The 119789-nt window shown below is 45.3% G+C and overlaps 1 protein-coding gene across 2 annotated transcripts; it reads left to right on the top strand.

The window, feature by feature from the left end:
• The first annotated feature begins 12021 nt into the window (after positions 1–12021).
• On the top strand, positions 12022–99462 carry LOC126536847 (uncharacterized). 2 transcript variants are annotated; one of them, XM_055073557.2, is made up of 11 exons: positions 12022–12352; positions 12458–12610; positions 13477–13614; positions 60658–60721; positions 63423–63508; positions 70616–70708; positions 71366–71425; positions 79559–79645; positions 83270–83483; positions 94832–95007; positions 99211–99462. In XM_055073557.2, the coding sequence occupies exons 1-11, from the start codon at positions 12215–12217 to the stop codon at positions 99415–99417; spliced, it is 1416 nt and encodes a 471-aa protein (XP_054929532.1). In that variant the 5' UTR covers positions 12022–12214; the 3' UTR covers positions 99418–99462. The 2 variants fall into 2 exon arrangements, with proteins under 2 accessions (XP_054929532.1, XP_054929531.1); XM_055073556.2 differs by having other exon boundaries at positions 12022–12610.
• The last annotated feature ends 20327 nt before the right edge of the window (positions 99463–119789 follow it).

Below are 119789 nucleotides of genomic sequence, written 5' to 3'. Positions count from 1 at the left end.
ACCTCTTTTGCTTCCAAAGCTGAGCGGCGCTCGCTGAACGTCTTGACTTAACTATTTGTTGCGCGATCAGGTAAATGAGGTGTCATATCATGATAACGGAGTCTGCATCTGCTTAATTCGGCCTGATATAATTAAGCGAGCTCAAGACTCAAGACTCGTTTCAGCCAGTACCAGTTGTAACAGCGGTAGCGACTGCCTGCGTAGGTTACTTTGCAATGAATGCTTGGTCGTTGTCCAACTGCTTGGGGGCGAAACTAATAGATTTTCAGTAATGTCTTGATTTGGGCAAGTCGGTTCGTACTTGGTTAGAACGCAGCGCGACTGGGACGAAGAGAAGAAAACGCAAAAACGCAGGAAAGGCGCTCGCCTGCACTTTTGTGTTCTTTTCGTTCCGGTCGCGCCGCGTCCTTGTCAAATGGATCTTTATTACTGCGTATGGACAGCGATGCCTTCATTGGCACCTACTTTCCACCATCGATTGTTCCAGCTTAAAAACGCACTCACAAGTTCCGAAAAAAGAACAAAAGCAAAAAAATCCCAGGCAGGAAGATGGCGCAATTAAGTGTGGCATGTGTGGTTTTCAAATTGCGGATAAAGAAAATTTCATTGTGGTTTTGTCCAGGTCAATGTAGCAGATAATAAGAGAGAACCGACTTATATATGGGGAATGATGTCCGTTTTAAAGTAAGTACACTGTCGGAGCTGCACATTTCTCTTGTTTTATGTTTTATATTGTTTTTGTCATCGCCTAGCTGCTCTGCAAACAGTCTTCACTGTACGCACTAACTGGCCGAAGCCAAAGTCGTTTAACCCATATTTATCAACAGTTTAGGCGGAATTGAAATCCTAGTAATGTGTGTGAATGATCTGCAGTTTACTTACTGTGTCTCGTGCGTGCGACTGCGCAGTAAACCAGGCCAGTTGATGAAATCCCGTTGCTAGACAAATTTAAGATTGTTTTGCCTGCCACATGGGCCTCCTTGGAGTTATACACTTAGATTCTTAGAATAACCTATCAATATATTCTGCTAAATGGGGCAAACAAAGAGACAAAGCGGACCATCACCTGTCTGTAGCACCTCACCACTATTGCTATACTGTTCAGGGGGAAGCTAACGTCGGCATGTCAGGCCCATCGGCTGCTGTCTTCACGTATTCTCAAGCTGTTACCTATTGCAGCTTTCAAGCACTCTGTCATTAAAGGTTCCTACACGCAGATAGTTTGTCAGACGGCAAAGCAGTATACTACCATAGCCACGCAAATACCTAATGACTATACATGTCTCTGGGTCGCATCCGCAGTACAATTTCGCGTACGACTCCAATGATGAAAACAGCCAGTAAAGGTAGTGGCCAACTCTGGACTTTTGTCGCAGTGTCGCTACCCAGGTAGTTTATGCTGTTTTCAAATGTCTTCCCGTGATCTTGTCCCAAACATGCCACCGCTATGTTCCCCTCGCGCCCCCATCACTATTCGCTGAGCTACGAGCTTTTTACGGCGTGTTGATCTTCTTACACTCACTCCTGCCACAAGAAACATCAAAACTAGTGGCCTACACTGATTCATACCAAGCGGATCTTGAACGAATTGCTATTTTCACACAGTGTATGCAACAGCAAAGACGCCGTCGAGGGCTGTGCGATACCACGTCTCCTTTTTCGGAACGAATTAACTTCGTTTATGCATGAACTCGACGCTAGCGGGTCGAGATTGAAGTCTAGCTGGCCCAGCACTGCGTTTACATGCATCTATAGACAGGCGAGTTGGACGAATTAACCCGCCCCTTGCAGGTGGTTTGACCCAACCCGCCTCAACACTCGGTCAGCTCGACCCGCTAGCTTTTACATAACTCGACGACTGGGCTTTGCCCCAACAGGCCTACTCGAAGGAATTTTATGTGGTTTGCGTAAACGTAGCTGTTCAGGAAGACTGAGACCCAGTTACAACCTTCCAATCATTTGCCGGTTACCTGCACTAAACAATAGCCAGCGCCCACATCCGCTTAAAGAATAAAACGAGAGTACTTCTCTCCGTACTCATGCTGATAACCCCTTGTAGCCAGTTCTCTTGCAGGGCCTCTCCCGGCGCGAAGCGGCGATAATGATCTACATGCTGCAGTGACACACATACATGGTCCCCCTGATTGTCGGCCCACCCTGGCTGGGACTTGCCCGAGCCCAGCTGCTCTCGCAGACCTCCCACGCCTCTCGCAATGTAGCCTATGACTGCGTTCATCGAGACACCTCTACCTGCGCAAAGTGCAGATACATCCAAGCTGCGCACTCGACCACCATTGGCGGACTTGAGGTCCTCACCACAGGTCCATGCTGAATTTTATTGACGAAAACCAACTGTATTACGCATTTACGTATTACATACGATGCCTGATCATACCATTGATTAGAAAAGAAAAACTAGAAGCTAGCGCTTTAAATTGTATCGCTAGTAAACTTCACATGCATGCGTACGCAATGCGAGATAGTGAGGCAGCTCTCGCCACGAACAGTTCTCGGGATGTATGATGATGATGATGAAGCCTCAGTTAATGGCACAAACCCACTGAGGGGGATAGGCCACGAATCGGGTGGTAATATGATTCAATAAATAAAATAAAATAAATTGGTTAATTCTCCGATGATCACTTTCGGTGATAATATCGCCCTCGCGTGACGCATTACTCATTCAGCCAATCAGATCATCTGGTTTTGCTCAACCAGCCAGTAAGGGCGCAGTGAAGGTGATATCGCCGAAAGCGATGGCCAGACAGTGGCCTGGCGAGTCACGTGGCGTCGAGGCGCCATAGAGAAATTGAGGTGCGCGCCAGCGGCCCGTTGATGAATGAACAAGAGAGAGAGAGAGAGAGAGAGAAATACTTTATCCTTTGCACCGCAAGGGGATGGATTGTTTTTCGTCGATGCTCTCCTGAGCTGTCTTTTGTTCTCTCGCTCACGTGAACCAGTTTATGGTGGCTTTCATATTTAGTTGCCCAGCAGAGGTCACCTAGGCATAACTGAAGCTACTAACAAGTGCGACGATCGAAATGCACGAATATAGAAGCAAGAATTTTTCGGGGCCTCTTTAATATCATTTAATAGTTATCACATCCTACACCTGCGTCGTAGAATGCGTTACGGCCTTTTAAGCACGCAAAACCGTCCCGGGAGTGGCCGAGTCCCGATCCGCTCAAGCCCGCAAAGGCATACTACTTCGCTCCTCGGCACGGTCGAAGGGCGAATAGTTCACGGAAGTCTTGGCGTGGCACGCCGGATATTTCGGGCACTTCTGGAGCAACGCATCGGGCCGCACCTATACCCTATACACGCCGCGAGAGAGACGGTCGAGTGGCACCAACTCGCCAGGGAGATGCGTATAGGTCATTTGCACTTAATTAGTCAGCGTTGAGACTGCGAAATGAAGTGCCACCTTTTTTCCGGCAGATTGCGAATGGCGAGGTGGCGCCACTGAGTGGGTCAGCTTCGTCGAGCGCACAGAAGCCTGACTCTTAGCGAGGAGTCGCATGCCTTAGGAACGACAGCTGCGTGTGACTCGGCCCACACGGGACGGAGAGAAACTACAGCGATGGCAGAGTGGAAATTTCGGGACCCTCCCTCGGCTGGTATTCAGAGCACCATTCATTCGGCTTCTTCCCGCTCGGCGAACCCCTCGTGTCTTGAGAAAGTATGGGTCAAAAATACGGCAATTTCAATTATTTTGCCGTCATTCACTCGGTGTCATCAGGTGCCAAGCTTTCGTAATTTCTGCAGATGTCGGGCGCAAGGAGCTCAGACCTCTTTCCGCCTCTCTTTATGGAGCCGAAGAGCCTTCTACTTCTTATCTTACTTGTCTTTTTTTAAAGAAATCGATCTCTCTAGTGTTTTATACTCCTGTCGAGATATCCTCTATAATTTTCTTGCGCGAACGAAATAAAGAAAATTATTCGAGGGCTAAAGTATTCTGGTGCTACACGTTTATTTCGCGCCGTCTGCAATTCCATTTGCGCGATTTATACAGTGCTGAAACGGCATGCGCCCCGTGCTGAATGGCTGCACGAGTCCTCTTGTGTCACGCAGATATAATTTCGTTCCTTTTGTAGAAGACAAATAAACAACAGTAGCAAACTGTCACAGCACAGCTCGTTCTGTAATGAAGCCGAAATAGTTGATAAATAATTTTTCACTTTAAATAAAAGAAAACGCCAGATCTCAACCATAGATTATATACATATATATATAATTTTTCAGCACATGTCTTAAAATAATAAATGATAACTTGGTACAACTGCGAAAATTTAATAGAATGGGAGAAGGGCATGAGTCGATACCGTGGCGAATATGGTGATATTTAGTGTGTTTGTTTTGTTTCGTTTAGCTGACTGTACTGCGGTGACCGCGATTACATTTTGTTTTTGTTACTAATTCAATTTAGCGAATCCCAGTTCTCACTCGCTTCTTTGCAAACTAAAGATTGTTTGCGTCTGCGGGACTGTACAGAAATTCACATGGCTCTTCAACAATTTCTATTTGTTAAAGTCCAACAGAAATTTTATTTCCTCTGTGTTACACACATTCATTAAATCGCGCTGAAAGAAGAGGGATAGAAAAAAATGTAGGATAACAAATGGCAGAGAGGTCTGTTCGAGCTCCACTCCTAGCCCACCTACTCCATAGGAAGGCTGAAAAAAAAGTGTAATTAAGATTAGCAGCTGTAAGAGAGGCAACAGCACTGCTCCCTGACTGCCAGTAATGTTATGCGCTTTGTGCTATCGTGACGCTTTTAACACAGAAAAAGAACGTGTTATGTGTACGACGAGCAAGCTGTTTGTCTAATTTTTACCTACAGCGCAATTTTCTCCGTACTTACAGCTTTACTGCTGCTCTAGAAGCAACGGAAGAGCAATTGTAAGAAGGGATAAGCAGACTGCGTCACTCCGAAGCTGTCTCCTCGCTGTTTCAGAGGCTAACGACGCTCTCTCTGTTACAGCTTCCAAGAAAACGTTCCGAGTCATTCATGTGAGATGAGCCTTACTAATCACCAGAGCTCCATCGGCACTGGCTGTCGTCACATAAAGGATAGCACTTGTGAGTAAAAGGAAGAAGTAACTAAAGGTCAGTTCGTTGTTCTTTCTTTTTCCATATAGATGTAGGCCTGATGGGACCGACATGGAGACTGCTAATGGTAAGTAAACGTTCTTTCTGCGCTGTCACTTTTACGTTCACTTTATCGTCGCCTTCCGGGAAAACTCCTTAAAAGGAACATGCAGTCTCAGCGGGTCTGCATTCGTAGCGTCGTCGTCGTCGATGTAGACAAAGCTAAACCGGCCGAGCTTGGTAGAAGTCCTTAACAAGACGGAATATTTCAATGTGGCACGAAGTTCACGTGAAAAAAAGCGCACGTCAGCTGGACATTCTTTAGTTGCGATACTTTTCTACTAAACATTTTCAAATAAAGCGTTTAGCAGTGCAGGCTGCGGGCTACCTCAGTTTCAGTGCAAAACTATTATGTCATAGCTGTATCGAAAAGGGGCTACACAACTTCTAGGCAGACGTGCTCGTTAGACTGCGTATACTCGCTGGCAGCAAAGTGGACGCGAAGTAAGTTGTCGCAGCTGGCTGTTATTGACAATGGAAAACGTAAATGTATGCGCCAGTCCTTGTTCTTGAGCCATGAAATCGAGCATTCGAGTTTGGCGTTGCGCTGCTGAGTTCGAGGTCGCAGGTTTGATCCCGGCCGCGGCGGCCGCATTTCGATAGGTGCGAAACGCAAAAAAAAGAAAGAGACGCTTTCGTAATTAAATTTAACTTGTTGATAAGCCGATAATACGCACTTTTCTGTCTGTTTCGTATACTTTCTCGGCAGGAAAGGCGCATGCGCAGCTATACTTGCGAGTCCCACTATGCGAAGCGAGTTCAGAAAGTTCTCCGCCGGGACAGCAGCGGACCGACGTAATCGAGTAACGTCGGTAGCGGCGACGTGAGCTTATCGTATTACGATTTCCCTTTCTGCGACTCCAAGACACAAATCGCATTTTTGCGCGCATCGTGCTTCCCGTCCATAATTTACGCCTTGTGTGGCGCGGCAGACGCTTCCTTCGCCTTCGTGCTTGATACATAGAGTAATATGCTCGATCTACCACTGATCTGGCCGTTCCTGCACGCAGTTGGCGCGCCTCGTCGATGCACAGCGTGCCCGAGCTGTAATTGTACCCAAGGTCTAAACATATGCGGCTGCGCCATAGACCAGGGCCCGTATATACAAGAAGTCTTTATGATAGATGGGTCCGTAAGAGAAAATTTCAGCCGATCCCGATGCTGGACAGATCAATATCGAAGGCGGCCGGCCACTTTGAATGAGCACGTGCCAACAAAAAGCTGTGTGAACTCGGCCCCGGAATCTTTTTCGAGCACTGTCGCGCACTTGCTTAAAGAAGCAACCACGTCGGAGCAGCCCGCGCTGGGCAGCGGGCTTGATGACTAGGCAGCTAAACACAAAGTCACCTTGTGTCAACACTGCGTTTTGGTTTTCGCTGACATTTAGCAAGCAAAACAAAGGAAAGCAATGCAAAACGAAAACGAACGAACAAACAGCTGTAATGAGAGATTCTGCGCTGTGTATCTGGCTATATTTTGTCACTGGCCTGTCGTCATCGTCATAGTAGTCATCGGAAGCGAACAAAACAAATGTATGGTTGAATTACTTTACTCCTAAAGAAAATTGCCTAGATAATGGAGGCTTACATTTAGGCCTCTAAACCAGTTCCTTTTATAGACACTTTGCCCATTTGTCATGACCCTATAGGTACGTGCACAATCGCGGCCGCATGCCACTTGCACAGTTTTTCTTGGGTTAAACTATTTTTCGAGTTGTGAAAGGATAAGTGGACGCCAGATTAAATTTGGCTCTTCTTTCGTCTAAAACACTGTAACTGCTTAAGCATATGAAGCTGTTCTAAAAAAAAAAATTGGGGCTTTACGTGAGCCAAAACCACCATTCGATTATGAGGTCTGCCGTTGTGAGGGACTTCGGATTAATTTTGACCACGTGTGCTTCTTTAACGTGCACACAATGCACGGTACAAGGGCGTTCTTGCATTTCGCCCCCATTTAAATGCAGCCGCCGTGGTCGGCGATTCGATCTCGCGCCGGCAGGCTTAGTGCGAAACTGTTCTGTCTGCAATATCTACAAGCCTGTTCCGGGAATATAGAGTTGGAAACTGCTGCTTGGTATATGTGTGCACGCAGCGACAAGCCTTAAGGAACGAAGTTTGCCACAAACTATTTCGATCTCTGTATAGTTGCCCGAAACACGGAGAAACCGTCTGCTTCATCGCATTGGTCGAATTACAGCTTTTTTCTTTTAGCCGCTGTTGCCTGACGAGGTAGGCGTGCACATCTTGTGGTGCCGAAGAAACAAACAAACAAACAAACAAACAAACAAACAAACAAACAAACAAACAAACAAACAAACAAACAAACAAACAAACAAACAAACAAACAAACAAACAAACAAATAAATAAATAAATCCAAATAAATCCAAATAAATAAGAAACCCGTTGGTTGGTAGGATAGGGATCTTTAATCGTTATCACGCAATGGGAGGGGGGGCGTCATTTTTGCTGAAACCCAATAATCTTTAGAGGCCATCGAAGAATATAAGGGAACAATCCGAAGTATAAGAAAAATGATGATGCTTACTTACTTTCTTTCTTTCTTTCGCGTAGAGGTTGCCAGGAAAGACTATGTTGTACACAGAAAAAGTCCCTTCAGTGCCTTAAAGGCTCAGTACCATTCTTGCTTGGATTGTTGCCGGTCAGGAAGCGAGTGGATACCAGCTTATACCCAGATTCAATACGTCGAGGCCTTAACGAGTTCCCGGAAGGGAAACACGATGTCCATGTCCACAAATGTTTGTTTCTTTCTTGATCTTTTGTCCTTGTGGACCGGGTACCTCAGAGGCTTTAAATTTTCTTCACCTGTCGGAAAAAGAAAATTACAGGGTTTCTTAAGATCTCTCTTTAGAGGTGAACGGCGCAAGCCTACTCTTCCTCCTCTTATCATTCGCCCTTTTCTCATTGCCTCTTCTCTTTATCTTCTTTCTTTTAGTCATTACTGTTCACTACTAAGCATTTTTAATCATTTGTAATCAATTGTGGTCATTATAAGCCATCGTTAGACATGTTGGTCATATCATAGTCATTAGTAGTCACTACAAGTAATTTCAGTCATCATTAGTCATTGCTGGTCTATACTAAGCATTTGTAGCCATTTATAATGGATTGTAGTCGTTACAAGTTGTCGTTAGACATATTGGTCATTTCATAGTCATTATTAGCCATTACAAGTCATTCCAGTCATTATCAGTCATTATTGCTCACTACTAAGCATTTTCAGTCATTTGTAATCAATTGTAGTCATTACAGGCGTCGTTAGACATGTTGGTCATATCAAAGTCATCAGTAGTCATTACAAGTCATTTCAGTCATTATTAGTCCTTACTGGTCATTACTAAGCATTTTTATTCATTTTTAATCAAATGTAGTCGTTACAATTCGCCGTTAGACATATTGGCATATCGTAGTCATTAGTAGTCATTACAAGCCATTTCAGTCATTATTAGTCATTACTGCTCACTAGTAAGCATTTCTAGTCATTTCTAATCAATTGTAGTCTTTACAAGTTCTCGTTAGACATATTGCTCATTTCATAGTCATTACTAATAATTACGAGTCCTTTCAGCCATTATTAGTCATTACTACTCACAAGTAAGCAGTTTTAGTCCTTTGTAATCAATTGTGGTCATTGCAAGCCGTCGTTAGACATATTGGCCATTTTGTAGTCATTAGTAGTCATTGCAAGTCATTAGTAGCCATTTTAGTCATTACTACTCATTACTAGACATTTCTAGTCATTTCTAATCAATTGTGGTCATTACAAGCCGTCGTTACACATATTTGTCATTTTGGAGTCATTAGTAGTCATTACTAGTCATTATTAACCTCTACCAATCTCTACTATAACGTTATCATTCACTAACTGTCACTATCAATCATATCAATCAATCAAATGAAGATGTGAGCGAGACGTTACTAAAAAACGCCAATATGATTGATTACCTTGATAGTCTATAACACAATCTTTTTTACACTATGGAAACAAGAGTCCGACAGATTCCATTCGCCTATAAAAGCCACGAGGCCCCGCTTTCTTCCTCGAAGAGGATATTTAAATTAAAATTCATTCGTCAGCCAGTGGCCGTGTCGAACCGAGAGACCATCGTTAAGAAGCTTGACTTGCACGAAACCGAAAGCGTTGCTAGTGACCTCATATAAAGTAACACGGCCTTGTCAGTCGCGCCAGGTCATCGCGCAGGACTAGTGGTCGTAGATAACAGTGATTTTCGTAATCGGACGACCTGTGTATGTACACGCAGCGTGAGCGGCTCGAGTGATCCAGGGACTGCATGGGTCAGGAGTCGCGGTGCGTAACGTTCATTGGCTATACGGCGGCAGAGCTTTGCCGAATCGGGTGGGCGGCCATCCGGGGTCATGTCGCAGACTGGCGATATTGGCATGCCACACGGCGCCGCATATACAGCCAATATTCGCGAGAGGAGGCGGTATTTTCGGTGGATCCCGGCGGGCGTCTCTTCCGGCGCGGCGCGCGCTTTGCCTGCGCCACGACTCGCTCTCGTTGTAGGGGCCTTGTTTCACTGCGTCGAATATTCTTCCTGTTTGGATGTGCATGTCTTGCTTGTTTTCTTCACGTGCGAGTCGCTGTAGACACTGGTGTGTCGGAGCACGTCAAGGCGCAGGAAATGCAGCATAAGATAGCGCCGGGTTACACGTAGACTCCGCGCATCTGGGGACGACTCGCACGCTAAAAACGTACTGCACGCTGTGCTCGGGCGCACGAGTTTACGTGCGGCTATGCGGTGGTTTCTCTCTCGCTCAACTGTTCTTTGTAGACTCTTGTAACCATCGGACACAATACGTATAGGGTGTGCACGTAACTTGAGCCAAACTCTAAAGATATGCGAATGCCACATAGCTGGACAGAACCAAGGTGATGTTGCTTGCCGTCACTTGGAGTAACTTAGATTATTTTTTTGTATTCCGCTCAATTACATAATACATCATAATAATTATTAATTAACTAATTAATCAACTTCTCATATATCATAATTAAATGAAGAGTGTCAGCATGAATATCGTAAAGCAACATGAAAAACTTATGATACAGCTTTCTGTTGCGCATTACGTGCTACATAAAAGTGTTTTCTTAACCCACAAACTAATCTGGATTCCGGCACACACGGGGATAGAAGGAAATGAAAGGGCAGACAGCTTGGCTCGCGAGATCACGTACCGAGTCGAGCGGCCACACGCCCTGGGACAGCACTTCACCGTGGAGATCGGCTATTCAGATTTACTGAACTACCACAGAGGCAATAGAATTAGATACCCCCCGCCACACAAAGCCTTAACACAGCAAGAAGCAGCTAGTTGGCGGAGGCTGCAAACGGGAACCTTCTCTAACTTACATATACTAAGCAAGATGTATCCTACACAATTTAGGAACACTTGCCCATGGTGCGGGGCAACCCCCACGCTTTACCATATAACCTGGGAGTGTAGACGTAACTGCACATTCCACCAACACAAAACCCCGAGTGCGGACCAGTGGGAAAGCCGGCTCACCAGCTGCGAGCTCGCCGCCCAAAGGGCAATGGTGCAGCACGCAAGCGAAGCAGCGCGGCTCAGTGGAGCCCTGGACTAGGGGCCCAACCCTGCTAAGAAGGTCAAGCGTGTGCAGCGATGAAGACGAAGACCGAACGCTAAACCCTTAATGGACCAAATAGTTTTCTCTCTCTCTTCAAGCACAAAAGAAGCCAGCGAATACGCGTATAGTTCTTGACTAACATCCGATGGAAGAGAATATATAGAGAAAGGAAGAAGGCACAAAGAAAAAGAAAGCAAGGTTCATTTTGGTCTCAGACCAACAAGCCTTTCACCGTGACGCACGAAAGCGGGGCATGCACGGCTAGGAGGCGCGACAGCAACATTGAAAATCACGCGCTTTTTTTCAGTTTTACGGAAATATTGTTATATTTTCCTGACTGTGCCAGAATAACCGAGAGAACCCGTGTGTTAATATATTATCGCGTTTACTTCACAGAGGGCTGCACATTAATCATCGTCACTTTATCTTTTTCCTTTGTTCCTCATCCCCTCTATGCGTGTGTTTTACAAACTCTGCCGTCGCGCATGGTATGTCTTCGCGCCGCGTCATCCAGCACTAGTCCTCGCTTGGCACTCGAGGATCGAAGTCGGTTCCACGAATGCTGCTTGAAAGTGGCTCCTTTCAACTTCGTTTTGAGTCACGCTAACCGCTGCGATTGATTGCTTAATTGTAAGAGGAGCTGTTCCCGTCGCAATAATGCAATCGATTTAGAAAAGTGCAAGAAGATTATAGCCCCCTCCCCCCGCTTTTTTTTTTTTTGGCTGCGTTTGCGCATTAAAAACGCTGACGTTGCACGATTGGTGCGCTTAGCGGGAAAAGAAACTTGACTGCAATGAACAGCTGCGACCAGAAAGGAGAGCAACTTTCGCTCCTTCTTTTCTTTTTGCTTGTTACTCAAAGTGTCGCTCTAAAACGTCCGGCGTGTCTTATTGCTCCGGCCTGCACATGATTACGTACTTAACTGCTACGTTGAATGGTGATGTCATAAACAACAACAACAACAACAACAAAAAGAACTAGTTGCCTTCGTTCCGTGAATTATGACAAGAAGTGCGTCGTCTATTGCTAGCGCCATTTACAAACGCTGCAACGCCACAGTACTACCGTGAAATACGTTTGTTGAGAAACGCTTTTGCGGTAAAAGCTGAAATTCCAACATTGTGAGAGAAACCTTGCGTCGGGCTTAGCCCATCACGGAATTCACGTATGAGCGCATGCAGATGTTATTAACGCAGTCGCAGCAAAGTATTGCCTGGCGATAGTCTCGCGCGTACTTTGTTCAACAGAGTGATGACGTCCTGAGCGATAACACTTCGCATTTTTGATACTGTTCTTTATGTTTTGGTATTGAAGGTGTAGTATAAAATGATAAACGAGGTATACGAGCTGCTGATTCCTCTTGAACAGGCGTGAGGGCCGCGGAAGACGGAGCAGAAATATTTCTTCAGCGAAGGACAACGTTTCGGAGCAGTTGCGATGGCAGCAGAAAATCCAAATCGCGCAGCCGGCGATGGCGCCCCGAATCGGCAGCTGCATTTCGTCGAGCGACTGGCCTCTGTCCCCTTGTTGGCCGGTGTCTTCGACGTAGTGTCGCAGCGTTACACCGCTATCAAGGTGCGCTCACCATTGCTCTCTGCGGCTCTCTCGGCATCTGAGCACGTGGCTGCCACCGCTGTTGGATACTGCGAACGCGCGCTGCGTGTGGGACTGGGTCCGCAGCTGGAGCACGCGGACGCGCTCGCCTGTCGGGGCATCGAGAAGCTGGAGCAGCGCTGTCCGGCCGTCCTCCGCCGGCCCGAAGAAATTGCCGCAGACGTGGTCGCCTTTGGTCGCCAGAAGGTCGTGCAAGTGCGGCTTTGCGGTCATGAGCAGGTAATCCTTCACGGTGTGTGCAATAGAACCTGAGGTAATTGGTTCCCGTTAAAGCTGCTTCGGTGTGCGTCTCGGGTCTGCGGTTGTCGTCACTGACGTTACTCGACGGTTTTTACTGTAGTATACAGTTGATGCCGGAAAACTGTCTACGCCGGCGAAAACTGCCGCTTTTGAGAGCGCTATATTTTACTATTTTCCACTTTCTCATGTCTCACTGAGCTTACGTTCTAGTTTTACTCGATTACTATATTTCTAATTGTTTCATTTTTTTAATTTCTTTAGAACGCATCGCGAAATACTCATAAATGTATGGTTCAAATGCCGAAGATCCATTACAGCTAATTTGGGGCACAGAAATAGATCTGGAGACTGCAAACACGCGTATAAACTTAGCAATGGCGTAAATTACTATGAGAGAAAATTGCGTTCAATGTTAATAAACGTAGCTCCTCGGCGAAGTGGCTGTTAGCGCGTTCTGCGGCTCTCCTCGCGGTCATTTTTCCACTGTGGCCGTCGCGTCCAACGTAGGCGGTATGCTACAGCAGCCGACGCTGAGATAAGATTTCGGTGGACGCTCAGTGATCCCATGTAGTCAAAACCACATCTCTGCTATGCAGCATTTGATAGCCCTCGTGCAAGGCAAAGCATAAACATGCTGAACGACCGTGCTGGCTCAACTATATATAGATGACCACGTCTTTTCGTGGTCCAGTAAAGCAGTGCCGTTCTTCAAGATATCGATGCTTCACCGACTGCTCCGAATTCGCACTGTTGTGGAACATTAAAGCTTGCCAATTATTGCATTCACCAGCACCGCGGCTAGTGCAGCATACATGTCAAACTATGCACTCTATTTACTCTCGCAGGTTGAGCGGACTCGCAGAGTCATCAGGCATGCGGTCCACGCGGCCACTCATCCTGCTGCCGTCGTGGAACGTGTGCGCGATCACGTATCGCAGCATCTTCACCGCGCCTTCAACGAGGTAGACGAGATCCTCGACTTGGTAGGCTGCCTGGCTGTCATATCTTTAGCCCTGATGTGCCTAATTTAACGACGCCGTAAGTTTGTAGCACCTTTCAATTTTAAGCGTGATGCAGGCCTGTTCTCGTCCGCTACAAGTAGTTATCTCTTCCTGTGCGGTTATTCTGTTTGCTTCATGTATTCCACATCATTTTTTCCCTTTGCATAATATATGACTTGTTTCTGAACGCTGTCGACAAAGCTTCCTCCAGCTTACGCAGCTCATTTCCACCAGTATTAATCACTCGTCATCCTCGCCATAGTTAACGATACTCGCCAGTGAAGCTACGGCCGTGTTCACAAAGTAAATTTCTTTAGCAAAAGCTGCTCTCTCAGGCACTGCAACCTAGTTTACCCTACTCTTATTCGAAGAGGCCGGCCCAGGCCTCCCCTACGAGCACTTTAGGTACTTAAAAATGTAATGTAAATGCGCACGGGGGTGTAGGTGTCTGCCGACAGTCTTAGTGAAGGCGTAACGTAAGTGTCGTCCGCGATTTTGTTTCTGCTGTTTCAGTGGATCTCCGCTCACGACCCAGCCCACGATGTCGCTCGCAACAATTTGGCCGTTTCCCACACTTTTAGCGAGTTGGTTTTCATCACACTGCGCAAATTCCGCACCGCAGCAGCGCTACAGTTCGCTCGCGAACGCGCCGCCGTTGAGCACATCTGGTCGGCGGCATATGAGCGCTTTCAGCGCTGCCTGCACAAAACGCCTTCTCGCTCTCAGCCAGCGCAGGTAAGCACCGTTACTTTTCTCTCGGGGACGAAGAAGCAGAGCTCGACTCGCATGCTATTTGGGGGGAACAAACGAAAGGCCTTCGTGCCTGTTTCTTCGCGTCCAAAATTATGTAACTATAAATTCCGTCGTGACCAGCATACTTGCATGCATGGACATTCACTACTTTCCCACTTCCCCTTAATTAAGCAACCTCTATATGCGGAACTTCAGCAGATTCCTCGTAGCTCGCCCTCCAGAACACCAAGAAAAAATCAAGTTCCTTGGTAGCTTCTACTAGCCAGCCGCCCTGAACAATGGCTCAGCAAGAGTGAAATTGCTAACTTTAAAAATGTTTTGTATCCGTGCTATTTGTGTTGATTTTACGCGTGTACAAATGCGATTCATTTTTTCTGTATATGTCTTCCAGTCCTCCTATAAGCCCTAAATGGAATGACAGTATAAATAACCTAAATAAACAAGTAAATGTTGCACAAACATTTTGCTCACATTCGTTTGTACGTGTTTGTCTCGTATATAGCGTAAAACAAATTGGAAAGCCCCGAACTATCCCCACTTCATCGCCCTTTTCAAATGAGTAAATACATTTTTCGCAGACTCTTACCGACCACGCCATCGCCGCTTCGCAGCATGCTCTACTGGCTTTCCTCCTGATCGCCCACACTGCTTGATGTTCTTGCATCTCTCTTCGCGCCGGCGTCGTGAAATTTTACCGTGCCTGCACCGCAACGTCTGTAAGTAATGCAACTATCCACCATGACCATTGCAACTTCAAGGTCTCGCTTATTTGCTCAATCTCTCATGTCCGTGTTTACACCCTGATGCAGACGGCCCGCCGGTTGCAGTAAGCCTCCACCGCTTCGGCATCCCAGCAGTCTCAAGACCTACCCGACGGTTCTTGCCGTAGCCAGGATTAGTTGTCCTGTAGCCAGTTTGTTCCTGTTTCGCCAAAAGTAAACATTGCGCCGAGACGTTCTTAACCGAATGTATTCGCTTTATTTTATACTCATGACGCATTCAACTTCACCCCCCACCCCCCTTTATACTTTATTTCTTCCAGGAGTACTTGCCGCAAGGCATATGTGGAATAAAAGAAAATGACATGAAAGCTTGTAACTCGTCATGCAGCTTCTGCAATGTTTCTGCAAATTTGCGTATTTTCTGTCACTTCGCGGCTGTAGCTTTCAAGCACACCTGGGTTCAGTACGGCCTTACAGTCTAGTCTCATCGCCCGCATTCTAGGGCGCAGCCAAAGCAGGTGTCGAGCATTTGACGATGCCACAAGAGCCGAGAACCTCGGGACACGTTTCTTTGTCGCGCGAGTCGGCCGACCCCCGAGGTCGTCGCCAAGCGCCGGGCACGAGCTGAACAAGTCGGGCAAAAGGCGTGCCCCGGTGACTCCCGAGAAGCGTGCTAGACGGCTTGCCGCAATGCAAACATTCCACGCGCAATGCATAAAAAAAGGGAGTAGCACCCATGCGCTTGCGCGTAACTCGCGTTCACGAAGTAAACCTTCACCAATGTTTCAGGGCACGGTGGTGACGTTTGTGATAACGCACTAATTATTGACGTACGATTTTCTTCATGTCATGTCATATATATATATATATATATATATATATATATATATGTATATATATATGTATGTATATATGTATGTATCAGCACCGGTTTTTTCGCTACTAATATTGGTAACTAGTGTCCATTGCGTTCAGGACATCACGGCCCGTCTTATCAGCCAGGCTTGACTCATATTTTCAAATGACGCGGCAGCAAAAGAAAAAACAAAAGCAGACTTCGATTGCGTATCTTTATAAAACAGGGACAGCGATATCTGAGGACGACGCGCGCAACAGACTCGCGCCATGAGATAACATGCGGGAAATCGGGTTTGACAGTGTGCGGCATGCGGTCCTTTTATCCTATTATCGAGACATTCGGATTGCACTGTACTGAAAGATGTGTAAGCGCTGCATGAAATACTTTTACAAAGAAAGATAATTGGATAGATTGGAACGCATGATAAAAAATAAAAAGATCTTTAGCACACATATTTCCGAGGGAAGTGAGCTCTTTTTTTCTATTCATTTTTTTGTCACTTTTTGTTCTCTAAAGAAAAACGTCTTTAGCACACATATTTCCGAGAGAAGTAAGCTCTTTTTCTCTATTCATCTTTTTGTTTTTGCTACTCTTATCTCCGTTCTAAGATCTTTACGTAAGCGACTTGCTGTAATGGGATTGGAACAGTCGTGAGTTCGGGCGCCGCATTATCCGCGTTGCCTTGATACTTGTGCATCAGAATACTCTTTGCCTGAGTTCGTTGTTTGCACATAGCGCAAATAGTTTCCAGCAGAAAGTACTGTCACAGACAGAAAGGGACGTGTGTCGTCGTCCCTTTCTGTCGATGACAGTACGTTTTGCTGGAAACCACTTGTGCTGTACTTGTCCTAGTCGCGCTACGAAGCAGCGCGTATAGCCAGGATGTTTCACCAAATAGATCGCGGAATTCCTGTTCATTCGTTTCAAATTATTTGCCTACAGTAGCGCACCACATCTGTGTTCTTCGCGAGCAGCCCTCTCTTTTAGGGGAAAAAATAATTTTAAAATGAAGTTCAAAGAAACAGAGCGCTATAGTCGCCATATGTTTCCCTCTCGCGTAACACACTTTACTGAAGCCGCGACATACTGTGGAATCTCATGCGTGTGTCATTTAATCAGCATTTTATTAAAACATTTCGAACGTGAGAATGGTAATTCCTTGGCCCTTGTTGTCTTGGCCACCGTGATTGGTCAGTGCGCGGATACCGGTCCAGTGACGAACAGTCTTTCATTGCAAACCGCTTCGTAAGTACGGTTTCCGCTTTGATGACGTTGGCTTCTGCTTCCATGGCGGTGCACCGAAATTGTGAGACCGACTATACGCTCGTACGTTGGGCAGCAGTGCCTTGCTTCTACGAGAAATTGCGCGTCAGATACACGATAGTGGCCGAGCGACCTAACGGTGCAGTGCGGAATACCTAGTTTAGAGAAAAGAAAAAGTGAGCTGTTGGAGTACACTGTTTCAGTGAGCGTTATTTATGGCCTTCTCGAAGACGTGCGAGGCAATGCTTACAGTGCTCGAGAGAGAATTATTGCAGCGTCTTTGGACTTAATAGCTGCCAGCCGGCGCTGGGAAAATGAGTTTCTAAAAGGCGAAGATGTAACACTCGCAGGGATCCGGTCGACGTGTGTCTGGCTGTTTGGCTCTTTGCGCGGCAAAATTGCTTGAAGGTGCACGTGGTTCCCTTAGAACCGAGTTACATACTTCGACCACAGCCTTCTTGCATGCGCCAAAAAGAAAAAAAAAGTGAGCCTCTTAAGAAAGAGGAGGTTTTAAAGAAAAATTCTGTAAGTTACGATGTTTGCGCGCGGAAAAGAATAAACCAGCGGCAGCGATTAGAGAATAGAAAAGCAAAATTTTGAAGACGATGCTTCAAAATTCTGTGTATGCCGCGGGGCAGTGGCCTCTTCATAGCGAACTCTTTCTGCGCTGACTTTTGACCGGAATTCACCGCTTTTGTTGCATCTTTGGCTTCACGCAAGTCACCGGTGAGTGTTGCAGCTCGCCAGTTCTTCAAATTTAGCCATTTAAAGCTCATGTACACTTAACCGTCGGTGAGGTATAATTTCTCATGGCATAAGGTAATCTTGACTTCATTACCTAACAATTCGTTGAACCGAGTCTCGTATCCCAAAGACATCTAAATTCTTGTTAGCACGTCTATAACACAAGGTAGTTTCGTATGAAATTATCAGAACTCGTCGCGACAACGTAAAAGAACGTTCAACTCTTGTCATAGTTCTGCAGAATCATACTCAGCTACGTTACGTTCATAAACAACATTACGCGTCTCTTCGCAGCATTGCAGAAGCTAATTTGACAGAGTGGTTCAAAATGTACGTCGAGCTGATAATTGGCCTACCCTTATTAATCTCGCATGCCTATTTAGCTCCAAGTGAAGTTAAAGGTTCAAAGGTCAAAGGTGAAAGGCAGCTTCGAGCGGCTTACCTGTGCGATTGGTTGGAGGACGCTCAGGGAGGATCGAGAGCACTGGAATTAAGGTTTTACAGAGAACTGAAGCAGCCAGCGCGTATCTTCGAGCACACATGCTGTACTGAATACGTATAGCAAGTGAAAGCGAAGAAAGTATATAGGGACACAATTGACGTGATCTTTCCACCGCTACTATATCGTTCTTGGAAGGGAAGTCAACTGGGGTATCATGTACTAAAGCACCTATCGCATTACGTAATTAGGCCTGCAGTCAGATATGTGATGTTCACTCTGGATGTACTGCCTGTAGATAAGTTGCTTACAATCGAAGACTTCTTAATCCCATGGTCTACAAATTGCCTTTTGTGGCCGATTTCGGAATCCTTGCAACATGTGTTTATACTCTGTACGAATGCAGCTCGTTTTTGGCAAGAGGTACGGATAATATTTAATATGGCACTGTATCCAATCTGGAATGATCGAAAGTACTTAAATGTGGCCCAGTATTCTAACAGCATGTCTAATGAGACGCTAATGTTACTTGGCCTTCGCCGAGTAACATAAAGGCTGCATTATCGATGACCCCCCTTTTATTCCAGCCGTACTCACAGCTATTGGCTTCAGTTAGACAAGGGGGCACACATCTCTAAGCTAAAAATGCCATACAATATTAGAACATACTAAATCAGTGATATTTTGCGCTTGTAAACGCTCTGACTGTACAAGATAAAAAATTAAATTGTGGGGCTTTACGTGCCAAAACCACTTTCTGATTATGAGGCACGCCGTAGTGGAGGACTCCGGAAATTTCGACCACCTGGGGTTCTTTAACGTGCACCTAAATCTAAGTTGTACAAGATAGCAACGGTCCGAAACGAGATATGTCGCCGAAGGACCTCACCTCAGTTTTCTTTTCGTATTCGCCGTTTGATCAACTTCTTGTCGATTTTACCTGCGGAGAAGCTCAATGACATGCGGAGGAGCTCGACAGCACCTTGTTTTCTTTTTTTTTGTCTTCGTGAAATTGAGCTTCTTCGCATGGCATTAGAACATGAGGTGAAACGACACTTTGAAAATCCTTTTGTTTTGGCGTGAAGGGGGCAAGCTGGACGATTTTGTAGTGATTACTTCCACTCGATTCTATGCCACTGTTATCATCACCGTTCACTGCCGGCGGATTCTGCTGATAACGTGGGTGGAACGCCATTTTTGCCACTGATGAAGCGCAAAAAGGAATAGCACCGGAAAAGAACTCGCTGCAATATCGTGGCAAATGTTTTATCACAATTGCAAATGTTGGTTTGCTGCATTCACCTTTTTTTGTAATGTTTCCTCGGCACTTCATTACGACTACGTATTAAAGACACAGGCGAGAAAGAGAGATAGCAGAACGCAGATATCAGAAGGAGAGGTAGCAGTTTATAAATCATATGACGAGAATTGTTATGTCATGGTTTGCATGACAGATTTATCGCTCCTTAAGCGTTTCAGGTTGCATTTACTCTTCTTAACAAATAACACTAGGAAAGTAGAGGTTGACTTCCGGTATACATACTTTGGAACCGATATCGAAGTTCCTCTCTGTCTTTCCTATCAATAAACCAAATTCAATTCAATGATATCGAAGTTGTAGACTACGGGGGTGAGGTCGACACACTGCTGTAGAATAACAGCGACCCGCCGCAGTGGCTCTGATGTCACGCCGTGAGGATTATTGCCTTTGCGTGTCAACCATGATAGGTTAGGTTAGGGTTAGGTTAGCTAGAATGGCGTTAGGCGGCGCGGCGCACTTTCATAACGGCTGCAAGGACGTCGAGCGTCGCCGGCGGTGTTTCAGGCAGTCGGGTTCAACCGCGGTTGCTACAGCTCTGTGCCTTTTGGATTTTCAATATGCGCATTTCGGTGGCGCCGAAATTGAAAAAACGGCCGTGTCCCGCGCATTAGGAGGCATGTTAAAGATCACCTGGTGATCAAAATTAATCCGGAGTCTCCCACTACGGCGTACCTCATAATCAAATTGTGGTTTTGGCATGTAAAACCCAAGAATTCCCTCAGAAATAATTGCGTTGTCATCATCATCGGCACGCTCGATAACGAGGTTGGGGTGCACGCGTTGCCAAGTTTTCACTCCTTTCTCTTTTTCGTGACGGTAAGCTAAAGCGATCTCTTTTCGACTTGCCTGCATGCTCCACAGCATTGCATAATTAATTAAAAGAAAATGAAAAAGAAAGAAAACATCCATTGCTTTGACAAAGCCGGTAAAGAGTGAAACATTTCGAAGCACTTGCCCCTATACTACCGACATTTGTTGACATACTGAGGCACACGTCCCATTTATTGAACACACTTTCGTGTTCGACGGCGTGTTCTACGTGCCATGTCCCTTTTAGTGATGAAGGAACAGTTTTACCTTCTTCATAATGTTTTCAACCAATAATCAACTTGCGCACGTACTTTAGCCGGTTGTGTTTGTTGCTGTTTATTAAATGATGTGCAGTAGGGAGAGAGGCAACCTAAGGGGCGGCTAACTCACTCATCAAAAGTAAACTCCAGCCATTAGGAATCTGTGAAATAGAGAAAACAAAGAAAACGGAAAGCCGGTTGTACGATTTTCTTTTAATGAAGCATGTGACATGACTGACTGCACAAAAGATCAGGATTTAATCACTCGACAATTACGAAGACACTACAAAATGCACAAACGATCATTGTACCAGTTTGTCTTTCTTTCAGTGGAGTCTGCAGCACCTTGGGGCAAAGTTATGTAACCTAAAAAGATTTAAACTTCCTCGTAGAGTGGAGCCCTTAGCTCAAGACACCATTTGCTCGCGCCACACCGCGCGCTTGCTGGATCAACCGTCGCTGCTCCTGCAGACGTCTGAGCTGGTGAGCGAAGTCTCTCATGCAGGGGAGGGGGGATGCAGCACGGACCGTGCGCGAGACCATTTATTGACTGTCCATAATAACTCGCAACTGAAAGGGTTATGGCGAAAAAGAAAAACAAAACTTCGCCCACCGTCTTCATTGAGCATTGAACTCACGCACTTACTTACTGCAATGTGTGAATAGTTGGGTGCCGAAGGCGCTGACCCCCTATAGCTGTCATGCAGCATTCGAGCTAAGTTATTTGTTGCGCGCCAAGCGGGCTCCGAGAGTGGTGGCGTCAGTGCGTATATTTCTCAGGACAGGCAAGGCCCCGTCGGATGAAGACGATGTTGTGCACATCGTATGGAAGAGAGCTATCTTGGGCTGGGGGTCTGTATGCTCAACATTCTGAAGGAACATTCTGATATAATGCTGCTCCTTCATAATGGCACTTCATAATGGTGCTGGGTTGTTCTGTTTTCCAGTATATATATATATATATATATATATATATATATATATATATATATATATATATATATATATATATATATATATATACTGTTGAACCAGGTCGGAGGGCCGGAGACCGACCGACCTGGGTCGCAACTTTGACAATTAAAGATGTGTTCCAAGAAGTGCATCAACTTCTTAATTATAACCTTTCGGGTAACCATAGATACCTCTACCTTAATGCTTATATATTTGTTTATAAGTGGTAAAGTTCAACTATCAGGCGAATGAAAATGAAGGCATTGTGATAAACAGAATACAAATAGAAGTAAATAGCATAGCAGACAACTTTCGTAAACGGCTAACAAGAAATACATCAAGTAAATGTTATAAGGGTAAAAAGGAAATGTCGCAGGGCAAGGTGCGCGAAAGAAAAAAAAAACTACCTTTATTTTGTTTACAACGCGTTCCCGATATAACACGTCACTGCCCACATGGGCAGTGACGTGTCGGAACGCGGGAACGTGAACCACAACGAGACGGCCAACTCGGCCGCGCGAGGACTAACCAACCGCGTAGCTGCAAGCACGGCCGACTCGGAGTGTTGGTCGCGGTGCAGTGTCAAGGACAAGATGACCACCTTCAACGAAATAGTGAAGTGGTACAGGCTTAACAGACAGAATATGCCGCCACCTCACACGGGGCTTACCCGGAAGGAGGCAGTGTTATACAGGCAATTACAGGCGGGGTCCCTGCTCACCCCGGTGCTAGCTAAGCACGTGTGTCCGAGCGTGTACGCGAGTGACGTGTGTAGACTGTGCGCTAAGGAGAGAGCCACCGCGGCTCACATCCTTTGGGACTGTAGTATAAATCCACGAGAAGCCAGCGAGAAGACGACGATCCCGCCGCAGCTAGAGGCTGCAACGAGGAGCTATGACCAAGATACACAACTCAAGGCCGTCCAGCAGGTCTCGGCAGCTCTAGAGAGGCAGCGACCTCGCGAAACCGAGGAGAAGGGGGGCAGCACCCCCAGGAAGGGGGCGGCGGCCCTCTCGGATCCGCGGAAGTAGCGAGGAACCAAGACCTCGAGGAGCACAATGCACGAGACTGACGTAGTGGCCGCGTCGCGGTAAAAGCTTGTCCTCCCTGCGTGGAGGGAGCCTAACCGACTCTGCAGGCATTTTCACTAAAGTTGTTCTCTCTCTCTCTCTCTCTCTCTCGCGTTCCCGACGGATGACCTGGTTTCGTCGTATGCGTTTTGTTTTATACCGTCGCTCTGACGCTTCACCAGCACTTATAGAAAGAAGCGACTGAGCATGTAATCAACAGCTGTTAGAAGACAAATGTTACCGCGTTACACTTAGAAGTGCACTACGGATCGTCTATGCTGAAGGCGCCGTTGCTCCGATTTTAGTCAACGTCAAAGGGCAGCGTTATGACTACGTTACTTTGCCACTGAGATTGACCAAAAGAAAAAAAATCCCGAGCCTTCGGAAGAATGAATAGCCGCCTACTCGTTATCTATAGGAGAGCTTTGCCTGCATTACCATAGGAAACGAGGTCGCTTGGGGCTTTGAGTGTTGTCAGGGATAACACCGGCTTGCGATAGCGCGGCTGACATCGTTACTATAAAGACAACCGCATTCTATGCGAGTTTCCTGTTACCGTTCGTGATAGGCATTGCAGCTTGCCCTTCCCAGACATGGCGAGATTACTTGCGTCTTTAGTTTCGTTTCTTTCCCTTGCGGTGTGGCACGCTTCTTGCATGTTTTGTGCCGAACATAGGGGCGTGAGCAGTCACATTATGGCGCAGATGTAACGCACGACAAGTTGTTTCGTACGCAAACTAATTACATAAACGAACTCTCGCTCTAAAGCATGAGCGTGTCGGGCAGTAGCCGCACAACAAGAAAAGTGGGTACGCTGAAAGCTTTTGTAAGAGTCAGTGTGGCCGTATGCGTAATTAACTCAACTGTTTGTGTCGTACCGTGTATGCTGGGACCTTTTACGACAGAAAGCTAAGCTAGTTGGTCAGAACTCATAATGCAAAAAAAAAAGGGGTAAGGCGTGCAGACACGGACACAAGAGAAGTGGACAACACGAACGCCGGTTATCAACTGAAGGAAGCACTGAGGCGAAAAAAAGGAAGACGCAAAACTCATCTCCGCATGACCTGGAATGGTAGCACCACGTGTCAATCGGCTACACGTGCTGGTCTTACCCCCTTTTTTTGCATTCTGTGTGCTCGGACATTATTTCTTGTGCTCAGTGATTCTGATCGCCTCACTGAGAATGATCCCGACATGATTAAATCATATTTGACAAGAAATGGCTGTGATTATCAGACATACGAATTCGGGCGCTAGTGTGTTCGAGCTGCGAATAAAGCCAAAGCCCTGCACTACAAAGAAACAGAACCGGCCACCAGTGTTGACCTGCCTGCGTTATACGGGCCTCCGCTTTCATTTTCAACCGCCATTTTGTTCCTTTCATTATTAGGGCTATTTTATCACTTTAACACAATTCCATAGCCACCTTCCTTTATTTGCAGCAATGTTATTTAGCTGGTCTTACCTATGTCAGGAAAACACTTTCGTCTGTACGTTCACTTCGCATCACAATTCTAGATTTTAACACCAGTAATGCGCACCTACGAACAATATGAGCAGGCTGATTATGCCTGGTCATCGCGCCTGCGTAACCTTGGTAAAGTGCATAAATAATGGTTTTAGTCAGAGTTTCCCAACTTCTGCAGACGTTGGTCCTGGCTCACGCTCAGTTTCAGAGGCTGCGGCGCGTTCTCAATCGCCCACTGCCGCACATGCTCCGTCGAAGCAGGCGACTCGCCGAGGCAATGCGACGCGCGGGAGATAAGAAAATTTCGGGCAGCACGGTGTACAGCCAATGTGCTCGAGGAGATCTTCGGTGCCCAGACCGCTGTTCCACCTCATCCGATTCTCTGTGCGCTTGGCGAGCGCAGCCGCGAGCGATGGCCATGTGAGACTCCAAGAGAGATTGCAACCTGCGGAGGATTCGTTTTTCTCGAATCCTTTGATGTGAATTGCTTCAGTTGCGGCCGTTGCAGGTCGCTTCAACGCGGATTACAAGAAATTCCTGGGGCCCTCGCGCCGTATATGACGGCAATACTCGGTCACGATAGGTTATATAGACACTCTTGCTGGGCATAATATGTTCCCGCGGGTAAATGCGTATATATAATGGCGGCCTAGAAAATTGTAGCGCGTCTCGGTAAATTTAGCAAAGGCAGAGATAAAACGTCGAAAACGAGACGCACACTCATGGAGACCACTGATAGTGAACTGTGGCGGTGCATCAAAGTTATCTGCACTGTGTGTGCTAGTTTTATTAGTCAAATCAGACCGTTATGTGATACTTTGTCGAATTTACGTCATGGTTAACTTCCACGTGGTTTTTATCGGGTGAAGCCAGAAAGGGTCTTGCTTCGGGACATGCACGTTAGCAGTTTTTGAGTTGCTTAAGTTTCATTTACCGATAACAGCATTATTATTTTATTATATAAGTTCTAAAAAATTATGGGGTTTGACGCGCCGAAATCACGATATTGTTATGAGGCACGCCGTCGCGAGGGACTGTGGATTAATCTGGACCACCTCGGGTGCTCTAATGCGCGCTCAATGCACGGTACGCGGGCGTCTTTGCGTTTTGCCCCCATCAAAATGCGGCTGCCGCGGCCGGGAATTCGATTGCGCGTCCTCGAGGTTAGCAATGCCAATGCCACTACGCTACCACGGCGGGTAAATATATTCAAATGTTTGAAATACTTCTTTTTTCCTCATTTGTAGATATATTTCCCTAAATACTACGTTATCGTAAGCATGTTTCAATTCCATGTGCAAGCTAAATAAGTGGCTCATGTCATGAGTGCAAGCTGTGACAATGAACAGCATAGCACTAAAAATACGGTTATAAGATACGAAAACAGAGGGCGCCGTGTTGTGGGCGTTGCGATGTCGCATTTTATATGTCCGTCCTTGTCACTTTAGTATTATTGAGTTTCCTAGTATGATAGACCAACTAGGACAAATAGGTGTCGTGGACTGAGGATATAACTGAGGTTACAACTGAGGATGAAGTAGCTCCCGTGCGGAATCTGAGTTCCCGCCTGTGCTGTTTTTCCTGCTACTTTTCGTGTATTTCGAGGTGACTGCGCTCCAGTTGCCCCCTGTGGCGCAGGCGGGGTCGTCTGGACTCCCGAGAGATGCAAATATGACGACAACATATGCTGCGAAGAAGTGGGATCGCCTATTGAATGATGAGGGCAGTGAAAACACAATGCATCTGATGGTAGCGACTATGTGGCTGGGTTAAGGAAGAAGGTGTAAAGTAACATCGTCACGGCCTTCTTCCTCTCCGAGCAATTAATTCAACGGTAAATGCAACGGGAGATGCTTCAATATACAACCTCTTCGTGGCCGAGACTCCCGCCGACGACATCGATCCCGTGTATGTGCACCTTGAGGCCATTGTTTCCAATGCGATCCCGGATGTGAGAATCAATGACAAAAAGAACATTCTGGTGATGAACGTCAATATTAGACGTGCATATGAGGAATAAGAATTATTACTGTCCACGGTGACACTGACGTCCGCTGTTATATGCCGCAGGCCAGCTACACAATATCAGGAGCAATTTGCCAGATTGATTAGTCCATCTGCGACAGTTACCTGGCTGTTCTCACCAAGTTAGTCACAGACAGTAGTGTTATACTGCAGGCCCATTATGTTAGAATGTCACGTTGCATGAAGCGAAGCTCTAAACTTGACGAGATTTATTCGCACGTTAAGGTGATATTTTTTCGACACGCAGTCTGGTTCTTATCCCAAAGCCGCTTCAGCGTCTAAGCTGCTTAAAATTCGGCCACGTCAGCGGCATATGCCGCAGTTCGAAGGCATGCCCTAAGTTTTATAAAACGCACAGCTTTGACATCTGGACAGCATTTGAATTTAAATGTGCAGAGTGGCCCACCATTAAAGGGACAACATGAGTGCAGATCCATGTCTGGATTTTCCTCTCTGCAGCAACTATGCAGTCACTAGATTCGCAGCAGATGACACATGGTGGGCCGCTGTCAATCCTTCCGACACACCTGCGCAGTGCTTTGATACTGCTTCCGTCGCCACTTACAGCTGTAGGGCGCCAGCATGTTGACTGCCTCGCATTTGAGTGTTACCTTTATCAGTGGACCGCACTGTACTGTGAAGGCCTCCATCATGCCTCGTCAAAACACTGTCCAAAAACCAAGCATGAGTTAGGCAAATGGTAAGAGACCATTCGACGCATAATGAGGCCGCTGACACTGTGCTAGGCCGTCGGGTTTGCTGAATATGGTCTTCGGGAAAGGAGGTCGCTTAACCCCCCTACGACTCGACCTCTATCACACTGAGCGTTATCCCACACCGAAACGGCAGCCAGATGGTAATATAAGAACGTGGTCGCTGAAGATATCTGGCCCGTGCTACGGAACTTACACGCACACTCGGAACAACAGCGCACAGAGGAGTCCCGACAGCCTGCAGGCTGCAACAGCAACGTGCCGTGAGCATGACCAAAACCAGCAAGTGATTGCGCAACAGTGAAGTTCCTTCTTAACGCTATTCCTGTGTGGTTGACGAACAGGCAGATGCCGGCAGCTCGCAGTGAACTACAAGTACCGGACGCTCTGTATCCAGTAGATGCAAGCGTCCAGCAGAAAGCTCAATGGTGAATTCGCCGCCACATTTTCAAAAAGAGGTTTCCATTTTTTCAGGTGAAAGCACGTGTTCTGAATCCCAAATTGATTTATCAGATAAAGGTAAATAAGTATACGTGTAAATATTGTACAGTACGTCTTCGACAAATATTTTCCCATTCTTGTTATACGCGGGCCAAACTTGCTAGGGTCAGGTTATCAGGTTATGAGCCATTTACATTATCCACCTGTAACGATTGCAGCAAAATCGCCCTCTGCATTCGAAGTATATGTACTGCAACTAGTGCAATATCACGACACCAATCGGTATGCCTGTTTGACGAGAAAAGTAACAACCTCGCGTTTGCTCTCGTCAGCGCTCACCTATCGTCATTCAGACGCTTTTACTCAAAAAGATTGAGATGTTCTGCTGCGACTCTTGGTCTTTAGATCATCAGTGGGAACTTTATCCCGTATAATTCGGTTTGGTGCAGCAATGAAATAGACTCGAGAGGAAGAAATCCTTGTCACCTTTGCATCGAACAACGAACTTTGTGGTCTAAGCGTCGACAGTCCGGCATTTCTGCGAGTATTGGCTTTAAAAATTAAATTATGGAGTTTTACGTGCCAAAACCACTTTCTGATTATGAGCCGCGCCGTAGTGGAGGACTCCGGAAATTTCGACCACCTGGGGTTCTTTAACGTGCACCTAAATCTAAGTACACGGGTGTTTTTGCATTTCGCCCCCATCGAAATGCGGCCGCCGTGGCTGGGATTCGATCCCGCGACCTCGTGCTCAGCAGCCCAACACCATAGCCACTGAGCAACCACGGTGGGTAGTATTGGCTTTCAACAGCTGTTTAGACTAAATATTTGTTTCCAGTTACGGCGTAAATGTACCGTTCCGCACCAATGGGAATGTAGCCGCTTGGTTCCTTTATTGAAGCCCGGGAGGTGTCCACTTGTTGACTATGTGAACCTATGGCGTTCGCCAGCGGTGTCGGAGGTCATGAAAAGGATGTTGCTTAACGGGTAGAATGGTACTTCGAACACCAGAATATGTATACTGATGCCATGGTCAGCTTTAGAAATGGCTACTTGTCAATCTACATATGTCTTTGATCTAGGGTCCCCGGTTCAGCAAGATAAATTAACGAAGGGTCTCTCGGCAGCGCTTTTTCTTGACGGAAAAGCGCTTACGAAAACGTCACCTATGACGCAATTGTCGATACGCTAGAGACGACAGAACGCTAGAGACGGCAGAACTGGGTGCTTGTGTTTTTCGATGCTACCTTACACGAAACTACCTTACCAGACGAAGCATTCACAGATACCACCGATATTCTGGTATCTGCATGAAACGTGTCTACATGCTTATATTTCATTTCATTTTGAACTTACGATGCGTGGTAACCCAAGTAAAAAGTTCACAGTTGCTGTAGCATATACTAAATAGGATGAAGGCGAAAGTCTGCGCGCTCACGAGACATTCACTAAATTACTTGACATTCTCATTCGAATGCGTTGCTTCTTCCTATTACTTGTTTGCTCTCACCAAAAGTCGTGGTTTCGAGGGCCTTTGCTTACACGAAGTCAAAACCCATGTCCAGTGCAGTTTTTGAAGTTAGTCTTCTATGGGAAAGCTGTACAGAGCATTCTTTTTGATATTTGTTTTCTTTATATTTCCCTTTTGCCTTCCCCCAGCGTAGGGTAGCCAACCAGACACTTTCCAGGTTAACATCGTTGTCTTCTCCCCTCTCTCTCTCTCTCTCTCTCTCTTCGCCTCCCAGTACTGTGAAACATGTGCTAGACTAACCTCGGCAGCCTCGAAAGTGTACATGTCCCAAGCACTCGGAGTTCATCTCGGCCTTCTACGATGTGCTTCCACAGTCGCAATGATCGCCATTGCCCACTAGCATTCGGTGCCTGTACTATTGTTAATTACTTTATTATCGACATAGCTGCGATAGTGCTGTCAATAGTTATTTCATACCGATGTGCAGAGACAACACAATTCGTCACAAAATTATCCTCGTAAGTTGTAGGTGAACATCGCACATGCAACAGGAGAGTAATTACTCGTAAACAAGTAGTCTGTATTACTCGTATCCTCGTAATACGGACTACTTTCTGTGTATTCGCTCGCGCGCGATGCCCGTTGAAACCTCACACTGATCATTTATTCGCACAGAAGTTAAATAAGAAAATTTGGAGACAAACATGGTGGTTGTACTACGCGAGAGGAGAGAAGACAGAGAACATGAAAACTACACGATAAGAAGCGACCACAAGCAAGCGCAATGTTCTGGCGCCAGGCCAACAAGCGCACCCTCGAGGCGCATAACTGCATGCGCGGGCGGCCACAGCATTTCTTGTGCCCAGGGCACAAAGGACGCTCTCGACGTAATGCCCTATTCATGGTTGGCCGAGAAACGGGACCGGTGGTTGTATGACGAGAGCGAAGAACGCCTCTGCGTCAGAAACGCTCGACAATATATTACACGCACACACGCGCACAAGTTGGAGCCCAAGGACGACACAAACGTCAAGGTCGCTTCGCGACGACAATACACAAAATGTGAGAAAGGCGCCGATAACAAGAGTATCATTATAGTTAACATACGCTTTCGATTTTACGATTATTTCTCAATTTGACAAAGGAGGATTTGGTATTACGTAAATTAAGTATAAGCAATGTAGGTAACTCATCAAGCGCTTAAGCACATAAGTGAAATAATTAAAGACACATTGATTGACTGCATATGAATTAATTGTCGAAAATAGTTTCCGTATGACAGACAGAATAGCGTTGAATGCTTGGCGACGTATGTGGAAGTAAGCGTTTAGGAGGTGCACGGTCAATAATTGACGAAGCTATTGCATCTACGCACTTGCGGCATGGAGGCAAAGCTCTCCAAGGAGACGCGTTAGTCTAAGTGGTTTCTAATCATGCGCCGGTTGTTCAGCAGGTTGATAAGTTATTTTCAGTCGTGGAAGCTCAATGCGACAGGACTACGCAACGTATGAAACATAAACGTGCGCGATCTCGCCATATTTTGCGTCGCACTCAATCAAGCTTCCAGTTTACCGCCCAGTTTACTTCAATATCACATTTATTATGCAGTTTGATGTTTTAATGCGAAATAATTATATGCCCCATTGTGTGAAAATCCGGCGTCGTCATCAGCTGTGTGACCGAGTGATGGTACCAAAAATGGTACAAAGAGTAAAAACACGTCAAAAATTATTGGATTGACGTCTAATTCCTTAAGGATATTCCTCTAAACAAAGTAAACTAATGCCTTCGAAAAAAAAATTTGGTACATTTTGGTCTGGGTGGGAATCGAACCAGGGCTTCTAGGGCCTCTACGGCGGCTCCTCGGTTCTGGCCGACTAAAGGTGAGCCTAGTAAGTGCGTCACTGCACACGTCACGTCGCCGCCATCAGGCGGACTAAACTTGTGGGCTGATGCGTGCGTCATTGGGCACGTGACGGCGCAGCCAATAGGGAGCAGGTGGCGTCATGTCCTAAGCGTATAAAATCAGCGTGCTTATTCCTTCGCGTCACTTTTCTTCGTATTTCATCGGTGTTGTGTCTACTTCGATAGACTCTCGACGCCACGTCACAAGTGTATAAAATGAGCCGGTCTGTGGCCAACCTGTACGCAAACACACATGCACCGAATCAGCAGAAAGAACTTTAATGCATGTCGAAAACATCAATCGAAAGCATTTCACCAAAGGGACTATAATGCTTCCGCATTCCTACACGAAAGCAGTCTTCTGTGTCTCTGCCGATTTTGTTTTAAATATCAACAATAAACCTGTCCAACAAGGTATGAATAACGAGACGACGGTTAGATTTGGCGGCCTGCTATTTTCAACGATACCTGAAAGTTGTTCGCATGCATCCCGCCTCTGTATTCCGACAGGCGGGGCCCAAGCAAACGAGTGCTATTAAAGCTCGACGCACGGCCCGTCATCACGAAACTACGTACATCGTCGCTATTCAGCCGGCCAAATGGAGTGCGGCCTCCCCGTGGGGTCTCTCTGCTGACACGTGGGAACACAGAGCAGCGGTCCTTGACATCGGGTGGCGTGCTTTCCGTTTACCCGGACAGCGGCCGCGTCCCATTCAAGCACTATAGGAAGTACGCAATAACACAATCGCCAGAAAATTTGCAGAAGGCAAGGGTATCGCTACGCATATATTTAAGTCGTTGGCTTGCGTTTAGCGTGCGGATTACCTCTGTTGACAGCGCATATAATGGGTGTTGTTCAGGGGAATTGTTCTCTGTGCCACTACGCGTCGTGTAAAGCGGAGTTACCTTTTTTTTAGCCCCATGCCTTTGCAGATTGAGCGCGTATTCCAGAGCGGACGTGGCGTGCGCACAGAACTGGCTCCCAAACTCGCCAGGATATTTCCACGCGCTCACCGGACATTCGCAATTAATCTGAGGCCAGTTAGTTTCTTTAGCTGAACCCAAAGACATGCGTAAAAGTAACCACGGAGCGAAGGCCACACAATTGACTTGCTATATTTGCAGCTTCCATAATTGCATTTCAAATGCACCATATGCCCCTCGCCTTATTCGTAATCACCAAATCCTAAAATCCGATGGATCAGCAATGGCAAAGAAATACGCCCACGCGGAAAAACATCGCCCGTGGAGTCCATCGCTTCAACATCCCTTTATTCACTCAATTGTCCCCGTTTTAAAAGAAAGACTGTCATGGTGTCTTAACCATCAACTTGAGACAATGTACCGTCAACTTCGTCTGAACGCCGCATTCACCTATAGCTACTGCCTGTGCCGCTTTGGACTGACCACCAACCAATAGTGTGATAGCTGTGATACGACAGAAACCGTGAAACACATTTTGTTGGAATTTCCAGGTTACAGAGTAGAGATAATTTGTTATTGCAGTAGAACTGGCTTTGCTTCCCAGGAACCACTAGGTCTATAGGAAGCATACTAGGTAGTATGCCTTCTCCTTCAAAGTGACGTCATCTTTAAAATTACTCCTCATATTCTTTCAATACAATGGCTTAATTCATAAATTCTAGCCTGTTTATATCGACACCACCACCTTTGTCTCACCTGAACATACCTTGATCACGTATTGATGTTGTATTTTCCCTTTCTCGCCATCCTCCCCCTGGGGCCTTTCTGTGCCCGATCCATTTATGTCCCCGCACGTAGCCTATATGGTTAGTCCAAATATATATTTAAGAAAATTCAACAGAATTCAGCAGCAAGAACCTAAAGGGTTGTCTTAGCAGAGACCTATGGCTATTGTTGTTACCTCAAAACAAGTCCGGGCACAGTTAAGAGAAGGAAGAAGAGTCTTTTCCCTGCGCAACTTCCCCAAACAAGTATGACTCACTTCTTTTACTTCTTCAAAGCTGATTGCTTGTTCGCGCCTGCAAGTGTTCACGTCAACAAACACTACGTGAAACAATCTACAGCTTACAGCGCACTATATTTCGCCAGCTATCAGGTCACTGCTTCGTGTTAGTGTCGAAACTGTTTTATTTTTGACAAAGCAAGAAAATAACAGTTCCCAGTGAACTATCCGGACTATAATATCTATTTATACGCACTGCAGTCACAAACACGGCGATTTTAACCGGAAATTTGCGATAAAATAAATCGGTGATCATCCCAAAATATTTTAATACGTTTTAAAGGTAAAAGCGCATACCATGGCACGTCTTCATCTGCATTGCTAGGAATGATAGTCTATTACATTGGGTTTAAACCAAGACGTTGGAAGCAGTACGCCTCCACTTACTACATTTCCCTTATAGCGGCAAAAAAAGTAAATTTGTTTTTGCACACAGGGAGTGTCGCTTGAAATAAAGTTGATCATTGAAGAGTGACCATTGCTAGTATCACAGCCGCTGGATGAACACAAATGCACACAACTATCTGCGCCTCTAATTCACAGTGAGGAGAGACAGAAGAAAAGGGAGAAGTAGGGAGGTCAACCAGTGGGGAAGAGCGGGTTCGCTACCCTATGGTGGTGGAGAGAAGGGAGGAGGAGGTAAAAAGATAGGAACTAGAGAGAGAAAAAGAAAGGGAGCACAGATACACAATCACAGTCGGTCACTATCACCGCATGCTGTCACCGCACGACACAGTAGCACTTGTAGCAATTCACGGTGAATGTCTTCGATATGACCAGAGATAGCAGAAACTTCCATGTAGGCGATGCACAGTAGCAAGCGGTGCACAAGTGTTCCTACGCATTTGTTGAACCCTATTGGTATATAGATAGAATTCAATATATATAGTGAACCATTGCAATAAAAATCGGAAGTACTGGAATTAGCGTAGAAAGGTGCGATGATTAAAAAAAATTAGATGATGAAGTTTTACGTGCCATAACCACGATCTGATTATGAGAGACGCTGTAGTGGGGGACTCCGGAAATATGGACGATCTGGGGTTCTTCAACGCGCACCGAAATCTAAGTACACAGGTGTTTCCGTATTGCGCCCCCATCGAAATGCGGCCGCCGTGGCCGGGATTCGATCCCGCGATCTTGTACTTAGCAGCCCAACACCATAGCCACTAAGCAAACGCGGCGGATAAGGTGTGATATTAGGGGTAGACGTGTCTCTTAAAACTTAATCTATCTTAGGTAGATTTATGGGAAGTCCGACCTTTGTGTCTGGGGGATTTATATGTTTGTTGCCCTTGCCTGAGCTGAATATTTTCTGGGAGTATTTCATTGTTCCGATACTTACTGAAGGACTATATATAGTCCTTCATAAGCATACCGTATACGGTATGCTTCGCCTCTTTGAATGGTTTAATGTCATGCGTATTCTAGCCGTGCATTTATACATTTGGCGATACATTTGGTTCATAAACGGTGCAAGTACAAATACCTACTGGTCTTTAATCGCTGAGGATAATCTATTTTGTGCGCTTTGAGTCAGTGCTATAGACCTAAGTTAAGATAGGATAGCAAAAACAGTGCGGCTTTTGTCGACGACGTTGCACTGGATAGCCTAATATTGCTTCTCCACATACTTAACGGAGAGATAGCAAACTGAATTATTAAATAGCAATGAAATGAAATTAAAAGGAAACACAACTTTCCTCGTACCATCCATGCTCATACCATCTATGCGAATTATACCGATCGAAACACGATCGTGGCTGTCGTCCCGTACACTTTCGTGGAAACCTATGTAAATGTGAGTGTAACTACACTCGAAGGTGTTAGACATTGCCGCTCGATCCTGCCTCTCCTTATAGCGCATTGCTTTATATGCAATATGCTACTCCTACACTGCAATCAATGAGCGAAGGTGATGTTGCATACCGGGCACGGTGATGCCGACATATTGGTGTAATTCTGGAGCAAGTATAGCCGTCTTCGTAATACTGGTTGAGCATTTACTTATAGTTTGTTTTCAAGGTCGTGCGTAAATGTCGCGTATCGACCCTGTCGCCGCGAGCTTTATTTTTCGTACGTTCTCACCGCGCGTCACGCCGTTCTTGAATCTCTTCCTCTGCACCAAAAGGTGCCGTAGTCTCTTACACTTCCAGTATTGTAATCAGAGCCCACGCATTTTCAGATAGAGAGGGCGTTTCGAAAGATGGTGCTGCGCTGCTAAGCACGAGGTCGCGGGATCGAATCCAGACCGCGGTGGCCGCATTTCAACGGGGGCGAGATGCAAAAAAAAAAAAAAAAATAAACATCCGTGTCCCATGCATTGGGGGCACGTTAAAGATCCCCTGGTGGTCGAAATTAGTCCGGAGTCCCTCACTATGGTGTGCCTCATAATCAAATCGTAATTTTTGAGACGTGAGATGCCAGAATTCAATTCAGACTTACCACCCCTAAGGGCCCAAACCCCAGAGCTTGAAAAACATTCGGATCGAAACAACAGAATAATCTTGTGTATGGCCTGACGAGCCATCGGCGTTGATTTCTCGTTGCACACTCGAGTGCATAAACAGGAAGGCAGCATAAGTGTTATACGCTCGTACTTACGGGCGCCCGGCAGAATGCAGCGAGGCGTTGTGGTGTGTATTATGCCACACGAAAGTGAACTATCGACGCAGACTATTAATCAAAAGTGTGGTGTTTGAATCGATGTCTGTGTTATCACCCGGTTCGAGATTTCTCTTTAATAAGCAAGTGCGTGAATGACTGTTTGTTTGTGCGTGTGTGTGTGCGTACGAATACGTTGCTATGGCAAGCTTCCGCTTATAACATATAGCGCAGGCGTCGGACGGGAACTCAGCTCAAGGATCGAAGTCGTTGCTGCAAACGCAGTGACTAAACTTGATTCTCATCTTGATCTCTTTTTAAGCAGCACTGCCTACGTAGTGCGCGCTCCCTTGCGAGGAGACGGTCATTCTTCTCGGGGTTCTGATCGATTTAGGAATGCGTTATATAAACTGCAGCGTTTTCAATCCTGCTCGAAACGCTAAGCTTTCACGGTAGTATATGACGTGGAAAGAGAAACGTAGCTGCAATGAACAGCTGTAGCCAAAATCAATTCTTTTATTTTATGTTTATACGTTGTTCGAAGTACGACATTGGAACAGCGCGAGCCTTACTCTGCATCTGCCTCGGTGGGAGTCTGCGTCTGACTGAGCGCAGGTTCAGAATGTTACCAACTATTTATTTATTTATTTATTTACTTATTTATTTAGGCTGCGATCTTGTACAAGATCACGGCAGAATGGGTATGCAAAAATTTTTAGAAGACTACAAAAATAAAGCAGGTACAAGACATTGCATCAATACAAAACACTAAATAAGGTCAAGTCAGGTGACTTTCAAACAATATTATGAGAGTGTCTTCCACTACAGCATAATTAGTAAGATTATTCCAATCACTAATAGCTTTAGGGAAAATGAATACTTGAAGCAATTGATTCAGGGGGTTAATGGTGTTATTGTCTTACTGTGTCATTTCTGAGTGGCATAATGCAAAGAGTATGGAAATATGTCATATGTATCGACGTTGAAAGGACCGTTTATTGCCTGAAGAGAGAACTTTTGGCGACAAATGCAGTTTTTCTTCCTCAACAGCTTGCAAACTACTTCGTGCTAGTAATTCACTGACTGACGTCCGTGGACTTGTAAACTTCAAGGTTTTCTCCTTTTTTTTTTGGGGGGGGGGGGGGGGGGGGTATTTTTTCTACTTGGTTAATGTTACGATTAGTGGGAGGATCCAGTGTGATCAGTGCATATTTACGCATAAATAGAGTGAATAATGGTTTTATGCGCCAACGATGAGTGTTGGTAAACATAGGTTGGTTTGTGACTGCAAAGAAGCTGAGAGAGTGAGAGAGAGAGAGCACGGAGCAGGATCAGAGACGGAATAAATAGGCTGCCAGGGATAAAATAGCGCAAAATAAAGTACAAAGAACCAACCGAAACAAAACGGATTATTTTATACACTGGGCAACTCAGCTTGCCAAGCAGTCACGCGTGCGTACAAGAAGCCTTTCTGAAAAAAATTTTTTTTACTGTCACATAGTGAAGCTCATTATTGCTGCGATGTCGTCAAATTATTTTCAGATACACACTTCAGTCAACGAGTGAATGGCAGGAAATTCGTACAAGCTGCGACAAAATCAAGAGCATGAAGATTTTTACAGCGCAATAATACCTGGCAGACAGTCGATTGAGCAACACAGTTACGTCGAGCCGTAGCTTCAATGTTCCTACCTGTTAATTACAGGATACCATACCTTCAAGGTTCCTACCTCGAAGCTATGGCGTTCTGCAATATATAATTGACAGTGCTACACCGCTTGGCCTACACTTCAACTCCTGAATATATAGGACCTACTTCAACGGCTCTCGCATGTCCCGTGAGTACTTTCCCTTGTCCGCGTTTCTTTCTTTATTCCTTTATCAGTGTTTTTTTTTTTTTGCAACACTAGTCATTCTGTATAGCAATATCAAGGCTTTGTGCCTCAGACGCCGAAAAGCACGGAGACACCCCTCCCCCCCCATCCTTCTTCCTCGGCGAAAATGCGACCAGCGCGCCACACGAGGCGTCAGCTCGAGGTGCGGGAGGAGTAGGAGGAGGAGGGCAGGGGACAGAGCGGTGCGCGAACTCCGAGGAATCGGTTGTTCGAGCGGCTGACGCTCGCGCGCGCGGACGCGTGGTTCTCGGCGTGGGCCTCGGGCGCGCGCGTCATGCACCTGGCACGGCCCCTCTGCTGTCCTGTTCAACCAGCATGGCGCTGCTCCGGTCCTGCTGCTGCTGGCTGTCCCTGCGGAAGGGAAGCTGCGCCTGCGGCGTTTACACGCTCGTGAGTCCGCTATGACAGCGCTTTAAAAGCACGCTTTAAAAGAGCGCGTCGTGTGCTGCATCTGCCAGTCACTGCACGGCCGGAACGAAACGGGAGGGAAAAAAATTCACGCACTGGTGGCGGTTCCTTCGTGCTTTGTCCGTGTGCGTAGCACAAACGATTGAGCGTTGTGTAAGTTCTGTCGCTCCTCCGTGGAGGATTGGAACAGGGAGATGATTGGAACAGGGAGATGATTTTTATGACTCGCCTCTTTCGCCTTGTAATTTCGGCTAGATATTGAATGTGCTTCATTGCAGTGCTGTGCTGGTGTTTCACTTTGTTATCGTCCCGTCTCTACGAGCTTGGGGAGCCAGTGTTGGTGTGCCATTAGTAGTTGAGAGTGAGCGACGCAGCAGAGGGAGGTTAGTTTTGTGACTGTGGTGTTGGAGATACGTACGGACGGTTACTTTTATTTCAGTTTGCATTATTTGTATATCGTGCATTCTCTTTCCATTGCAAGTGTTTACTATTGAGATAAAATTAATGTACATTCGGAAAAAAACTTCTCAATAATTGCTCCTCAATGACATCCACCACATGTCACAAGCACGTCCTTCGATATAATTTATCGTAATTCCGCACTGAAATGCCAGTTGAAGATACTATAGTGAGCCCGCAAGTTTGTTTAGAGTAGACAGTTTCAGAGAAAACAAAAGCAAAACAAAAATAAGAACTCGCTATAGACCAACATAGCAAATACATAACAACCACAATGTATTCAGTGTAAAATGAACTTCAAGTTATTTGCACCTATTTTTATATGTTTGTTTAGCGAGGTGTAGATATGCTATGTAATTAAAGGACAGGGCGGGGGGAGGCATGCTAATTCAACGGCTGAATGTGTTTTCAGAGAGATTTTAATGTCTTTATACTTACTTACGCGTACTACAGCGAACGAATAGCGCTTGAAGGCATGGCATTTGGCATTGGCATTGGGCATTCGATTGTGGAACGCTCTTCCTGATTTCATCATCTCCGAACCTAATCCCGATAAATTCCGCCAGCTCATCAGTTCATATTCCACCGCCTAACTTCAATAAAGTGCATGAAGATTTTTCTTCTTTTTCCAGTTATGTGCTCTCTGGTTTATGAGCTCATCATTTCGCTTATTATTCTTGTATTTTTTTAGTATTGTTTAGTATTTGTACTGCAGTGGCTATATTTCTTTTTCATTGTTTATTGAAGGAACTGTATTGTTTGTCTTTTTCTAGTATGTACATTAACGACCGTGTTATTTTTTACAATGCTTTAATGCTTGTATAAGATGTGTATACATTTTCCACTGTCTATTAATAATGTATGTCTATTATGCTTTGTTATATGCCCTATATACGCTTTTAATCCTACTGTAACGACCCCCCCCCCCTTACCCAATACCTCATACGAGGCCTGTAAGGACATCTTTAAATAAAATAAAAATATAAGGTCGTTGATTGTGGACGTGGCGCGCGGCTACCATAGTACTAGCTCCTGCAAGCAGTTCCATTTCTTCATATAACGCTTAGTCGATATTGGTTTATTTTAAGTTATTAAATTGAGTTTCGGCTACTCTAACGGCCGCAGCTGCTGCTCTTTTCTTGTGAACGCTATTTATAGACCCTACGAAGAAGCCAAGTCGTTTGAGACCTCATGAATCAGTTGTTACATTTCAGTGACAAAATTAATGACGGATATGAGCATGACCAGTGTACGTTGATTTAAAAACGGACGAATAACTACGTTTTCATTCTTGCACCTTCTTCCACATGTGGGATAGGCGGTACTTATATTCTTAATAGACGACCGCCGCTGTATTCGCTGTTAACATTTATCTAATTACAATCGCTATTTCCTTAACGACGAGGAAAACGATTTAGCATCGCCCATTGCTACATGGAAGGCTATATAAAAGTCATTAGGGTGCTCGAATGTCACTTTTCGTTCAGTCTTCTTTCTTTTCTAAACTTTCTGTAAAGTCTTTATATTTTGAAGCTAAACATTTCGACAGAATTGCCTGTCTGGTTGGGGAAATTGATTAGGACTTGAGACTCACTGCTTTTATATAGTTCTTTGCAAGTTGCACTGCCTCTAGTCCGAAGTCTGTACGTAAAGACTTGAAGCTAAACATTTCGACAGAATTGCCTGTCTGGTTGGGAGTCCTAAAGTCCCAAAGTTTTTATATGAAGGAAAGATACCCATAGCGCTGCAAACTTGCTTTTGTGTGTATGTGCGTGTGTGTGTGCAAGTGGACGGGGGGAAGGGGGAGGTGAATTTTTACTGCTGCTCGAATAAGCGTTCGTGAACATTTTACAGATGTCTACTATGTACGAAGCAAAAAATTGAAAAACTTTGAAGTACACCATAGTACTGCTTGCCCAGCCTGTTTCTTCTCTACTCCTTGCGTCGTTTCGCGCGGCTTGGAACTTTCTTAAATATAAATATTATAATGGATTACTTATGCTTATATTTGTCAAGTTTTAACGTGCTTTAGGGAATAAATTAGTGAGCGATGATGCGTGCCTTGTGTGTAGGCAGCGGCCAAAAGTCGAGTTTCTTGCCTCGTCCAGAGTATAAAGTCCGCAAAATGTTTTATTTTCAGTTTGCTTAACTTTTCTCTTTAGCGCTTCAGCGCCTGTCTAGCATATCTGACATGCTTAGTTTTCAAAGCGAAGCCTTCGTGAGCGAACCCTCCCGTACTTTGCTGACGGCGGTTTCGGCTGCTGTTGTCTCCCCGAATAGCTCACACGCGGCACAACACTCGTACAACCAATCGGCTTGTACGTAGTCCCTTCTGTATACCACCCCTGCACTTGTGCCGGTGGCCGGATCGGCTTTGTTTTCGACGGAATTACGCACTGAAACAGCAGACTTACGGTACCTAAGTATCCTCACTGTATGCGATAAACATCGCCTTCAAGCGCACAATTCGTTTATTAAAGCAAGCTATATTATCATTGCCTCCTTTCCCAGATTTTGACGCGTTTGTGCTCGGTCGATTTCTTGCCGAATGGAGTGGGCCGATCCTGGAGATGGTGCAGTAGCAAACTCGGCCGGCCGATAACGGAGATAACGTAATCCGCCGCCGCGTAGGTCCCGTGGGGGGGGGGGGGGGGGAGGGGGCTACCCGCGTGTTTCCGGGCAGACACGTATAATCGCTATAGTGCAAAACGCTGTGCAGAAGATTAACTGTTGTATGACATTTAATTAACCGCATCAGGAAAGCATCGCTTCACATGCATCTCAGTATGTTTGTTGGATGTGCGTTTTTTATATCTAGTTATTTGCAATAGCTTTACCCACAACCAGTTTCACATTTCTCCGATTTTTTTCTACTAAGACTCCCTCTGATTTTTAGTTAGCCAAAAGGAGGTTGCTTCCGACAATTGCACTAGATAACCGTAGCCGATATGTGCAGTATCAGGCACGAGAAGGAAAAAAAAAAGAAGTGGAATGATAGGCACATCGTTCAAAAGCTTGACACTGAGAACTTCACATTACAAGTACCTGTTAAATTTATAGCCTATCAGTCATTGGTAGGTCACGGCTGCGCGATGTCTGAACTTTTGTAATTTGTGCCCTGTGGTTTCGTGTCTACATTACCGACATTTAAAGGCAAAAATTACCAAGAAAGAATGTCGCCAAATCGTGACTTGTATTCACCTACTACCTGAAAAATTATTGTGTGTCCATTATGCCAGATGCAAAACACGACCCAGTGATTTATAAATGTGAGTAATTATGTTCGGTTGAAAAAGCGAAGCAATTTCTTAGAGACTTCATCTGATCCTCATTCGGCGACTAAGAGTGCAGCTCTCCTGAATCTCCCTGCTGTACTGTGCGGTTATTTTCATACCAGTAATGAGAAATGTTTTTTCACGTTCGTTCCTTAAGAACGCACTACAAACATAATGAAATATCATAACATAACGTAATAAACATAAGTAAAGTATAATGACACTGAACACATCAGTAATTCTGGGAAACGGCGTAGATCTCTGTAAGTATTGACGTTTCGTTCTCAATTTTGCTTACGAGATTTGATACGTGCGAGTTTCGTCGTTTTGTCAATCTTGGCATAGCGCCTAAACGCGTCAGAGAGAAGGCAAGATATTGATCAGTGTCTTCCCGCTGTCTCTGGCGCCAGACATCGCTGCGGAAGAAGATGAAATGGCCGAGCACGTAATGACCCTCTACTTTCAGGATATCGCTCTGCGGTTTCGAAACTGGACCGTGCTACGTAACGCAGCACTACATTACGCGAGACCCCGACCTTTCCGCATTTTGTAGCCCTTGACCAAGAGAAAGCTAGGAAATTATATTTCTAGAATCGCGTTAGGTCCGCACTGTGTATAAAGATGAGAGCTTCGCACCCACCACGCTCAGCAACTTGATTGAGATAAACTATCGACGCAATTCGCTCCGCAAGCTTAAAATACGAATGGTCCTTCCGCTAATAATGCAAAGACGAAAAGGATAAATTTAAAAACTTATTCGTAATTTGCTTCTCGCCTTATGAAAGTAATTTTGCATCGCACGAGCAGCTTCGTGCAGCCGAAGTTTAATTATCCTTAGCAGCGATTTCTGATAGGAAGCAAATGGAAGACAAGCTTTTTGAGTGAGAAGGATTTATATGGCATGGAACATTTTGTGGCGAAAAGAGGAAGATTTGAATTGTTTTGACTTTTGCGCAACAACTCGCTCACTCAAGGCAGGCGAAGCGGAGAATGTGGTCACGACGTATTTGTATCCTATATAAAAATAAATAAATAAATAAATAAATAAATAAATAAATAAATAAATAAATAATCAGCTTACATTACGACAGCTCCCTTCTTTCGTTATAGGCGGCTTACATAGTCCGCTGAAATGAAACTCAGAAGGTGTTTTCAAGACCGCTGCTTCTCAAGGACTATTCTTAAGACGTTTTAACTATTTATACGGTAACTCCGGATTAAGTCAGCCTGTTTGGTGATTTGTCGTCAATATTTCACGAGCAGCTACCGCGAGCCACGTTCCATATACTGTGCATCTCCCTAAGTGACAAGGGTGTTGATACATACATACATACATACATACATACATACATACATACATACATACATACATACATACATACATACATACATACATACATACATACATACATACATACATACATACATACATACATACATACATACATACATACATACATACATACATACATACATACATACATACATACATACATACATACATACATACATACATACATACATACATACATACATACATACATACATACATACATACATACATACATACATACATACATACATACATACATACATACATACATACATACATACATACATACATACATACATACATACATACATACATACATACATACATACATACATACATACATACATACATACATACATACATACATACATACATACATACATACATACATACATACATGCACACGCACACACATTCTTCCGTGTCACACAGGAGAAATAGGTGGCGAGAAAGCCTCGCATCGATAAATAACCTACTAGACATTCCTACTGCGATTCAGTGACAGACGTTATAGTACGAGTTTACCAAGTGTTAGCCGCCTTCTAGCTGGCTCTGAAGATGCCCAAAAGGCACGCGCGATGCAACACGCGGCGACTAAAATGAGGCACCACAAACCAATACAAACGCCTTTCCGCTTTTTTTTACCACACCATCATCCCGTTTGTTTACTCCCACCCACTTGAGAACCCGCGGCGGCCGTTCTCTAAGGTGCCTTTTGAAAACGCGGAATCGCGAATTCTCGTTCGCACGACGATTCAGTCTGTCGCGCAGTCACCCGCACCGAGCAACGGCAACGCCTCGCTTATTCCGGTGCACACATCGCGGACGGCGTCCATAAACTCTATTTAGGCGGCCACCGACGGAGCATCTCTCCCCGCCGCAAGGGACGACGCCGCAGAGACGTGCCCGCGCCCTGGACCTTAGGCACAAATCGCGTTTCCATCGCCGTCGTTTCCGTGGGCAGCGCGCAGCCCAGTTTTTATGCCTCATCCGAGGGCGGTATAAGTGTCGCCGTTCTACTATATCCCGTTTGGCTTTGAACGCGGCTTGCGTTGCCTTGGCAACCTATCGCCACGCGTCGTTGATCCCACATGACTCTGCATTTGGGGAATAATGCCGCAGTGCCCCGAGGAGCGGACAAACACGCAGTTACTATGAGCCGCGCAGCATCTTGCAGAGACCTTTTTATAAGCTGATTCCTTGTGCTTGTAGGTACCCGATGTGTTATGTACCGAAAAGTCGATCCTCACCGCTTTCAAATCGAACAACGCCTTGCATCACGCGATTTGCGAAACGTTAGAACCCTGCATTACTACATAAATATTTCATTACTGTCGCAAAGGTGCCACTAGTGCACTCCAGGCACGCTGTTATGCTACAGTAAATTCAATCCCTTCTTTTGGGAATAATTTTTAAAAAAGCCAATGCTGTGGACCATGCCACCTTAACACACAATATTCAAACGCAAGGACGCCGACAGTGAATGCTAACCATCTCTTTTAGGTATGTCAAAATAAAGTGTTATATTCTCAAGATTGTATATGTTATACACCTATAATAATATACTTGCGTAGGCGTAGATGATGATCCTCTCAAAGCCACTGGAAAGGGCCGTGGTTTGCAGCATAACCAGGATTTTGTATCAAGGAATATCTCAAAACTCATAACTTGATGCTTGTGTAGAGTTTTCTTGGATTCACGGCCACATCGTTGCTCCACATTTCTTAACATATTTTTTGACATCACGTTATGCCACTTGATCGTTTCTGCTTTCGAGGATTACAATCATCGTTCAAGCCACAAGTAGAAACACTTAAGAAATTCTGCAACAAACAAAGCTGTTCGCGTTGTTTGTTTACAGTCGGGCGTACGTCAATGTTCTTATGTATGTTCAACCTTAGCTGTTTCGTGTAGTGCTTGTAAAATGCTCTTGTCTGTGGCTTGTAGAAGGCTTTTATTGGACATTACGAGACAGATTTTAGGGTGTTGAAGCGCGAAGGGAGTAAAGAACGGAGCACAAAGCGCGACGCTGGTAGATCCGGGTCACGTTCGACTCTCAAGAAAACTTCGGAACTCTCAGAACCGTCTTTAAAGCGTTAGAGCCTTAACGAGTTCCCGGAAGTCAAATAACGTGTGCCGTGTCCGAAATGTCCATTGAATCTGAAGTGGCTTGTTTTTCTACGTTCGAATCTTCCACTCCGACTTTTTTTAATGCTTACACACAGCAACATGGTTCAAAGGGATGTCTTAAAATACAATCAGTGTTTGCAAATAAAAAGGAAGCAACAGACTCGGAATTTCTGCACTGATGAAGCTTCCAAGCAAGAAAAAAAATATGAAGTTTGAGTGGTTACGGAGTTATGGGCCAGTGTAAAAGATTTGAAGTGTTTGATATTTGCTTTAGAAAACATTTTGCACGGCTATGGGAAGCACTTGCCAAACACTTCCGAAGATAAACACAGCTTTTAAAGCTACAGAAACAGCCCTTCACGAAAGATATGGTGCTGCTTGAAGCAGCCCTGATATTTCGTCCGTTACAGCTTCAATTTAGCAGCGTGTCGTATACGTGGCATGGTCAGGGACTTCGGGAAATGCGTGAGCGGAAGAAGCAGAAAACCAATGTTTGCAAGTGTTCACACTCTTCAAACATTGCGATCTCTTGGGATCGGTGGTTATTTCAATAAAATTGTTTGCAGACCGTGCAGGAGGTAAGCACTAAAAGTGAGGCCCACACGGATCCAGTGTAGGGAAGCAATTTATGGAAGCGAGTTCGCTCCCCCAGCGACACCGAGGACACCGAGCTGTACTCTATGTCGGAAGACGACTCATCCGACGACGGCTTCATACCCGTCCGGAGTAAGAGGGCCAAGAGAAAGATCGCCAACACAGCACCGTCAACTCCTGTGAGTACTACGACTATGAAGTCAAGGCCTGCGCGCTGGCCACACGTCATCATCTTTATGCCGGAAGAACCGTCAAGCAACCTACGGTTGCTGAACAGGCAAGCCCTATCCATTTTTCTGGAACGTGCGGTGCCGGATCAAATTAAAGACATAAGAATAAATCCACGCAAGAATATACTCGCCATAGACGTGTACAACGCGAGTGCGCTTGGAAAACTTCAAGAAATCACGGAGCTAGGCGGAATCAAAATGCGCCCCTTTATCCCGATCGACGACACATCCATAGCCGGTGTGATTTACGACATTGACATTGCCATTCCCAATGATGACTTACCTAGTCTCATCAAGCCGGCATACGAGGGCACGATCATTACGCAAGTGCGCCGCCTTGGGAATACGCGCTGCGTAAAAGTAATATTCAAGGGGGATTGTATCCCATCCCACGTTACAGTCGGACATTTCCGACATCCGGTTCGACCATTCATCCAGAAGCCGCTTCAATGCCATCAGTGTTTCAGGCTAGGACACGTCAAGGGCGTGTGTCCCAACTTGCTACTGTGTCCCCGTTGCGCTGAACCTCATGCAGAACAGACCTGCGGTGCCACGGTTCTGAAGTGCGCCAACTGTAGCGGCCCTCACGCGGCCTCGTCGAAAGACTGTCCCCATACATCAAGAGGGAGCGCGCGGTTCTCAAGCAAATGGCCAGAGACAATTCGGCCCACAGGGAGGCAGCCGAAGTAGTCCGGCGTCGGCGTCGACGTCGGCACCATCGTATGTCTTCGGAGAAGGCGCATGCGCGAAGTGACAGTACCCACTCCACTGCGGTGCCAGTTAGTCGCGCCGGGAAAAGGCCCACCACTTCCACGAAGGAAGCAGAAAAGACTATCTTTAGAGGAATGGCCTACGCTACCTAGCCGCTCCCTTGCTAAGGAACCTCAGAAGGTCGGGGCCCCACCTGATCCTTCTCCGGCCATGGATGATTCACCTAAAACAGACCGTCAAGTCATCTCGGTATTGCGTTCTCTCATGGAGGCCATTCGAGCGCTTTTAGTGGACATGGGGACACCGACTGCTCGGAGCGCACTTAAAGTGCTGGACGCCTTAAGCCCAGTGCTTGCATCCCTCAACTAGAAAGATGGCTACCCATACCCCATCCTTCTGGAAAGAAGTCAAGGCAGTGTCCGTCATCCAGTGGAACGCCAGAGGGCTAAAATCACGAATTTGAGATTTTCGTCAGTTTGTGTACACCAATGTGTTTCCAATCATCGTCATTTGTGAGCCCAACTTGTCGAAATCAATAAGACTGTCAGGATACGAATTTATCATGTCATCAACAAATGGTGCATGCAGCAAAATCGTCGTTTTCGTTCGTCGTGAAATCACCTATGTTTTGCAACCAATTGCGCCCCACGACGACAATCAATATATATGCATCACAGTTAAAAAGAACAACCTCTTGTTTACTCTCATAGGCGTTTATATATCGCCTTCCAGCAATTTCGATACCAAAAGATTTGCGGATATCTTGAGTGTTTGTCCCGCCCCATGGATCATCATAGGAGATATCAATGCACACCATCCAGCATGGGGAAGTACAAGGACAAATGCAAAAGGACGAAGATTAGCAAGCATCGCCCACAACTATTTCCTTACTCTTCTGAACGATGGTAGCCCCACCTTTCTTCGAGGCGTAACATACGGCAGCTGCCTCGACCTTGCTTTCGTCTCCAACTCTCTCGCCAGATGTGTGAAGTGGTTTCCAGACATTGAGACACATGGGAGTGACCACATTCCCACCCATCTGAACATCAAAGGCTTGTCGTCTAGATCAGGCCCACGGAATACCATTCGGACGATTCAATGGGCCAACTTCAAATCTGAGATGGAAGATGCCTGCCGCGAGGGCCTACCCTCTGGGTTAGAGCAAACGATTAAAATTACGATACAGAACGCCACTCGCATGATGACGGTCTCTTCCACGCGAAATGACTTCGACATAGAATTAGAGCGACTTCGAGCGCTTCGTCGCCGGGCGGAACGTCGATATCGGCGTACAAAATCAATCCATGACCTTAGGGCAGCCAGGGGGGACACTCGACCCCCGCAAGTCACTGTCTCACATTTAGAAAACGGTGCAAGGTCTGCGTTGCCTTCCGGAACGGCATTTTCCATTCAAGGCGCTAGCGCTTTTCCAAGGGCGGCAAGACATCGATGTCGCAGAAGTCTTTTGTGCGCGGATCACAGACCAAGCGACTCGTCCAGATCCTCCAGCCCGAGCTGACGTCCCCCATTCCCGTGATTGCCGCATGGACCTTCCTTTTACAATGGAGGAGCTCGAAGCGGCACTAGCTCTCTGCAGGCGCTCATCATCTCCGGGTCCAGATGGTATATCATACCGGGCCTTGTGCTATCTAGGAGAGTCCGCACGGATAGAATTGTTGAGCCTTTACAACTCCTCATGGCAGGAGGGAAATGTTCCTGACGAATGGAAAGTAAGCCGCCTGGTGCCACTCCGAAAGCAGGGCAAATCTCCACTAGAACTCACCTCTTACCGCCCAATAGCGCTGGCCAGCTGTGTAAGAGATAATGGAACGGATGATCCTTGGCCGCCTGGAATGGTACCTTGAATACTACAAGATTTATCCGAGTTCCATGGCTGGTTTCCGACGTGACCGTTCTTCCATCGACAATGTAGTTGATCTCGTTTCATATGTCCCGCACGAAAGGTCCCGTAAGCGTTTATCTGCAGCTTTATTCTTAGATGTGAAAGGGGCATACGATAACGTATTACATGAGGCCATTCTCGACGCTCTTGCGACGGTTGGCCTAGGTGGTCGAGTTTTTTTGTGGATTGCAAGTTACCTATCTGCAAGATCATTCTATGTGTTAACTGACGATGGCCAAACTACGCGACGCTATACCAGCAGGGGCGTTCCTCAAGGCGGTGCTCTCAGCCCGACGCTATTCAACCTCGCTCTTGTTGGACTTGCGGAATACTTGCCAACTACCATCAAAATTTCATTATACGCTGACGACATCTGTGGCTGGACTTCGGCAGTCACACGTCCTCAGATACGTGCGCGACTTCAAAGAGTGGCCACTTTGACAGCGAACTACTTGTGTAAACAGGGTCTCAGCATATCACTAGAAAAATGCGCACTAGTAGCATTTACTCGCAAACCGATGACGGCTTATGTCATCTCAATCAATGGCGGACCATTTCCTATGTCCGAACCCACAGATTCCTTGACGTAATTATTGACCGAGACCTCTGTTGGAGCCCGCACGTGGCCTACATGAAACGGCGCCTGACAGCAACTTCCCAGTTGTTTAAATACTTGACAGGAAAGACGTGGGGGATGTCAGTAGACGCAATGCTTAAACTCTACAGAGCTCTCTTTCTCGGTTCTTTAAGATATAGTCTACCTGTACTGACCAACACCTGCAAGACAAATATTCGTGTTCTGCAGGCAGCACAAGCTCAAGCACTCAGAGTTTGCTTTGGTTTGCTCAGATGCACGTCAACAGAGGCCACTATTGCGATTTCTCGGGACCATCCAACGTGAACTCACATTACGGTGGAAGCCCTGAGAACGCACATCAGACATTTTGCACGTACCCCCCTATCACCACCTTGCAACACTACCTTCAGACAGGCAGCAATCATCATTCTCTAAAACTATCATCAAGTACAACGACAAACTTCCCTCGGGCTTCACCGCTGCATCTAAACCATCGATACCCCCTTGGTGTCTTATCAGCCCCGCAGTCCATCTCAGTGTACCAGGAATCGGGAAAAAGTCTGAACTGTCGTCGCCTGTGCTGAAACAACTGTCTCTGCTTCTTCTGCACGAGAGGTACGCGGACAGTGAACACATTTGTACTGATGGTTCCACAAATATCCAGTGTTCGTCCGGTGCTGTTGTTGTCCCAGCAAAAGCTATTACCATCAGCTTTAGGACTGACCACCCTACAAAATCGACATCTGCTGAACTAGCTGCTCTTCGCGCTGCATTTCGTTTCGTCAATCGGGAGTCACCTCGACAATGGTCAATCTTCAGCGACTCAAAGGCAGCCCTACAATCTGTACTATCAGCTCTGCGTCGCGGGCCATTCGAACAGCTCGTATTCGATATTAGATGCCTATTCCATACATCACAGGGGAAAGGACACCGCGTGACGTTTCAGTGGCTGCCAAGTCACTGCGGCGTCACTGGAAACGAAGACGCCGATAATGCAGCTCGGGCAGCTCCTGAAGACGCACAAGAGGCCATACCGCTTTCATGATCCGACGCAGCTAGCAGACTTCGAGTGCTCGCACAGGAGATCACGCTCTCTATATGGTGCACGCAAAACAGCCAGACCAACCAGAGCAACCGTCAGTACCACCTGCCTTCTTTGATGCATCTCTATATGCCAACTGGACTCCGCCGAAGAGAGGCGACTCTGCTTTATCGCTATGTGCTCTCTCTCTCTCTTCCCCTTCTCCATCTTTCATCGCCCCCATCCCTCTCCCATGTGTAGGGTAGCAAACCGGTTAAGCTAAACTGGTTAACCTCCCTGCCTTTCCTTCCTTCCTTCCTTGAAATATAGTAAGCTTTGTCCTCTGTATATATTTAAATATGTGTCTGTGCCGGGTGTTCACATTGAAAATGTAAAAAGAAGGTTTAAGTGAGAAAATAAGGATGAAATAGCTGCTGTTGGTGCTTCTAATGCGCTTGTAATCCTATTGTCGGGATTATATTATATTATATATTATATTATATTTGCATGAAAAGTCATTACTGCTCACTACTAAGCATATTTATTCATTTGTAATCAGTTGTGGCCATTACAAACCATCGTTACACATGTTGGTCATATCATAGTAATTAGTAGTTATTACAAGTAATTTCAGTCATTATTAGTCATTACTGGTCATTATTAAGCATTTTTAGTAATTTTAATGAATTACAGTCGTTAAAAGTTGTCGTTAGACATGTTGGTCATATGATAGTCATCAGTAGTAATTACAAGTCATTTCAGTCATTATTAGTCATTACTGCTCACTAGTAAGTATGTTTAGTCATTTGTAATCAATTGTGGTCATTACAAGTTGTTGTTAGACATATTGGTCATATCATAGTCATTAGTAGTCCCTAAAACTAATTTTAGTCATCATTAGTCATTACTGGTCTATACTAAGCATATTTAGTCATTCTAAGGCAACCAACCTTAGAATGGTTGGCAACCAACCTTTCGGGTCTTCCTTTGGGGCGGGTATTCCTTTGGTAACAAAGGAAGACCCGCCCTGTACATGCGAGGATATCACATAGAACTTTACCACGATTGCAGTGAAAGAGCTGCATTCTATACATTATATGCAGAAGCCTAGTCACTAGTTCTGAAACGTTTGAACACGACTTACCCGAATCACCTCCCAGTAAACACAGATGGCTCTGTCAAAGTAGAAGACCGCTGCGAAGCTGCCTTGTGTATTCCCTTTCTGAGATATAAGAGGTCTGGTCGTCTGGACTGTATAGCCTCGTCGACAGTTGTGGAAAGCGTGGCAATAGCTACCGCTCTACGCAAACTAAAGGCATTGCCTCCACAGAATGTGGCCCTCCTTACGGACTCAAAGGCCGCGTTGCAACAACTCTACCATGGTCAGCCGTCCATCAAGTTCCCGCGAAAATCACTAGCCCTCGTAAAAGAACTCGGCAACAAATCTTCACAGTAAAGTTTCAGTAGATTTCCTCCTACATTGGCATTGCTGGCAACGAAAAATTTGACGGCTTTTGCATACGCAGCGTTCTATCATCTTACCGAATTAGCGTTTTGGGCCTTGACTTAAGTCAAGGCCCCATACGGTAATCAAGTTTAAAAAGCTGACACTCGAAATCACTTTAGGTCGCTTTAGGTTCCGCCACATATTCCCAGCATAACCAAGAGATTTCGAGGAGATGAAGCCTCACTACTATAACGAATAAGGGCAGGATTAAGTATCAATTCTCCGAACTGTACGACATGCGACGAGCCTGGAGACATTAAGCACTTGCTGTGGTCGTGCCGGAAATTCTAAGATGGAAAGGGCGTTGTCCTGAAAAATATGCAAGAAAAGGACCTACCGCATGCGTGCTTGTAGCACCTTGCGTTCCCTGAAGGATCAGTAATAGCCCGCAAAGACACTTCGCGTCTCCTTATCGCATTTTAAGAGAGGCTGGTTTGCTGGATATGATGTGAATCCCCGCAGTCATATTATAAGAGGCGCTCGGGCGAAAAAAATTGCCGGCCTTGATAAACCGCCTGTTGCTATAACTCACCACCACCACCACAATGAAATTTTAAGAGAAAAGGTAGAGGCAACTCAAACAGAAACACGAAATTATGTGGGTAACAGAACTCTGGTAATGGCCCTTTATGGAAGGGGAGGGGGGGTGCGGGCGCTTGTGGGTTAGCTCATTCATTGACCTCAAGTCTCTCGTGCACTGGTATACAAGCCAATTCCCCGGGAGTTTTAAGATGTTTGTTTATAGAGTTGCAGTTTGTTCAGTATCTCACCGTTTTGAAGGATTCTGCAAACTCACTAACTCTTTGTAGAAATATGATGCATTTCCTTGTATATGCAGATGTTACCTCAAGGACTCTGACGATGGCCGACAGTTCAACTCACGCATGCACGCATGCGCGCACGCACGCACGCACGCAGGTGGAAATGAAATTTAGTTGCGAGATCTCAGGGTACGGTAATTTATTACTTTACTCTTCCCCAAGGTTAATTATTGCACAAAAGAAATGTAAGAACTTGATGCGTTATGCAATTTACCGGGTTGACTGAATAGAAAATATCCCAGTTTGGTTGAAGAGAAAAAAACGTTATTGCAACATGTTCGTTTTACATGCTGTCTTTTCTTTTTGACAGCACTAACTGCTATCAAAGAGAACAATATTGAGAATATGATCCTTGCCGCATCTGATTCCAATAATTGGACATTACGGCATCTCTAAAAATATAATTAGACATAATTTAGAAAGGTCATTACACGCTATCGAGATCAATTATTCTTCTCTACATATGTACGCTTAGCATACATATGTAGAAGACGAGGTAGACTGGTCGGTAGCACTTGCCTCCTGTTACTACCTTTCACTTGTAAATGGAGAACAAGATATTGCGTCTGCTTCATATTGAAAAGGCGTACACGGCAGATTTTTTTTAATCTTAAAGAGAACTGAAGCGTGCAATTTTCCTGCAATGATTTAGTGCTTCTGCACCGCCGGCGGAGAAAAAAGCAAGGCCAGTCAGTCTACATGGCGCGGCACATGATTTGCACGTTAACAGCGTAAACACGCTGGTTTTTATATGGGTTGTTCCACGTCTTTCTTTTTGTGCGTATGTGTGCGCATGCGTGCGTGCGTCTGTGTGAGTACCGGTTCGGAATTCCTTGCCTCTGACCTAGCGCGCACTTCCAACATATAAATTCGCACATTTGTTCAAAGGGCACGACGCCGCTGAATCATCGTGCAGAAAGTCCGTATAGGACCGGTGCTCTGGGTTTAGTGGAAAGCCGAAATGCTGACGCCGCCGGAATCCTTTTTTCCCTTTTTTCTTTGTCCTTAAATGCTAGTACCGTACTTTCGAGTCTCGGAAGCGATAGACAGCGCTGATTGATACCTTTCTTTTTCAGAAAGGAAGGCCCATTATTCTCTCTCTTGCATGCCCTCGATGGTGGCCTAAGCGGAAGCCAGACTGTTTCGTAACAACGGCGCAACCTATTTCATTTATGCAGCACGTTCGATCATTTGCCATCGCATGCCCAATGAATGATCGCAAGAGTAGTTCGTGCACTAATTATAACGGCTTAGAAGCTGAGTTCGTAAACAAAGAAATAAGTAAAATGCAAGGGGAAAAAAAGGAAAATGCAGCCTTGCGACGAAGACATCCTTTCGACCTCCATGAAACTCCTCGTTCTTATTTTGTTCACGCTATGTATACTTACCTTATAATCTTCGTCATTTATCTCGTAAGCTTTTATAAATGTGCAACCAAGCAGCGTCGCACGCCATAGACTGCATTACTTGGGGTTCGATGCTGAGAACGCGCACTATGCATTACGCTCTGCTATTCCACGTGTTAATTTCTGAAGCGTGAGACATAGGACAAGGACACAGTGTGGACGGCACGTAGCGTTCACTCTGCTTCTTTGTGCCGTGTACCTGCGCTGTATAAGTCATCGAAATGCCCCGCCAAGAACTTCAAGCATGTGCCCTCGTGCTATTCTTAATGCGAAAGTTCACTCCCGTCATCCGTACTAAAGAGGAAGGAAAGAAAGAGAGCAGGCAGGGGATCTTAACCAGAAAAGCGTCTTGTTGGCTACCGTGCGCTTAGAGAACGGAAAAAAAAATATATATATATATAGTTTTCAGCCGGAATCGCCATGCCGTCAAAGGCGCTAACGCAGGCCAGGCTCAAAGTTTGCTAGTCAGAAAGCGGGGGACAACATGGCGGCGCTATTTGCTGCTGTTACACCTACCAGTGCACGTTGATGAGATCCATTAGGATGAATCAGTGAAGAAAACACGTTCAACGTGGCACTAGGCCGAATATGACACCTGCGCGGTCATGTGCACGAACTAGAGAAAAATTGAGCTGGCGAGCTTCATGCGCCAGCCCTACTATTACGAATTCCTGCAGCTCCTAGGGCAGTGTTTCGGGCGGTCGAGGGCAGCTGAAACATTTATGCCCTTCCCAGGATGCACTCGATGCGCAGTTGACGGGATGGACGCGGTCATTACCGTTGCGGCCTAGGCGCGGCGAAGCTCATCTTTGGAATGGGAGAAAACGCGACGAGAGCAAGCGAGGCAGAGCGATAATCGACCTCTCCACACGCTATTCGTATTGCGAATTCTGCAGCTCGGAACCTGAAATACGCATTCCGATTATAGGTGATTTGAAAAAAAAAGAAAGAAACTTTGTTGCGTGTTTCTGGATAGCTCGTTCGGCTTTCACTAAATTTATTGGTAATTATAATTCCTACATGTCACAATGATGGTAATTATAATGTTTTTATTAAAGTTTGGCTCAAAAGACCTAATAGTTGGATCGCTAAACGGAGGGAAGAGGGGGGGGGGGGGGGGCTTATTCAGAGCTGTCCCAGGAGCTTCCCGTCCTTTGCTCAAATCCAGGAAGGAGTCCGGAATGACCTTCTGGAAGTCCGCTAGTCCGGTAAATGTTTTGTTTTCAACTTCGTGTAGCTACAATAAAATCAAGATAAAGAAAATGGTATACAAGATAATAATAGCCAGGTTTCATCCACTGTGAGAAGACTTAGGCTAGGTGATGTCAATTTCCCTCTCAGGAAACGGTACACCGGACTTTGGAAGCCGGGCTATCCACAGATAGCTGTAGACCACGCTATTGCATTTCCCGCGCTAACTCAATATCACGCCCGAAAAAGCGAAATATGTTTCACGCTTTTGTCGTCGGTTTATATCTTCCATACTGCCTTAGTTCTGAATTAAATATGGTTAGATTCTAGCTATGCTTCTTTAATTAAACAATTGGCCACATTTTTTTATTCAGTTGTGACTGATGGCCGAGGTTATTTACAGCTTTGCACCAAGAGGTTAAATGTTCTTTAACGCCGTGCGCATGCATATAAAACACCAACATGTCTAACAGTCTAACACAACAGTCTAACAGTGACTAGTTCGACAGATAATGGCGTCGCAGTATTCAGAATATAGAACTGCGGGAACGTGTCCTGGCTGACGTCAACTATACCCGGAAAACCAACGATGGCTTTTGTTCCCCGAACAAAAGGACTCGCCGCGCTGGTGTTTTGTCCTCGATGAGCTCGCAGTAGGTTTCACCGGCGACCGTAACGTGGCACGTTCACCGTCACTCGTCCGCCTGTTCCGACAATACATGGATGCGCGTAAACACGCGTTGGCCGAAGGAAATATTGTTGACTGAGTGGTTAGTTTCGCCATCACGGTCATCTCGGCCGTCCAAGTCTATGAAAGCAGACAGGGTCGGGTAATCACGAGGTGAATATTTAACGAAATACCGCATGGTGATCATGTTATATGAAAAAGCCTGCGGTGCTAAGGTCGACGAGTCCATTCACAGCTTGGTACGCAATGTCCTCCCTGTTCTGGAGCCAAAACATTTCGCATCTTGATATCCATTCGCGCGAGTCTTCGCACAATAATGTTTGTTCACAATAAAGTTTATTCACAATAAAGGTAATGCAGTCAATCGTTCGAATGCGCGTAACGTTAACGTCACTACTTGCTTCTGTTTCTTTCATCTTGCGAAAGAAAGAAAAATACCTCAATGATGTACGCTTTGCAGAGTTATTACGAAGGGGGACAGCATTTACACGAGACCTATCCATGTTTAAAGCATGGTGCAAATGGAACGATACAGAAAGACGAAGCGACACAAGCGCCTCGTATATCGTCTGTGCCATAAAGCATGGATATGAAACAAGTAGACCATTTGCACACTATGTTACACCTGTTAGGTTATCTGATGATTAGGTTGTTGTGGAGAGATGCAGGTCAAGAGTACCTCGGCTACTTTATTTCTCTTATGTTCTGCAGCAACAAAAAGCTTTAGGACACCCCACCCCAAACCTCAACTCCGCAGCGTTTTTTCTCAAAGAGGGTAGACATACTAGTTTTCACGCGACACTGAATCTCCCAGTTAAACTCAAACCAAGAGCTGAACACTTTGTGTTGCGATATGTGACATGCGTGAATTGGACAAATGCACAAGTCGTTTTCTTTCAGCAGGGAAATAGGCCATTGTTCCCATCTGTCTAACAAAACCACACATGTACGGTTTCTGGAGACATGCAATGTTAGAATTTAAGAACATTCTCAAATTAACGAGAAATATAGAATGCAAAGCAGGAAAGAGTTGCGAAGGCTGATGAATAAAAATTAAGTACAGTCTATTAATAAACGAATCAATCAATCAATGGATCGATCGATCAAATGAGAATCGTCTGCGTAAAGAAACGAGTTTATTTATTTATTTATTTATTTATTTATTTAATTATTTGCTTACTCACTCACTCACTCACTCACTCACTCACTCACTCACTCACTCACTCACTTACTCACTTACTCACTCACTTACTTACTTACTCACTTACTTACTTACTTTACTTACTTACTTTACTTACTTACCTTTACTTTACTTACCTTTACTTACTTACCTTTACTTACTTACCTTTACTTACTTACCTTTACTTTACTTACCTTTACTTTACTTACCTTTACTTTACTTACCTTTACTTTACTTACCTTTACTTACTTACTTACTTTACTTACTTTACTTACTTACTTTACTTTACTTACTTACTTACTTACTTTTATAGGCAGGTACTCTCAAGGCCGTGAGGCGTTACAGAGAGGAGTGATAGTGTGAAGAACAACAGAAAGAAATATAAGAGCAGATACACTCGATTGTAAATTCACCGGCGCTACACAACGCTATCTGGTGGCGCTACAAAGTAGAATGGATTTAATTTATAAAGGTAAGGGGGAGAAAGATAGAATTCACTCGTATAGACCGTTGACCATTACATCGGTAATATACAGGCTAGCAATGCAGGCAATCAAATTAAAGCTTCAAGCATGGGCAGAGAATAATGGCATTTTGGGAGAACTTCAGGATGGCTTCAGAATAGGTAGGCGTTTAGATGGTAACTTATTTGTTCTTACTCAGTGTACTGAAATATCAAAAGTAGAAAGCAGACCGTTATATGTGGCCTTTTTTAGACATTACAGGAGCCTATGACAACGTAGACCGCAACATTTTGGGGAATATTCTGGAAGGGGAAAGTTTAGGTGACGATTGTCTACAGCTTTTGAGAGAGACCTAGAAAATACCGTTTGCGTTGAATGGGAAGGGATGAGGAGCGAGGAGAAAGTTCATATCAACAAGGGACTGAGGCAGGGGTGCCCTTTAACCCCACCGCTGTTTATGATGTACATGATGAGGATGGAGAGGGCGCTAGAAGGAAGTAATATCGGCTTTAATCTCTCATACAAACAGGCAGGTACAGTAGTAGAGCAGCAGCTTCCAGGTTTGTTTTATGCGGACGACATTGTGTTGATAGCTAATAAGCAAAGTGATTTGCAACGTCTGGCTAATATCTGTGGACAGGAAGGCAACAATTTAGGTTTTAAATTTAGTGTTAGAAATCAGGTGTTATGGTATTCAATGAAAACAGTGAACAGACAGTGGCAATACAGGGCCAGGAAATACCTTGGGTAATTAAAATATAATTATTTTGGTATATGGATAAACGAAGGCAATAGACATATGGAAACACAGGAAAAAACAATAACAGTGAAAGGGAAGAGAAACGCAGCCGTAATGAAGCACAGAGCGCTATGGGGATACAATAGGTACGAGGTGCTCCGAGGTATGTGTAAAGGTGTAATGGCTCAAGGACTTACTTCTGGAAATGCGGTTGTTTGCTTTAAATCAGGGGTACAATCAGGACTCGATGGGAACCAAAGGTCAGTGGGTCGTCTCGCATTGGGCGCTCACGGGAAGACTACAAATGAAGCTGTGCAGGGTGATATGGGCTGGACTAGTTTTGAAGCGAGGGAAGCTCGCAGTAAAATTGAGTATGAAGAACGACTAAGGAATATAGAAGAAAGTAAATGGGCTGGGAGGGTGTTGAGGTATCCGTACAGGAAAAACATTGATTCACACTATAGAGGAAGAGAACTAGGAAGCTTACCAGCAAGTATGCGGCCTGTAGTGCGGGCAACACAGCAACAAGGAACGTCAAGCGGAAAGTCAGAGAGGCTGAAATAATCTCATGGGTGGCGGCAATGGAAAAGAAACCTGCCATGAGTAACTACTTAAGAGGAAAGAACGAAATCAGGAAAGAAACAATTTATGATAACTCATCTGCCATGATAACTCATGGCAGCTCATTACTTTTTGAAGCGAGATCGGTATGCCTTAGAACACGCACCTATAAAGCGAGATATAAGAAGGAAGAAGCATGTGCTTGCTGCGGTAAAGCTAGGGAAACTATGGAGCATGTTTTATTAGAATGTGAAGACGTCTACCCAACGGTTGATTTAGGCACCACTGGCCTCCTTGAAGCCCTTGGGTTCAGCGAGAGCAGTGGAAAAGTAAACATGTCCGCAATAGGGATTAGTTAGAGGCGATTGGAGGATTGGTGGAAGAAAAGTAGGGAAACGACAAAAAACGGAGACGTACAAAAGCACAGTTCGCAATAGGGGATGAGAAAACTTGCTTTTGGGAGTTCATCGTGTTTTTTTTTCTTTTTTTGTTTAACCTAGGTAGGACATTAGGCAGTATAATAGCAAGAGCTTGGTGGCGCCTCGTTCCAAAGGGGACGCTCATAACGCACATACATACATACATACATACATACATACATACATACATACATACATACATACATACATACATACATACATACATACATACATACATACATACATACATACATACATACATACATCATCATCATCATCATCATCTGCTGCAAGTGCCTTGGTAGCTGAGTCTCGAGCTGGTTGCCTAATGACAAAAACATACCGGAGCAAATATTCGCAACTGGATGGTGCATCTGTATGCTGCAGAAGAATCCGGGGACTACTCAGCCCATCGTCATGAAATGCGAAGGGATTCACCCAGTGAGACCCGTAACTAGCGTACACCTTCCAGATGCGCGTTTGGATTTAAAGTGGACCGAAGGGCATCAACCGGTCAGCAGTCGAGATAATCAAGAGACGTTTAGAGTAGTGGTGGGAAAAAAGCAGGGAAGAGATTGATACCACCTGATACGTTACAAGTGTAGGTAGCAGTACAAGAAGTTTTGAAGAAGATAAAAAAAAGGTTAAGAAGATGTATGTAAATAAGCTAGCATGAAAAGCATGTATAGCATACCTGAGTGACTCAAGCAGTCTAGGTGACTATTTGTCACCGCCCTGTTTCAAAGGGGGTGCTAATAAACCGTCATTATCATCACCGCGCCAGCGGCAACGCTGATCGTCCGGGGAAAAGAAAAAAACAACAGGAAGCTCGCCTTCGCGCATCCGCGGCAGCAGCGGCGACATTGCATTAGCCTCTCTAAAATGCCTGAATAAAACATTCCGTGTCACTTTATGCAGACATTCAATATATTGTCACCTGGTGTTTTGAGCCAGCGTTGCGTGCCCAGCACGAACGGCGATTGAAGACGACGAAGTCAAAGATCTCGCGCCAGCTGGAGAACCGTCCTTTCTGTGTCTGACATTTTCGTGCCTGGCTGCTGACACTGCTGCTCACTCTTGCCTTAGCGCGTGACGATATACAAACTCGCGTTCCGGCTCTTCTTGCACTCACACAAAGCTCCGCTGCATATACGCTCCAACTCTTTGGATATGTTGCATTTTTTTATTCTTTCTTCTTTAGTTTCTATCCCGCAATTCTTTATTGTAACCCATGCGTCGGACAGCGACTTATTTTCATCAACGTACGTCAAATTATACCCATCGTCCTCTAATCACACATGTAACATCTAATGCTGAAAGCATAGCTTTTGACAGCCATAATCAGGAATCTCGTAGATTCGCCAGTTTACCATAGTTCGAGCTTTCTTTTTGCCTGGCTCTTACAGCAACTCTCTTTTCCAACGCTTGTCGGCCGTTCTTCTTGATAAATCCAATGATTCAAGCATTCTTCTCGCTCATTTACAAATTGTGCTGTGTCTCAGCTGTAATATTATTACTTGTGCTTGTTCTTTCTCTTGTACTGTCTCTTGTACTGTTCTTTCTCTTGTACTTCTCTTGTACTGTCTCTTAACTGTTTCTATATGTTTGCGTTGGCGTCATAAAAAGAGTGTTAGTTGTCTCAAAGTGTTAATGACCGCTGTACAGAACCTAATGCTCCTAATAATGCTGCACGCATCTTTACAGATTTTCTACACGATGCTTATTGTAACTGGAATATGCCACGTCAACTCGGCGCTTCACTCACCGGGTGAGTCAACATGATTTCCCGCGCTTGACTTCCTACTCCGTTGTTAAGTCCCTTTCTTCAGTGTTGTTCTCTGAGTGCTCTTACTTTTTTCGCATAAGGGGGCAGATAAGTAGTAAACCAGGGCAGATTTTACAATTCTTGAGAACACTGAAGTTTTCTACGTATAAGTTATGCATGATAATATCGTCTAATGACAGCAAGCTTCTTGTTCATAATGATATACCATGTAACGCACGTGTTTCCCTTGTTATCGGGAATTTCCTGTTATATTTGCTGATGAGTTCTGAGAAATATTGAACACATTAATTCTATTAAGTGTTTCCAAATTTTCCTGCCAGTACTGTAGCTGGTAGTTTGCTGCAGTGACTAAGATGACGCGCACTTCGCCTGCTGTTTCCCTCGGACCTATGCAGCATAAAGGAAATATATATGAAGGATCAGCGTGGCCACTAAGACAACCGTTTCTGAAACGGAATGCGGGAAACCAGCGTGGCTACTAGGCATGACCTCCGAGATTCCGCGGCACCCGCGGCGCACCGAGGATCTCTGAGATGACGTGCTGGGATTTGCGTTACATCCGCTAACCACATGGTATATGCGTTGTTGTTATTTAAAGGATGTTAATAAGAAAATTATGCAACTACCAGCCGTGACGCCTTGCCAAGATTGTTTCAATAGTATACACTACTCCTTTCTAAGCAGTTTAGCCAAAGGGTATTTTAGTTTCTGTTGGCCTTTAAGCCGTTCTGCGTTGTGTGTATCTCCGGCTGGAATACAGGCAGTAGCCAGCAGTAATCTTTCTCATAAAACTTTACTGCTAACAAGACTGAAATTTGAGCAAGTTGATTTATGTTCGCTGTGAGAAACAGCTCAAACTTAACACGGACGAGCGCTGACTCGCAGCTGACGCTTTACTGAAATCACGTGAGCTTAATACATGTGTTATTAAAAGCCGCAATAAAAGAAAAAGAGAGAGAACCAGCAGCATCCCTGCGATGAGCCGCTATCAACACATGTGCTGAACAATTACGTATCACCGGCTCAATGCTTGCCACCTGGCACGAAAAAACAACAACGTACGAGTGTAACAGCACCTACATTGCTTTTGTCTTCGTTGCTTCGTATTTTGCTTTTGTTCGCACGTGAATGCATAAAATATTTTTCCCACTCAAAACTTCAACTTTTATATGTACGAAATCAGTCTGCTCGAACAAAAAAGGACCTTCACTGCCACGCTGCTTCCAAAGATGGCACGGATCTCTCTTTCTCTTCCTTGACCTTCCTGCATGAATTGAAGCAATTAAATCAAGCTTTGTAGAATACGCAATTCAGTGAAAAGTAGATAACTAAACAATTAAGATGGCTCCGAAAAACAAATCGACCTTGATAATGATGATGGGCTCGACATATCGCATTTGAAAAGCATCAATGCCTTTCAGTGAAATTTCAATTTTATGTAGCAATTGCTATATAAAGTTAGAAATTTCGGTAATTAAGTACATCAATATCTAAGAATATATTATATATTTAGGCGAGTAATATTCAACTCATAATTCAAGTCTCCACTTGTCTAACGATCGCTTCCTGCGATCGTGAGTGGCTAATGATACGCAATCGGCATGTAAAGGGCCTGCAATTAAGCCTAGAGCTAGGTCACTAGCCGTTTAGCGTCGGTTCACAAGTCTCACGTCGTGCATTGCACGGCGTGAGACTCGTGTTCGGCGTGCAGTGCATATTTCCGTGCGAAGTGTAGCGGCAGCGTATGGCTCCCTCAGTGCACGACTATCAGCGCTCTTGAAGATTGGCTCGCACGTGCGAGCTAATCCACGTGCGATGTGGACTTTGCACGCGTGGTGCGCATCGTTATGCAGCGGTGGACGCTGATGAAGACGCGCGTTGCAACCGAAGCGCCATGTACCGTTGGTCGACGGCCAGCAACGCCAGCATCGAAATGCTGTGTGCTGAAAAGACGATGTGCCGGGGACACGGGAGTAACGTGTTTTGCGAGTTGCAGTGCATACCACATTTGTCAATTCTTTTTCTTCATTTTTTTTTGTCGCGTTAGTACGACTAAATAACCAAGACAGAAGAGTCCCTGAGGGTCCACTGTGTCTGAAGCAAAACTTTTTGTCGCAAGAGGTTGATTTCTATCTGTGTAGTGACAGCGCTACAGAAGAGCTGAAGAAAAGCTCACTTAGCTCAGGCACTACAGTTTTGTGCGTGATTCGATACTTCGAATGTGCCGGATGTGCCGGCTGCTGCCACGGCATGAAAATTTTAAAACCTGTCCAATGTATGTCCTATACAGTGCAGTTTTTCGTGTGAATCTAATCCGTGTTTTCCTACGTGTCCCGATTTTAGTGTACTTATGTGACTGGACTTTGTGTTTCTGTGATTCGGTGTTCACATTTAGCTTTAGTGCGTTGAAGCAATTTACTTTTGATATCACTGTGTGAAAAAAAAGGAGTAGCCGGCGCCAGTTAAAGGCGGCAATATATCCTAAATAATTTAGAATTGAAAAACAAGAAAGAAAAACATATCTATGTCCAAATTCGTTTAATTTATCCTACTTAAAATTCGACCAGTCAACAACTACTGTGAAGCAAGCCGAGCTTTGTGGATATGACGCGCATGTGTTTTCTTGTTCACGAAGCACGATGAAAATGAAATCAAATTTAGTTTACTGATCTCTTCTGCGCAGTTGGGTTCACGCTGATCCTCCTACTTCTGTCCTTCTCCGGATTGTGCGTCATCTTCTCTGGCGTTCTCCTGCTGGGCTTATATTTAGTAAGTTCTGACTTCCACAAGAGCCTGAATTTCGCCGCTGTGATTGAGATGAAGTTCGTTTTCTGGTACCAGTTTCACAAACACCACATAATCCCTGAGCAGGAATATTGCCATTTCTTTAGCTTTACCTATGAAAATTGGATATAATGATGTGACGCGCGATGAAAGTTAATAGCGGAGAAAGCGGCCAAGGAACCTGCTACTTTCATTGCCGTGATCATGTGCATCGTACCCCAATTACGCAGGACAAAGGCCTCTTCCAAAGCTATACAGTGAACCCTGTCCTGTCACGATCGCGCTCAAGCTCATCATACGCTCATCAAACTGCGAACTTCCGTCTAATCCCCTCATTATATTTTATCTTCCACGGGTACCGACGGCGCTTCCCATCATATGTTACTAAGCCTGACATTTTTACCGAAATAAGTAATGCTTGCAGTCACACTGTTCAGCGGACGAAGAACTGCTTAAACACTGCTCTCTCCCGAGGACTCAAGGGTGTCTCCACGTCACCGCCGTGATTTGAGCGAGCCTTCGTGAGAATGCTGCACGTGTAGTTTTGGTACCCCTGTATGGAACCAGAAAGCAAAACACAAAGCAGCGCTTTCACGTTATGCTCTGACGTGGATTCGATGTAGGGAGAGAAAGAAGTATTTAGGAATCTCCAGTGTGCCGGTTTGAATGGCGGCGTGGCTACTTCAAGACCTTGAAGCTTCTAGGGAAAGCTGTGCACGAGAGGTCAAAGAATAGGGTAGAGAAAGAAGAATATGGCCTAAACTCCTTTAAGGGGAACTATCGGGATGCGAAGCATTATGTAGTGGCTCCTTACATGCGCGCTTGCGTGCTAAACGTTCTTGCTTCTCCCGTTAGTTTAGTGCAGCGCTGCGTATATCCCTGGCTGTTCTGACGTGTGACGTAGAAGCAAGGCTCATACTCCTTAGTTGAGGAATCTTTGCAGCCTGAGAGCAGGAGCAGCTGTGGAGAGGTGCGGGCGGCGTCCTGTGTCCCATCATTGGACCAATGAGCGCTTGCTTTGGAGGAGCTTAGTTGCGTCTTAGTTTTGGGTGATGTGGCCTTCGTGCCTATAGAACACCCAAGACCTCCAAATTATCGTATGGTCACGTTACTCACCTTAAATGAAGCCTTACTACAGAGATAATACAGATTGGCTATATTCAAACTTCCAAGGTAGCTTATCACTTCACACACTTCACAAGACCAAAGAATTAAGTGTAATTTTATATTTTATTAATTAACCACTGCATATACCCTCATGATTTTTTTGGAAATTACAGGCATTCCTAGGTCTAGTTTGATATTGTAGCATTATTTTGCGGGACTTGTAAAAGGAAAATTGATTTTTTTAAGGTGAACAGAAAAATTCAAAATGACCCTTCGTGACTTTGTTGAGCGCTTCCTATATAATGATTCGCATTAAAACACGCTAAACATATCCGCTCCACACATACTGCACACTGCACAATCTATATATAGGACAATACATATATTATGAACTTAACGAACACGGTGTACACTACGTCCCTCCGCGAGCAAACTTATGCAGGCCAGATCCGCCGTGGTTGCTTAGTGGCTGTGCTCTTGGGCTGCTAAGCACGAGGTCGCGGGATTTGAATCCTGGCCACGGCGGCCGCATTTCGATGGGGACGAAATGCGAAAACACCCGTGTACTGAGATTTAGGTGCACGTTAAAGAACCCCAGGTGGACTAAATTATTCCGGAGTCCCCATTTCGGCGTGCCTCATAATCAGATCGTGGCTTTCCTAATTTCTTCGGTATGCAGTCAGAAACTAACCGCTGTGTACACGTCTGTATCGGGTTCCTCACTTTGAGCGAAAGTGAAATAAAAATCATCGCATGACTTTCACTTCCAGCTCTATGGTGCATTGTCAGCGGACGTTATATTGGGTCATTGGCGTGACCCAATAAAACTAGATATATAATATATCTAATTTTGGGACCACCTAGTACTTACTTTGCTTTATATTGAGTACGTACTCTAGGCTTTCCCTTTTCCCTCTCCTCGTTACCAATCACTTTCCTCTCTCTTTTCCTTCTTCCCCCAGTGCAGAAAAGCTGGCTAGAAAAGCATACTTCAGGTGGACTTATCTTCGTTTATCGTTAAAGTTTTGTCTTGCTCTCTTCGGAAATTATGCGCACTGCAGACCTGTACTACTCTCCCACGCATATTTATTACTTTACAGTCGTTAAGTGCCACGGCTTCTTCTCCGTGCAGGCAACGGAAGCGGCTAGTCTTGATGAAAGAAGCAATGAGAATCGTAAGGCACAGGCGGCGCGCTACACGGAACACTCCCGTAATATTCCAATACGAATATTCCAATATTCCAATACGAATATTCCAATGTGCGCTAAGTGCAAGTGTGAAGAGACCATCAATCACCTCCTGTGCCACTGTTCTCGCTTCGATAATCAACGTGAGACTCTCCAGTGTGCCTTAAATAGACTGGATGACAGGCCATTTACGGAAGCAAAGATCTTGGGAGCCTGGCCTCACAATTCATTAGCCCAGAAAGCAGTTCGCGCGCTTTTTCGCTACCTGAGGGCAACATACTTGAGTGCCCGACTATAGACATCCTACACTTAAGTTCTCTCTCTCTCTTTCACTCCCCATTCCCCTCCCCACATGTAGGGTAGCAAACTGGACTCAGTCTGGTTAACCTCCCTGCCTTTCCGTCTTCCCTTCTCTCTCTCTCTCTCTCTCTCTCCCGTAATATAGCACGGAATGCGCATGCTGCATCAAGTCACATTCCCAAACACCAGTGGCGCTGCGCGATGTTTTTCGACGAAGTAGCCACGATAAGTCGAGTGACCGGCAGCTACGGCAACAATAATGTGTGAATTCTGCGGAATCGATAATCTAACTGGTAATATGGATCGGCGTGGTAGTTCCTGATCTGTCGGTTCATACTATTTCTAACAGCCTTGAATTGCATTTTCCCGTTACAGCGCGTGCAAAAGGACATTGTAAACGCCGCATGTGTGATCGGAATGTTTTTGTAAGCGCTCAAAGAGGAAATCTCCTTTCGTTAATTTTTTTTTCACGCTTTCATGCCATTGCTTCCTCCGTAAGCGAATACTTGCATTTCGCACACGAAAGAAATCGCACCACTTTTATTTTCACACGCCTTCGCGGTTTTTTCATTCGCGAAAAATGTGCATGCATGTGGCTCTTCACTTCTTTTTCTACTGCGTAATATGCGATATAGGTGCGTTTTAAGTGAAATAATAAACAAATGATGTCACGTCGAACGCAGATCCATACACTAAGTACCACTATCGTACATCAAAAGAATCGTTCTTGCCTACTTCATAGTTATGGTCTGTTACTAAAGTATAACTGAAAAACTTGACCATTTCAGTCGATTTCTGCGCGCTCGCATTTAGCCTTTCGCTTATAAAATGAGAACGGGACAATTGTTGCAATTTAAAACAGCTCTGAAACAACAGCCTATTCCGACGTTCCCATTTGACAGCCCAGACACTCATGCATGTAAACACTCATGCAGACACTCATGAACGTACGCTAACTTATGAATCGATCTGTCACGTGCTTATGTAATCCGCACGTTAGGAGGGATATCGCACTGTGTGTATTTTGAGCGATTATGGCGAAGAGGAAGCGATACCAGTGTTCTACTAACTTGCTCAGATCATGCTCAAAAGAGGTTCAATATGATCAAGATGAACATATGTTTATTCCTCCTTTGTAAAGTGATAGAAAGATTATCACAGTTTCACCATCAGGGCGAATCATTGAATGCGATAGCAACATGTTAGAATAATGCACGAAGTTTAAGACTCGTATATGTAGTGGCAGTATGAATTGAAGTAAACGTAAGCAAAGTAACAACGAGCTGTTGTGCTATGGGTCCTCTGTTTGAAACCTGCCGTCGGACAATTTCATTTATTTGTATTAATAAAGCCAATATCGTTTTGTTAACGACTTTACCACCACTTTTCCCTATCCGGTATTTGTCAAATCTTTTTCCTAGGCCGATCCTGCACGCAGTGAAAAGCCGCGCAATTAAAGTTGCATCATTTTCAGGTTCGAGCTCTGTTATGATTTAGCACTTTTAATATTTAAGTCTCAGAAGATTTAAGATAAACAGCCTGCGCTGTCGGTGTATTGTTCCGTGAGATTTGTTTGTGGGCCGCCATTCCCAAAATTCTGAGGTACAATTTTGTCATGAACGTAAGACCTGGTGTGAGCAACATTAGCGATATAATGGTGTGGCAATACAACCCGCATATACCGCATGCCATATAGCCTGGCGTGGCATATAGCATACATATATCTAAATATATATATGGAACCTCACGGTGATTCCGGCGGCTACGATGACGGCAAATATTCGGTTGGATTATCCACTTAATTGCTGTCGCAATAAAAGTCCTCTAACAAGTGGATACAAACGATAAAACAGCACCTCCGGGTGATGATGTCAAACTAAGCCTGCAGTTATGATCATAGTGTCACACCGACTAGCCTGGAAAAAAATTCCATGTTAAGCGATTATAGAGCAACAAATAAAGAATTAGAAGGCTAGCTACCCAGCTTTTAGGTTTGTTTTCTTTCGTTTCACGCCCGCAGAAACAGAGGAGAGCTTAGGGAGCGGCACCACTAATCTCAGATTATCAGTTATTTTTGCCGGTTAAAACGGCGGCATTATCAAAGCAGCCGTACCTTTGATGCAATATGATGTGATTTTTAAGCCTGACAAATCTCATGTGAACTGGGACAACGAAAAAGTTTCTTTCACTGCTAACTTCCTGATTTGCGCCTTTGGTTTGGTTATTGGAACAATTTTGACAACGTATTTCAAACTTCTTTATGTAACTATGCGTGCGCTCTCACCGTAAAGTATGTGTCGCGCAAATGAAAAGCATGAGCAAAATGAGAACAGAGTAATAGCACGAGCCGACGTTTCGACAAGTGGTCTTGTATTTTTCAAGGCTACTTGTCGTAACCTTGGCTCCTGCTTTTAACGTGTTCTGGTTTTGCTCATCGTCTTTAATTTCCATCTCCCGCCTACTCCGTACTTTCCCATCTCCCGCCTACTCCGTACTTTCCCCAAATGAAAGTAACAAGCAGGAGTCACAGGGATTAAAATTGCTACATGAGCTGAGCCATTATGCCAGGTTACATGCAGTGCATCTTTTACGAAAAGCGCATGCGCCAGAAAAGAAAAAGAAGAAAAATAACGGCACAATAAGAGTATGGATCACGCAGATCAAACCATCTCATGAACAGTGTTTTCATAATGTAAATATCAGAGCTCTTTGGTGTGTCACCATCTTCTGAGAACGCAGGTTATCCCTTTTTTACTTTGTGGCTTAATATGCACATTCATTCCAAAAGTTATTTGGAACGTCGTGACTTCACCGCCTCCAGCATCGACCCCCATTCCCTCTTTCCTCGTAGGAGCGAACGCTACATAGAAGCTGTGCGACATGTTACAATGCCTTCGTGATCGGCCCGGGTCGAACAGGGTTTAACGTTTCTTCAATTTTTTTAATACAGTGAATTGGTAAGAGACCATATACAGACGAGGGTCCCAAAGTCAGACTGCAATGGAACCCTCGGTTAATAATAACAATAGAGAGATATATTAAAGAAGAGGAAGCTAACTCAAAGAAACAAACAAAATCGCGATAGTACAACATAGAAAAATAAAATGAACGAGAACAAATTGTCTGTATGCAAGCCTATAGTGCATAAAAAAAAAAACTGTCAATACAAACAAATGGCAAATGTAGTGTAATGAATGACGTAAGCTTGGTTATACATATAAAACTGCTTAAGGGCATGACTAAATGTATGAAAGCAGGAGCTCTTTGGTGTGTCGCCATCTTCCGAGAACGCAGGTTATCGCTTTTTTTTTTTTACTTTGTGGCTCTAGGTGCACATTTATTCCAAAAGTTATTTGGAATTGAGTACATGTGCCCATCATCGTTACAACATAAACCACATGACTAGACATAGGTTCATAAGATTGTACAACACTTTGGCGCCGATGACGTCACAATCCGTGTTCCCCTTGCTTACGCTCATTGGCTATACCTACGTATGACCCAACAATCGGCACGTCGTAAACTCTCGTCGACCGGCCGTAGTAAGGATCATTCCGTCGCTATCTTTTACGATCGACGACAGCGTCGTCGTCGTCATCGTGCTGCTGTTGTCACACACGCGCTCACGTGACCACGCGGGACAAACACAACTGCTCGCCTTAGACAAACGCGTTGGTCGACCTCGTAACTATATGTGCGACTCTAACCGGTGATGGCTAGCCAGCTAGCTGCAAAATGCTTCGCATAACAGTGAGTGAGAGAGAAAGTGAAAGGAAAGGCGGGGTGATAAACAAGCAAAATCACTGTTTGCTACCCTGCAGGGAAAGGAAACTTAAAAAAAGATAGGAAGGGAGAAAGACTAGTACATAAATGGGAATTGACGCGCGATGCTGAATCGGCGCACGGCATTATTGCCGTCTACCTCGGAGGCCCGTAGACAGCGGGAAGAGAACTGGCGCTCTGGCTGCTTTTAGCGCACACGCCCGTTGTGTCCACGGTCCAAGTATTTCTTGCTCTTGGCGGTGGCTGGCTGTGCAGTGTCTCAGCCAAGCGGGACTTCATACCGCAGGAATTCCACTGATCAATTGAAGCCTGTTTGACCTCTTTTTGAAAAGGTGGTGCCGAGCGAGCCATTGCTCTTGCTATACTGGAGGTTTGCATGTACTGGATGGAGGGCCTCCAGTTGTCGTAGTCCACTGCGAGCTTCCGTCGTCTGCGTGCCAGCAAGTCATTGCAATAGTGAAATCACTTGTTAATTTTATTCGTGTGTTGCTGTCGCGTAACAGTAATTCCCGCAGCGCTTGGGATCTGCTTAATTTATCTAGCCTCTATATCTCTCTCATCCAATTCTGATTTCGGGTTTCTGTTGCAAAGTTGTTTTGTTCTTTCCTTTTTTAAGACACTTGCAAGCACCATGGAGACGTTTCTTGATTCTCGAAAATCTCTCTCTGCTACCTGCGGTTGATTTTCGCGTTTACACCACTGTCTCTCATGCAGGACAACCGGCTGCTGTTGATCCCGTGGCTGGCAATCGTTTCCATGACGACTCTTCTCGACATCGTTCTCTCGCTCTACTTCATCGCTGATCTCGTAAGCTCCTCCGCTAGTTGCTTTGCTCGTTTCAGCTATTCCTCCTTACCCTCTATGTTCGCAAAAAAAAAAAAAATTGCCACGTTTTCTTGGAACAAAGGGCGCGTAGGACATAGGACTGGAAAGAAGGGAGGTGTCTCGTCGTCTTTAAACCTAACTTGCCTTGGTGGGCAGCAACGAGTGCACAAAGAAAACCTTCAAGAAAACATACAAGAAAAATTTGTTGGTTGTAGATAATACGGGTAAAAAAAATCTGGAACGTTTTCTTGGAAGAAATGACACACCCACACAAAAAAAGACGACGCATACCATAAGACGACGGGACAAATCTCTTCTTTCCAGTCTTATGTCTCGCCTTTCTTTTGTGTGTATGCCATTTCTTCCAAGAAAACGGTCAAATTTTTTTTTGTTGACTCGTATTAACTATAGCCGACAAGTCCTACGTGTACGTTTTATTGAAAGTTTTCTTTGTGCCCTGGTTGCTGTCCACCAAGGCAAGTTAGGTTCAAAGTTCAAATTTCGCAGGAGTATCTTCGTGTCACGCCACGTACGAAACTTTATTGAGTCTTCTGGCTGAAATGTTTTCTAGCAGCAGTGAAGTGCTTTCGGGCCGCAAATCTTGCGTAGACCAGTTTTAACAACTTCCCTCTCTTTCAGAAAGTCGACGGCTTCGTCGTGGCCATGTATGTCGTCGACTACACCTTATGTTCCGTGAACGTAAGTAGTCACGACACTGTTGCGCTAAACTATGTGAGATGATTCTGCACTAAATTCGCACCACGGAAGTTCAGGTAAACTTCATCGCAGTAAAATATTTACTCCATTTTATATAACGTCCTGCGTATGTCACTGTTATTGCCAAGCCTATACCTTCTCGCACTTAAGAGTTATTTTTAGTTCATAAGATATCTAGCTTTGTTTCAATAAAGATAGGTTAATTTGCATAGACACGCAATTGACGAGCCGTGCACGTGCTTTGTGTTTGTTCTACGCTAAGATATAAAACTGTTGATTGACAGAAATGATCCAAGGTATTTATTACTAAAATTATTCCTGTGCGTTTGAAGGCTCACAATGTGGTCTGTGTTGCCATCACACATTCAATACTGTAGGCAGATATGAAAACAGCTTTGGCGTATTTGATCAGTTATGCGTATTATTATGTATTACCGGGCGAAAGTTTGCCCTAACTACGTGCCTATTATGCCCTCTCTTTTCTTTCTGTATGAGAAATCGAACGGAACACTGTTATACATCTTGCTCTTTGCTCGTTAGGCATTAGTGAAGTTCACGAAAAACCCACGGGATTAGCCTTATTGAAAAGAAAAAGTTGCCCCGAGCAGAAAACACAGACGCTGAGCAATAAATGAAAATTTTAATGAAAGCGGGCGCTCAAGTACAGGTAAGGACACTTGAGGTCTATAACACAACAAAAAGCAGCTTAACACACGTTTAATATGCGTACACTAGGGACACAGTTTCTAAATAAATATCGTTAATACCGTTCCCATTTATATTGTATCGTCACCTACGATCTTCCTCTCTATTTCCCCTTATCCTAGTAGAACGCCAGGGACGCGCTCTTTCGACCAACTCCTCTTTCCATTCATTAAAGCTCTTCTCTCTTTCATCATTGCTGTTTTAATAATGCTTTCGCATTGCACTACCATTGCAGCTGTATGACTGCTTCTTTCATTCCTTTTGTATTTCCCTCCCTGCTTCAGCGTTGCACCGTTCGTATGTTATGCGGAATTGAGGTAAAAAATTAATTAAATAAGAATCTTGCTTCCTTCTACATAACCAAATTCCCTATCTATAGGCTTAATATTCTCATATATATCACAGCAATAAAAATATGATAATATTTATAGCGCGACTCCTTGGAGGATGTTTAAAATACTAGAGCAAAAGACTTTTATTCGTGATTGAAGTATCGTTCCGAAAAGCTTATCACTCTAAAAAAATATATTAGGAGGTGTAAAATCAACCGTTCTTATTCATATGTTGAAGGATGATATCAGCCGCGGATCAATCTTCAGTCTTCAGGACCAGACACAAAAACAGAAGAACGAATGCTTCTTAAAAAAAAAAAAAAAAAACGATGACTTAATGAAGCATAGGAAAATACTGACAATTTGGAGAGCGGCTCTTCTTTCTCTAAATTAGGTTAATGGTTTCTGAGTGCGTCAGGTATTAGAAAGATTTCCCGTACACGAGACTAGTACATGTTTTTCTATGTGACCATATTTTCTTGCGCAATTTTGACTTCAACTTGCATCTCCAGCTATTTGACTTCGTTTTGATGTCACGGCGCTTGACTGCACACAGTGCAGCGTCCATATGCGGTGTTCACTCTCCCTCTTTTCTACTTTTTGTTCCCCTTTCCATTACCCCCAGTGTAGGGCAGCAAACCGGATGCTCGTCTAGTTTACCTCGCAGCCTTTCTTCTCCTTGATTTCTCTCTGTTTCTTTTACAGCAATCGTCGGCACAATATTTTACATTGCTCGAAATAACATGCGGCACTAGGATGATGACCGGTATTGGCTTCAGAATGAAAAAAAAAAAACCATGCCACCTCTCCTAAGGATTCGATTCCCGGTCCAACTGAGTGTCAGCACGTCACGCCACCGATAAAGCACGACAGCTGCTTCAATCGCACTGCACGCGTTGCCATAACGTCGCCGGTGTCGTGCGCGCCCATTAGAGCGTCGAATGCGAAGCATGTATTCCTAGGTTAATAGTCTCGTGAGGCGCACCGCTCGTGCTTGGGAGAAAGTGAACGCTATACACTCGTTTGTACTCGACCAACAGCGCGACTCTGGCCGCTTCCGATGACCGATCGCTCTGCCTGTGCCGAGCGCAAGCAAAGAAGATTTAGTGAACTCGAAGGGACCAATGTTCAGGTTAAAGCAGCTGTCATTGCTGTTGAAGTTTTGCGAATTGCGTAAGACGAGCGTCTTTCTTTCTCTCTTTTTTTTTTTTTTTTTTTTGCAGAGGGCTACTTCGCTTTCTGTCTGAGAGACATACAGAAGAAAATAAATAACTAAAGGTAATAGATTGAAATGACAACAAAACTGTGGCAAAAAGGCCTTTTCTTTTTGCTTGGGAAAGCGAACCACTTTGCTCTTGGGATAACACTGTTATCTTTGTGGGAAACCTTTGTGCTGAAAATTCAACCTTTGCATATTTTAAGATGCCATGGGATTGCCGAGACCTCGTGCACTTCACTTAATGACGCAAAAGGCCGAACACTCGGTAATTGACTGCTCGCTTATCGCTATAGCTCGAGCATTATGTTACCCGCTTCGTTCGATAACAGCAGCCCAAGCTTCTTCTCTCGGCCGCTCGCTGACCACAGCTACATTTCTTGGTGCTATAACTTTCGTTAGTTTTACAGAGACAGGTTTTAAAAATTGTAGCTTTCATTCTTCTGATTTTTGATTGTAAAGGTTGTAATAATTAGATGTTAGATCTTTCATTCAATTATTATTCTTTAATTCACTGTTGGAGAAGACAGTAGGGCTGTGCACGTATTCCAGAATTAAGACTTGTCTAACTAGCGCTGAATACAACGTAAGACGAAAACGAGAACGTGTCTTGCGTGCTTCTCGTTTTCGTCTTACGTCTTTCTTCATCGCTTGATGTCTTGATTCTGGAATGCAATACGGCTTTGTCAGGAATAGGTTTCAGCATTCTGTTTTCGAAAACATGGCGTTCAGGCATTTTCTCACAGCATTGTATATCTTATACTCTTGGGCGAGGCTGATAAAATTTGAGGAATAACCTGTTGCTGTTATCTTAGATATTTACCATGACTTAAAAGATATACACCACTAGATATGCTCTGTACGCGAATGAGTTATCTCCGATTTGTAAGGTGAACCAAACGTTTCGCTTTTGTGAAGGTACGTTAAGGAGGGAAGCGCTGGCGATATTCTTCTAGCACTTTATCTCAATAAAGCTAGCAGAGAACTCCGCCAAAGTCAATTCTCCACGTAAGTTTTATCTCAGAGATAAAGAAAGAGCAATGTTCTTTTCCCCCGGTCCTTCGAGTACTTCTCCTCGATATCTTACACCGGATCTCTCCGAATCCGTCAACGCAAGTAAGAATCAGCACGGCTACAACACGGAATGAATAAATTTCACAAAAATTTCGCGTGGCTTTCACCAGATCTCAAACGTACCTTCCCGTCTCTTCCTTCCTTTATTTTTCTCCTTTTGTCCGCTCCGCGAAGGCGCATGTGCTACGACCGTGTCTTAGCGAGCAATCATCGCTTCTTTGCCTCGAGCCCACTCACAGAAAAGGGCAAGCCAGACCTTATCTGTCCTCTCTCGCTGCTCTTGCGAGAGCAACCAGGGCACGCCGGCCCTAATGCGGCACGAAGAACTGTAAGTCTCCTGGAAAGGAAGTGACAGCCAGATATTGACCCAACCCTCAATAAACTATGGCCAGCAACAGTTTGTTTAGGCCTACCTAGGGTATCCCACTTAACGTTAGTCAAGCTGGTCAAAGAAAAAAAAAGAAGTGGGGGGGGGGGGGGGGGTAAAGAAAAGAAAAACAGGGCGCAAGATAGATTTTAAGACCTATCTGACGGCCGAACACAGTAGATCTTATAATCATATCTTGCATCATGCTTCTTAATTTTTTTTCTTTGAACAGCTTGGCTAACGTTAGCTGGGACAAACTATACTTATAATCACTAAACTTAGTAGTGCAAATGGGGTTTAGTTGTTGATCGTGTTTAACGCGGTTATGTCCTTGATGTCTGCCTGAACTTAATATACTGAATGAGATACGAAATATGGAGAGTTGTACAAGCATTTTTCCTCACAAAGGACTATAAAATATGCAAAAACCAAGTGAAAGAGTGTTACAAAGATATACGTAAACATTCTGTAGCCTTTATTGATGTGTATAAAGCAAGCGGGGCGCACTAGACGGCAGGAAGACATCTTGCAATACCATATATCCCATCAGTCTGTCCTTTTATGTGTCGTTAACAGTGCAAGCCCAAATGGCTACTACGTATTCTTTACATTCTTATTTGAAAGATGTAGGACATCTGTTCATACGCATGATTTTTATGTAAGTCATTGAAAACGAACAGCATCATACTGACGCTTTTCGGCGACTTTTAAACGGACGTGCAGTGGCCTATTGCTATAAGCAAGATTGGGTATCGCCTAGCCCTCCGTTAAGCCATAAAATTATGTGTGTCTACACATTCCTGTAGAGGGGGTACTTTGCTTTCATCATTATCTCATAATTGGATTTCTGTCTGATTGCGCGAATGATCGCGACACTAACATTTACTGTTCCACCATCACCGTTTCTTGCTCAAACGCGACCGACGGCGAAGTTCGCAGGCAAGCTCTTGCCAGCTGGGAGGGCTACTTAGAAAATTGCATGTTGAGCATAAAGACATTGAGAAGCAAGCAAGCAAGGAAGTAAAAAAAGTACCATCAAACAACAAACGTTAGTAACAACGGACAGTCTTTTTCCGAAACACTGTGCTCACTAAGTCAAGGAACAAAAAAGAAATAAACAGCGCAGACAAATGCTTGTCGTGGTATACCCTGTTGCCAACGGAGCAAAAGCCAATATTCCTTTGTAGCAACTTGTTTGTGTTGTGTTATGGCTGTTACCAGAGCACTCGTGTAGTCTCAGAAGAAGGTGTCGAGTGAACGAGTTATTTGTTTCCAGAGCTGTCATACATACCCCATCTTCATAGGCTCGTGCTTTTAGGAAAATATGCAGTACAATTGAATTTAAGAGAACAATCCCAGCGGAAGAGAAATGAAGGAATAAAGCCTCAAACCAAACAGTTTTCACTGGCCAATCGTTCTGCTATCGGCCTTAAACGGAAGCCGGTCGTTGGCAGTACGCCAAGTGCTCGGGTTCGACTTTTCCGGTGGCCTTACGATTTGCTTAGTTCCGCCGTAGAGACATCGCTCGAAGTGCTTCCAGAGTGGGTTACCCTTCGGAGATGACTTTTTCGCAGACTATGCGTGAATGCGAACTTTCTCTTTCCTTCCTCCTTTCTTTCTTTCTTTCTTTCTCAGCATAAATATTCTCTAACCTTTGACGCAGCCGAGGGTCCATTAACCGGCACAGCGCATGCGTGTCATTTCCCCTACCTCATGGCCACTAAGGACTGCATGACCACTAAGCGCTTGTGTGAGTCTGTCGTTTTTACCAGCGTCCGTGTTTTGCTGCCCTATACAAGATACTAAGGAGAAGCCTCGCCACCAGCTCAGGGATCTTCCATTTGGCCACGCTATAACGGTGGTGGCAGGACTACGAAAAGAAAAAAAAAAAAAAAAAGTGCTTTTAAGTTTGATCACAGCTAGGAGTTTACTGCTCCGCAGGCACAAAGGGCTCGTTGAAAGTTCAGCGCTCAAGTTTAAGAAAAAAGGAAAGGTTGCACTAACGCGTGAGTGAAAACGCCCTAAGGGGAGTTTCTGTGCACGCATTATGGTTTTATGATCGTAAACCTCGCTACAGCTGCAAAAAGAAAAAAAGAAGCGCTGTTTATGCTTCTTGTTAGCGTGGTCGCTGTGTTTGTTTTTCTTCTTGCCGCAGTACAAGTTCTCAGCGCGCCGCTTCGTGCATTACACGCATCTGTCAGGTTTCAACGCCTCCGTGTCCATGCATGGTCCTGTGAGCAGTATTCTTCGAGAACTGTCGTGGGTTTCTGCGAGATTGACTTTCTGCGAGAGTTTTCTGCGCAATATAACTTGTGGGGCGAGAAAGATATGCTATTTTGTAGGCGTCCGAAATAAGCGCCGCCCTCGAGGCTTTGTTCCCCACCGTCGTTTCAAGCAGTCGAGAAATCTTGCGTTACCTCCGTTTATATTGGGGCGTTTCAATCTCATGAATCACGACTCCTGCTGTTGGTCCTGATTTCTCGCTTATCGCTGCTGAAATCCCGCGCAAAACGAGAGTAGAGCTTTGGCTCGCTGCACAAAATGACACCACGCATACTGCATGTATACCAGTCATGCGCGCAACAACGAAGATAAATTGAACGTGTTTCGCACGCGATCGAGGCTGAAGTGCTTTTTATAAAATTGTTCAGTACGACGCGACTGGCTCTTTGTCCTCAGAATTCAAAAATCCGGCTAGTGGCACAAGAAAACGCATACATCATTTTTATTCTGCGGGAGTCTGAAATTGCATCAGCTTGCACAGCGCGTAACGTACAAACCGGGCTGTCCATCTTGGTGGCTATACGACAGTCGTGATGTCGACCAAGGTGTCACCTGTCAGCCTGATAAGGCTGAAGCTTTGTATAAGCCCTACGTTACCGTCTATTCATGAGTTTTCCTTCATTGTTAAGAAACGCGCGAACAGCCAAAGACGACAGCAGAACATGGGACCGAGAGCTCGTCCCGTGTTCTGCGGTCGTCATTGTCCCTGAACGCGCCTTTCCTGACAATAAATGCACGTCAACCCACCCAGTTCGTTATTTTTATCAGTCTTCCTTCTTTGTCATCTGCATTCACATGCAATGACCCGTCTGTCGTTTCTTCTCGCGACCGTATTTTGCGGCGCTACACCAGATACTAAGGAGAAGCCCCGCTACGAGCTCAGGGATTTTCCATTTGGCCACGCCATAGCGGTATGGAGCCAGGACTACGGTTTAAAAAAAATTGTGTTTTTAAGGTTGCTCACAGTAGCTGATCCGCAAGAACAAAGGGCTGGTTTTTCGAAAGTTCAGCGCCAATACACTAACGCGTGAGTGAAAACGTCCTAAGGGGAGTTTCTGTGCACGCAATGTGGTTTTACGATCGTAAGCCTAGCGACAAATGCACAAAAAAGAGAAATAAAAAGAAAGCTCCGTTTCCGTTTTTCGTTTGTTTTGTCGCTGTATTTTTTTTCCTTTCTGGTCCGGGTGCGGGAAGCTCCGTGGCAAAGCAACGGTGCTGTCCTCATATGCGACTGCGTCGCTGCTACACGTGAAATCAAGGCCCGCATAGCATACACCGACTGCCCGTATTTATCAGCGCACACATACACCCGCACTCTCTGTTCTACCCGCACCGCGAGATCAACAGCGTTTTGGCATTGAGAGTGCGATTGAATGCGTCGAAGAAACTTCTCCTTCGCCGTTTGCCAAGGGGCATGGGATTCGCATAGTCTTTACATTAGAACATCTAAATGGGAGGATTTTGCACCTACCATAACTTCATTTTCTCTCAGCTTTCGCAGAAATATGAAATTTTTTACTCGCATCATTCAATAAAACAATTGGCAGCCTTGCTTGCCTAGTTCGTCTAACAAATAATAAACGCTACAGCTGTAAGTGTGCTTCGCCAACGGAGTAGCGAGCTCCTCCAGAAACGCCGATATCGATATGTGCAGGTCACTAATCTCTAGACAGCAGGCAAACTTTGGCGGCTGCTGCGTATGACGCGGCCGTGCAGGCCCTATCTTAAAAGCGATCTGCGATGAGTACTGAGTCTAGGTTCGCCAGGGGCTTATAGCTTCGTTTGTGCTGTGTTCTTGCCGCTTAGTTTTCGTTAAACCGAGAGACGGCACGAAGGTGAATTCGCCTGCTGCTGCTGCCGCTCTTCCTCACGCCAGCGTTTTGACAGCGAGTGTCCACGCTTATCGAGTGAGGTGTGTTTGTCTGCCTGCGCGCGTGACACCGGGCTTGTTAATTTAGTTAGTAAGCGAATGTTGACAAGTTTATACGGCCTTTATAGCTACTATACTTACTTCGTATAGGTGTCTACTAATTTTCTGCCGTAATCGATGCTTCGCGTTTCGGGTGAAACTGCGACTTGTCGAGTCAGCTTTGTGTAAAGCGACGGCTGGTATTTGTAATCCGCTGTGTTTTCCACAGATCTACTGCATAATGTGCGTGCTGTCCCAGTACCAAGAGTATGCCGTTGGAAGAAGGGCCTTGGGGTGCCAGACAAGCCGAGTGCCGGTGAGTGAATGTGCTAACATTCAATTGGGCCGTCTTGTACAAGTACATCGCATTTGCCGTTGCAGAAAGTGAACAGAAATGTATATGAGTGTTTGTTCTTTTTAGAGCGCAGCTCTCAATGGCCCGTTCCTGCCACGAGCGTCGGTGGCGGCGGTGGCGTAACTAAGCGAACGAGCACAACAGCGAAAGACGAAAGAGCGAACGCGGAGCGGCAGCTGAAAGACGCGAGCCGCGAACGGCGGAGTCCAATGAGAGCGGCCCCTTCATCAACGTGCGCGCGGGAAAATGACTTTATGCGGACCCGCCGGACCGCTCGATGCGTACTCGTACTGTTCTCAGCCGGACTTCTCGTTTCGTACTATCGTCGCGCGCGTCAGCTCTCGTTCGCGCTTGTTTCGATTGTCATTGTTTGCAATTATTTTGTAATCTGATTATATGCGCGACGCGAATTGTGTAGTACTTCCTGGAAGCCACGCGGCACCAGAGATTACACTGGAACTTTCGGCGAGTCGTGTTTGAAAGCCTACGCACTTGACTCACTGATCGGATTTTCGACGATTGCCGACTCTGCTGCATGTCTCTCTCAAATTCTTTGCATTAATATATCGCAAAATGAAAACACGCATAGAGCTGCGCTTAAATTTCGCATTAGGGAGTATCATAACTGTCGGTGATCTTTTTTTTTATTTAGCTTAAACTTCAACTGAGCGTTAAGTTTGCTGTGTTATGATGCAGAATATAGAGTAATTCCACATTTGGACAAGTTGCAGACGTCACCACTCTATGCGCCTCTCATATCGCCTCCCACGTTTTCCTTGCTTTCACGAGGTGCATAAAACGGTATCTATTAATTTTAATACAAAAAATTGCGTTATATATGTATATATGAACGAGCAGAAAGGAAACTGAGGGGCCCGATCTTTTATTGATTTCATACGAAGCCAACAAGCAATGACACACACGCGCACGCGCACACGCACACGTACGCACAAACACACGCGCACACGCACGCACAAACACACACAAACATATATATATATATATATATATATATATATATATATATATATATATATATATATATATATATATCAAAATGAATCAAACCCTTTTACCTGCAAGAACTAGCCACTATATTTATCTTTCTGCTATCCACAACACGAAAAGATACCTCACAATAGCAACCGTCAGCAGCAGCTTACATAAAATGGTGTTTTACCCTATATGCTTCGAAAAAGAAGAAAACATTTATTTGTGGCGATGGTTTGTCTGCTTTGAGAAACGCGCAGCGGAGCGATATGCATTAGGAATGTAGGCAAGGTCGCCTGGAGTCTAACGAAAGATGTTTGGCATCTAAACAAGGTCCTTAGAATACTTGCTAATTCACTACCAGCGAAAATAAGTACTAGGCTCACCAAACTCCAAAATTAAAGCTTTGGATTCCTAAACTGAAGCACAAATTAGCAACTGCGGTCAGCTGGACGCGTGTGCTTCACCTCAATCTACATAATGAGGCGACCTCAGAAAGCTGCGTCATTCACGCTGATCCCGGAGGCAAAAGCAAAGCTGGGTTGTTTGGAACCACGCAGGAATGTAGCACTGCTTTGTCTGCTACGTAAAATCAAGCATAGTGAGCACCCCTACGCGCCACGGTGGCTTGAAGGTTATGGTGTTGCGCTGCTAAGCACGATATTGTAGGTTCGATTCCTTGTCGTGGAAGCCGCATTTTGATAGGAACAAAAGAACGAAAGAAAAAAAAGCATAAGAAAATGTCAGAGTATTTAGATTTAGGTGCACGTTAAAGAACCCAGGTAGTCAAAGTTAATCTGGAACTCAGGTAGTTAAGGTTGATCGTATCGTGATTTTGGCACGTAGAACCCAAGAATTTAATTTTTAACCCCGTCCAGGTTAGTTTCGCCGTCGCCAGCAATTTGACCTTCATTTGACCACGGCTGCGCCGTAGCGTTGGCAACGCATCCCGTGACTCGCCGCTCCGAGCTCCGCCTCCGCCTCCCGCTTGGCGCATGCGCTCTCCGCAGCTGGGTCGCCGCCTGACCACGTGACTCCCCGCGTGCCTGGCTAAGAGGAGCTTAGCGCTCGCCTAGTTAATGCGAGCTTGGCCATGGATGAGAGTGAGGCCGAGCCGTCTTCTCTGAGCGTTGCGCGGGAGCGGGAGACTTTGAGCCGTTGTCGCCAAGCGGCGTCTGACCACTCAGCGGACATCGCCCGGCGACCTGCTTCACTGGAGAGGATCCAAAATACAACAGGCGTCGTACCGTCGAGATCAATGTAGTGACCTCGTTCGCGTCCCGTCCGTTTGTGCTTCGACGCTGCGCATGTGAGCGGCGTCTCTGCATGTTGAGTACTTGCGCTTTCCCTGTGGCACAACAGGCGTCGCACCATCGAACGATGCGTGTCTACCCAAGCCTAATCAGTCATGTTTAGCCACCGACCTAGGCACAGTCGTCATACCTGGCTTAACGATGATTGTTTACTTAAGTGTAATAATTACAGCTAAATCAAAGGTTAACCAAGTCAAACCAAGACTTAACCAGGCTGAACGAAACTTTCGCTTTGCATATCCAGGTTTAGCTGTGCCAAGCCGCAGACATTTTTTTTTTTTTACTTTAATGAGCATCCGTGTGCCCTGCAACTCGTTCAAGCATCTAGCACATGTAGTGGCTTTGCACAATCACTTCAGTTTCCATCATATTTTCTTCGGACCAATGCATTTAACTAGTCTGCTTTACCACGTGCCATTCGGTATTGGAATGATCTTCCTGATAGTATATTTGACAATAACGACCCAGCAATCTTCAGACAAATGACCAGCACAATATTTGGTTTACTTAACTAAAAGCTAATTAATGTTAAATTTTTTCTGGTGAACTGACTTCAATAGTTCATGTAGTTAGGAACCATAAATTTAAGTGTATAAGTTTGCATTTCACTGGAAGGCCTTACCAAAACTGGGTAATATCTGTCATGTCTGAGAAATCTCGCATATAACTATTTCACGTTAATGTTTATATACCGTGTGTCTCACGTAACTGCAAAAAACTTGCAAGTGCGACCAAAGTAACGTTGTTTGCCGTCGCGTGGAGCAAGTCGGACTAATTGTTGTATTTCGCCTTTATTACATAAGTAATTGTTATTAAATAGGCAACTCCTCAAATATTTTATTCAGAGCAAAAGTGTCAATGAGAATATTGTAGATCATCCTAAAAAATTCCCGATCCAGCTTCCTGGTTCGTGAATTTCAGGATTGGAAAGAAGGCTCGCGGGCTTTCTTTCAGGCTTTGAAGAAGCCTTTATTGAACACATGCAGAACCCGCATTGAGCAAGAGAAAGTTGTGCCGGAAGTTTTTCAGAATTGTCTACAATATTGGGCGCTTTTTGGAATGGCGCTCTTTCTGTCTCCTCTTATTCTCCTGTTGGTTTTAAGCTTGCGTCACGCATCCTTCTTAAGCTATGCACCAACTAACCCAACATGGTAGGCCTACTCTGCTAAACTTCTTGTGGCATTCAAAGCAAGTGCTGTCAAAGCAAGTGTTGTGACCGTGCTGTCTCATGCTTTTCGGTGCACTAGCGACCTAACAGGGACTTTGCCGCATCGCGTCGCAGCTACCCGTGGTTTCTGCGTACAACAACAGTAGCAGCAGCCGCGGAGCAGGCGGTGGGCGCTCCATGTTCAGCCGCATCGCATCGTGGCCCAGCCGCCGCACCTACCGCAAGGCGGCTTTGCCTCTCGGCGGCAGTGTCCGACCTCCCTCGTGCAGCATCACCATTGCCGCGGACGCTGGTGCCGCAGAAGCCGCAGCAACGTCCGTTGGCGCAGGTAACCGCGGTCCCGTTCGGGCTCTCGCTTCCATTAATCAGTGGCTGCGAGCGCTGCCAGAGGATAAATCCTCACGTACCCTCGGGAACATGTCGCGAAACTTGCTTTTGTGTGTGTTCTTGCTCTACATAGCGAATGAAAGCGAGAAAGGCTGCCGGGCACAATACTGCTTACCATGACTGTCTCCGTATGTCTTACTTTGTGCTTTGAATGAGAAGAGGAATCGAGGGGCTCGATGGTTTGTTAGTCACAACCGTATCAAGCGAACAGACAATGAAGCCGAGAAAAGCACACGAGAAATTAACAGTGTTCTTTAAGATTATTATTATTATTATTATTATTATTATTATTATTATTATTATTATTATTATTGGAATATAAATATAGTATGGTAAAGGGAAATGAAAGTGGACGAAAAGACAATTTGCCGCAGGTGGGATCTGTACGACCTCTACCGCACGTTCGACGCTCTAACAATCCAACTACCGTTGTCATCCGGTCTTGGGTATATAACTTTCTTGGGTATATGTATGCTAGATCTGACCATGGGAGCATCGCACGCGTAATGCGGAGGTTGTGGGTTCAGCTCCCACCAGCGGAAAGTTGTGCTTTCTTCCACTGTCGCTTCCTTTTATCTTATTATATCTGTATTTCAATTAAGAACCACGGCTAATTTTCCCTATGTGCCTTCGTTGGCTTCACTGTCTGTTGGTTTCAAATACTTCAGGCGAAGGGTTTTAGAAAAGTAGTTGAAGAAAATATGCAAAAGAAGAAAACAGCGAATGCATTTACTATGCTTGCGTGTAAACAGCTATTGAACGTAAAGTGCTACAATAGCACTACCGCTGTGCATTAATAACGGAAGCTTCCAGATTACAAAGAACACTAGATCATGCTCTGCCGACTAGGGAGCAAAATCTTATTTAAGGACTCCGTTCTTACTTTGAGAAACGAAAGATGACCATATAAAATATCGCTCCAGCCACCACTTGCGCTGCAGTTATCTGTCCACCCACTACGTGTAGCGACTGCTTCGTGGGGCAATTTATGCTCGCTAAATAGAAGAGTCACGGGTGGGCGTATTTTGCTTTCGTTAGCTTTCGCTTAGTCATCGTAGTGACCGACATAATTGTCCTTGCATGAGAGCTACCCTGTACGGAGGTAAAGCATATATATGAACTCAAACTGAGAAAGGTTGCGAACAGTAGACAACAGAGCCCGCGGTGTGGTGATGCGCAAACTTTTGGCCGAGGTCCCTAGCGCTTTTGAAACTGTGACAGCTGTTGTGCATTCTTTCACCTTTCTGTGCGGCCGCTCACACGGAAATCTGTCACAACTATTTGGTCACAGTATTGAAAATATTAACCCCGTAAAGCCAAAATATCATCGCTACATCAAGGAAAATTATAACGACTTGGTCCACCTAATATCCGGCTATCAGGAGTACATTCGTGCAAAAAAAAGTAATATTAAGTTAATAATTATTATTCCATATAGAAATTAAATAATCATTGGTTTTCTCAACTTCGCACAGTTGAACACTCGCTCAAGAATATAAACATTAATTAGCTTATGGAATCTCCTTTAAACTACAGTTGCCTAAATCATCAAAAGTGATACGTCCAGCATTGTGAGGTTAAACAAATGTAAATACTAAAGAAAGGAAGGTAACGCGTACATTCACTTAATCTCCTGGTTGAGGTGGTCTTCGGGCCGGCTAACGGCTGTTTAAAGTGGGATTGAAGAATTTCCTTCCTCTGTAGTCTTTCTTTTTTTCAGTGGTTGATATGGCTCTTTTTTACTTCCCATTTATCTTCGTGAAAGGCCGCAGGCATCCTTGGCATCCTTTTTAAGACAATTTCGGATTAATACACCGGCATTCCATCAGGCTTCACCACCGCAACTAAGCCATCGATGATCGATTCGTCCATGGTGTTTTACTCGACCTGTGTTGCACTTCACCGTACCAGGAATAAGGAAAAAAATCTGAGCTGTAATCTCCTGCTCTTTAAAAAAGAAAAAAAATATGTACACCGGTCATACACTATTACACTGGTTTACCCTGCAAGAGCCACCGCCATCAGTTCCAAGACGTGCCACCCAACGTAATCGACGGCTGCAGAACTTGCAGCTCTTCGCGCTGCTCTTCGTCTCAACAGCCAAGAACTTCCTCGAAGGTGGTCAATATTCAGCAACTCGAAGGTAGCGCTGTGGTCCTTGCTGTCGCGCCTGCGGCGCGGACCGCACGAACAACTGGTATTCGAGATCAGAGAACTAATCCATACCTTGGCTGAGAAAGGACACCACGTAACATTTCAGTGGCTTCTAAGACACTGAAGCGTCATAGGTAATTAACGAACAAACCGATAACGCTGCTTGGTCGCCTCTTCGAAGCACCAAAGAAGAGTCGATACTGTTAAGAAGAAGAGATGCAGCTAGAAAACTACGAATGATCGCACGAGATACCACGTCCTTCATGTGGAATACCCCAAGTTTTCAAGGCAATCGGCTGCAACACCTGGACTCTTCTATGCGCCTTTGCATCCCAGTTTAATTCTGCCGACGCGAAGCTACCCTGCTTTGTCGAAAAGGGCTAGGTGCGGCTTTTACGAAGTCTTTTGCTTTTCGAACCGGATGGGCCGACTACCCCTCGTGTGATAAAGCGAAGAGACTTTTCAGCAAGCTTTGTGTGATTGTCCTCGCTACAATTTACAGAGATGAATGCTCGCAATAGCGATAGGGCGATTTGATAGAAGACCGTTAACGGATAAAATCATTTTAGAATGCCAACCTCACAAACCGTTGCAAATTAGGTGCTGTTGTATCTCTTAAGGTCAACATACCTGCACGAGCGGCCGTAACCTGAACTGATGTTTGTAGTGCTACAAGGGCTACTGTGCGGTGATAGTACGCGGTGATAGCGGTTGGCTGTGACTGTGTGTCCGTCCTCACTTTCACTCTCTCTCTACTTTTCTATCTCTTTATCTACCCCTCTCATCTCGCCCCTGTTGTAGTTATCAAACCGGATTTTCTCTTCTGATTAACCTCCCTGCTTCTCGGCTTTTTTCTACTGCTCCCTTCATCTATCGATTCTTTGCTTCACTGTAACAGATTATTTATCTTTTCTTGTTATTTTACAAACATTTTAGTCCTACGGATATCTACTTCGTTTGTTTATAAACTAGTGCTTAGCTTTGAATAGTCTGGCGGTGTAGGATACGCAGAATTTATTTCTTTTTCCCAAACTTTATTCACAGTCTGCATAACGAAATAGGTCTTTGATCCAATGAACCGTCGGCGGAGCAGGCAGAGATGGTGGTTTCGAAGTTCATTGCTTTTTTGAAGGAAGAACACTGTGAGCCTGATAACCGTCTGCCGGTTTAGCGATGCCTTCAGATACGTTTTGCAAAGGGAAGAGCGAAAAGATGGAACGAAGACAAAGCGTAAGTGAAAGATGGGAGTCAGTCGCGCCTGCTGAGGAAAACAGCATTAGCCACCCGGGCCATTACATATGCATAAGTCGGTGTCTTTAAAAGTGGAGCTGTCTGCTGAAAACCTGTTACCGCAATTACTCCGGGCCCGTAAGGCTCAGATGGGGCTATAGCACGAAAACGTAATATTTACTTATTTTTATTTTTTGTGTAGAGGACGAAAGTGCAAAGTTCGTAAGTGTGATTATCCCTCGCAGGGCTCGTGTTGGCCCTTTCCTTGCACTCTCACGAATGGAGTGCGAGAAATGGGTCAGTCCGACTATGAGAGAAGAGAGAGAGACAAAAGGGGAGGAAAGACAGGGAGGTTAGCGAGTGTAAGTACCGTTTTGCTACCCTGTGCTGGGGAAAGGAGTAAAAGGAATAAGTTGGACTATAGTTGGCGCGTATTTCAGGCTTGACTCATATTCAACTAACGCAGAAAGAAAAACACATGGAACAAGATGAAAAAGCACACAGCACTCGACTCTAGCGTCATGTCGTGTGCGCTTCTCGATCTCGTCCCACGACTTTCTTGCGCGATTTAAATATGGCTCCGCTCAGTTCGAGGCATGCTTACACCAACAAACGCGGACGCTTATATCTTTCTATTTGGCGCAAATACCTTAAAGACTGCCAGTGTCTCCCTGTAACCAGGAACAGCATTCTGATCGGCTTTTCGAGTTTAGAGGATACAACTTGAGGTGTTCATGCGTCTACTTGAACGTAGTTATTGAACAATATACTTCTGTCTTACCGAACTGCAAGAAATGCTACAGCATTTTGTTCTCATAGAGTTCTGCAAATCACCTCAATTTAATTCTGCCTGGACACCTGTAAAAAACAAAAAGTCTAATCAAAAGCATACAGTTGTCTTTAACTTCTTGTTCTGATACTCTTGCTCCTTCTTGATTCCTTAGTGTGATTCTCTCATGATTTTTTTTTCAAATATCCTCGCTAGAGTAAGCGCCGTCGACAAAAACGGAAAGAGAAGGGATTGGCCTGTCTACAAAAACGGAAAGAGAAGTCGTTACGCAAATTACAGACCGATAGCGATATTGTTCACAATAGCGCATATAAAGGAAAAATATGTGGTCCCTGTAATGCAATCATTCTGCGAAAAGTATTCCCTGAATAACACGGCGCAGTTTGGTTTCACAAAGAATAAAAACACAATTACTCGGCTAGAAAAATTCTCTGACTATATTAGTACATCAATACAAAATAATAATGTGGTCGTAGCCCCATTTTTATGCCTATCAAAGGCTTTTGACACGGTAGTACATAAGATATTACTCAACAAGCTAAAGAATCTAGGATTCAGAGGTCACTTCTATAATTTTTTTTCTAAATTATTTTACTGATTAACTATAATGCGTTAAACTAGATGATATAGCTACAGCAATCTCAAATTAATAAAGGGTGCTGTGCCCCAAGGAAGCACGCTAGGGCCAATACTCTTTAATATATATGTCTCACATCTCGGCCTCCTACCACTGAAATCAAAACATTTTCATTACGCTGATGACACTGCGATAGCGCTACAAATGAGTTACTATAACTCGGAATGTCAAATCTTCCAAAGAGACATACCAGTAATCATAGGCTGGTCCGCACACAATTCAGTTTTCATAACTCATCAAAAAACTAAACTAATCTGCTTCAGGAACCCACATAAGGCGCTTTCATTTAACATGAATGTATATTTGCACGCCTCACATTGCAACGCATGTATTTGTCAACCATTACAGTTTGAGCGCGTGGTTAAGTATTTAGGAACTTTATTTGACCAGCATCTTACCTGGAATAACCATGTCATAAGCTGTTAGGGTTGGCGTCTGGAACCATGTGCAGAAAGGACTTTTCTCTCACGCGACCTTGTTCGTCGAAATGAGGGTCACTTCTCCTGCGATGGTTGGCGTCCCGCACCACGTGCAGAAAGACCTTTCTCTCACCCGACCTTCTTCCACCAGGCCTCGTCGAAATGAAGCGTGACTTCCTAATTCGCCACGACCATTTCGAGTGTCTGCCGGTCTGGCGGAAACCCCGCAGTGTACAGGCCTCTTTTTTTTTTTTTGTGTGTGTGTGTGTGTGTGTGTGTGTGTGTGTGTGTGTGTGTGTGTGTGTGTGTGTGTGTGCGTGCGTGCGTGCGTGCGTGCGAGTTTAGAGAGAGACCCTTTCCTCGAACAAACTACAGAACTTCCACGAACCTGCAACGCGCAGACGAGACGGACAGGCGTCTACAATTCCTGGAGGCGTGACGACCTCCTCCTTGCAGCAGGCTCGGTATAACCAGAGGAGGAGGGGCCCTCTTTCTGTGCCGGTCACGTGACGTCGACGGAAGCAAGATCCCGCCCACGATTGTAGAGAGCCTATTTAAGAGGCTCCGAAATGTAATTTTGACCACTTCATGCTCTTCTTATTTTCTTTCATCAACCTTTGAATAAACCGTGCAAGTTTCGCACTCATCCTCGCTTGGTCGCCATGGTCTACCGAATGCCTGCAGCCCGCCGACAACGCCACGCTACCCAATAAGTAACGTCGGTCGAGCTTTGAAAGGCAGGCGCCGCTACAACTCGGCAGCAGTGCGATACGCTACCCTGGAGTACGCAACAGCACGTTTGTGGAAAGCTAAGAGCTGTCGCGGCCATGATGTATAGTCTGCGCGGGAAAACTCCTATCAGCCTAAGAGTTACTTTATGTAAGACGTTAGCAGAATCGGTAATTACATATGGTATAACTATAAAAAGCAAGCTATTGATCGCGTAGTCAAAAGAATGATCAATAGCATAACTTACGGAACCGGGCTAGAGCAATCAGACAGAGAAGAAAAGTATAATATTCGCGGAATACTTCCAGTACAGGAGCTATTTAAGTATGTGGTTGTAGTACGCTATTATTATTCAAATTCTTTTAAAGTATTGGTAAAAAAAGATGTTGCGTTACGAAACACAGAAAGGTATATTAAATCAAGGGTGTTAACAAACTATGGAAAGAAAATAGGAAATTATTATGTCCCTGATATTTGAATGAGCTTGATGCAACACTTTATGATATAAATTCAAAAGGTAAAATGATGAAACATGTGAGGAAGTGGTATTCAACTGTTTATTGTAATGTTTTATTAGGAGTCTTGCGTGACTGGAAAACGTAGTATTTATTCTTTGTGTGTTAGAATATTTTACATTGAAGTTGTATAATTTTAGCGGTAATTGTATAATGCTTCATATCTCTATTGAAAGCTGTACCCCCTGCTGCTTGATTTTCTAACAAGCACGATGTGCTTAGATTGTCCAGCAAACAAGATCTGTCAAAATATGTATTTGAAATAAACTCTGATTTTATTTTATTTTATTTTATTTTATTTGACATCATGAAGAGCACTGGATTGCGCTCCATTCCTTTCCACAGTAAACTGAAAATCATTCTGAAGTCGCACAATATGACTGCCATTACCAGCGCCCAAGAATAGCGTACTCCGAGGTTACAAATCATTCGAACTGGGCACGATTTTAAGGTGGAAAACATACAGAGGGGAAATGGCACATACAGACGCTCTCCTAGAGAATAAATTTTAAAGAAGGAAGACCATCGCTTGCTCAAATAAGACAGCAGGACGAGTTCAATCAGTTCAATCGCGAACGCTTTACTTCAGTGCACAACACAAAATAAACTAAGGGGACAATGTATCGGGCAGAGTTCAGCCGTAACACATAAGCAGTTACGACTCGGTTGCACTTACGAAATCTCGTCAGCCAACATATCGACAAGCCGTAACTTCTTCGACTACACGGTGCATTAGCCTCGGTTACAGAGTACAGAAACGGGCAATTCCACATCGACCGCGCTTTCGCGCGTGAAGCGCTTGGTACCATTGCATTTTTTTTTTACTTATCGAAGAGCTACCATTAACGATCCTGATGCCACCTCAGTTTCTCGTCATTTTCGCAAGAGCTTCCACGTGAATGTCTCTAGCACTAAAATTGTTCCATCGCATCTTTTCTCCTCTTTTCTTTGCAAAGGCACCGTTCTGGGCTGCACGCCACGTTATTTGGGATCCCGAAAGTGATCATTCGTCATCATCTGCGCAGGTGGCCACCGCGTTTCGAGCTCTCTGCTCTGACTACTCGGGCGTACATCTGCTTTCGACACGCGTTATTCAGAACGAGCGGTCATTATCCTTTAGCAGAAGCGAGGCAAGTCGGTCGCAATTTTGCGATTTCTTTTTTCGCGCTGCTTCTCGTATATATGCCCAGAAAATCGTTCCACTCGTGGACCAAGAGATGGTGGCAAACTGTCGCTGCGAGCCGTGTGGGGCAACGATTGCACCGCAGGCGTTCTCATTTCGTTGCACTTTCTCGAGATGCGCCGGTAGGAGAGGGAGGGAAGGAGAGATGAGGGATCTGCTGGTGTACTTCAATATAAGGTGAAAGTAGTTGTTCAATCACCATGTGTTCGCACTCTACCCCCGTTCTCGCCAATTTCTTGAGGAGGTAATGATAACACTGTAAGGTTTGTCTAATAACAGTACTAATCGCAACGCAGTGTGAAATGGAAGCGAACAGATAAGGAAACGTTGAAATCTAAGCCATATATCTTGCACTGAGTGTGCTCAGTGCGCACTTTCTGACCAGCAACAAAAATATAGGGCTAGGAAATTGATCGATTAACCCTGAAGTCAATCGATAATTGATTTAATTGCTAATACTTCGTTAAGGTCACGCGATCTTAAGCATGCAAGCGCCGACACCACCGTCCCCGTTTTTCTCGCAAAGCAGCAAGGTCTGCAACCACAGGCTGAGCTACAATGTCGTGCGGATAAAAGCCTGGGCGAATTGGTAACTCACGGCAAAACGAGCACAGTGTGGAAGACGGTAATACAGTACTTACTTCATAATATCGCGTCAGCAACACGTAGAATGTTAGGCGCGGATGCGCGCATCTTTCTCAGGATCCGCAACAAAAACAGCCCGTGCTCTATGAGCCTAAAAGCCAGCAGGGTAGCTGAGAACTTGTCCCCACTGCCGCTGGCCTTACGTTTGTCTGGGAGCTTGTTTGGTGCGGTTGATGTAATGTTTGTTTGTTAGCAATGTTTGTTTTTTCGAAGCGTACGCACAGAAGAAATAAGATTTTTATTTCTTTTCTCACGTGCTCCCCTGAGCAAAAGTGTGCGGGCCAGGAATTCCACGATACAGCCAATTTTCCTTTTCTCCGCCTATAATTGCAACTTAAAATTGACAACTGCAATCAAAATTTGGCATTTGCTAACTTTCCAGTGCACTCCTCAATTTCAGTTTGTACGTCTAAATTACCAGAAGAAATCAGTTTTTCTTCCTTTTTTTCCTTTATTGGGATAGTCCTGAGTCGTATGTTTTTGCCTTGCAGGTGTAGGTAAATACGCAAGCGCAATATTTCGCATTAATTATATAGTTGACAAGTCCCGACTAATAAGATAACAATGGTAATCGATATCCAGCCTTACAACAACAGTTCAACAATTAAAACTATTAATGCTCTCACAAGGTGCGGGTACGCAAGTGCGCAGATTGCTTAGCATTCAGCTGCAAGCGCGCAGCAAATTCGCGTGTATACCCGAAATAGCGCACAGCAACAGTCCTGGGATCTCGTTCTGTTAGTTAGGAACCTTTTCGTAATATCATTTTCCTTGATTACCACATGAAAAAGAAAACACATAGTTTTAATCCATATAAAACGACTAACTAAAGAAAGGGTGCACGCCTTTCCTTTTTTCTCCCGGTACCTCCTGTGCTGTAAAAAAGAGTGAAAGGAGGTGGTTAATATTTGTTAGATCAGTGTGGAATAGCTTAAATATATTTTTCATAGGATAATAAAGATACAGACATCATTTACAGTAGTGATGCAGACGTACGCTGTGGATTTCATCACTTATAAGCCCTCAACGAAGTTATTATTTCGAATCGATGCGGTAAAGAAGGTAGCTCCAATAGGTCTGCTCTAAACGTCCCTTTATTATACCTACGAAAATATGTTCAAAAAGCATTGAAGCCAGCGTGATTAAGTTTATAGGAGATGGTATAAATGTCAAGGGATTATGTACGGACAAAGTCAGAAATATATGCGATAATTAGGCGCGTTGTCGGAATTTATCGAAGTGCTCTTTATTACTTTGGAGCTTCACGGGCTATTTAACGCTGCGTTGCTTCAGAATGCTCGCGCCTACAAAAATAAATCTTGGCACGACTAAAGTATGTGAGAAGCGAAAGCATTCACTTAATAAATTAGTAAGCTTTAGGTGCTTTGAGGCGCGCCGTAGAAAGTTACGAAATTTGCGCTAATTGGAGTTCTCAGTCCTTTCCAGAAAAACAAAGCGTTTTCCATTTGCTACATGAATGACATATCGTAATGAAACTTCGTACGAATACAGTATGCGGCTGAAAAATCTTGCTGGGTAAATTTTGAATATTTAGGATACATGAGAACGCTGTGTGTGTGGGGGGGGGGGGGGGGGAGGCGGGGGCTCGTCAGAACGTCTGACGACCGAATGCCCTAGGTCCTCTAATTGTATCTTGCACCATGTTTTTTTTTTTTAATCTTCGTTTGTTTCGTTGAACATCTTGGCTAACCTTAACTGGGACACAATGTACATATAGCTTGAAGTTTCCAAAAACTCTCTTCACAACCTCCTCCCTCAACAACAAAACTATCCCCTATCCATCAGTCAGCTTTGAATGTCCCAACCCACACCGGGACCTTCTTACCGCTCAACAGTCATGCATGCAGAATAAAGAGTCTCTATTTATTGCACATGCAATGATGCATGTGTAATAAATGCAAGCTCTAAGGAATCTGACACACCTGACTTTTCAGTGACGACTACCTCCAATTATTAAAAATATGGGAATAGGGATAGGATAACTGTTCTTGGTCATAATTCGTAGCAGTGGCGGACGTCACAAAACGTGCAATAAGGTTTTCCGATTTCTGAGTTGAACTAAACCTACAGAGTACATATTGCAAGCATGGAGTTACAGCAACAGCACGCATGATTTTTGAGTTATCTGTCCCCAAGCGGCGGTGAGATGAATTGATGTACGGTGCGTTACTTTACCACAAATCCTCCCTAAGAGCAACGGGACAAAATTACGCAGAACGCCAATGTATTTTGTTGCTTAGAAAAGTTATCCCAGCGGAAGAACGTGGCACTATCTAGGCGCTGTGGCATGGCAGTGTCAACAAAATGTTTGCTTTCGTTCGGTACTTGTACTAGTAGCACACGGCTTTTTTTTTAATTCGCATCATTACATGGCAAATGCACGAGTTCGCAAACTGTAAGCTATATTAAAGCAAGTGAGGACAAGCGAGAAATGTTAATATTGGAAAATGTTAGAAACTATATTAACGCGGCTACGTCGAAATTGAGTCTTCCGTATTGAGGGAGAATGACTATCAACATACTAGAGCTCCTCATTGCGAAAAGTTGTACATAAAGAGCGCAGAACTTGTGCATGCTAATAAATACACGCTTTAATACGAACTAAGGCACCGTGCTAGCAAAAAAAAAAAAAAAAGAACACGCAGAGAAAGAAACAGCTCTTTCTGGTAACGACGGCGCAGCAGTGAAGGAAAGAAGGTTATTTTTGTTTTTCCTTCTGTCTTTCGCCATTTTTTGCATGACAGGCAGGCTGAGACGTGTGCGTTATAATTAGGCCGCCAAAGGCAACGCTCTCATTCTGCAATATGATTTACAGAAGAGACACTGCTTCTCAATAAGCAGTATAAATTTCATTAAACAAACGTGCATTGGTCGAGCTCACTAATGGCACATGACCTACCGCGGGCAACTTCAAGTTACGGCCAGCTTGAGTGAGTGACGTTAACTCTGTTTTCTCTCCTGTTCAGGCAAAGTTACGAACGGCGTGACTTGCATCGCAAGAGAGAACCTCCTCATGCCTAAAGCTCCGCACGGCTACAGCAGCACAGACGACGTCTCCAGCGGTCTGCACCTTTCCACGGCAGAGACGTCCCTCCAACCGTCTGGTGAAGAGGTTGACCTACCAGAGAACATGTGTACAACGGTGAGCTATGCGCGAAAAAAAAATATGGCCAGCAAAAACAGCACCGTGTCTTGCAGTAATTTGGGAAGCCAGGGATTTTGTTTGGATGTAGGGCCTATGTAATGCCACGCACATCAAATCACTCTTTCGCAAATCTTGCGTCGTTCACTACTGGTCACGGGATGCTTTGCCCGTTACGTCCTTGCACAAGGTTGCCGCTTCCAACATCTTAATGCAAATGCAGTCGTGTGGGCGATGCCGTGCTATAAGACATCTCTTCAACTCAATTTTCGTTCCAAGTAGATTATGACAAGCTTGAACTGAAAGTAAATTTCTGCACCACTGCATCAGAATCAGTGAGACCACATATTATGGGTAATGCATTGCAGGGAAGGTTAACTGACGTAGCCTGAAAAAAAAAATAGTGGTAGCAGTGGTAGCAGATTGGTGCGGTTGACCGAGGAGGAAAAGAGGGGTGATGGGAAGATACTAGTTCTTTTGTTTTTATTCGCTGTCTTCACAGACTAACTCAGACGTTCTTTATTTTTTCTTTTTTGCTCCGTTATTCGGCTTCAGATGTGAAATTCAAAGCAAAAAAGACATTCCATAGGTAAATGACAAAGCTAATTAACCTAAGGACGCCGACGTTCGAATGTCAGTCCGCCGCTAACGATGTTAGTTGGCGTAACAGCGAAAAGATTGGGCTTTCCTCCTATTTGAATAGTTTTGCGAATACATTGCTCTTGGAGGCGAGGAGGAGGAGGAGGAGGGAGGGAGGGAGGGAGGGAGGGAGGGAGGGAGGGAGGGAGGGAGGGGTTGCTTTTCCGATGGTTCTGCTGTAATGATTTTGCAGCTACGACTGTCTGCTGCCAAGTAGGAGGTATAGCTGGTTCTACTTCAGCTTTTATTATTGCCGGAATTATGCAATGCCTTTGTACTGAGATTTTTATGTATATTTATGTACACTCAAGGGATTCATGCTAGTCGAAATTAACCGCGAGGTTTCTCCCACCACTTCCCTCATAGTCAAGGTCCTGCCTCGAGACGGTAAAAGCATTCATGTCAATTCATCATGTCTTAAGACCGGCAGAGAAGCACGCCCGCTTTTTCTACGATGTAGGTGTTCATCCACGCCACAATTTAATTCATTGCCCTCCAGCTCTACCGCGTGCGAGAAAGCGTTGGGTGTGTCTGTGCAGGTTTGGAGGCGGCGAGGAAAACTGCAGCGTGTGCTTTCGCCGGTAATGCCTTACATATGTGCTATTGAGAAACCGATATATATATATATATATATATATATATATATATATATATATATATATATATATCTGTCTCAGACGGCCTCGCATAAAGAACACAAAGGACGTGCCGCTGTCGTAATGCTTAAGTGCAAGACGTTGTGTAACTGGCAAAAAAAAAAAAATTAGTGCGGTCCATACATTCTACACACAAATATAAAGAACGAACATGCACTCCTTATACGTCAAGGGCGCACTTTTGTCCATATTTACGACCAGTTGTCTCTGCTTTCATGCACTAGCGGGTCTATTTGCTCTCTTAAATAATGCACTGCAGAGCTTATTGCTCGGCGAGCTGAGGCACGCTTTTCTAAGACATCAACTGCAGCAAAAGGAAGGCGTGCACTGGAAAGCACGACATGGCATTAAATTTCGGGTTCACTAAAGACGAGCGCTTCACGCGTTTTGCTTCTGTTCTTTCACGTCATGCTCCTTGCATCAGTGCATCTTTCTTGAGAATATACTGCAGAAAGAAAATAATGTGTGTCTTAGACAATGTGAGCCAAGCTTGGCGAGACATCGTCAAGCGTGGGAAGTGATATACGCCCACGTGTTGCGTCATGCCCCGTAAAAATGATCGCGGCCGCTCTGCGCTTCGCCCGTTTTATGAACAAAGCTCTCGCGCAGTCTATATCGGCGCCGCGTTCCCTCATTCGGCGAGATCCTCCTGCGCCGTAGTTCTCGCAGACATGCACCATCGGCAAAGCTCGTCTTTCGCTCTCTATTTCTCGCTCTCTCTCCAACACTCACTCACTCTGTTCTCCACCGAAGCCACATTCGAGGACGACTCAAAGGCACTGAGGCTAGCCCTAAAAACAATACACTTTCGGAAGAAGAGCTGGTGACCAAAAGATCAGGGCAGCGCATCATGCCGACGTTGGGAAAGGCAGCTGAATATCGTTCCTGGAACGGAACCGGAAACCATGACCCCGTGTGGGCCAATTTCATTACCTTTTGTCATCGTGATCGGGAGTGATTATGGCAGGATCGCTGCTGAATTTTCGCTCATGTCCTTCTCACGTCCTTCAAGAAGTTTACACTGACTAAAATACTTCTTTGGCCGCCTGTAAAAAAAAATGTTCTCAAATTGCTGGGGCACCAAAGTTTGGAAAGGGGGATTTTTTTTGTCGGCAGCAAATTAAGCAAGCAGAACAGGAGAGAGCACGTGTTTGACAGCTACGGTAGTTAGCAACCTATTCGCTATGTTTATAGAGATTTTGCGTGATATTCAATTGCACCTCAACAGACATCCTTTTGAAGGCAACAAATAGCAAATAGCAACACAGCAGTATCTCTATGATATTTAAGGGTAAGCAACACAAATTAGGTTTAGTTTAGTAGTGTTGTGGAGGTTTAGTTTAGTAGTGTTGTGGCACGTGCGAAAATGAAGCCAGCCAATGGATGGGCAGCAAATGGCACGCCTCGAGGCTCTTGCAAATTAGAATGTGCTGATGCAATGTCTTCAAGACAGCCGCCCACAAACTATGTTGCGAAATGATTTTGCGTTCTCGCTATTACACTGCGCTAAAGTCGAGTTTGCGGCCAAAGGTACTTTTCTATGGTCAAGCAGCGTGCCAGTGCGATGACGCAAACTGCCTTCACGTGAAAAACGAATCCAGTATGTAACAGGCGCGCGCTAAACTAGCAGCAGAGGACATCGTGCTCGCCGTGGCTGAAGCGGTGTTAACCGAAGTGTCGTTGTTCAAAAAAAAAAGAAAAGAAGGAAAGTACAATCTAACACACTAGTAACATCGCTGGCTGCTACAGTGCCTCGTTAACAATTTAGGAGAATAGCGATTATGCGCGCTTTTGTGACTTTGCGATTAAAAATGTACACGCGATTTGAATTTTGTGCCTGGTAGATATTTTCTCTGTCGAGTAGATTGCATAACATTTGTCCCAGCGAACGTTAGCCAAGCTGCTCAAGAAAAAAGAAAGAAAAACAATTTTAAGAACACGGATAAATTTACAATTATTAAATCTATGATATTCCGTTGTCACAGATATGACGACCGAACGCCGTAGATCTTATTATTGTGTATTGCACCGTGTTTTCTTTTTATCTATCTTTTTTCATTGAACAGCTTGAGTAAAGTTATCTGGGACACCCTTTATAAACATGTTGCCCCAGTATCCTCGAAAAGAAAGTCGTTATACGCATTTCGTGATTGTGCTTTTTTGTTTCTTTTGCTTGTGTAGATTATTGATATGCTACATGAATGTGCAGCTGAATGCTTGTGAGTAGCGCATAGAATTTGCACATTGGAGTATCTCCGCGATACTCATTTCGCTAAAGAAACGAAGTCGACTGAAATTAACTCGGATTAGTTTTCTCGTTGTTGTCAGTTATATTCAGCCGAAAACACTCTGCCCTAAATAGTTGCCGCGTTGCAGGCAGGCAGGCAGGCAGTGAACTCTATTCAGGTCCTGAGGAGCGACGACTTGTAAACATTTCCATCCAGAAAAAAAGTCCCACATTCTCCATAGTATACCACGAAATCTGTCAATTCGCTCAATCACGTCGTCGACACCGTTGTTGGGGCAAAATAAAAGATGAAAAGGGGGAGCTCGCCGTTCGGTCTCAATTTTCTCCGCTGATTAGTCGCCCTGGTTTAATGGTTTCAACGAACGGACGCCTGCGAGAGCTATTAAAAAGTAAATAATGCATACAGTTCTCACCTCAGCTAGGGCAATGCAGCTATTCTATGCTAATTGCGTTCCTTTTGACGCTTCGTTGTCGACGTCCTTGCCGTCAAATTAGACTCGCACCGGCTGGCTGCCTGCGTTGTATAACACCGCCACCAGCCAGTCGATGCTCCTAGTGATAAGAAAGTGACAACGTCGAAGAAAAATAATCGTGGCATGCATGTGGCGTTAAGTTTGTCTTCGATCTCCGTTTAACATTTTTTTCTCGTGTTCGCTCCAGGTTTTCAACAGCGGAACGGACAACGAGCAGCTGGAGGAAGTGAACAGTAAACTACGTACTCAGTGCAAAACCACGACCAAAACGGAACAAGACAAAGAATTCATCGCCGAGCCCGCCAGCCCTGTTCTCGACAACCACCCACTGCTCGATACCACGAGTAGCCCCGACATGTTCTGCAAGGACAGCAAATGTAACGACAACATATGAGCGATCGAATATGCTAAAGACGTGCCGTAACCGTACGGCAAACTTCTCATGACGACCTGCTTTCATAAGTCACACGTGAACAAAGTCACAATTGCGATCGCTCGTGTGGGCACATCTGGGGTAAGAAAGCATTTCGTAGACGTTCATCAGAAGACATCCGCGCATACGCCTGAATTCCATTTATACGAGATACTATTTATGTAAAAAATTCATCTGGTCAGCGCGCCACTGTGTCCCACTTGCTCTGGTGACGAGGACTTAGGGCACTTAATTTTTTATTTTCGGACGCTTTACAAAGTCAAGGGTTGTCTTGAGGAAATGCTCTCAGCATGCGACAAGACGCGCGACTTTATCTGCGGGACATTCTTGGATCGTGGCAGGGTCCTGGCTCCGAACTGCTATCCACTAAGGTGGTTAAAGCATTATTGCGGGATACAGGCCCGCCAGTGAGATTCTACGCTAGGGCATCTCGCGCTAGGTCGAAATCTCCACCTCATTCCATTTCACCTCAAGTAACATGCCAAACCTGTCGCTGGACTAACTTCTCCAGTTGCCATTAAACTATTTCTCACTCTCACAGAGAATGAAAAGTGGTGCCCAGAAGAAAACATTGAGTGAACGAGTGAATAAAATTATTGTTGTTCAGGCACTTGAGTCGTTTGCTACCCCCAGTGCAGGGTAGCAAACCGGACGTGCGTCTGGTTAACCTCCCTGTCTTTCCAGTCCTATCTCTCTCTCTCTCTCTAAATATAACCCATTTTTGCGAATGTTTTTCTGATGTTATGAAACGCGAAGCACACAGGATTGCAAACAGTTCTGCCACGGTGGAAGATGTCTCTCGGGATAATTTAAATGTTTGCTCTAGCGATAAATGTGGAATGACGAATGCTGAAGTCGAGGAATTTTTATGACACGAACCATCTGTATAAACGTGGATGTACTAGGGATATAAGGAGTAAATCTGGAAGAGTGCCAGTTGTTGTGCGGCTACTATGGACATGTCTCTCTTAGATATAATCCCTTCAACCGATAATTCTATTTGAGGACATGTTAACATCCAGGGAGAGTAACAAACATCCACTTTGCATAATTCAAATCTTGGTAATAATGCTTTGTGTTCTGGAACAACATCGTGAATTTTGCTTTTGTTTCTTTCGGTGAGCGCGAGGTTTAATGGATGGTTCTCGTGTTGGGTTAAGATGCGATAAATATGTCGGCGTGTTTCAACCGTCCGTATGACTGGAAATGGGGGGTGACGAGCTTCAGCAATTACTAAAGAACTCGAGGTAGCCTGCGGAACCCCCAGACACACTCGTAGCCCCCTTGCTAGTAAACGTTGAAGACATTCCTCAGAAGTTTGCGATAAACCATGGAGAATAGGTGCCGAGTAAGCAATTTTTTGTTTTATGAGTGCGTTATGAACTTGTAGTAGCGAAGAGACTGATCCCCCCCCCCCCACGTTGTGCCTGTGAGTCGCCGAAGTACGTTTATTACTGCATTGGTCTGCTTTTCAATTGCGCAGATGTGTGAAGCCCATGTTAGCTGGCGGTCAAGAATAACTCCAAGAAATTTATGCTCTTTCACAAATATCTAAGTTTGCCCGTTAAGCCTAAGTTGGAAATTATTCAACTGTCGTCTAGTGAAAGGAAGTACGGCTGCCTTGTTTTAGTGTTCGTAGGCTACAAATGTGTTATAAGTGTAAGAGCCCTGACGAAGTGGTTGTAAACGGTGTGCAACATGCAGACGACGGAAAATTAGTCTGGCTAGACGGCCCTTCGGGCGCCCCCATCGAGGGAGGCTGAAGGGGTACAAAATAGACAGTATATAGAAAGCATGAGGAAGGCCTTCATAGGCGTACGCTTAGGAAAGTCGCGTCGCCAAACTTAGATTCCGCACAACCCTGTGTATTTAAGGAAGGAGTTCAAAAAACTTGGAAGACGTTTAAGTTTCGCTTTTAAGAGTGGAACGGGATAGCATTCAAAGATCCGTGGCTGCTTCTCACGCTTCCCGAAAATTGAAGCTTATGTATACCGCAATGTTTACCGGAAAACGCTGGCGACGAATGATATGCACGAAGGTGAGCTTTCTGGTAGAAACGCGACCTCTTTCGTGGGCCAATCCCGAAGGGAATGCAGAGCCACGCCAAAAAAAAAAAAACACCATTTTTCTCCTGCAAGCGAACGGATCTAATTGCAGGGTGATAGAATACATCTCTAACAAGTCAGAAGAAGTCATTAGGCTTCTGCGTAGAGTTACCAACCAGCATAAGGGGCTAGGAGAAGACAGTGCCATAAGATTGGTACATGCATTCGCCTTTTGCCACTTCTCGTACGTGGCTGGCATGCTACAATGGACACAGGCTGATAAGAACAAGCTAAACGCTTTAATCAGACGACTTATAAAGACTGCACTAGGACTTCCCATCAGCACGGCCAATGATAGCTTATTGCGCCTAGGGCTGCATAACACACTAGAGGAGATAGCTGAGGCTCAACAGGTGGCCCACCAGGAGAAACTAATGGGGACACGCCCTGGGAGGGCGCTACTTGAAGAAATTGGCGTAGAAATTAACAACCACACCAACGAAGGAGAATTATTAACACAATTGCAAGCGGGACTACGAGAAACAATAAAGACGACCCCGTTCCCTAGGAACATGCACCCGACACATAACCTCGAGAGACGGAAGGCAAGGGCGAAGGCACTCCTTCAAGACATAGATCAACATAAGCAGCAGGCGGTGTTCGTTGACGCTGCCTGGGTTAAAAATAAGGATGCGTATACCTCCGTTGTCGTAGACACTCAAGGTAACATACAGGATGCCATCACCGTCTATACCAAGGACCCAACAGTAGCAGAACAAGTAGCAATCGCCTTAGCCATCCGGGCTAATCGGTGGACACATATTTACAGCGACTCTCGAACAGCCATACGCAACTTTACCAACGGATATGTGACACGGATAGCAACAAAATTATTAGAGAAGGTCAAGAGTGAGAGGATCGAAATCCGCTGGTTTCCTGCACATCTGGGGGTGGTGGACGGAGCTCGGAGAAACCTCAATGAGGTGGCAAATGAAGCAGCACGAGGACTTTCTAGCCGTGCTCTTCAAGACCGAGCAACTTACACTTCACCCGTGGAACACAGGGATCGATTATTAACATATAACGAAATCACGAAGCATTATTATTTAAGCAGAAGGGAATACCCATTGCCACACGGTAAGCTTTGCAGAGCCCAAGCGGTCACATTACGTTTGCTACAGACAAGAACGTACCCAAGTCCATATTTTATTAACAGGATCTATCCGGAGAGGGAAATTCAAACCAACTGTAATAAGTGCAATGGCATCATTACTCTTGACCACATGCTTTGGCAGTGCCCCGCGGTCTTCACAGACCGTGACAAGGAACAAGAATGGTGGCGGCAAATGCTACACAGTGAATCACTCTCTGACCAATTACGGGCAGTCCAGAAGGCCCGCGATGTGGCTGAAGGGCTCGGCCTGACAGTCCCAACGTGGGAGCGGCCCGCGTCAACGTATGGTTGACCTTCAGGACCCAATAAAGTTCTCCATACCATACCATTTTTAGGTTTCTGTTATTGTTTCGCACTTTTAATATTTAAGACTGAGATGATTTAACATAAAATGCATGCGCTGTCGGTGTTTTGTTTCATGACATTTGTTTGTGGGTTGTCACTCAAAATTCCGAGGGATAACTCTGTCAAGAACGTAAGACAAGGTATAAGTAACTTTAGTGATAGAACGGTGTGGCAATATGACCCTCATATGCCGCATGTCGTATAGCAAGGCGAGACATATACATATACCCAAATATGAACAAATTTTCGCTAACGGACAACTCCGCCGATGTCGGCGTCGGCGTCGACACTGGATTTTCTTTGACACGGGGCCCTTAACGCTGTCGCGTTAAAATTTAATTTTCAGGGAAACTCAATAACTTTCAGTCGCACTGTTTGGCACAGATGACCAAAGTACCTAAGAAAACAAGAAGCGGACATTTTCTTGAGATCACTTGGCCTCGAAAAATCGCTGGAGTTGTCCTTTAATGCCTTTGGCTGCCCTAATGTCTCGGCGGCATTTCCGTGGTTGGCGCAAGGCCTCGAAAGGGAACTCTGCTATCACATAAATTGCGGCCCTACTCGGCCAACGCAGCTCACTCTTTGAAGAGTGGGCAGACCACTTCCCTGATGTCTCTCTATGTGAGCGAAGCTTCCTTAGTTTTGGAGATCGGTGCATTGAAACACAATTACATAAGGCGTGTACAACGTGCCGCTTCCTTTATATATACAGATTACGACGTATCCACGCATGCTTCGCGGTCGTTTCTTTTCGTTCCTCAGCTCTCCGAATATTCTGAATGAGCGCCATTCACAACTGAGAGAAAGGGTTTTCTGCAGCTTCTTCTATAAACGTCTGATGACGTGAACTGCCTCTTTCTGATTTTTTAGTGCTTCAGGATACCTTTTTCTCGTTATTTGCGAAACGCGACTGCTCTCGCTACTGTCTAAAGAAGCCGTGCTTACAATTGTCGCGCGTTTAAATCGCGTGCTATTACGCGCATGCGTCATAAATCACGTGAACGAACAAACACTTCTAGCACATGACCTTTAATAAAACGCCACAGTCGACCGGGGCTGATTACACATTCAGGAGAGTTAAGAATGCGCAAAGGGTTCAGGATGTGTGGTCTCAATTAGGCACTATATAAGCCGAGACAAGACTTCATGACCTCAGTGTGCCGCTGCGCAGTGAATAAAGACGAATAAAACAAATACTGGGTTTTTACGTGCCAGAACCACAATATTATTATGAGTAACACCGTAGTGGGGAACTCCGGATTGATTTTGACCACCTGGGGTTCTTTAACGTGCGCCCGATGCACGGGCATTTTTGCGTTTCGCCCCCATCGAAATGCGGCCGCCGCGGCGGCCGGCATTTGATCCCACGGCCTCCTGTTTAGCAGCATAATACCATATAGCCGCTAAGCCACCGCGGCGGGTGAAGAAACGGACACCAATGTGCATGAGTGATGCTAAGACAGAGCTGCCTTGAACATATATATATATATATATATATATATATATATATATCATCTGTATCAATAGGTTACCATATTACCCATGACACAAATATTCACTGTTACGTGAGAGGAGTCTTGGTAAGCTAGAAAAGAGAGCAAAATACAAACAAAAAAGAAACGAAAGACGGGTGGCGACGCCGCCTTGAAGTTCTCGCGCTAGCTCGCCGTGACGTCATGGATTTTGACGGCATATGCTGGAGTCCCGCAAAATTTTTTATCGGTACAGACCTACTGCATTGCATTCTAAAATAGCCAGAGGCTTCTTACTAAGTCTCAAGAACTTTTACCGTGGTGTAAGTTCTTATAAAAGCCACAAAGGCCCAAATACGAAGAAATAGTTCAAAATCCTTGACGTCACTCTGGTGCATACCGGTGCTGGAGTTCCGGCGCGAAATTGAGAAGAAATGGGAGCTTGACCTTCATTTTATCTTCTAATAATCATTCTGTTACCGCAAAATTGACAATAACACTGTGTTTTGAGACAATAACTTATCAGTCTAAACTGGTTTAGCGCTTCTCTTTAGTGTCCCTTTAAGAAATTCGCGAGTGCGGCGACCTGTGTTGTTTGCTTGCGATGTTCCCAATGCGAAGTTAGCCCTGAATTCATGTTGCAGTTTGAATGCCTTCAAGACGGCACCATGCTGCACTCATCCGCGGGGCGTTCGTTAACTAGCATTCATATCCTATCGCACTCACCGTTAATCAGTGGAGTTTCTATAGAATGAAAGTACGAGTGGGCGATCGCGTACAGTTAGCGTCTAATGTTGATGGGTGGGGCAGATGTGCCCGCCAATATAGGCCTTTTTTTTTTTATCGTCCTTTCTTTGGCTGCCCACTTAGCCTGTCGCGCGCACTGAAACAGTGTATATATATATATATATATATATATATATATATATATATATATATATATATATATATATATATATATATATATATATATATATATATATATATATATATATATATATATCGCTGCGAGAAATCAGAGGCGCTCAATTCAGCGAGGCAATTCTTTATTGGTAATGCTGAAATCTGGCATATGCCGCCACATTCTACCCAATGATAAATTCTTGAATGACTGAAGCATCAAGAGAAAGAGATATTGGAAGAGTTCGTGCGGCATATAACCAAGTACTGAGTAACACGTACAATTAAACGAAGTGAACAGAAACACTAGAAATGGGTATATCTGCAAGCGTTGACTTAATTCGAAGTAATTTATTTCTTAATCACGCGTGTGAATAACAATGTATGTGATTGTGAAATATCATTAGTTTTCAGTCAGTGTAGTCATTTTTCGTGTTTGTCTTGGTTTTATCGACAGTTAGTGCGAGAGAAAAAGATAAATCAGGGAGGTTATTAACGAGATGAAGGTATACGGTTTACTATACATGCACTACATGAGTTAGAAAGAGAGAGAGAGAGAGGATAAAGAAAATTAGGCGGGGGGGGGGGGGGGAGGTTAAACGGAACATGGAGGCTTTCTCATTACCGGCGTTCACACAGGAGAATGATGGGAATAGCAAAAATCACAGTAAAGCTTGTACGACCTTCTGATGTGATCATACGTCCCTTAGATTCTGTGCAATTGTTTCTTCACCTGTTTAAATCTTGAGTTACGGACTTAGTGCAGCAACAGCGCAACATGTCAATCTGACTAAAACACTATAGATCCACGTTTACGCCGAAGAGGCGGTGGCGCGTAAACGGAGGGGCTACACTGTAGACTTGACTACACTGTAAAATAATTTACTCCCTCAAACCCCGTATTCAGATATGTATCTTAACCTGAAGCCCACGTTTGACTAAATTTAAAGGACGCCTGTCGTGAACGCACTAAAGGAAACGCAATGGGCGTCTTGGGCACGTTCACGCGAGGCGTCCTTTATATCAAGTCATGCATGGGCTTCAAGTTAAGATGCATTTCTGAATACGGGGGTTATTCACATTTAAGGATGTCAGTTATTTTACAGTGTATACGCGTACATGCGCGATCATTTAAGAGTGTAAGGAAGTTGCAATAAGAGAATCCCTCAATTAGTAAACAATTTGCCAAATGAACCGGGGTTCTTCTCGTGATCATGCGGGAGTCTCTGAACGTATCGGAAAATGCGCCGGGATAGTAATTGCTGCTTCTAGTAGCCGAGTTAAAGGAATCAAAGTGTGACTGGAGACGGCCGAAGACTGCGAAAAATTTGAAAAAGAAAATCAAATACATTCGTCTGCACCCTTACACTTGAATCACTTAAGGAGCAGGAGTATACAATAAGGTTTTCTTGCTATCTTCAGGACAGTGACCAGCTTTGTCATTTTCCAAATGGCAACTACATACTGTGGAGACGCGCACTGTGCGAGAACTTATATATTATAAGGGAGTGTATACTAGCACTTCTAGCACTATTGAGGTGTCTTCACAGTATAATTTCTTGTCTGTGGAATAACTGAGCGTGCGTGTATTCTATGGCGGCATTGACTTCCTGTTTCTTCAAACTTCTGTTAACACGAACGCGCCGTAAGTTCCAAAAGAAAAAGTGCAGCTCGGCGCGATTGTTACCAGAGCAGACACAAAGTCTCGTGGCATTGCTGCAGTTGGAGGGATCGCTGCAATACTGCAGGATATGCAGTACAGCAGGCTCTGAAGACCAGTGCCGGCAAGTGCAACGCCAAAGGGCCAAAGGTCCATTCAAGTAACGGTCGCAACAGATCAAGCTGCACTTTTTGAAAAGCAGACGCCACTTCCCGAGATGATTTAGACGTTTTTTTTTTTTTTCTTGTCCGGTCTCGTGCGATTGCATTACATGTGCTACGTATCGACCAACCTTAGTATGAAAAAGTTGAAAAGCTCGTTCCGACGGTTGACGACTTTTTTCATCATACCAGTTTTCCAATAAAAAGTAATATGACAAGAACTGTTAGGTTGTGCATATTTCTTTTACCAAGCATCATACACTGCCTTTAAATCATGGATTGTGAGCGAGACATGGAGCTTATTTATTAATTTATTAATTATTAATTTATTGTCCGGCGCTTGTTCGCAATGACCAACCGCTGGCGAGCCGCGGGATATTAAATATTTGCCAAGCCTAACATTCTTGCTGTAATAAAGTAATTTAGAGGAAGAAACGCCTGCTTCCTTTCGCAGTGAAAAGTAAGTGGTTTCCAATTTTAAGTATGCCTAAATGTGTACTACGGTCTGTGATTACGTGTGACCATGTGGTACTCCTGAGCAACATTCCTTACTACTGCTATTATTATTATTTTTCACTTTATCTCGGGAGTAAATGAAACTATGACTAGCGAGCAGCAGTAGCATTATGATAATCGTACTCTTCATCAAGTATAGCGTGTCTCTGGCAGCTAACTGCCGGCATGCACACAGGCAGTTAGTTACTGCCTGCGTACATTTCTTTTTTCGTCGGAACTTGAAACGGGCTTGAAAATAAGCGGTAGCAGCTTGTTTGTTTCGTTCTTTTGTAGCTATAATTTGCCCTGAGCAACATGTCAATCTATAAATGCCTGTTAGGTACTCACGCATTTAAGCTGTCTCACGCATTTAAGATATCACCGCCCCTAACTCATTTTCTTCGGGTAATCGAGCTCGAGCAGCTGGTCTACCTAGGGCCTCCAGCGGTCACGTGCAGCGTCGGCACCATTCCGCAAATGCAGGGAAGCTTTCACCACGTTTTGAAAGCAGGCACCGCTTTCGATTCCCTCCATTTTTTTGTTGCGTCTAAGAGCGTCAAATGAACCTTGACTCGAACGCCACCGGCGCTTCGAAGAGGCGCTGAAGCGTTCGGCCTTGGGGAATTTGGGATCGTCTTCGTGCGCCTTTTCTACTCGCCCTTCAAGTGCGCACTTGGGTAAATTAAATTTGGGGCTGACTTCTTTTCGGTAGCCGATTCTGTTTGATGCCCCCCTGACGTGTTGCCGTTGCGGCGGTGTTGCTCAATTCGGCAAAAAGCGACGTCGTTTTTGCATCCTGTTCTAGTCTTTCGGTGTTCATTTTTGGTTGCCGCTTCCTCCGACTTTTCGATTTTGTGTATCTAGGCTTCCTGCACAAAGCCGGAGCTTCTGGGGCATCTGTACGCAGCGCCGGTCTTTGTTACCTTAAATCACGTTCACACTTGTTGTGACCGCCGCCGTGAGCAGGTTTCTTCTTTCGGGCCGCATTCTATCGGTGAGCTCGAGCACGTTTCCGTCCAGCGTCCTCGAGAGAGAGGATCCACACGGTGCCATCCCGCAAGAAAATAAATCAAGTATATGTACGCACTGTATATATGTTTTCCGCGCAATTTGTTCATCTCTATATTTATTTCGCTGTTCGCGATCGAAGGAACCTTTACGCAACGGAGGAGGAGGCATTGGAGGAGGAAGGGGAGCACAGCTGAGGCCGTGTTTGATCGCCGATAACTACGCTTCTGCTGAACGCATTGAAGTACTTTTTGCGACAAAGGGGTTCTGAAATAGCCTATCTTCACTTCAAATGTCCTTCTCCACTTGGATAAAAAGTGGTTCAGGGCCCCTTTAAGGTAAGTTAAGAAATACCCCACGAAATGTACTTGAGTAGAGTATTAAATACCAAATTCAGAAATGTACTTGAGATACAGTAAGAAATGCTAGAAAAGTATTTCGTTACTTCAAAGATACTTGAAGCAACTTTGCAATATTAGCCAAATTTTGCAATAAATGGCCATACACTTAAACCCTCAATAGGAAGACTACAGCTGCAAATGCGAACAGGCACTATACATTGCGAAAAAAGATGCACATACGCAGTAACTATATACCATTTACCATACTATATGTATGTGTGAACAGTCAGCTATACGGAAGTACTTAATGAAAAGTCCTTTTCTAACTTGCCTTCATGTGCTTTCTCAAATTAGAATTGGATGTTCTTCCTGTCGATAAGATATTGGTCTTTGATAGACAGAGCTTGCATCTTATGTGGGAAGGTTTCACTTTTCCAGCGGGGGGGGGGGGGAGGGGGGGGTTGAGGGGGTCTGGGGCCCGGCCATCTTTCCGACTCCCCCCCCATACATACATATATATATATATATATATTGTTACGTAGGAAGACGCAGACGAAAAGCTATGTACAAGTATATTTACAAGAAAATATGCTGCGCTTGGCCAAGAGGCAACAGCCCGCGCTAGCTTCTCATCGTCGTCGTCGTCTTCGCACTGCTCGCCTTTTCGTGATCGCACATATTGTTCCGTAGCAATATATATATATATATATATATATATATATATATATATATACAGCCTTCAAGAACAGTTGCTCTTGAAGAAAGTTCGTGTGACGTCGAAGAATTGTTCACTGAAGTGACGGCCTAACGTGAGTAGCTACAAGGCCTCATAGTAGGAGACAGTTCAATTTCAGAGCCTGAGTCCCTTCGCATTACCAACAGACTGGCGTCTCTCGGATGAGCCATGCGACAAGCGTATTAAATTAAATACGTTAGGCAGGTATAAGTGTTTTGTGCATATTAGGTCGCACAAATACACATCCATGAAAAAAGGCGTGTAACGCCTTCTGAAAGGTTTAATACACATAGATACAATCAAGAAATACTTTCCTGGAAGAGGACGACGAAGTTTCCCTGCTAAGGTGGCTGCTCACCGCTCCTGTGAAAAATCTCGCCTTCCGCGTAAATACGTTCCATACATCAAGAGATTGGACCCCAAGACATCTGAGGACGCCCCGGATGCTCATGCGCAGTCCGGTTTTTTGACATTCAGCGAATGTCACTCCATCGGCCCTGCAGCTGAGTTGTACACTGGGACTAGGCCTAGTGCCTCCGGTGACGCGCTGGCGGCGGTAGATTCGCCGGCGCCGCTCGTCACGACGGCGTTACCGGCCGCACAATTGACACCTGAGCCTGGATCCCAGCTCCTGGTTCCTGCTCCAAGTCCTTCGGCTACAGCCCACCCATCGCCTTCCCAAAATGCACATCAGACCGTGAGTGATCTGCCCTCAGGGCGGAGCCCGGCGATGGCTTCCCAGACACCGATCGGGAATGGGACTCCAGTTGTTCTGCATGATGAAACGAGTACTCCTATGGACTTGTCTTCTGCGCTACCATCTGTGCCGTCGGCCCCCCGTGGTTCTCAGAAGCGTCCTTCGGAGCAATCTGCACCAGATTCGTGTTCGGCCAACAGCGGCTCCCAAGGCAAGCGTTCCTGTCTAACGACTGACCACCCAGTTGTGTCGACACCGGGCTCAGTTTGCTATAAAGCAACCATTAAAGCTCTGGCCCCCACAAGCCTCACGGAGATTCCGAACAGGATTATTCAGGCGAACCTAGACGCTTGTCTTGGCACCACAGGCTTCCGCGGCTTCACGGCCCGGAAGAAGTCAAATACCATCGCTGTGTGGCTGCCGACATTGGCTGCTGTCGAGCGTTTGCAAACGCTTCAACGTCTCTCGATAACGAGCGAGGTCACCGTGCCGGTCCAGGTGTACCTGGTAGAGGGCTCGGATCTACAGCGCTGTGTCATTTACAACGTTGACGTTGGCGAGGATCAGACTGCTCTCCAGCGTAAGCTCTATTGTCCTACTCACCTTGTCATTCAAGCGCGTTACATGGGAAAGGGGCGCTCTTGCATCGTCACCTTGCAGGGCCCACCAACTCCCCCAGCCCGCCTGTACTACTATGGCTGCATTCTACGACCTCGGCCATATAAACCCAGTGTCGTCTATTGTTACAAATGTTTCCGACCGGGCCACATGCGCCGATCCTGTCCATTTACAGCGCCAGATGAAGCTGTATTAGCTGGCGCAGTGTCTTATCGATGTGGACTCTGCAAGACCGACGACCACGAGATCACTTCTCCAACTTGTCCCACAAAGCAAAAGGCCACTCAGAAGGTTCGTCGCGGGATTCCTAAGCAATGGCCTCAGCATGCTGCAACACAACCAGTGCTGACATCTAACAGATTTGCGGCGCTCCAGTGGGATGACGACGACTGGCCAGAGCTTTCCGAGCCCGACCCGCCTGCACCCCATTCCCAACAGACTTACAGTGACAAAGTTCGCAAAGACCGCCGTCGCCCGCTGGTTATACAGAAGCATAGCGGGCCGGAACATCCGCGTGATGATATGGCAGCAGTTGACAATCAAATTGCCCGCCTTTTAGCGGAGGTATCCAAGCTCCGACAACACCGTGAACTACTTGCGCGTCGGCGACGTGCAGTGGAATCTCACACCACTACAAGTATCGATTCCGCTGCATCATCGTCTCTGTCACGCCCCGCTGTATCGGTCGCAGAGTCTACCAGATCTTCAGCTCCGTTGCCGGATAACTCTACAACATCCCTTTTGCGGTTCATGGTCAGCCAGTTATCCAACCTGACATCTGTGATTTTGCAACGTCTGGACTCGTAATCAAAATGGCGGGCACAGGTGTTTGTGGCGTGCTTCAATGGAACTGTAGAGGGCTCTCCACGAAAGTGGGGGAGCTTAAATCCCGTCTACGTATGAACAAGTTGCAGGTGTGGGCCCTGTTACTACAGGAGACCAACGCCTTGCCTGCCATTCCGGGCTTCAGTGGATACGTGTCTCCTTCGATGAGTGACCATCGCGTGCACACAGCTGCCCCTCCAGGAAAGGCGGCAGTGTATGTGGATACGCGCTATCCTCAGGTCTGCCTTTCTCTTGAAAACTGGTGTAACTCATATCAGGAGGTAGTGGCAGTAGCTGTGAAGTTACCCAAGGCAACTGTTGTGGTAGTGTCATACTACATAAGACCAGCCGGTGGCTCTTCTCCAAGAATTAATCTGGGCTGGTTGGTGAATGTCCGTCGCCAATACCCAGCGTGTCCTATTTTAGTTGGTGGTGATTTCAACGCCCCTCACCCAGATTGGGGGTACCCTACTTCTAGCCCTCGAGGTAGGCGTGTGCGGGACGCCTTCGCGGATGCGTTGTTTGTACTACTGAACCATCCCGATTCAGCAACGCGAGCTGTGCCTCAAGCTCGACGTACAACATACGCACCGGATCTTACGTGGTGGTCGGGTCCCGGCACTCCCACTTGGCACCTGGAGCCCGACTGCTGGGGTAGTGACCATCACCCTATCATCATCGGCCTTCATCCGTCGCAGGCCCGCCGATTGCGCCGCAAGTGTTCTGTGGTCAACTGGGACAAATTCCGCACCGTTCTCCAAGATACCTCTGTGGACTCGTCACCACTACTTGTTGACCGCATACAAAGCGCGCTCAATGAAGCTACAACCATCAGCTGGGTAGACGTCGATCGACCGGCACCGGATATCGGCCTGCTCAACTTGTGGGCTGCTCGCAGACAAGCTGAGCTGGCAGCATCCCGAGACCCCACTTCTGCACAAGCACGTACAAGACTGAATTTCCTTACTGCTAAGGCCCGCAGATATGAACGCGACCTCTCGCGGAGGCACTGGCATACGTGGTGTGAGCGTTTTTCATCCAAGACATCGAATGCTTCTCTCTGGCGAACCTTCCGTGCCATGGAACACGGTGGCCGCCGTCCAGACGCGGCAGCCACAGCCTGCTTCGCTGCTGGCTTGTCGCCGGATGATTTCGCCAGAGAAGCAGCCCGGAAGTTTTTCCCGCAGTACGACGTGTTGCCTCAAACAGCCAATGGTGCTCCCTTGGCAGGCATTCCGACACATATCGACAGGTTACCATCTACAGCAGACTCCGAGGGGATTGCAAGCTCTTTCACCATGCCTGAGTTGCTTGCAGCGATAGATGGTACCAGTCGCAAGACAGCACCAGGTCCAGACTCTATAACTTATGAGGCCTACAAGAACCTGAGTTCCGCTGTGCTGCCTCAACTCCTCGACACCATTAACAAGGTATGGCTAGATGGCGTTGTCCCTCCAGGCTGGAAGTCAGCTATTGTGATCCCGATTCCGAAACCAAGCAAGCCGCCGACTGACCTTGGCAACTTCCGACCCATTTCCCTAACGTCAACGTTGTGCAAGCTTGCTGAGAAAATGCTAGCCACACGAATGTCGTGGTGGCTAGAGCACCACGGTTTCTACCACCCTGCTCAAATTGGCTTCCGTCCATCCATAGGTACTGAAGATGGGCTGGCTGTCTTGGCATCCTCGGTTTTATCGTCAACTCGTAGCCACAGTGTCCGTACTGTCCTCGCTATGGACGTCGAAAAGGCGTACGATAACATCAGTCATGCTGCCATCTTGGCTTCAATTGACATGCTGCATTTTCCCCCTAGAGTACGGAATTTTGTGAAATCTTTCCTTGAAGACCGACATTTTGCGATTCGCCTCAGTGGTAACGCCGTCGGCTCATTTGTCCCTCTTCGTGGCGTACCCCAGGGATCTGTATTGTCACCTACGTTATTCAATATTGCTTTCATCCCGCTTGCATGGCGCTTGCACGATGTACCCGACATAAAGTTCTTGTTGTACGCTGATGACATCACGGTATGGAGCACTCATCAGGACCTGCAGACTCAAGCCGCTGCCCTTCAATCAGCTTTACATATCACGGCGACTTACGCCTCTTCGGTCGGCCTTAGGCTTTCCGTCAGCAAATCTGCTTACATGTCAGTCGCCAATCGCTGGGGCCGGCGTAAACTCTCTGGAACACCCATTCGTCTTCATCTGTCCGGAACCCCTCTTCAACAATGTTCAACTATAAAAATTCTGGGTCTGATGGTACACGAGTCGGGAACCGGAACTGCTTGGCTCTCCAGCGCTAAAAAGCAGGCAATTCAGACGTTGGGTCTGATTAGGCGCATTGCTCCTAAAATGGGCGGCGCCCGCTCATATGTTGCGCGACAATTGGTGAAGGCGGTAGTGCAACCACGCCTTATTTATCAAGCCCAATTCCAGCATTTGACGAGGGCACAATGGGATCGCCTTGAGGCTGTTAATCGCGAGGCAATGAGGGTCATCACTTGCCTTCCCCGCATCACCCCGATCGTGGCTCTCCAAGAAAATGCACAGCTCAACACACTAGATGAGCTGGTGCAGCAGCGACGTGATGCTCGCAAGCTTAAGACCAGCCTTTCACACGCACCGTGTGCTCTCAGGGCTTACGCTTTCTCGAACTCGCTTCTACCACCACCATCGCCAGTTCTTCCTCCCTGGAGTTTTGTACAACTGAGTGATAACAAGCCAACTGATATACATCGCCCGACATCAACCCACGCGGCGGCGTCGCTTCGTGACCGAATTGTAGCTCAAGATGCCCACCTGCCGCTTGGCTCCATCGTCCTTTACGTTGATGCAAGCATTAAGGGCTGTGAAACAACCACTGCAATTTATTGCCCATGCGCACCTGCCCTTAATAAGACGACCCGGTTTCAAGTCCAAGAACCTCCTTCCTCCTTTTGTGCTGAGCTCCTTGCTATCCGAGAAGCGTTGTGCTCTGTAGCCGCCTTTCCCATGGTCCCCACGGCCCGCATCGTCATCCGCACTGATGCCCTCCAGGCGACGCGGCTTCTGCGACGCGTCAGTCGCAGCCCTGACATATGCCAAGAGATCCATCTTCTGGCGGCACGCATCCCGCAACCAATATCTGTCGAGTGGATCCCACGCGACCTTCTAAGCTTCCAAAGCCGTGCGGATTCTGCGACCCGTCTAGCGACCTCTCCATCGTCACTGCCTCAATTCTTTCACCTAGATGATGCCACCCTCCTTTTAACAAGAAAGGAGCACCTCCGGCGCCGCACACGTGCTCTCATACCTCCGTGTGCGGTAAACCTCCCCCGCGGTCTTACCCGTGCAGAGGAGGTTGCGCTTCGGAGGATCCGGGTCGGGGTAGCCCTCACTCCTGCCGTGACTAGGAAGTGGCCGCACTTTCGCCCGCTATATCCTCGTCCTGAGTGTCCACTCTGCAAGTCGCGAAATGTTGAAGCCGACATCCACCACCTGCTGTGGGTTTGCCCTGCACTCAAACCGACGAGGCTCCGGCACCTCGCAGCAGCGGGACTCTCGCCGCATAATCTGAGCCATTACACTGCTTGGACGCAGGGACCGCATTATCGATCCCTCTTGGACTTCATTAAGTCAGCAAATCTTTTTTCATTCATTTAATCATCCTTATTCACCCCCATCACATACCCTTGTATGCCCTGAGGCATTTATCCTCGCATTAAAAAAAAAAATACTTTCCTGACAAAAGTTCATTTGAAAAGATAAGACATAACATACTCGTAAGTGCTGCAGCGTACGATTTTTATTGAAGCTGATTTCGTGTGACTTCGGCTTGACCGGTAACTGAGTGAAATAATACGTGTGCGTGCGTGCGTGCGTGTGCGTGCGTGCGTGTGTGTGTGTGTGTGTGTGTGTGTGTGTGTGTGTGTGTGTGTGTGTGTGTGTGTGTGTGTGTGTGTGTGTGTGTGTGTGTGTGTGTGTGTGTGTGTGTGTGTGTGTGTGTGTGTGTGTGTGCGCGCGCGTGTGTGTTTGTGTGTGTGGGCGATGTTTCCATCCCTAATAAATGTCGTAAATTATTGGAAGAGGTTATTTTTCTTTCGTGAATGGTAAGCATTGCCTACTGGAAAGAGAAGCAATACTGAGACACATAATCACGTGCATTTCACACCCCGTTAATAAAATAAGCTGCCGAAGGGGTCACTGAAGTTGCCAGGTCTCTTTCAGGATAAAGAAAACACCAAAGCAATTTGAAGAGAGGTGAACATACCAGCACTGAAACATATTCATTCTCTAGGCATAAGCTATCTATACCATTAGAAATAATCGTTAGTAGGCTACCTCTTTCTTTGAATAAAAATAATAAACATTGTCCTGTGTCTATATTTAAATATATAGTTGTGCTCGTGCATAGTGTTCACAGTTGAAATTTAAAAAAAATTTGAAAAATACGGATGAGGTAGCCGCCGCTGGTGCCTATATCACGCTTGTCGGCTTATTGTCAGGATTTGCAGAAATAAAGCAAAAGTATGAATTAAAAGCTGTGCACGTCCGCACCGACAATGATACAGTAAGCTTTTAGCCACAATAAAATTCTAAGTGAAAAGGTAGAGGCAACTCAAAAGAAACCTAACATGATGAGGGTAGCAGAACTGTGGTAATGACACTTTAGGAGGAGGGTTCTGCCCCCTCCCCCCTTCCGTATAAACTACGGTGTAAACTCGGGCCCCGGAGCCTCTCCCCCTCTCCCCTTCGTACTCGGCGCCTATGGCTTGCGTTGTGCTTGGACACTCTTCGCGGTAATTTAATCCACGTATTAAAAAAAAATCGCTTTCTAACTTACCTCCATGTGTTTTCTCAGATTACAATTGGGCGTTCTTCCCGTTGATAAGATATTGGTCTTCAAGGCACAGCTTGCGTTGTGCTTGGACCGTCTTCTCGGTTATTTAATTCACGCATTAAAAGCATTTGTTTTTAAATCGCTTTCTAACTTACCTTCATGTGTTTTCTCAGATTAGAATTGGGCATTCTTCCTGGTGATAAGATATTGGTCTTATATAGTGTTCCTGTATATACAGGAACACTAGTCTTATAGAGCTTGCATTCTTCCTGGCGATAAGATATTGGTCCTTAGAGCTTGCGTTGTGCTTGGACGCACTTCTCGTTAATTTAATTCACGCATTTAATAAGATCTTTTTAGTAAAGTCAAGGCAGCACCAACGTTGTTTCAGGGGTCTTATGGGAGTCCATTGTTCCAGTGGTGTGACTTCAGTTAGTTCAGTGTTGAATTAAATTATGGGGTTTTACGTGCCAAAACCACGATCTGATTATGAGGCACGCCGTGGTGGGTGGTTCCAGAAATTGGGACCACCTGGGGTTCTTTAACGTCCACCTAGATCTAAGTACACAGGTGTTTTCGCATTTCGTTCCCATGGAAATGCCGCCGCCGTGGCGGGGATTCGATCCCGCGACCTCGTGCTTAGCCGCCGAACACCATAGCCACTAAGCAACCACGGCGAGTTTAGTTCAGTGTTGCCAATATAGACTGATCAACTTTTTCAACATATCGCCCTCATTCTAAAGAGAACCACGCACGCTGTAAGCCTGCTGCAAGAAAGGTACTGTCGGTTTGTTTACTTTTTGGCTGGTCAAACTTGAAAGCCGCGCTATCAGTTTATTTTTCTCCTCTTCTTTCTCTCTCTCTCTCTCTTGTTTTTTTTAACTCCATAAGGCTGTCGCACCCAGTGGTTGTGCGACAGATGAAATGGGCAGGACTAGCCCTGTGCGCAAGGCGCGGCCGGCGCGACGAGCTCGTTGCGTGCCGATGCCGCACCTGACAGCTAGTGACGAATGGTGTATATACCTTAAATGGCGAGTACAAGATGTTCTGAAAAGCATTTAAGTTAAAGCAAAAATACTGAGCTGCCAAGCTATTTAAAAGATGCAAAGTATCTAAGATACAGTATTACGAGTAGAGTATTCAAGTTACGTACAAGCCTGCCCCCTCCACCTCGGAACAAAATTCCTGGGTACACCACTGGAATTATCTTCAAACGACTCCCTTCCGGAATAAAAAAGGAATGCGACATGGGTGACATCATCACCGCGCCCCGCCTTGTTACGACTGAAGATGGACCGACGAGTTTGCGTCGCCAAGCATTTGAGGCCGGTTCGGCCCATTCTTGGAAGAGCCATCAGTCCATTCACTCGATCTGGTATACGCTCCAGTAGCTATTTGCCGGCTATATGTCAACCGTCTTTCAGCGGTTTGCCAACAATATGCTACTTGAGATGACGTAAATATGCGTACATATAAAGCTCTTCACTACTTCTCCAGCTGTAAGACTCCGTCTCCATTCAGCTCCAAAATCCCAACATTGGTGTCAGCCCTGGAATTCCGAAAACCAAATCGCAACATTGTTTGCGGTGGCGAAATTCGTAACAGTTCAGATTGTAACAGTTGGTGGCACGTTTGGGATTCCGAGACCCCAAGTCGCAACAGCGATGGCAGCTTTGGGATCCTGCACTCCAAAATCTCAACAGTACACAGAAGGTGGATGAGTCTTGATGTCGCGATACACTGGCTCGCTCTGTTCCTGCAATCGCTGTGGCTGTCACATGCGAGTACAGTGTAACCTTGTCCACACGTTTTAGAAATAAAAAAGAGAGAAGGCGTACTAACAGAGAAAACGCACGATCCGATGTAACTAAAAAAATGAGCAAACTAAAATGTAGTTGACATCTACGTATTGCGAAACGTTGCGCGAATCTTTTCACACGAGGCGCCGACGAGCGTCGCGCTGGTGGTGCTTCGGCGGCCCGAGACACGTACGTTTTGTTATTTTCCTATTGCGCAGTGTTTATAGAGACGGCGACGGGAAACCGAAACGAGATCGCGCTGGGAGACGCCGGATGCCGTCGAAGCGAAACGTGACGCTCAAATCGCGTCGCCTGCAGTAGGGAACGGCGACGCGTTTGGATTATCGTCCACTAAAAGCGTGCAGTACGCTACCAACGGCGCTACGCCCCACGCGATGTAAAGCAGATAGGTGAAGATGCTTATCGCAATAGGTTTGGCGGCGATGGAGATGAATGAGGCATGCGACGACCCGGGAGGAGATTCGGTGGTACGAGAATAAGAACCGAGTGCGCGCCTGCGTTTTCATGTGAAACGGGCGGTCCAGTGTTGCGATATGCCGTTCTCGATCGCGCGCCACTCGCGCATTTTTTTTTTTTACTTGGTACCTAGCGGCTGAAAAACGTTTCATGCAATCGTAGTTTGGCGAAGTACTGAACGTCGGTGCCAGAAAATCGTGTTTTCCGGGAACGTATGAACCGGCAAAAATAAGCGCAACTTTATTGGGTCATTTTTGTCTCGACCGTAAACGTTGGCGCTGGGAAATTGTATGTACTGACGGGATCGGATCAGAGAGGTTCTACTGTACACCCAGAAGAAATTCATGCAGCGCTGGTTCAATTAGTAAATGTTTTTGTGAGCAACAACAATATCAAGTGTTATTTGTACACATCAGCTACTAATTTTACTCTGTGTCATGACATCAAGATAATGTTGACAATATCTGGCATTCGGAGACAACTTTAGTACCATATTCGGTCTAAGGTGCCATAACTTTCCCACCTGCTAAGTTTATATTCTTTTATGTGCAGAAAATTTGTGGTAGTGCATATAAATCTTTGAAAATGTGTCAGTGGGGTACTCCTTTAAAGTCAGTGTGCATGCATGTTTGTGTAGGTGGGGAATGCGTTCTCTCCTGCCTTTAAAAAATTGGCTGTTTCTAGAGTGCAAAATGAACTTGTGCTAAGAATGATGGGTTATTTAATGAGAGCCTGATTATTAAGTACGGGTTGAATGACTAA

Source organism: Dermacentor andersoni, chromosome 4 (assembly GCF_023375885.2).
Source record: "Dermacentor andersoni chromosome 4, qqDerAnde1_hic_scaffold, whole genome shotgun sequence".
NCBI lineage: Eukaryota > Metazoa > Arthropoda > Arachnida > Ixodida > Ixodidae > Dermacentor > Dermacentor andersoni.
This window is presented reverse-complemented; position numbering and strand designations above follow the sequence as displayed.

Coding starts and splice junctions, on each gene's coding strand:
- LOC126536847 (XM_055073556.2), top strand. CDS start 12,215: ATGGCAGCAGAAAATCCAAATCGCGCAGCCGGCGATGGCGCCCCGAAT. Junction 13,615..60,657: donor TAGACGAGATCCTCGACTTG/GTAGGCTGCCTG, acceptor GCATCTTTACAG/ATTTTCTACACGATGCTTAT. Junction 71,426..79,558: donor ACACCTTATGTTCCGTGAAC/GTAAGTAGTCAC, acceptor TGTTTTCCACAG/ATCTACTGCATAATGTGCGT.